Source organism: Schistocerca nitens, chromosome 2 (assembly GCF_023898315.1).
Source record: "Schistocerca nitens isolate TAMUIC-IGC-003100 chromosome 2, iqSchNite1.1, whole genome shotgun sequence".
Lineage (NCBI taxonomy): Eukaryota > Metazoa > Arthropoda > Insecta > Orthoptera > Acrididae > Schistocerca > Schistocerca nitens.
In genome coordinates, this window is record NC_064615.1 from 878,062,409 (window position 1) to 878,198,261 (window position 135,853).

General features: G+C 42.9%; 1 protein-coding gene across 1 annotated transcript; it reads right to left on the reverse strand.

The window, feature by feature from the left end:
- Positions 1-5,155: 5,155 nt before the first annotated feature.
- Positions 5,156-77,363, reverse strand: LOC126235409 (macrophage mannose receptor 1-like). The gene is made up of 7 exons (XM_049944131.1): positions 77,316-77,363; positions 52,474-52,730; positions 41,868-41,919; positions 39,842-40,090; positions 24,220-24,409; positions 14,428-14,642; positions 5,156-8,123 (listed from the first exon to the last, which is right to left on the reverse strand). Exons 2-7 carry the CDS (start codon positions 52,627-52,629, stop codon positions 7,942-7,944), a joined length of 1,044 nt encoding a protein of 347 aa, XP_049800088.1. The 5' UTR covers positions 52,630-52,730; positions 77,316-77,363; the 3' UTR covers positions 5,156-7,941.
- Positions 77,364-135,853: the final 58,490 nt, after the last annotated feature.

Here is a 135,853-nt window from a genome sequence, read left to right on the forward strand (position 1 = left end):
TATCTGACCCCAGGAATGTGTCAATAAAGTTTCCCCTTCCTGGGACAATGAATTCACGGTGTTCTTATTTCAATTTCCAGGAGTGTATTAACCCGCAAAAAAATGTTTCGCCACCTACTGAATCACGTAAAGAATTCAATAGATAGTAAAATTAAACTGAAACACAAACTGCAATCATATCCGCTTTACAGCGCCCACTCCATAGAAGAATGTGTAGTAGTATAATGTGTGTGTGTTTTTAGGGAGGGAGGGAGAGAGAGAGAGACTGGACAGACTTAAGTATAAAATATTATGTACATCTAAAAAGACATACATAGAAAATTATTTAAATGGTGTGGATGTTGTCATATTTTCTGCTGAGCAGATGTAATATAATCGCAGAACCGATTCGTTCATTATCACAGCGAGATGTAGCAATTACGATCCATGGGACCTGAAAATAAAGCTAACTAATTACAGCACTCATATTATAACGTATCTTTCCTTACTGCCAAAATAAAATTTGGAGAAAGTGTTTAACTGTAACCAAAATAATATATGCAGCGCAGTTAAGAAAGTTTTGACTCGGGAGGGACATGTCACAAGTGCGATGCCACGATGTGGTTACTAGTGTTACGCTCATCACAAAACTTGTCATCATTTGGTTAATTTTCATCAATTTTAATATCTTCCTTCTGCTGTCGCTATTTCGATGTCCTCTCGATGTATCAGGCCCTGGTGGCTATTGGGTATCTTCGTTGTTTGAAAGCTTTGGCAGCGAAAATGTATTATATTGACTTCCATACACAAAGTGGCAAAAAATATGAAATCGGACTACGTAGAAAAATAATGCAGAAGTTCCACTTTGTATGTACCTAAAGCCAGGACGACCCGACGCGATAAGCTAACGACCGTTTTGCTTCCAAACAATGTGTGCACAACCCTGATACACAAATCTGTAATATTAAAACTCATTAACCAGATTAAAATGAATGATTCCAAAGGATTCCACGAAATACTGCAGACACATTTGTAAGAAACTGCATTACTATTCGTTTATAGTTAAAAATTACACAGAGAAATTACGAAAATCGAATCTTCCTTACTTTTGTTTCTAAAAAAAAAAAAAATACATACAGGTTGTTCGAAAATTCCCGTCACAATCTTCTAGGGCTAGTAGAGGGGAGAAAGCACATGATATTTTGAATAGGAACTCATATCTGGAAACATACCATTTCCGTGCTACAATTTCCGTGCTACAATCATTTGAAAATATGTTGGTAATGCGACCACTTTTACAAGTAATTTATTAGGCGTGACCCAGCACATCACTTGTTTTATAGTTACATTCATTGATAACCAAAGAAACGAGAAGGAAACATAATAATTTTTCGCCAACATCACAAACTTTCTTCCAATTTGGGTACTGGCGACTTTACGAAGCACCACAGTTACGCCTCCTGACAGCGAAGGAACCTCTTTCTGAAAGACGTTGCGTAATTGTGGTGAAAAGGGTATGCGATGGAGTCGAACGTTGTGAAGAACGATCTTGATAAAGGTGTCGAGCAGCTCTTCCATTACGTGAGCTTCACCATTCAGCAGGATCATGTCGGTGTGTTCTACAAATGTTTATTCAGTCATATGGCTCTAACACTCACAGACATGTGAATTAGGCTCGAATCAGAGGTAGGAGAGACGTCAAATGACATAATCCGCTACGGCCTAACCACCCCTCACCCTGACAACGCTGTTCTAGAAAACATGTTTTCAAACGGCTGTGGCGCGGAAATGGTACGTTTCCGTACATGGGTTCCTATTCAAAATATTGTCTACTCACTCTCCTCTACAAGTCCTAGAAGTTTGTGACGAGAATTTCCGAATGCCCTGTATAGTCTTTGCTGTTTTTCGCAGTACAGAGTCTGTGAATTAAACAGTCCTCTGATTGACATTGAATTCATTTTTGAAATTACAAAAAATGTAAAAAATTATGTTCTCCTTATAAGATATGCTTCAATATCTCTAGCGTTTTCATCACTTAGTTTATCCTATTGTCTTATTTAATCAATTAATTAGATCCTATTTATATGTGTGGTGCGTAACTTACGTTACAGTATTCTCTCTCTCTCCCTCTCTCTTTGTATCACTTGCTCTGAGTTTTTTAACTGATAAAACAGAATCTAATTCTGAATCATCTTTCTAATTCATTACACTAGCATCTCTCTATGAAGAAGATGTTGCAATCAATCTAGTTAATCCTACTAAGAATCTCGTTAAAAATATTAGATATCAATGTATTAAGTATTGTAAATTGGCCAGAGATGCTTTTAGGGGCCTATAGCTACAAATACGAAAGCCGATATTGATTTATTTTGAAAAACATGTATGAATTTCACTGAAACTCTTTTCCATTCCCTTCGTTAAGAGCTGACTGATCCACCAAAGGTCTTGGAACAGATGAGAACAGGTCAGCGAATGACAGTTCATACTGTTAAAAGTCTCCTACCAGATCTCTGGCAAAACTTCAAAGATGTATGATAGCCAGCAATTATGGTCAACAGAAACTGTAAGCCGTCTCACTAATAACTGAAGAAGCAAGTGGTTTTGTTTAACAGCTATTTCACAGGGCTGCAATGGCGAAAATTTCACATTATTATAACCTGGTTGTATTTTCCGCGTGGCATGGCTGTTGGGATTCCAGTGACTGATAATTCTGACATGGCTGGTACTACAGTCTACCTAATTTCGCCTATTAATACACGATAGCCAAAATAAAACAGGCCAGAAAAATATTGTACATCTTTTCTAACAAATCACACTAAATAGAAAAGATTTCAATTGGTAACTTCGTGATGTCCAGATTATAGCAGGAAACATCAAACAAATATGAAGACATTTGAAAAAAAGCGAGCTGTTGGCTTCTTATTTCATTTAATAATGTACTCAAGAATCATCAACAACAAAGCATTCAAGCGGAGCTCACCATCATCTTGAAGGTAACACAGAGCTATTATACATATGTATAGCTGAATACTTATCCAGAGAAGTGGAACTTCAGAATACTCTTTGAAGATAAAGACTCAGGAAGCTGTATGATTTGCATGTCGCAGTTTCTTTCACCTAAGTTTCGTTGTAATCCAGTTACAACATGCGAGAATGTATAAAAAAATCTGTTGCGGAACCAAATATTTAAAAATTAACACTGAAAGTTCCATAACAGAATAATTCAGTAGACAGTACTTTATATTGTCTACCACAAATTTTTCGGGTAATAAGCCAGTTGACAGTGAAACTTTGAGGAACAAATTAATGGTGCTGTCATCTTCAGTTAAAGAAAAATCTTCATCTACCAGATTATTTTCGCTTATTTTGTGTCTTTCATGATATACTGACGGCACAAAATAAATAAAAAAAATGAATCCTCATAAATGGTCTAAGGGAGTTTGAAAGTCACAGGACGTCCAAGAAATGATTTAACAAACTGGTTAAGGGGCAAGTCTTTTTCAATAAGAACGATTTATACTCCTCGTTCACCGATCTTCTCTAACACTGTCACTCTTCTGTTACACTACTACCCATTAAAATTGCTACACCAAGAAGAAAGGCAGATGATAAACGGGTATTCATTGGACAAATATATTATACTATAACCGACATGTGATTACATTTTCACGCAATTTGAGTTCATAGATCCTGAGAAATCAGTACCCACAACAACCACCTCTGGCCGAAAAAATGACGTTTTGTCATTCTTGCACCCAGGTTCGTCGTTGAGTACACCATCGAAGGCACTCCTATCTGTGATGCAGCGTCAAGGGTAACCGCAGCCATGGTCTCCGAACTGATAGTCCATGCTGTTGCAAACGTCGTCAAACTGTTCGTGCAGATGGTTGTTGTCTTACAAACGTCCCCATCTGTTGACTCAGAGATCGAGACGTGGCTGCAAGATCCGTTGCAGCCAAACAGATAAGATGCCTGTCATCTCGACTGCTAGTGATACGAGGCCGTTGGGATCCAGCACGGCGTTCCGTATTACCCTCCTGAACCCACCGATTCCATATTCTGCTAACAGTCATTGGATCTCGACCAACGCGAGCAGCAGTGTCGCGATACGATAAACCGCAATGGCGATAGGCTACAATCCGAAATTTATCAACGTCGGAAACGTGATGCTACGCATTTCTCCTCCTTACACGAGGCATCACAACAACGTTTCACCAGGCAACGCCGGTCAACTGCTGTTTGTGTATGAGAAATCGGTTGGAAACTTTCCTCATGTCAGCACGTTGTAGGTGTCGCCACCGGCGCCAACCTTGTGTGAATGCTCTGAAAACCTAATCATTTGCATATCACAGCATCTTCTTCCTGTCACTTAAATTTCACGACTGTAGCACGTCATCTCCGTGGTGTAGCAATTTTATTGGCCAGTAGTGTACATATGTAATGTACGATTAGCTGTTGTTTATTTCTTATTATTGATACGTTACATATTGTCTTTATCACGTAATCCTTAATTTTTATATACAATGAACGTATTTCGACACCAATAATTATTACTTTCTTAACGTCTTTAATATGTAACATAGTGTCGTCGTCCAGCAACACGCGGCAGCCCAGCGTAACTGTGGTCAAGTTGCAGCTGACGTCAACCACGTTGACAAGGAATTTCGTTGTCTTGTGCGCAATACGAAAAGTCGTCGCTGATGACGCCATCACTTAGGAAAGCTATGCCACCCAACCAGCGTACATTTCATGCCAGTTGCAAGCAATAGACGCCAACTACATTTACGAGTACTAAGTACATCGCTGGCTTCTTCATCTGCAGCAAGACAATAGGATATAACAGGAATTATTCACCTGTTTTACCTTTGAAATTGCAACTGATTCCTTGTCAATACCATAAATCGTTCTATGCTTACTTGTATATTGTATCTTATTTCTTATAGGACTGTTGATAATGACTACTCAGTACAAAACCTTTTAGCCATTAACGAATTTACGTGACTGTCTGAAATAAACTTTATTGTTCTTAGATGGAAATAACAGTGGGAACGTTTCTTGGTACTAAACGATAGTAACCAGGTGTTATGGCAAAAAGGTAGCACGTAGCAGAGATATGTAAGTGGCGTAGGAGACAGTAGAAATGGGGAAGTATATTTCTGGTTTTAAAACCAATCAATTTCAAGAAATAGCATTTTCAAAAGAGAAGACACGTATTTATTGTCATAACCGGTTTCGGTCCCTGAGCTATTAGTTTACCTGAATACAAAGACATACAACAAATACCTTAAAAAAAGATAGTAGCAGCTACAAACAGTAAACATAAGAACAATGTTGTATAACAGCTCGTCATAATGATGAAGTAGAACGTTTCTACACCCAAGCAAATAAAATTTACGCAACAAGAAGTCATACTGCAAATCTATGACTATTTGTGGCACTCTGCTGGAATAGTCCAATGATCTTCTTCACTGGCTGTGCATCATACGCAGCAGACTGGGCAGTGTTATGTTGTTGCTTCAGTATACAGTTTCTTCTTTTCAAGAATCTTACACGTGGCTGTTCTCGGATGTAGCTCCAGGCTTTTGGTATTGTTTCTTCAGTTGTGCCGACGTAGTGGATTTCTGGTGTGACAGGGTTGATTTTTCCTTTGTATACACTTCATTATCTCCACATGCAGACGGGGGCCCGGCAGCAGCTATATTGATGTGTTCTTAAGAACTGCAGTGTTCTTAAAAATAGTGACGTAGTTTATGTGTAGTTAAAACTAGTAAAATAATTGGGTTAAAATAGAACAAAGAGTGTTCCTTTTGTCTTTTTTATAAAGAAAATTGATGAAGATTGTGTTGATGATGCTACAACATAGGTGACTATTTCGCTTTTGATAATTCCACGGAGGAAGGGAATAGGAGAAGTTGTTGCAGTTATAAGGATCAAGGTGAGCAAAAGAGAGAACAGCAGATTGCACACTGAACAGTTGTGAAAGGCAAATCAAAACTTTGATTCTAAATTTAAGTGAAAAAAAAACACCACAAGGTTTTATGACCATGTAAGTAAAATAAATTTGTTTTATTCCTTTGCCTAAGTTTAAATGCTCCATAATATTCTATTTTCATTCATCCAAAATATATAACCTTGCGAAAACCGACGAAACTTTTTGAAACGTGGCCCTTAACACTGCGTTGTTATAATTCCAGAGACTGAATCAGGAACTTATTGAGTATCTTCATGTAGCTATCAGTGGTGTAGGAGTTGCGACTGTTTGATTTTGTCTAGCTAGTCACCGAGTGGATGGAGACCCATGTTTAAAATATTTTGATAGGTAATGAAATGCAGAAGATTGTACTGGGAACTCCAGTAAAATGTTTGTTTTAGTGATGACGTCATTAGCATACGACACAGTGAGGTTGCGTGAATCTGTTTCACTGCATCGTATAATTACGATCCCGCCTCTGAGGCAAATATTTTATTGGAGAACATTGTTTCGCACCTTCGCTCAAGGAAAAAGGAGTTGAAGTTTTATGTGACTGATGGTGTAGACAGCCAATGGATAATGCCATATCTAACCAAAAGAATGCAGAAAGTTGCACTTAGTAATTCAACCAATATAGTCTGTGGACGACATAATTCTTACTCAGAAGAAATCACGTATGATGTTCCCCAAGGCTCAACCTTAGATCCACTGTTGTTCTTCATATGTGTAAACGATCTTCCGTCTAGTATACAACAAGCAGAATTAGTTCTTTTTGCGGGTGACACTAGCGCTGTAACCAAACTAAGCATACATACAGAAACAGAAGAAATAGTAAGCAAAGTTCTTAAAAGTATCATTGATTGACGTTCTGGAGAAGATCCTACACTTTGCTTATACAATACACAACATATTCACTTCTTCACATCTAGGAGTACTACACCAACGACAACTGCAATACATGACGAGAAAATAATAAATAGGGTGGCAATTTCAAAATTATGTGATGTCCACTTTGATGAGAATTTAAATTGGAAAAAGCACATTCATGTAATGTCATGTTCTGAGATAACTCATCTTTAAGAATAAAATTTTTCATTACACAAAAACGTGCTGTAAGAATATTGTGTGGTGTTTACCATCGATGGTATTGTAGACATCTGCTTAAATAGTTGGGCATTCTGACAACTGCTTCACAGTATATTTATTCCCTCATGAAGTTTGTTGTAAACAATCCACTTCAGTTCAAAAGGAACAATGATGTGCAGAATTACAGTACGACAAGCAAAAAAGACATTCATTACTCCACATTAAGGTGTCTTTAGCACAAAAAGAGCTGCACAATGCTGCAACAAAACTTTTTGATCGCTTACCCAGTGATATAAAATGTCTGACAGCCAGCAGAGTAAAACTTGGAAACAAACTGGGAAAGTTTCTTCTTGACAATCCTTTGCATTCCACAAAAGAATTTCTGTTACTGTAAGTTGTAAAAAATGGTGGCTGAGTCATACTAACTCACAACATTCGTATATGTTTTTTGATTTCGAACAGAAGTCTTAGAAATGTTCAGAATGTAACCATATGTATAAATTAATTTGCGATGTGAATATAATGACTCGCTCCACGTCATTACGATCTATCGTGCAAAAGGATCCGTGGAACACGTAACTAACTAACCAACAAAGGAATGAGTTAGTAAGATCAGATTTAAAAGTTTTGCAGTTAATGACAAGATAGAAGACAACTTAATGAAATAGAAGGATCGTGTTGATAGAATGACAGGAAATAGATTATTAAAAGAAAATAAGTAAATAATCGGCCGAAAAGAAAGAGGAAATTGGGGAGACCTCGTAAGGGGTGGATAGATGATAGAGACCGGAGCAGGTGAGTATAGCACCTAATCCCTAGAAGGAGGTGCTGCTGAATTGTAGAGCATCTCCGATGGCGTGTTGCTCCTGGTGGAGGGGTGCGCCGGCCTCCAGGACGCGCAGCGGCTACCTCACTCTGGAGGGCAACGGTCTCTCGCAGAAGAACGGCAGCGCGATGCCGCAGTTGATGTCGTTGAGCAGGCCAGACGCTTTCAGCTCCACGCAGTCCTCGCCTCCCAGGAAGTGCAGGAAGTTATTCGGCTCGTCCGGAGCCCAGTTGTCAAACGCCAACTCACCCGACGATTGGCCTGTGAAACGAGAACTGAAATGAGAAGTGCATTCTCAGATTCTACAGTTAACACAGCAGTTAAAAGGACTCCCTTACAAGCTAGGCAAAAGCCACCAAAGGAATGTCGAAGGGGTTGCTTAAACCCCAGCCCCAAGTTGAAATGGTGTCCAAATTTTACAAGCAACATTTGTAACGTGACTAACAAGGTTGCCTGGGTGGCACCGAGGGTGTTGCATAACTGGGGGTCTTAGAGGAACCCTTTGCCGTTTTATTCACGCACATGTTAATGTCGCGCTATCGCGTCATCACGCCATAGGAGGGCGGAAAACGGGATGACTGAAAAAGCAAGAGTATCCTTTCCTGTTTCGGATCACATTCAGATTTCGTCAAATGGTTATGAACAGTAGATTTTTGAACAACATAGTTGTTGAGAGAAGCAGTGATTAGTATGATTAATCAATAATTCATAAACACTCTTAATCGCATTTATTATTATTATTATTATACCGCCAGCAGGTTTCAACCCGACGTAGGAGTCATCTTCTGGGCGATTACACCATTGGTCGACTGTTGGTGGTGTGACTCCTGTCTACATAACGACAGAAAACTATCAACTGCCGTTATGTAGACAGGAGTGACACCACCAGCAGTCGACCAATGGTGTAAACGTCCAGAAGATGACCCCTACGTCGGGTTGAAAAAGGCTGGCGGTATTATAATAATAATAATAATAAATGCGATTAAGACTGTTTATGAATTATTGGTTATGAACAGTCCCTAGTGGTTCCAACCTGTACACGAGAGCAAAACCTGCGGTTGCGCTGCATTCAAAAGGGGTTGGATCACGTGAAGTGGGGATGCAGCCACACAATGTCGTTAGAGAAGGGCTGAAACGTGTGAGGCAGTTATCTACGTGTGGCTGGTGGCACTGCGAGCTGTCGTTTTCAACCGAGATATCTGTGGGAATCAACGCCCCAGGGAGAGGTGTGGTCTCATTGACGCCTCTTTATGCCACCCCCTGACGCCGGTGGGTCTGAGACGTTTTCTTCGGCCACACATAAGAAAACCGTGTGATTTCAATTGTGGGTGTCCCGGTTCTGACCTCCATCAAATGGTTCAAATGGCTCTAAGCACTGTGGGTCCTAACATCTGAGGTCATCAGTCCCCCAGACTTAGAACTACCTAAACCTAACTAACCTAAGGACATCATACACATCCATGCCCAAGGCAGGATTCGAACCTGCGACCGTAGCAGCCGCGTGGTTCCAGACCGAAGCGCCTAGAACCGCTCGGCCAGAGTGGCCGGCTGACCTCCATCCCGGCTGCGTTAAAAGAAGGGGTGAAATGTGGGTAAGACGGACTGTGGCGACCTTCTCATTGTGTGACACGTCCACAGTGGTGATAGGCAGAATTGTGGTGACCTTCAGCGTCAATGTAACATCATTAACCCCCTTACAACTCACATGAACCTCTAAGTTAAGGTTTTTTTTTTTATGTTGTCTGAAACGTTGCCGAGCCCAAGGGCGACGTCGCAGGACACTACGCTTTTGCGCCATTACAGAGGGAGGCTCTAGACATCTCTGAGCCAAACTTCAAACTTTTCCTTGCAAAACAGTCAATTACTAAAACTAAACTCCGTCCGTACAGGCCTTAGAAGGCCCAACGGTACCGATGGTACCGACTGGCCCCCGTGTCATCCTCAGCCCACACGCGTCACTGGATGCGGATATAGAGGGGCAAGTGGTCAGGACACCGCTCTCCCGGCCGTATGTCAGTTTACGAGATCGAAGCCGCTACTTTTCGATCAAGTAGCTCCTCAGTTCGCCTCACAAGGACTGAGTGCACCCCGCTTGCCAGCAGAGCTCCGCAGACCGCATGGTCACCCACCCAAGTGCTAGCACAGCCCGACAGCGTTCAACTTCGGTGATTTGACGGCAACCCGTGTTGCCACTGCGGCAAGGCGTTGGCAAGGAGGCAATTACAGTGATTCGAAAATGTGACCCTTTACTTCTGTTGCGCAGTGTACATTTAAATGACTAGTCCACAATTCACACTTACGTGCTTGGAAGAGGGTTCATCGAACCACTTTCATCCTAATTCTCTATCGTTCCACTCTCGAATAGCGTGTGAGAAAGACGAATAACTAAATCAGTAAAGGCAACATAATCACTGCGAAAGAACAGCAACTGTATTGGTTCAAAAAAATGGTTCAAATGGCTCTGAGCACTATGGGACTCAACTGCTGAGGTCATTAGTCCCCTAGAACTTAGAACTAGTTAAACCTAACTAACCTAAGGACATCACAAACATCCATGCCCGAGGCAGGATTCGAACCTGCGACCGTAGCGGTCTTGCGGTTCCAGACTGCAGCGCCTTTAACCGCACGGCCACTTCGGCCGGCACTGTATTGGTACTGGTGTCCAGTCTCACTTGCACATTTTTAAATTCATGACGTTTCGGTCTCTCTGGAACATCTTCAGATCAATGTAGTTGAGTTCAGATGTTCAAAACAGTTCTCATTTATTCCTCAGTCACAGTTCCACGTTTTTAACACATGACGTGTTTCGATCTCCTCGGATCATCTTCTGACGCAACTACATAGGTCTGAAGAAGATCAGGAGAGTTTTAAACATGCCGTGAATTAAAATACGTGCAACTGAGACTGATAAATAAACGAGGATGATTTTGAACACCTACATCTCTCAATGTTAGCTCTGATTTGTCTTAATTTATTACGATGGTAACTTCTTTCCATGTTCGGTAGGGGAGGGGGGAGGGAAAGTTAAAAAAATATTTTTGCCTCCAGAGGAGAAACGCAGTGCTCGAAATTTCTTGAAAACTCCATCTCATCTCTATTGTTATACCCGTGAAATTCTTTCCCTTATTTCGCATTAATACAAAAACCTCTGCCCTTCTTTGAAGTTTTTTGATGCCTTCCGTCACTCCTATCTAGCAACGATGTGTTATCGCGCAGCACTATTTCAGAAGAGGACGGGAAAGCCTAATTTAGACAGTCTCTTTAGTAAATTTGTTGTAGCTTCTGAATCGACATTCTTTACACTTGTGTAATTTGTTGTGTAACCGAAATGTTGTGTTGGTTCGGTTAATGAGCTGACATCGAACCGACGACACATTAGATTCTTCTGAAACACCATATTAAGGGTTTAGGCAATGATAAATTGTGCGAACAGTCTGGCTGTAGCGTCAGATCAAATGGACTCTACGTTTCACCATAGCTGAAACGACAATTAAGTTTACGTATCAGAGTGCCTGCAGCAGCCAGCCATACCCGAGGTAGAGCGAAGTCGAACTGTTAGCCAGTCTACCAGAGTCGAAGTTTAAACACTGGATGCTCTTTATGGAGGAGTAGGGTTCAAACGTTCGATTAGCCATCAAGATTTGGATTCATGTAACTTTCCTTCAATCTGTTCATGCGCATGAATGCTATAATGTTATTCCAACAGACCGCGCTAGTTGTATTTCACACTTTTTTACAACTCAGTTAGTGTTCTGTGTGTAACAAACTGAACACTGACACCATGATACACTTTCAGTCTATCGGTGTACCTCTTATATTTTACATGTCCCAAGCACGTTTTCCTGAATAACAGCAAATAGCTTCATGCAAGGTAAAAATTTCTTCTGGAGAAATTTTTTTGAGTCTGCTGCTAGACAAAAAAAAAAAAAGAAAGCAGAGGAACGAGAGAAATCCAAACAAAATTTATATCTACGTCTATACTAAGCAAGCCACCGTGAAGTGGCGATTCTTGACCTATTCCACTTGTATACTGCATGAGTGAAAAATTACCTCCTGCGTGCAGCCTAATCTGTTTTGTCTCATGATCTCTATGGGAGATATACGATGGTGCCAGCAGACTGTTTACACAATCTTCATTGAATAAAGAGTTCTCTAAATTTACGTGAGAAGATTTAGTAACAAGTACATCGTCCAAAGATTCACATTTAAGTTCCCTGGGCAGTTGTATTACATTTTCATAGGACTATATTGTTCTATGATTGGGTAGATCACATAACACATTTAGAAAAACTCAAGTTTTATGGAACTTATGGCTTTATGCACGACTTCTTTGGATCATGCTTAAGAAACAGAACGCAAAAAGTAGTGCTGAATAATTCTCCAGCTGGGATGGAGGTCAGCCGGCCACTCTGGCCGAGCGGTTCTAGGCGCTTCAGTCTGGAACCACAGAATGTTGGAAGGGAAGAAAATGTTAAAGACTGAGGAGAAATCATAAGGAGAGTCCCACAAGGTTCAATTCTGGGTCCACTCCTTTACCTTATATATGTGAATGAGCTCCCACTTAACTTACCTTGGGGAAATAGAATTATTTGCAGACTATGCTAGTATTAAAATAAATCTCATTAGAGACAAAGCAACAAAAGAAATTGCTAACGATGTTTCTAAAAAAAAGAAAATAATTGTGTATTGGTTCCCTGCAAATGGACTCTCCTTAAGTTCTGAGAAAACACGCTATACTTAGTTCTGTACAACAAAATGGCATACCAACAATCGATGTACCACATGAAGAGAAATCAGTAAATAGGATAGAATGCCCCAAACTTTTGGGTGTATATACTGATGAAAACTTGAACTGGAAGAAGTATGTACTGAGCTTCTCAAACAATAAAGTTCAGCTTCTTTAGCTCTTTGCATTATTGCTACTCTTGGAAACAAATGAATCAACCTCTGACATATTTTGCATACTTATATTGAACAATGTCTTATGAACAATTTTCTGGGGCCATTCAACACTTATGAAGAAGTACTGACTACACAAAAGCAAGTAGTAAGTGTAATATGTGGTGTTCACCCACAGTCGTCATATAAATATGTCTTCAAGAAGTTTGGCGTTATAACTACACCCTCCCTAATGAAGTTCTCCACAAATGGTCCATCATAATTTGAGAAGAACAGTGATGTCCATACCTACAACACTAGGAACAATGACCTTCAGTACGCATTATTAAAGCTGTCAGTGCTTCAGAATGGAGTTCAATATGGAGCAACAAAAATTTTTGATCATTTGGACAATAACATGAAATGCTTGACAGGTAGCAATTCAAGTTTTAAATCCGACCTAAAATCATTTCTCCTGAACAACTCTTTGTATTCCATGGACAAATTCCTATTTCAAAACTGGTAGCCTGTACAAAAAAGCACCTAGTTTTTAAGTGTAGTTTTATGAGTATGAACTAAAAAATTATGTCTTCGACAAGGATAGAAGCTGAAGCAATGAATCACAGTTTGTGCAACAGACAAGACTTGAACCCAGGTCTAATGCTTACTAGACACATGTGCTAAACACTACACCACCATAATATTCGGGCAACCACAGCTGCAGAGACTGCCATAGTCTAGTTCCGTCCTGTATCTGTACCAATACAAACTTCAGTTCATGTCTTTAGTGTATCTTCTTCTTCTTAAACCATCAGGCTCTCCATGCAGCTGTATTTGCGCTAATGGTACAGTGGTGTAGTGGTTAGCACATACAACTAGTAAATAGGTGACCTGGGCTCAAGTTCCAGCTGTAACACAAATTTTAATTCATTACTTCAGCTTCTGTCCTTATCGTAGGTAAAGTTGAGACTCATATGTCTCGATGAAAATATAATTCCATCAGATAAAAGATATTTTGTTTAGTGTTAATACTAATCGTGGGTACATATCCTATAAACGACTCGTTCCACATAATTTCGATACTAGAATAGTGCAAATGATGTATGGAACACCTCACTAATTCTGATGGAATTACATTTCCCTGGTAGCTAACTATCACGACCATATAAATGTGTCTCGATTCATTTGATATCTGTTGTCATGTCTAATTGCTAAGGACTACGAACAGAAAAATAACACTCTTGAAGTCGTTCCATCAGCGACTTATATGCAATTTCCTTTACGTATGTACTGCACTTCCCTATAACTCAGTCCCTACATCTCTGGCTTCCAGTAAAAACGATTTCGATTTTGAAACTTCCTGGCAGATTAAAACTGTGTGCCCGACCGAGACTAGAACTCGGGACCTTTGCCTTTCGCGGGCAAGTGCTCTACCAACTGAGCTACCGAAGCACGACTCACGCCCGGTACTCACAGCTTTACTGCTGCCAGTATCTCGTCCCCCACCTTCCAAACTTGACAGAAGCTCTCCTGCGAATCTTGCAGAACTAGCACTCCTGAAAGAAAGGATATTGCGGAGACATGGCTTAGCCACAGCCTGGAGGATGTGAAAATCTCATTCTGATTTCGATTTTGTTGACACGACAAGAAGTAAAGTATAGGATGTTCAATGTTTGGCGACTCGCACCCATGACGGTGACGAAGCTTCCTTCTCTCTCGATGTCACTGATGCCGACGTAGGAGGAGCGGCCGTCACCAGCCGCCAGCTTCAGCAGCTCCTCGGCCTCCTCAAACGTGTCCGGTACTGCGAGGTGCCCGCCGTCCCCTTCGCAGATACGCTTCGCCTCCTCGTATTTCTCTGGTTTTGTGTATCGCTTGTAGAAGCCCAGGCCTGGTATGTACCTGCGAGAGATGAACATATATATGCTTAGAAAGTCCACTTGGCGTTCCGCTTTTTAGGAACATCAGCCACTACTTCTTGCGTAGGACGAAATGGGCCTGTTATCTGACATTCGTTCTTTTGTACACTGTGGTGACATAAGACATGGGATAGTGATATGTAAATGTACATATGGTGGTAGTATCGCGTGCACAAAGTATAAAAGGGCTGGGCACTGGCGGAGCTTTCATTTGTATTCAGGTGATTTGTGTGAAAAAGTTGCCGGCGTGATTATGGCCGCACGACGGGAATTAACGGACTTTGAAAGTAGAATGATAGTGGGAGCTAGACGCATGGGACACTCCATTTTGGAAATCGTTAGCGAATTCAGTATTCCGAGATCAATAGTATGAAGAGTTTGTCAAGGATACCAAATTTCAGGCATTACCTCTCACCACGGAGAACGCGCTGGCCGACGGCCTTCACTTAACGAACGAGAACAGCGGCTGTTTTGAAGATTTGTCAGTGCTAAACACAAGCAGGAATGGTTCAAATGGCTCTAAGCACTATGGGACTTAACACCTGAGGTCATCAGTCCCATAGACTTAGAACTACTTAAACCTAACTAACCTAAGGACAACACACACATCCATGTCCGAGGCAGGATTTGAACCTGCGACCGTAGCGGCAGCGCGGCTCCGGACTGAAACGCCTAGAACCGCTCGCTCACAGCGGTCGGCTTAAAGACAAGCAACACTGCGTGAAATAACCGCAGAAATCAATGTGGAACATATGACTAACTTATCCCTCAATATAGTGTGGCGAAGTCTGACGTTAGTAGTGTATGCCAGCAGACGAATCATGCAAGTATCTTTTCCTAACAACACGACATCGCCTGCAGCGAGTCTCCTGGGCTCGTAATCATATCGGTTGGTACCTAGGCAGCTGGAATACAGTGGACTCATCAGATGAGTCCTGATTTCAGTTGGTAAGAGCTAATGGTAGGGTTCGACTATGGCGCAGACCCCACTAAGCCATGAACTCAAGTTGTCAACAAGGAATTGTGCAAGCTGCTGGTGGCTCCATAATGGTGAGAGCTGTGTTTGCATGGAATGGACTGGGTGCTCTGGTCAAACTGAACCTATCGTTGACTGAAAATGTCTATGTTTGCCCATTTGGAGACCATTTGCAGCAGTTCATGAACTGAAAGTGCCCACACAACGATGGAATTTTGATGGATGACAGTGCGTCACGTCACCAGGCCACAATCGTTCGTCACTGGTTTTGAGAACATTCTGGACATTTCGAGAGAAAGATCTGGCCACCCAGATCGTCCGACTTGAATCCCATCGCACATTTATCAACAGGTCAGTTTGTGCATAAAATCCTAACAGGCAACTCTTCCGCAATTATTATTAATGGTTATACAGGGAGCACCGCTCAGTATTTCTGCAGGGGACTTCCAACTACTTGTTGAGTCGATGCCGCGTTGAGATCACTACGTTTGGAAAAAGGAGGTGTGGAGGTGTGGCATGATATGAAGAGACATCCCATGACTTTTCTGCCCTCAGTGTACAGTCCTGTGCATGCAAGCTTCGTGGTAATAAAGAGGGAACTTCATGTTGTGTGAACGAAATGGTTCAAATGGCTCTGAGCACTATGGGACTTAACTTCCAAGGTCATCAGTCCCCTAGAACATAGAACTACTTAAACCTAACTAACCTAAGGACATCACACACATCCACGCCCGAGGCAGGATTTGAACCTGCGACCGTAGCGGTCGCGCGGTTCCAGACTGTAGCGCCTAGAACCGCTCGGCCACCCCGGCCGGCTGTTGTGTGAACGGAATTAGTTCCTTATCACTTGCTTTTCGTGCAGCTTGGCTCGTTTTCACGTCTGGAAGCACTCGCCGACTGCGATCCAACAGGATAACAAAAATGCTTGTTGATTTTTTATTCAAAAATATTGATTAGGCCCTATTCAGAGTACGTGTCTGTGCATATTTCACACATGTGTGTGTCTTACGAGCTATAAATTTGTGAGTGACACGTTTCAACTATGTTCCATGTAAATTTTATATTTTTACAAGCTAAAAACAATTCAAACATCTTCGTCTTCACTCAATGAAGTCCAATCAGGCATTGTGGATTTGAGGGCTTGGACATCGAGATTCCAACTCGCAAACTGCCATAATCCTCGGAATTCCATTACTCTCAATGAGAGTTCGAACAGGCCTTGTAGTCCCAACGGTACCGACCGGCCGCCGCGTCATCCTCAGTCCTTAGGCGTCACTGCACGCGGATCGGAGGGTCATGTGGTCATCATTCTGCTCTCCCGGCTGTTTTCAGTTTTCGTGACCGGAGCCGCTACTTTTAGTCAAGTAGTTCCTCAATTAGTCTCACAAGGACTGAGAGCACCCCGCTTGACAACAGCACGCGGCAGACCCGAACGGTGACCCATCCAAGTGATAGCCAAGCTCGATAGCGCTTAACTTCGCTGATCTGACGGGAACCTGTGTTACTACTGTGGCAAGGTCGTTGGCTATTCCTAAAGGTAACTCGGACAAAATTATTCTGTGGCATTTTAAAGATTTTCTCAAATTGGTTGAATATGGAGGTAGTGAAAACTTCTTCGCAAACACGAAAGATACCAAGGAGGAGACAAACGTGCTCTCTATTACATACTTAGTAGAATACGTTAAGTTTCATCCCATGGCATTCTGTGGACTCATGTCCGTTTGTTACTGCTTGTAAATCAGTGTGAGAACTGCTCGAATCAAATGCTTTGATTGTATTCTGCGTCATTTTTGTTCCCATCTATTTTTCATATTTTCTCACATTTAAAGGTGTCCTCTGAAATTTTCCCTATGGAAGATGATTAAGGTACATTAATTTCTGCTAAATTTATTGTTCGTAATAGTTGTTAATAACATGTGAACTCATTTGTCTAACTTCCGTTGCGTTTTTAGCATTTGCAAGAAAGAATCTTCTAGTCACTAAGATTACAAAGCCTACTCATCTACATCTACATCTGTACTCTGCAAACCACTGTCAAATACTTGGCAATCAGCGGCAAGAAGCAAGACGATTCAAAGCAGAATTACATACTCATTCCGTGAGGGCATGTGATCAGGTTTAATAAGAATTCTGTCAAACGCTGCTAACATGCAGTTCTCCATTAAATTCGAGAAAGCACGGAAAACGGATGCAAATAAAGTTAACGTAGAATAGGAGCAATATACGGTGTATGCCTGAAGACTTACTACAATTATCAATATTTATTTTACAAAAACTGCAGAACTTAAAAATTTGTGGTTTGTGGCAAATGAAAGAATGAATCGCCATGTTTTAGTTATGATGTCAATAAAATTCAACATGCGCACTGTTTGTTGTTTGAAGAATGTCTGATCGATATTCGACTTCACGCCATATGTTTCAAGACGCTCAGTGCGTAGCATCAAATCAGAAACAGCATCTGTCATTATCCTTTTTAAGTATACAGATGAGGTACTTGTGTAAGTAAACCTTGCCCTTAAAGTAGCTCCGCAAAAACAGATCTACAAGCGTTATGTCTACCGATATTGCAAGCCAGTCGGTGGGACCATCACGCCCAATCCACCTGCAAGGAAACGTTTCTTTAAGAAAATTTCTAACCATACAATCCCCAATGCGGTGGTTGGAAAATCACATCAGACTGCAAGTCTCTCAATTGAGGCTCTGCAAATTATTCTAACACATCCAGATAAATGTTAGCCGTTACTGATTTTTCGCCAAAAAGAAAAGACCAACGATTCTGTTGTGCGCATTAAACCACACCACACATTCATGTTAGGGGAATCCGTAACGTGATCTAAGGCAACATGTGGACTTTCTGCACACCATTTTGTCCCTGTTAGCTTTACCTGATTTGTGGAAAAACGCCTCATCAGAAAAACAATTTCGTTGAAGATAATCGTGTTTGGTATCGATTTGTCGTGATCAGAAACGCAATGATATGAACCCAGCATCACTTTTGAAAGGAAATCTCTCGAATATGGAATACTTACTCAATAATAAAACGGGATGATTAAGGTTGCAACGTTCCAAGTGGCGTGGCAGTGAACCAAGGTTGTCTTACCGCAAATCCGAATGCAACTCTCACCCCCACCTAAGTGCTATGGGAGCTACAATTTCAGCAAGACCACCAGTCACTACAAAGAAACTGTTCGTGTCTACAGCTGGCTGATGTAGTTAGATGCTCACAGTGTACCATGTGGTCTAAATTCTCCAAACTATCAAGATTAGAAGGTTTTTCACCTGCAAATATAGCCTATAAATGCAGGTAAGAGATCGGTAAGACAATACAATGAAACTTTAATCAGAGAAACGGCTTAAATCACTAAGAACTGTTGCTGTCGTGCTTACAGTTGTTGTTGTTACCTTCCGTCCGAAAACTGGTTTGATACAACTCTCTACATTTGTATGTTCCGTGCAAGTTCCTTCAGTTTTGCAGAACTTGCATTCATTAGAACGTCTATATTCAAGCCTTGGTCTCCTCTACACTTTTTTGCAGCCTCCGTGCGTTATTCCATTACCAATGTAAAATTCATTGATGCCTATAGATGTCTCTAAACAATGGATCCCTCTTTTTAATCATATTGTATCACAAATTTATTTTCTCTCCATTTCACTTCAATAGCTCCTCGTTCATTAAACAATCTACCATTCTAATCTTCAGCATTATTTGTAACACCACCTTTCAAAATCTTGTGTTCTTGCCTGAATTGTTTACCGTCCACATTTCACTTCCGTAAAGAGTTTATTCCAGTCAAATAGCTTCAGAAAAGAATGCTCTGATACATAAATTTAAGTGTGGTATTAGAGAATTTATGTTTTCCAGAAACGTCTTTTTTTGCCACTGCCAGTCTGCGTTTTATACACTCCTTACTTCGGCTAACATCAGTTATTTTACTGCCCAAGTGGCAAAACTCATCTACTAGTCTTAATCCCTCATTTCCTAATCTAAATTCCTCGGTACTTTCTAGTTTAATTCGACTATATTCCATTAACCGTGATGTAATGTTGTTGATATTCATCTTGTAACCACTTTCCGAGATACCATACACCCCGTTCATATGATCTTCAAGGGGTTCTTTGCCATCTGTGAATTGAAGCGTCATCGAATATGAAGAAGACAGAACAAATACGTGTTGCATAGAATAGAGTTCATCAGCTAAGTTGGCAGGTGGTACGATAGCAAATAACGGGGATAAAATTGTGCATCCAGTCAAATAATCTTTGTTTGGTTCTTTATACTCTAAAAGTAACCATGATTTCAGAAAAAATTATTTTCCATTTGTTTTTGCAAAACACTTATTTTTCTTAGCTTTCTTAGCAAAACGTGTGTCTTCATTGGTGAGCCCTTATTTTATTGAAAATCCGACAATATATCTTTTATTACTAGATCTAGGTATTTCATTACATCTGTTGCAATGTTTACCTTATTTACTTGCCAATTAGGTATTGTAGAACACCACATAAATTGTTTGGCAGCTTGTCGTCTGAAACAATATAATAGAAGAAAGTCGGAAAATTACGGAAAACTATTTTCCGCTGTAATTTATTGTACGAAAACCTTTCGTTTTTACCGACTTAAAAATTTTTGTTGTTTTGTCATCATTTACGTGTTTTTTTTCGTGAAGAAGGAGGCATAAAACCTTTCCACGTGTTAATGTTATTAATAGCACTACAATTTCGTTAAGCATTGGCTTCAGAGCACAACAGTTACGATTATACAGCACAAATAGGAATCTGTCCGGATAGCCGTGCGCGTTAGCACGCCGCTACGGGGATTTGGAAACACGAGGCAGCCCCGCATCCAATACACCCACTGAATTAACGCCGACAGCTAGTGTGCCAACCAGTGTATACGTGGTTTTTAGGCGCTTGCCACATCCAGCTAGGTGAATATTGCGCTGGTAGCCTCATTCTACCTCAATTACACCATTCGCAAACACTTATAACACGTTCTCATACTTTTGAATTGGATAACACTAGACGCAGACAGTTGGGATACACAAAATCCATCTTGAGGTGGAAGGGGTGGCGACAGGAAGGGTATCCGGCCATCCTCTACCACTAACATTGCCATACCCAAATAACTGACGGGTGACGCCGTGAAGATACGCAATAAGGTCAGAAGGAGAAGACAGAACACGCATAGGTACAGCCGATGTTCGACTGGATTTTCCTCGCTGTGTCTCATTATTTGAACTACTGCTTTATTACTCTTTAGTGTCTTTGTGTCAGTCTGTCTGTCTGTCTGTCTCTCTCTCTCTCTCTGTCTGTGTGTGTGTGTGTGTGTGTGTGTGTGTGTGTGTGTGTCCATCTTCCCTCCTTTCAATCTGTCTGTATGATTCGTTCAATATATTGTACTGTGCTGAGTATTAACTTACAACAGGTTCTTCCCTTCTGCTGTAGCTCTCTGTATATCAGTATATCGTCATAGACTGTGGCTCGATTTAGGCGGTTTTAGGGCACTTTCTATTTTTTTGTGTAGTGGTTGTGTAACTAAGTGATCAGGAAATGTTGAATACAATACGTTGCTTTTCGGAACACTCAAACGTTGAGAGCCTCTTGTTTTAAAATTTCCGTATGCCTAACCTGTAAGTATGATATGACCGAGTCGTACATTAGTGAGCAAATATCCCACTTTAATTTTTAAGTGTCAATATTTAGTTAAGACTGAATAATTTCACTGTCTCCCTAGATTATGAGGCATCTATGCTTCCTTTTACTTTTTTTAGCTGCGCTTATAGATTGTGGAAAGAGAATATCCGAATCAACATCCGACATTAAAATTTTCTCATAACTAACCGAAAAATTTGATATGTGCTAATCTTAAGACCAATGAAATGATGTACAGCTGGGTCTTCAGGGTATCACCTCTTGACGTGTAGTCGATATCTTCTCAAGAGACTAACTACATGACAGCCACTGGTGTCCCATACACAAGTGTTTTGCAGGATCGTGCATTCCATGACTGTATGGATCGTATGGGGGCTATAAGCGTCTTCCTTGGACAGCATATGTTCCACTGATGGCTCTAAAAACTTAATGTATTTCACTTTGTTTCTTTTAGAGAGCACATTTGTCTGCTCCATAGAACCTTTCGTGTTTGTGAAGGGCTTTGCACTACCTCCATATTCAATCGCTGTAAAGTCACTAGAGATTTTTAATATGGTTAATAAACCGAAAGTATCTACAATGAAAATGGTTTAATTCCGAGAAATTATAAAAGTCCGTGAGATGGAATCTCATTGCCCATGACTCCAAACCCACAGAGACTCATTAGAGTTCCTTGATTCAAGACGCAGATGTGTGAACTGCTACAAGCTTTTATTTTATATTACACAAAAACAAATATGGAATCATTTTCCCCAACCAATGTTACAGATGCAAGCAAAAGTTTAGTAGAACACGTGCAACATATTCACAATGTAATTCAAATAGTGCAGTATACATAAGAAGCTTCTGTGCTATGTCTTGTCATACGCTTTTTATGTTTTTACGCGTGCTAAAGCTTGATTATTTCCACCTGATATGGCCACTAGGTCGAAATTACTTAACTGTGTTTCTAAAATAAATAATCTTACAGTGGAAGGGCGACCACGATGTCGTTCACAAAATTTTGCATGACTGTGGAACCCCAGCTATGAGAAGTGAATCTTAGTTTTCTATTTAGATTTATCGAATGTAAAGTACACCAGCGGAAAAACACAATCAGTACCCACACTAAGCGATAGCAATGGTGATGTTACGGATGACGGTGACACTAAAGCAGAGTTACTAAACACAGTGTTCCGACATTCGCTACAGGAGAAGAAGTAAATATTTTAGAATTCAAATCTAGATCATAAGTAACGCGGAAGTAGATATCTTCGGTGTAGTAAAGCAGCTGATATCACTTAATGAAGGCAAGACCCCCGATCCAGACTATATACCACTCTGTTTCCCACAGTGTGTTAGCAGTTATATACAACCGCTGCCTCGTCGAAAGATGCGTACCTAAGGACTGGAAAGTTGCACAAGTCACTTCAATACATAAGAAAGGAATTAGAAGTAATGCGCTGAACTACAGACCCATTTCACTAATCTTGATTTGCAGTAGGATTTTGGAACAAATATTGAGCTTGAACACAATGAATCACCTCGAAGAAAATGATTTATACTCAAATAGCCAACACAGATTGAGAAAATATCGTTCTTGTGAAACACAACTAGCGCTTTATTGTCACGAAGTAATTAGTGGTATCCCCTTGGGGGGGGGGGGAGGGGGGGAGGCGATGGGAGATGACAGATTTCATCAAAATATTTTATTGTGCAACCACATTCGAAGCTAAATCTATGAAAATTTGTATTTGGCTTCTCCGTTAGAAATAAAGCTTACTCATGTCACTGTTTCCAGAAATTCAACTCTTACGGCGGTGAAATAGGAGTGAAACGTTTTATGAAAACATTTCATTGCGAAAGCATTTTAAGAACTAAATATTTGAAAATTGATGTTTGGCTTCTTGGTTTGAGACGAAAAAATACATGTTTCACCGTTTTTGCAAATTCAACCCCTAAGGGAGTGAAATAGGGTCAACCTGATACTCTAACTCATGATCGCCGAGCCCAAACCGCGAAGGTCAGAAAGTTGAAGTTAGGAGAGGGTGTGGATCATATGCTGTAGGCATCGTTTATGAAGGGATTATCCGCAATTCCATTCCTAAGGGTGTGAAAGGCTTTTTGGAAGTATTTCACTATCAAGGGAATTTTGAAGCTGGAAGTGGTATCTGGTTTCTCAGTCAGAAAATAAAAAATATTTGGTTTAGCAGTTTTGAAAATTCAACCACAAAGGGAGTAAAATGTTGGGTGAAAGATTTTTTGAAAATAAATAGTTACTAAAAAAACAACAAGATGATTTTTAAGGCTACGTCTATGACAACTGATATTTGATTTCTCGGTGAGAAATACAAAAAAAAAAAAAATACGTGTTTCAGAGTTTCTGGAAATTCAACCCCTAAGGGAGTGCAATAGAGGATGAAAACTTTTGAAAAATATTTCATTACGTTAAAACAACCTTAAAGCTAAAGTTATGTAAATTGGTATTTCAATTTTCGGTTAGATTATAAAGAAATGTTTGTTAGGGGATGAAAGTTGCTTTGGAAATATCTCCACAAGAACTAAAAAGGTACGCTTAACAAAAACTTTGGACTCTAGCTCGATAATCGCTTTTTTTGCAAGAAGTACACTCGGGAAAGACCATGGTTATATGGCCTTAATTAGCATGAAAAGCTTAGAAGGTGTTGCAATTTGTGAACGACATAAAAATTACACAATTACACAATTAAATGAACACCAAAAAAAATCTATGCGGCCCAGACAGTCTACACGAGGGAAGCAGCGGGCGCTAAGCTAGCATTCGTAGAATACGAAGAAAGAATACTGCTTTTCGCGCCTTATTTTCCCGTAGTCGAGGTTCACTGGCGTACCACTGGAAGCGCTAGTGTCGTTCTTTGTTTGAGTAACGTAGCCTGGTCCTTCCACTCGCTGTGATTTCGTGTGGCGTACTACTCACTGGTAGCCGGCTGGAGGCACGGGGTAGAGCGGCAGCTTGCAGACGAAGGGCAGCGGCTGGTCGCAGGGCACGTCGTTGAAGAGCGCGCCGCTGCTCAGCGTGACGCAGTCCTCGCGGCGCAGCGACAGCCCGCCGTTGTCCGGCTGGCGAGCCTCCCAGCGGCCGCGCAGCGCCGCGTCCAGAGACCCTCCTGTACAGCCAGCCACACAGCTTCCTACATCACGTTCTTCCTGACGGGCCATGGTCCTTAGCCTACACACCTGCACCGCTTCGGCCTTAGCCAAAGTGATGATGTGAATGCGGCGAACATGGGTCCACCGAACACATAACACTACAATGCGACACACACACACTGAGCCGTGGAAAAAATTTTTGAAGAGCGCGCCGCAGCGCGTTGTGTGAACCAGTTGCCCTCCGCTTCTGGCGGTGGCGCCGCTGTGGCAATCGCAGCTTTGGTGTCTCCCTCTGGTGGGGAAGGGGAAAGGTACCCTGTTCACGTGCATTTAAGGTGGACTATGAGCTCGCTAGTCGGCGAGTCTGGTCAGTTGGTCAGCCGGGTCAGTGTGGGGCAGTCAGTGTCTGTCTGTCGTCCGGAGTGCTAGTATGTGTTAGGCCGCCAGTCTGCTCGAGTTTGTTCAGGCAATGGTCATTGGCGGTTGGATCGATCGGTTGGTCGGTCGCGCACTGGGACACAAGATGACTTGTCCTTCTTGAGCGTCGGCGCATGTGAGGTCGCCACGTTAGTCCACTGGGCCGCGCCGTACAGCGAGGGGTAGTGGCTTCGCGGCCGACACGAGAGCAACAGGAGTCTACCCACGACATCGGTCTGGCCGGCGCGAGCTGCGACGCCGTGAGACGGGAGATCGGCGCGCCTTCCTGCGTCCGTTGAAGCGGCTGGCAGCGGACGCTTCGGGAGAGCGATTTGGGGGTGCTGCGCCAGGTCTTCGCCAGACATCGCAGTTTATTAGAAGTTAAGTGATTCCTGATATGTTGTTTCATTTACATGTTAAATTCTACTTGTTTTCTTGGTCAGTCTCTCGTCCCCAGCTTGCTCGTCTCTCTCCCATCCGCATTTGTTAGGCAGTTAGTGTCTGACTGTCTGTCTGTCGGTCTGCCGTACGTTAAGAGGTGCCTATATCATGTTTATCGGATTCCGTGTTAACGAATTTATTGCTTGAACTGTAACGGCCGAATTCCTGAAATTTGTTTTTATCTTGCCTATCATCTTGAGAGGCGGTATATGTGTAATGTAGAGCATATTTCTGTATTTTATGTAAGACTGCATTTAATGGTATTTTTATTTAAATGGTCATTTTAGTACATAAAGTTGCCACCCTTCCACCGTAAGAGTTTTTTTTAAAAAAATCAAGTTGCACCTTCAGTGGCAACCTAATTTTTTAAAGTTAGTGTTTTGTACCATTTCCATCCCTCCTACGGGGTTCATAGTTTATGTGCTTGTGTGAGTTGTTAAAGTTTTTTGTTTAAAGTAATCTGGTGTGTTGCAGATTAGCACCAGTGTAGTCTTTCAGAGGTTGTTGTGAGCGGTCGTGACTACGGCCATGTCAAAAGGGAGCGGCAAGGTTCTCAGCCCGAAAGCTCATACTGTCAAAATTTGTTCTTTCTGCCTCTGAATAAATTGTAACTTGATATTTAGAGGGTGCTTTCTGATTATAATATTAAATCTTGTTTTAAGGGCTTTTTAAGAATAAAATCTCCATTTGTTGAAAGAAATTTAATTTGTTTTCATCAGTTACCCACTAGTAACTACTTCCACGCTCACATAGTGTGATTAAATTTGTTAATTTTATTGATGAATCGCTGGTAAATAAAGCAAATTTTTAAGAAAAAGTTTTGAAAGTAAATTCACGGTTCACACACACACACACACACACACACACACCACATACACATGTACGCGCGCGCGCTAGGCCGATGACAGAAATCGAAGACATAGGGCAAGCTTTAAGAGGCCGCAGCAATAATGAAATATCAACAGCGCTATACAAGACTTAAAAGTAGCAACGACCATATATAAGATTACGACCAGACACTTTCCTATGCCACAACACGATACGTGGGACAACAGAAAATAAAATTATAATGAGTACATGACATTTTCAGCTTTGTTGGAGCCGATTTCAGAATCTAAACAACGTTGATCTTCTTATTAAACAAATTTATTTCCCAAGATCGCATAACAATACACAATGATTACTAGTTTCAGCGAAATTAAATCGCCATTTTCGGATCATCTGCACAGACAAAATTTTTACAGGACCAATCCATTTCCGCGACAGTTCACATTAGTTGGACACACTTTGCTGTGCGAACAAAGCACAAAACTCACAAATGAAATACATGAGATGTATATACAATCTTTTCGTCTAGTGTCCTTGCTGATATCTGATAGGAAACTATCAGATGTGGAGAAGGACACGACAGGAAAGGATTTTATACACGTCTAATGTATTTTATTTGTGACTATTGTGCACTGTTCGCACAGCTTTCCTCTTATTGTGCGACGAGAGACGGTACTACGGAATATCGTCTCTATAATGTCCGTCTGATTAATGTGAACAATCGACGAAATGCATTGGCCCTGCAAGGCGATTTTATTTTACTGCAATTAATAGTCACTGCGTGTTTTATGTGCTCTGGGCAAATAAATTTCTGTAATGAGAACGACGGTGATTAGAAATTCAAATACTGGTAATGGAAACAGATGAATATAGGCCTACAGACACAGATGAACTGGTTCAATATCACCACATACAGATATGTGTAGGGTAAAGTAGCAGATCACACAACTACAGCAATACTCCAAGTAATACAGTGAGTTTCAAAACAAAATGATCTGATTTCAAAACAACGCATTTATTGATAAAAACATACTGAGAACATGAGCCGAACCCCAAAATATTCACAAAGTATTAAAGCTTTAGCTATGCTATTACAATGCGCTCTGTGCCCACCACCAGCAGCACCAACAACATCTAGACGATAGCTAAATTCGTCATAAACTTTACACAATGTATCTGCTTTTACAGAAGTTACGGTGACTGTTCTTCTTCTATGTCACGAGGTAAACGAGAAATGAACACACTTTCCTTCCAATATCTACGCAAGAAAAAATTGCCGTGGGGTCATGTCTGGCGATCTTGGAAACCAAGAATTCAGGGCAGTGTCTCGTGGTCCATTGCGCACTATCCAGCGTTGGGGCAGGGTGTCACTGACAAACCGATGTACGTTGTTGTGCCTCTGTGATGGATGTCCATCCTGTGGGAAAATGAAGTCATCGGAGTCCTCCAAGTCGTGGAAAAAGCTAATTCTACGGCATTTTAAGTTAACTCATTTTTCTTCCGAAAAAGGAGGGACCGTGCATTTTTTCTCGGGAAATGGCACAAAAGACGTTCACTTTAGGTGAGTCTCTTTCGTGCTCAGTGATGTTATGCGACTTCTTGACTCTCCATTAACATCGGTTTACTTTACAGCCAACATGAAATGGTGCTTCATCACTGAAAATTAACCGCGGTAAAAATTCATTCCCTTCAATGTCTTCTAGCAAAGCATTGCTGAAGTTAAATCGCTTCCTTTTATCACCAAGTCGAAGAGCTTCGCAAACGACATCTTAACACTCGCCAGGCAGTCGTAAGAAGGACTGCCAGTTATTTGCTTGCGCAGCGAGTAGACTTCCGTGGATACCAGTCAAACGCTGGCCGAATTCTTTCCACCATGTAATCAGAAGTGTGAGGTCTACCTGTACTCTTACTTTTGCACAAGCATCCCCTCTCCTCAAATTGGCGATACCAACGACTAGCATTTTTGGGTGCAGCCGAATCAGTGCCAAAACGCCGACGAAAAGCACGCTGAACCGAAATCACTAACTGTTTGCAAATTGCAGCATACAAAACACTTTCTGTTGAGCGGAGCCGGCCGCTGTGCACGAGCGGTTCTAGGCGCTTCAGTCCGGAACCGCGCTGCTGCTGCGGTCGCAGGTTACAATCCTGCCTAGGACATGGATGTGTGTGATGTCTTTAGGTTAGTTAGGTGTAAATAGTTCTAAGTTCTAGGGGACTGATGACCTCAGATGTTAAGTCTCATAGTGCTTGGAGGCATTTGAACCATTTTTGTTGAGCGGACGCTATCTTACTTCTAACTGATGAGACATCTAACGGCGATTTTTGAAACCTTAGGCCACACCCATTCAAACAACACAAATTTCCTTGGCGGCATGTCCCATGTTTCGTAATTATTACCGTCCAGAATGAGGTTATTCTTTTTGTAACCACCTGTACATACGTGGAATTTAGAAATAAGTTTGCAATAAGAAATAAGACAACGAATTTTCTTGTTTGCACAAAGTAGTAATTCTTTAGACTTTGGGATCATTATTTTCTAACATGTAATCGTGTAATATGTAAACTATATGAGATGCAAACTGAAAAACGCGTAAGCTTTATAATATTGTGCATTAGATTACACATGCAGTATAATAATACCCAACTACAGAAACACGAACGCACAACATAGGCAAAACGTGCCCTTCAGCGAGACGAGGCGCGAGGTCAGCCTCTCCCGGTTACGGTGCGGCCAAGAGGAGGTAGTAATTGTAGAAACAGATAGTAGTGTCATACATCATACACAAATCATGTAGAGCGAATATAGAAAACTTGTTTTCGTTTTCCAGAATCTAGTTTATGTACCACATGTTTTTTGATTAACAGTGGAATTATGTAAACGATAAGAAAAATAACAGCACTGAGAGAAACTGTAGAAAAAGAGCTTGTTAGTAGTTTATAGTAGCAAACGACCCACCATAGTTACCAAGGCAGTGTGTCAGTCTGTAATGATAATAAACAAATAAATAATAATTAAATCTCACAGCTCCTCTCCACTTACTACAGCCACACCTTTTTCATATCCTAATATCCATATCAACAAAAACTGCAGTACAAGGTGTGTTTCTATAGGACGTGTCATTGTTAATGGAGAGAACTTCCACGAGTTAAAATATTCGGCAGAAGAAACATGTGCGTTCCACCAAAGACGGCCCTGCAATCTGTCGTTCACGCACTGATTGGGAACGTGTGGTTACACGCCGCCACTAGCTTCAGTACGAAAACTTGTTCTAGTTAACACAAAGGTGAATAAAAAATAAACTTTTAGATTACGTCCAAATCTAATTAGACTCAACTTTCATCCATAGTCTACCATAACAATAAATACAATACTCCTCCAGTATGTTACACGTTACAATTTATTACACAACGGTACCTATTAAGGTAGATGTTGGACAAGTCTTCCACACTACCGCCAAATGAGTAAAGTATGAGCGTACGGAACAGCACAGCTTCTGTGTTATTCGACTGAAGACCTTCTAGCCAACAGATCACAGCAGGCCATCCTTGTCGGAGAGATATCACCATATATGAAAGTAATTTCTGACGTTCTCCAAGAGAATGTTACAGGACCATTATCTTTAGCAACATCTGTAAACGGCCAAGTGAATAACATCGGTAGTACCGTGATGCTTTTCCCGGACGAAACATTTGTTTACGGAGAAGTCGCAACGTTACAAAATTGTAGTGAAGTGTAGAAGCTTGACGCTTGGTGCAGGGAACAGCAGTTGACTTTCGACATAAACAAGTGTAACATATTGCTTGTAAATAGACATAAATGCTCCAAATGCCGCTTCTTCTAGGTATCAAATGAAAGTTAACAGATCGAAGACGAGTCATACAATGCATTTAAATTACTGAAATGAACCAAATGAAATTAATGGCTCTCCGGTTGTTTGCTGGAAAGGCCGGATACAAATTTTGGGTTACACTGAATCTTTGTATCGGTCCTGGGGATGTGACAGTCTGGTTAAGGCTTGCGTTCCTTTTGTCATTTTGCCGCCGACAAAGACGAATGTTACTATCCAAAACCAGAAAATTACTTTTTTAGCAAGCAATATAGCATCACGCAAACTGTTGACAGTCTTTAAGTGAGGGCGTTAACATCGAAATTGTGGTGTAAAAACATAAGGGACACTGTAGGAATAGTGTTAACTCAAACAAAATGTATTATTTTGACACGTTCACAAGAAGTATCCTAAAACCAACCGTATATGAGATTGCTCCAGTTTCTCTGCTTTTACGGTAATAAATCAATAAACGTAAATAAAGAATACAAAGATGTTTAACTGCAAATATTATAAACGAGCGATTCCACAATCACACCGAATGGTATGACTGGAGAATTGGGCGTTTGAGAAGGAAAGCCTGTAATTACTTTCATTTTCACATCTCAACAATTTCTATAATGTTCATTTCTTGCATAAGCATCCATTAAAAAAGTCTTGGGTGTCTTCTCAATTACATGCAGCATGATCCAAATGGAGCACCGAACACACCTGTTCCAAGTTATTTGCCTATACGTACTTCGCCACAAATACACTCCTGGAAATTGAAATAAGAACACCGTGAATTCTTTGTCCAAGGAAGGGGAAACTTTATTGACACATTCCTGGGGTCAGATACATCACATGATCACACTGACAGAACCACAGGCACATAGACACAGGCAACAGAGCATGCACAATGTCGGCACTAGTACAGTGTATATCCACCTTTCGCAGCAATGCAGGCTGCTATTCTCCCATGCAGACGATCGTAGAGATGCTGGATGTAGTCCTGTGGAACGGCTTGCCATGCCATTTCCACCTGGCGCCTCAGTTGGACCAGCGTTCGTGCTGGACGTGCAGACCGCGTGAGACGACGCTTCATCCAGTCCCAAACATGCTCAATGGGGGACAGATCCGGAGATCTTGCTGGCCAGGGTAGTTGACTTACACCTTCTAGAGCACGTTGGGTGGCACGGGATACATGCGGACGTGCATTGTCCTGTTGGAACAGCAAGTTCCCTTGCCGGTCTAGGAATGGTAGAACGATGGGTTCGATGACGGTTTGGACGTACCGTGCACTATTCAGTGTCCCCTCGACGATCACCAGTGGTGTACGGCCAGTGTAGGAGATCGCTCCCCACACCATGATGCCGGGTGTTGGCCCTGTGTGCCTCGGTCGTATGCAGTCCTGATTGTGGCGCTCACCTGCACGGCGCCAAACACGCATACGACCATCATTGGCACCAAGGCAGAAGCGACTCTCATCGCTGAAGACGACACGTCTCCATTCGTCCCTCCATTCACGCCTGTCGCGACACCACTGGAGGCTGGCTGCACGATGTTGGGGCGTGAGCGGAAGACGGCCTAACGGTGTGCGGGACCGTAGCCCAGCTTCATGGAGACGGTTGCGAATGGTCCTCGCCGATACCCCAGGAGCAACAGTGTCCCTAATTTGCTGGGAAGTGGCGGTGCGGTCCCCTACGGCACTGCGTAGGATCCTACGGTCTTGGCGTGCATCCGTGCGTCGCTGCGGTCCGGTCCCAGGTCGACGGGCACGTGCACCTTCCGCCGACCACTGGCGACAACATCGATGTACTGTGGAGACCTCACGCCCCACGTGTTGAGCAATTCGGCGGTACGTCCACCCGGCCTCCCGCATGCCCACTATACGCCCTCGCTCAAAGTCCGTCAACTGCACATACGGTTCACGTCCACGCTGTCGCGGCATGCTACCAGTGTTAAAGACTGCGATGGAGCTCCGTATGCCACGGCAAACTGGCTGACACTGACGGCGGCGGTGCACAAATGCTGCGCAGCTAGCGCCATTCGACGGCCAACACCGCGGTTGCTGGTGTGTCCGCTGTGCCGTGCGTGTGATCATTGCTTGTATAGCCCTCTCGCAGTGTCCGGAGCAAGTATGGTGGGTCTGACACACCGGTGTCAATGTGTTCTTTTTTCCATTTCCAGGAGTGTACAACATAACCCATTACGGTCTTTACTACATGTATGTAGTGATTTCAGTATGCCAATAACTGGTCATCGCAATCATCGTCATCTTCAGAAAAGTGGGAAACGTCCACTATCTCTGGTAACTCTGGTGTTTCCTCCTTAATTATGATTTTCTTTGGTCGTTAATGACTCCACATACAGTTTTCCCATTCTTATTTTTCAACTCAGTCTGTTGTTTATGTTTACTGCTAACTTTCATCTTCATTTTAGCTTCAGTTTCGCAGGGTTGCAGATCTTGTCTTTCAGCACACAAATACACCATTCTGTCATTAGATACCAACAAGATTATATTATGTTTGTTAAACTGTTATATTTAGAAACTATATCCGTGTAATGCCACAGGTTTTAATAATCCATTCAGCTAAAAACAAACCAGTAACAACTGTAAGCTCACATTTTTTATTTTCCTTATTCTGAAAACAACAAAAAACTGGCCTGTTTTATTTGTCTCACACGCATTCCATTGTTTAAATTGTATTTAGAAGAGGCTAGCGGTAATCGGAAGCCGTTACCTTTGTCGCGTCCTTCAACTACTGAATGCTTACGATTGCCCACTGCGCAGAACTACCGAAATTCTCCTTACTGATCGAAGACGCGTGACACAACGTTTCATTTCTACATCTATCTTGGTTAATATCCGTGTTGCTAAAATTAAACATCCACATTTTTTCTTAGTTAATGTCCATGTCGCTAAAATTAGAGTAAATGTGTCAATAGTTTTCTTCCTGTATACTATTCATCGACTAAATAGGACGAGAATAAAATGAAGAGGATTAATTCTTTTGCCCTAAGCTGAGTATCTGTCGCGATTTATTTATTTAATCGTATGGTGGTTTTATACAATATACAGTTGATATAAGGCAAGTGATTTTATACAATATAAATATGATATAAGACAAGATTAAACCTTAAAGTCCGTGTTTTTCAACCAATTAATTAGGCTGGGTGTGAGAGTGAACAAGTCGTCGGGAATTCCGGGTATGAATGAAGTGGACAGCGTTGGACTACATGTTCAATTGTCTCTTCTTCTCGATTACATTCACACATTAGTGAACTGATGCAGCCCCATTTGTACCTGGAGTAGCTTCAACAACCATGTCCAGTCCTTAACCTGTGGAGGCGGCACCAGAGGTTCCTCGGTAGGTCAAAACCTTTTGACTTCTTTGTGGGATCAAGGTGATGGGCTCTTGTTCCCAATGTTTTTGTTGACCATTCATGCTTCCAGTTTTCATTTAGATCCTGCTGTAACACCTGCTAGTCTTCTTGATCGCAATCGTTGCTGTGGTGGATGACAGAATTCCTGGTGCAGTGGTAGAGAGGGTGATGCAGAGATTTTCTTGGCTTCCCTCAGTAGAGCTTGTTTCCGCCATAAGTGAGGTGGAGGGATGTGACTCAATACAGGTAACCAGTGGCATGAGGTTCATTTGATGGAACCAGTAATTTAGCGCATTGTGTCGTTCAGTTTTCTGTCTACCGTCTTCACATGTACGCTTTCCAACCAGACAGGTACACAGTATTCGGCAGCAGATTACACAAGACCGAAGCCAGTTAAATGCAGACAGTCAGCAGAGGTTCCCCAGGTGGTACCACTGAGCTTATGTAGTATGTTGTTCCTTGCAGTAACTTTATGAGAAAGCTTGGTGATGTGCTCTATGTAGTCCAGGGTTCTATCTAGAGTGATTCAGAGATATTTTGGGAAAGGACTGTACCTCAACGTTTGTCCATTGAGCAGAACTCCTGGTTTGTAGTTCGCAGCACGATTCGCTAGATGGATGTCGCGATGACTATACGTGGCAAGTTAAAACTGTGTGTCGGCCCGCAGGTCTAAACCAGATCCCTACTGAATGGGTTGTTCAGGAGAGCTCGGTGACTTCGATCGTGGACTAGTCACTGAATGTCACCTGACTAACTTGTTCACCAGGAACAATTCAGTTCTTCTAAAGCTGCCCCAATCGACTATTAGTGATTTGACTGTGAAGTGGAAGCCCGAAAGAATAACTGCAGCCAAACCAAGAGCAGGCTAACTTCATGCACCACTGGAGAGGGATCGTTGAATATTGCAGAAGGCGGTTTTAAAAAACAGTATGAAATCAAAGAAACCAGTCATGAGTTACACGGTTGTATCAGCAGGTCAGCTACGAGAACGGGCTACAACGATCGAGTAGCTCTTCATAAGACACACATCTCTGTGGTCAGCGGTAAGCGACGCTTTACGTGGTCTAAAAAGCGACACCAGCGGACGAACTGGTAACAATAGATTTGAACTGATGACCCGTGTTATATTTTGAGATTGTCAGATGCCTGAAGAACGTTACTGGCCATCATGTGTAGTGCCAACAGTGAAGTACAGAGGAAATGGTGAATCTTGGATTGGCTGGCTCGTGCTTATTTTGGGTGATCAGGTCTGTAGTTCAACAACGGGTTACACGAACTCAGGTGCATCAAGAGACTGTCATCGATCTGAGAAGATATCATACAAGAGTACCTGAACTAAATCTCCCAGCATTTGTTAACTGTATTAATTAACTAGCCCTGAAATAATCTCAAAGACAAAAAAGATGCACTGTGAAGGACTTATCAGAATGGACCAGAAATCAGTAGACGTGATGAATAGGTACAGACGAATGATTAGGATTTCAGAAAAGTTTGATTTGTTCAAGAGAACGAGCTTCAATAATTGGTTAAGACAATAACATGTTGGTCCTCCTCTAGCTTTTATGCAAGCAGTTATTCGATTTGGCATTGACTGACAGGATTTGGATGTACTCCTGAAGGATGCCGTGCCAAATTCTGTCCAACTGGCGCATTAGATAGTCAAAATCCCAAGCTGGTTGGAAGGCCCTGCCCATAACGCTCCAAACGTTTCGAGTTGGGGAGAGATCCGGCAGTCTTTATGGGGTTTAGAAAGCATGTAGACAAGTAACAGAAATTGAAGCCCCGTGCAGGTAGACATTACCTTGATGAAAAGTAAAACCTCGATGGCTTTGCATGAAGAACAACAAAACGGAGCGTATATATTGTCGATGTACCGCTGTGCTGTAAGGGTGCCGTGAACGACAATCAAAGGACTCCTGCTACGAAATGAATTGGACCAAAGACCATCAGTTCTGGTTTCAAGCCGTACAGTGAGCGACAGTCAGACTGGTATTCTCTACCAATGTCTGGGGCGTCTTTGCTGGTCATTGGGGCTCAGTTCGAAGCGACATTCATTGCTGACGACTATTATGCTCCAATGAATGAGATTCCAGGCCGACCCCGGAAAGTGGTGGGATACAAAACTGGCGCCCGAAATACGGCCTGACCACCAGGAGCTATGGTGTAGGGTAACATTTCATTTCATAGCAGCACCCCTTTGGTTGTCATCTGTAGCCCCCCCCCCCCCCCATTCTTCCCACAGACACACACACAGTGCAGCGGTACGTCGATGGTACTCTAAGCCCCGTTTAGTTAGCCTTCATTAAGCCACCCTGGGCTTACATTTCAGCAGTATAATGCCTGTCTGCACAAGGTGAGAGTTTCTACCGCTTGTCTTCCTGCTTGCCAAGCCCTGTTTTGGAGGTCAAGGTCGCTGGATCTCTCCCCAATTGAGAACGTTCCGAGCGTTATGGGTATATCGTGATTATGAAGATGTAAATCGTCAATTGGACAGGATTTGGAACTATATTCCTCAGAAAGTCGTCGAACGAGCCCATTAATTAATGCGAAGCTGAATAACTGCTTGCATAAGGGCTATAAGTGAACCAACGGGTTATTTATTGCTCAGTTTGTGAAGCTCCTGCTGTTCAGTAAATCATCCACTGTTTTGAAAGTGTAGTGATTTGTTTACGTGTACATGTACAACATATCTACTGATTTCCGTCCCATTTGGATAATTCCTTCGTGGTGCATCTTTTTCCTGTTTTTGTGTTATAGCATATGAAAAATAATACGAAATACGTCAGAATATGAGCACATTTTATAGCATTATGAATTGTGTCCAATGGAGGAACAATTAGTAGTGATGGTTGTTTGCATCAGCACGTTGGTTCAAATGGTTCAAATGGCTCTGAGCACTATGGGACTCAACATCTTAGGTCATAAGTCCCCTAGAACTTAGAACTACTTAAACCTAACCAACCTAAGGACATCACACACACCCATGCCCGAGGCAGGATTCGAACCTGCGACCGTAGCAGCCCCGCGGTTCCGGACTGCAGCGCCAGAACCGCACGGCCACCGCGGCTGGCATCAGCACGTAATTGCAGCCTGTGACAAAGCATTGTCTGGGAGGTAACAGTGTGTGGACAATAAGATACCTAAGATGGACTGTGTAATGGCTTTATTTGAGCCGCTACATGGTTCTATGAATGTTAAGATCAGTGTAACCAACCATTATGTAGAGTTTCGAATACTGATAAGTTGGGTCAGAGAGGCATTAGTGGCCACTGATCAGCACCCATTGTGAGGTTGGTACAGGTAGAAACCGATTACGCTCTCTGGGCCCTTCCCGGCCACCGTGTGTGGACCCTAGTCGGGATAGACGATTAGGTTACTCTTCCCTAGGACGCCGGTGAGTACGGATGCTCTGACTAGCATCTCTGTTTGCGGAGCTGAAATGTGTGAGAGCTTTGTTTGAATTCTCGGTAGTCACTCTGGTGCGTGGCATCGATAATCTTGCCGCGCCAACTAATTCAATAAGGGAACGGTGTTAATTTCAGTAATATTCAGTTTATTAGCTGAGAACTTTTGTGCAAATGTAACTTGGCGTGGACGAGCGGTGTCACCACATGTTTTACAGCTTTAGTTAGTTTAGCCTATTGTGTATGAATCTGTTGTGTGCTTTGTGGAACGCTTGGGCTAAATTTTATTTAATTTACCGTCCAATTTGTAGTTAATTCCTACGGACTTAGGAGCCCGTATTCTGGTGCACGACGTGTGTTTCTTTGTACACCATGAGGCTCCAGTTCGACATAAACACCCCTCGCGTTCGAATTGAAGCCTCCATTTCATGACACAGTAGATGTGATCTGGTTTAGTAAATTAGTTTATAAAATTGCGGAGTTGTACGGTATTTTAGATGTGGACTTCGTGCTACAAAATTTACCATTAAAGGCAGTCGCGTTATGACCCAGTGGGTTATGGAAGATTGGCTAAGCAGGGATGGCTAGAGGACAAATGTAAGGATGTAGAGGCTTATCTCACGAGGGGTAAGATAGATACTGCCTACAGGAAAATTAAAGAGACCTTTTGAGAAAAGAGAACCATTCGTGTGAATATCAAGAGCTCAGATGGAAACCAAGTTCTAAGCAAAGAAGTGAAAGCAGAAAGCTGGAAGGACCATATAGAGGGTCTATACAAGAGCGATGTACTTGATATTATGGAAATGGAAGAGGATGTAGATGAAGATGAAATGGGAGATATGATATTGCGTGAAGAGTTTGACAGAGCACTGAAAGACCTAAGCCGGAACAAGGCCCTGGGAGTAGACAACATTCCATTAGAGCTACTGACAGCCTTGAGAGAGCCAGTCCTGACAAAACTCTACCATCTGGTGAGCAAGATGTATGAGACAGGCGAAATACCCTCAGACTTCAAAAAGAATATAATAATTCCAATCCCAAAGAAAGTAGGTGTCGAAAGATGTGAAAATTACCGAACTATCAGTTTAATAAGCCACAGCTGCAAAATACTAATGCGAATTCTTTACAGACGAATGGAAAAACTGGTAGAAGCCGACCTCGGGGAAGATTAGTTTGGATTCAGTAGAAATATTGGAACACGTGAGGCAATATTGGCCCTGCGACTTATCTTAGAAGAAAGATTAAGGAAAGGCAAACCTACGTTTCTAGCATTTGCAGACTTACAGGAAGCTATTGACAATGTTGACTGGAATACTCTCTTTCAAATTCCTAAGGTGGCAGGGGTAAAATACAGGGAGCGGAAAGCTATTTACATTTTGTACAGAAACCAGATGGCAGTTATAAGAGTCGATGGACATGAAAGGGAAGAAGTGGTTGGGAAAGGAGTGAGACAGGGTTGTAGCCTCTGCCCGATGTTATTCAATCTGTATATTGAGCAAGCAGTAAAGGAAACAAAAGAAAAATTCGGAGTAGGTATTAAAATCCATGGAGAAGAAATAAAAACTTTGTGGTTTGCCAATGACATTGTAATTCTGACAGAGACAGCAAAGGACCTGGAAGAGCAGTTGAACGGAGTGGATAGTGTCTTGAAAGGAGGATATAAGATGAACATCAACAAAAGCAAAACGAGGATAATGGAATGCAGTCGAATTAAATCAATGATGCTGAGGGAATTAGATTAGAAAATGAGACACTTAAAGTAGTAAAGGAGTTTTGCTATTTGGGGAGAAAAATAACTGATGATGGTCGAAGTAGACAGAGAATCGTTTCTGAAGAAGATAAATTTGTTAACATCGGGTATTGATTTAATCGTCACGAAATCGTTTCTAAAAGTGTTTGTATGGAGTGTAGCCATGTATGGAAGTGAAACGTGGACGATAAATAGTTTGAACAAGAAGAGAATAGAAGCTTTCGAAATGTGGTGCTACAGAACAATGCTGAAGATTAGATGGGTAAATCACATAAATAACGAGGAGGTATTGAATAGATTTGGGGAGAAGAGGAGTTTGTGGCACAACTTGACTAGAAGAAGAGATAGGCTCGTAAGACATGTTCTGAGGCATCAAGGGATCCTCAATTTAGTATTGGAGGGCAGCGTGGAGGGTAAAAATCGTAGAGGGAGACCAAGAGATGAATACACTAAGCAGATTCGGAAGGATGTAGGCTGCAGTAGGTACTGGGAGATGAAGAAGCTTGCACAGGATAGAGAGCTGCATCAAACCAGTCTCTGGACTGAAGACCACAACAACATCTTTCGTTGTGTGAGTGACCAATGTGAACATGGTGTGTATGATCTTGATTAATCGTATCCAGTAATTTAGCAGTCTTTCCCCATATGTGTCGGTACAGATGCTGTGCTGTATAATGTGCCACGAGTCGATGCACGCGCTAGCATCTCAAGTAACGGTATTTTAACTTCTGTATGTGTGTGTTACTGTGAATTATTGTTAAATTCTTTGCTATTACATCTCACAGCGCTATTCCGCTCCCAAGTCAGGATCCTTAAAATTAATCAGTTTGTACCTGCTCTTAGCAATGTTTTAATAAAAGTTATCATGATTATTGGACTGGTGTTTTATTAAATCATCAAATGATCTGTGAGGTGGCGCCTTTTTATCAGTATAATTAATTAATGTTTAAATAAATTTGGCTTACTAATGAGAAATTTTGTGTCTGGTACTTGTTGCAGGCAAGCAAACGTAGCCTCTACTTGCACGGTCACTCTTGGGAGTTAGGGAGCCAGTAAAGAGATATTTTGCGTATCGGATCTTACCAGAACCTTGCAGTAGTAAAAGACGACAGGTATAATTCAAGTGGCCTGCCGAGAATCTGGACCAGAACGCAAAGGAACGTCTCTGGGCTGAGTTAGGACCTTTTCCAGGTGCCAGCGTCAACGTTACTAAGTTATATGGTTTTGCTGTTGAGGAAGATTGGGCTGCCGTTCCTCCACAGACATTCGGACATCCTATTGAAAGTGTCCACAGCGGAGTTCAAGCTTTCGTTAAGGCAAAGGATGGACACATCCCACATTAATGTGAGTTTATAGGTATGTGGATACTTCTGATCAGGTAATGTATGTTGTTCGCGAAGTGCCGGTGCGAGTTACCTAGGTTGGACATGAAGTGGCCCTCGTTGTCGCGGTCCGTGATGGCGGTGAGGGCGGCGGCGACGTGCGCGCGCCTCAGCAGCGCCGCCAGCGCGTCCGCCTCCGCCGGGTCTGCGGGCACCGTCAGCTGGCCGCCCTCCAGCCAGCAGCGGGACGCCGCCGCGCCCTGGTCGGCGGCCGCGCGGTGCACCTTGTACACGCCCACGCCGGCCAGCAGCTCGTAGCCGCGGGGGATGAACGCCGTCTCCTCTGCATGAAAGAAGTTTACTTCGGCGACAGTTCTAAGTGTCTGGTTCATGTGGTTTCCAGCAGGAATTACCCTGGCGCAGCTAGCTCGCTTGCTCGCTCTTTCGTTACCCTTTGTGCGTCAAGTGGCGATGGGGATAGCAGAACAGCCGGCCGCAGTGGCCGAGCGGTTGTAGGCGCTTCAGTCCGGAACCGCGCTACTGCAACGGTCGCACGTTCGAATCCTGCCTCGGGCATGCATGTGTGTGATGTCCTTAGGTTAATTAGGTTTAAGTAGTTCTAAGTTCTAGGGGACTGATGACCTCAGATGTTAAGTCCCATAGTGCTCAGAGCCATTTGAACCATTTTTTGCGAGCATATTTGGAGATACTGCAGAGTTATTGCAGAGTCAGTGGGAAAAATTACTGACGGCTGGTAGCACTGTTTCCAGCTTTCAGCTGTGAATTGCAAACGGTTGCAGGCGTAACAACACTCTTCTATAGAGCTGTGACAACGCTAAGACATTGATATAGAGACGTATACATATTCGTATTACGTTATAGAAAATCCATCACAACTTTCATGTTGATATGAATATATTTATACAGATGGCTTACCTATTTCGAAAGGCAGTTTCAAAAATGGTTCAAATGGCTCTAAGCACTATGGGCCTTAACATCTGAGATCACCAGTCCCCTAGACTTAGAACTACTTAAACCTAACTAACCTAAGGACATCACACACATCCATGCCCGAGGCAGGATTCGAACCTGCGACCGTAGCAGCAGCGCGGTTCCGGACTGAATCATCTAGAACCGCTCTAAGGCGTATCCACGACGTTTTCAGTGTGACACAGCGTGTATGACTGACATATGATTTCTGATTTATCCTGATAGGGATATTGTAGGAGACATTTATTAACACTTAGGTATTGTATGTAGGATGTTAAACAAGGGAAGTACGTACACAAGTAACTGTTCGTTTTTCTACATAATTCAGCAGTATTTGCAAATGTTATATCACTTTTTTAGAATATTAGTTTTTTTTTGCCATTCTGGGTGCAAAAAGTTCGTGGATGAAGCATTCTCACCTAATATTATATTTTACTGTGTCTGTGATTATTATGGAAACTACCTGAAAACAGAAACGAGGGACATTAGGTTTTAGGTTCCGTCGATATGTTGGTCATTAGATACGGAGCAGATGCTCTGATTGCTTATGCAATGTATGTCCGTTGCAAAGGAAAAATCTTGGCATTTGCCTTAATCAATTTAGAAAAAAATAAGAGTAAACTTACGTTGGAATGTCTGGTGGGAATGTTATGAATATTAAGCGAAGAAAATCAGGGACTGATGTCCCGTGAACGACTATTTATAGCTGGAGCAGCAGCTCGGATTGAGAAAGGATAGGACAGGAAAGTGGGCGTGTCATTGCCTTAAGCGAATAACACAGAATCTAAAAGAGGTTGGCCAGGTGAAAATTTGAGTTGCCCTCCTCCTGGATGTGAGACCGCTGTTTTATTCATTAGTTCATCTCACGTGTTGAAATTCTCTGTGAAGTCTGTTTAAAGAAAAGTGCATGACATTTTTTCAACCTGGGAAAAGTTGTTTTCGATTCCTCATGTCTAGACAGTTGCTTACAACCTCTGATGTAACGGTTTCACCAGAATACCACTTATCCCTCAGTGATGACATCAGTTTTCCACACCCGCACTCACATTACAAACCAGTAGTTAGTATTTGTAATTTGTTAAGATGAACAGCCATACAAGATGGTGTCGTAATATTGAGAATGCATTTACCTTTCCTGCAGGTAATGTTCTTCCCTTCTCTTCCGTTCGAGTAAGCATTTGCCTGAAACACAGAGATACATTGCAGCTTAATGTGATGAAAGACTACAACTAAAATTTAGTGCCTATATAGGACTTAACTAAAAAGAGGCTTGCATGACTAATGAAGTGGTAGCTTCACTGGGCACAGTGCTGTATAAGCAATTGCTTTGTCATAAAAGACATGTGGCACTCCATTTCATGTTTCTATTATCCAACGATGAAGATTAGAATTCCTCTGTCGACTTTCTGTTATTTGCACGCTGAGTTAAAATATACGAATAAATACCGAGTATCAATTATGGCAGCAAAGTTCGATTGGAACGCTAGCCACAGACTCTTTAACCCTAATCCAAATTGCAAATTGTTATCACGTAAATTTTGTTTCATGCACAAGATATATTTATAACAACAGCACAGCATTGCTGTTTGCTTGATGATTCCATAAATACCGGCCGCGGTGGTCTAGCGGTTCTGGCGCTGCAGTCCGGAACCGCGGGACTGCTACGGTCGCAGGTTCGAATCCTGCCTCGGGCATGGGTGTGTGTGATGTCCTTAGGTTAGTTAGGTTTAAGTAGTTCTAAGTTCTAGGGGACTTATGACCTAAGATGTTGAGTCCCATAGTGCTCAGAGCCATTTGAACCATTTTTGAACCATAAATACCACACAGTCCTTCTAAATTTTGTTTGAGATTTCTGTAAGAATTCCATATTTAGAATGTTCAAGCCTGTTAAATTCATCCCGTTTTGCTACCATGAACTAAGCATCTACACTCCTGGAAATGGAAAAAAGAACACATTGACACCGGTGTGTCAGACCCACCATACTTGCTCCGGACACTGCGAGAGGGCTGTACAAGCAATGATCACACGCACGGCACAGCGGACACACCAGGAACCGCGGTGTTGGCCGTCGAATGGCGCTAGCTGCGCAGCATTTGTGCACCGCCGCCGTCAGTGTCAGCCAGTTTGCCGTGGCATACGGAGCTCCATCGCTGTCTTTAACACTGGTAGCATGCCGCGACAGCGTGGACGTGAACCGTATGTGCAGTTGACGGACTTTGAGCAAGGGCGTATAGTGGGCATGCGGGAGGCCGGGTGGACGTACCGCTGAATTGCTCAACACGTGGGGCGTGAGGTCTCCACAGTACATCGATGTTGTCGCCAGTGGTCGGCGGAAGGTGCACGTGCCCGTCGACCTGGGACCGGACCGCAGCGACGCACGGATGCACGCCAAGACCGTAGGATCCTACGCAGTGGCGTAGGGGACCGCACCGCCACTTCCCAGCAAATTAGGGACACTGTTGCTCCTGGGGTATCGGCGAGGACCATTCGCAACCGTCTCCATGAAGCTGGGCTACGGTCCCGCACACCGTTAGGCCGTCTTCCGCTCACGCCCTAACATCGTGCAGTCCGCCTCCAGTGGTGTCGCGACAGGCGTGAATGGAGGGACGAATGGAGACGTGTCGTCTTCAGCGATGAGAGTCGCTTCTGCCTTGGTGCCAATGATGGTCGTATGCGTGTTTGGCGCCGTGCAGGTGAGCGCCACAATCAGGACTGCATACGACCGAGGCACACAGGGCCAACACCCGGCATCATGGTGTGGGGAGCGATCTCCTACACTGGCCGTACACCACTGGTGATCGTCGAGGGGACACTGAATAGTGCACGGTACGTCCAAACCGTCATCGAACCCATCGTTCTACCATTCCTAGACCGGCAAGGGAACTTGCTGTTCCAACAGGACAATGCACGTCCGCATGTATCCCGTGCCACCCAACGTGCTCTAGAAGGTGTAAGTCAACTACCCTGGCCAGCAAGATCTCCGGATCTGTCCCCCATTGAGCATGTTTGGGACTGGATGAAGCGTCGTCTCACGCGGTCTGCACGTCCAGCACGAACGCTGGTCCAACTGAGGCGCCAGGTGGAAATGGCATGGCAAGCCGTTCCACAGGACTACATCCAGCATCTCTACGATCGTCTCCATGGGAGAATAGCAGCCTGCATTGCTGCGAAAGGTGGATATACACTGTACTAGTGCCGACATTGTGTATGCTCTGTTGCCTGTGTCTATGTGCCTGTGGTTCTGTCAGTGTGATCATGTGATGTATCTGACCCCAGGAATGTGTCAATAAAGTTTCCCCTTCCTGGGACAATGAATTCACGGTGTTCTTATTTCAATTTCCAGGAGTGTATAACAATTGTAGATCATAATGGGACAATAAGTTTCATGGCAAATCATGTATAAACGAAGGAAACTGTGGTGCAGTATTAAAATTCAGTTAACGACTGCCTTCAAACCTAACGTTTGTTCAACTTATGCTAGAGGGCAAAAGATCAAGTTCTACAAATACATTTCTACAAATACAGCAGCAACTCAAACACAGCAGCTGCATTATTAGTAATGAAATATGGATTATAATATTGAATTCTCCACATATTCGTGAATATTACAGATTGGCAAAAATTTAGACCAGTTTTAGAATCAGTACGAAAATTTCTTTAAGATAGAAATATTTTCACATCATTTCGCAGTCGTTTCAAATTTCGTAAATAGGACATTTATTTCATTTTGCTAAGATGGCAGAACGAGTTTTGGAAAGAACAGTTGACGTAACTTTAAATCCCAACTAATTCTATATACAAAGGAAAAACTCTTTTGAGTAACAAAAATATCGCTATCCTTCAGCCAGCTTAATTCTACAATGAAGTTGCTAAAGTACACTGGCCCTGCGCTTTCATCTGAAAGACTACAGACGGCTTCAGGTTTACACCCTTTTAACAATCACTTTAATTGTAAACCTTCCAGCTGTCTACCTTCCATGCATCTGCTAAATTAAATCTGCCCTCTGACAGTAATCACCATTGCTATCCTGCATTGGAGATTATCACTTTTATCAAAATCTTAAATAAAAATTAAAGCTGAAAAAATTAATAAAATTGTGACTCTATCATTATTGTATTCAATTAGTGAAGGATGATTAATACACCATTACGGGTTTAATCTTTTATAAAAATGGCAAGATTTACACACATGTTTAGAGAAAACGGAACACCTTGAACAACTAGAGATAGGACATTCATATTCACATGACATGTACGTTAGTATGTCCTGGAAAAATGATTAGCATTTGAACAATGTCGGACTGATGGTTCAAGATTAGCTTCGATATCACGACGCAACACAACACCACCTACCGGTAAAATGTGCCTGCGGCTATAAACCGAAGATAATGGATCAGCGTGAGTTGAGCAGACGTGCAGGATGCCTCGCAGATGTGGGCACGAACCGTACCGTCAAATCAGTGAGTTTGAAAGAGGGGGCAATATTGCTATGAGAGAATGTGATGCATCCATCCGGAAAATTGTTAATCGTGTGGGGTTAAGTGTGTGCAGCGGGTGTGTGCAGAATGGTTCACGGAAGACAGCAAAAGACGACCACGTGGAAGACGTCGCACCACCCGTACCAGCCCCCGGGAAGATCGACGTCTGGCATTGCACGACAGATCTGCGTCCTCCTCGGCTCTGTCGCAGCAATGGAACAGTGTAACACACCGAAAACCATCAGGGTTGACAATCCGTAGCCCTCTATTATGGCATGAGTTAAGTGCGCGTTATTCACTTCTCCGCCTAGCTTTGACGAATGGCAGTGGTGTATGGAACGACTCACTGGCATCAGATAGTGTTTTCGGACGAAACCAGTTTCTGTTTGTTTGAAAATGATGGGCGCGCAGACAGGGGGAGAGGCTTCTCAGTGACTGCATTCGCTCAAGACATACATCGCCAAGTCAAGGCCTTATGGTGTAGGTTGCTACTGGGCACAACCACACATCACAGTTGGTACGTGCCCAGAGCACAGTGACCACTGCGACCTACGTTAATGACATCCTGCCACCCGTAGCCATACCCTCTCTGCACAACACCCCACACACCATTTTTCAGCAAAACAATGAACGATCACATGTTGCTGCACGATTATGTGCGTTCTTGGTGTAACAGTCAGATCACCAGACTTGTCACCAATCGAAAATGTGTGAGACATGGTGAAACAATGGGTACAGCACTGCGACCCAATGCCAACCACAACAGATGAACTTCGGAACCAGGTGAATGCAGCGTGGATGGCTTTACCACATGACGCCACTCGGGCCTTATACACGTCTGTGCCATCACACATGGCGGACACTGTGTCTGCTTGGCAATAGGACACATGCTGGACCGATGTGACTGAAAAGTCATGCATTTCTGCTGAACATACTAACGCACATGTCCTGTGAATATGAACGTCCTATCTCTAGAAGTTCAAGGCGTTCTGTTTTTGTTTGTTTTATTTGTGAACATGAGTGTATTAAACTTCCTGGCAGATTAAAACTGTGTGCCCGACCGAGACTCGAAATCGGGACCTTTGCCTTTCGCGGGCAAGTGCTCCACCATCTGAGCTACCGAAGCACGACTCACGCCCCGTCCTCACAGCTCTACTTCTGCCAGTACCTCGTCTCCTACCTTCCAAACTTTACAGAAGCTCTCCTGCGAACCTTGCAGAACTAGCACTCCTGAAAGAAAGGATATTGCGGAGACATGGCTTAGCCACAGCCTGGGGGATGTTTCCAGAATGAGATTTTCACTCTGCAGCGGAGTGTGCGCTGATATGAAACTTCTGCAAGGTTCGCAGGAGAGCTTCTGTAAAGTTTGGAAGGTATGAGACGAGGTACTGGCAGAAGTAAAGCTGTGAGTACCGGGCGAGAGTCGTGCTTCGGTAGCTCAGATGGTAGAGCACTTGCCCGCGAAAGGCAACGGTCCCGAGTTCGAGTCTCGGTCGGGCACACAGTTTTAATCTGCCAGGAAGTTTCATATCAGCGCACACTCCGCTGCAGAGTGAAAATCTCATTTTGGAAACATCCCCCAGGCTGTGGCTAAGCCATGTCTCCGCAATATCCTTTCTTTCAGGGGTGCTAGTTCTGCAAGGTTCGCAGGAGAGCTTCTGTAAAGTTTGGAAGGTAGTAGACGAGGTACTGGCAGAAGTAAAGCTGTGAGTACCGGGCGTGAGTCGTGCTTCGGTAGCTCAGATGGTAGAGCACTTGCCCGCGAAAGGCAAAGGTCCCGAGTTCGAGTCTCGGTCGGGCACACAGTTTTAATCTGCCAGGAAGTTTCATATCAGCGCACACTCCGCTGCAGAGTGAAAATCTCATTCTATGAGTGTATTAATCATAAAACAGAACAAACAACACACTTTGAGAGAGATGACAAATAATTCAAGAACTTTTGGCAACACAAACAGAAGCAACAAATAATTAGCATTCCACTGGGTGGTGTTTGGTTGGCAAAGACTGAGGTTTATCTGTGTAACCTATTTACCCTGGCTCAAAACATGGATAACGCAATCTGAAAGTATCTAATGCTGAACAGACTTTGACGGATTTGGTATTCCGAAAAGTTACACTACACTGGTGCAGCTGAGGACAAGTGGCGACACGGTATTTCTGTTTGACCTAACAAGTCGGAGCAACAACACTTTACCCCTTTCTCGATGCATAGCGCTGTCCCAGAGATGACGGTCGCTGCATAAGCGGCGGCAGAGTAGGGATGAGCCACGCCCGTAATTCATTACCACGGGCACGAAATATGCAAAGTCGCAGGCACGCGATCTGTCAGACGGATCACAGTTACTCTCTGACGAAGCCCTGGCGTCTTAGCAAATTCCAGCGTGTGACGTTCCCCTCCGCTGGTCATACCATGGACCAATCTGACTCACTTCTACGGCAGTACGCACAAGGAGATCAAACGTTAAGGCGGCAGAACAGATACAAACAAGATTGTCCTCGGCACAGCGAGTTGTCCGCGATGATTGAGATCCAAACTGTCGGTACGCCGCAGGCTCCCCACTTAAGATCAGTGCCAGTGTGAAGTCACGTTCAGGGCGAGTATCCTAAGTGAAATCCACTCATAAACATAGTCAAAACCAGAATTTCCTGTCCGAAACACAGTCTGAATCAGATGAAACTTTTCTCAGCACATCACATTTCTATCAAAACTTTGTGAACTCGAAAAGGGCACCAATGCAAACCCCCCCAGACGGCTTTAGTACCAGTCACATGACTCCACCAGCGACACGTTTCCCCTCAGCCTCCCGACCTATCCTAACCAAAGTTGATAACATTCTTTTCCCTGCTAGAGAAGCAGTCGATCCGTGACTCGTATATGTCTGCTCTAGGAGGAAAAGACTTTATCCTTCCGAATTGTGTTTCCCACGGCCACTTTAGACAGCATGTTTTGAGATTTTTCTTTTAGGCCTAAAGTGAACAACACAGAGATCATTATCCTGAAGGGTCGAACGTTACAGAATGTCTGACCAGGAGCCTTGGCTCAACCAAGAGAGGTGCTTTTGTGTCCCAATATACACTCCTGGAAATTGAAATAAGAACACCGTGAATTCATTGTCCCAGGAAGGGGAAACTTTATTGACACATTCCTGGGGTCAGATACATCACATGATCACACTGACAGAACCACAGACACATAGACACAGGCAACAGAGCATGCACAATGTCGGCACTAGTACAGTGTATATCCACCTTTCGCAGCAATGCAGGCTGCTATTCTCCCATGGAGACGATCGTAGAGATGCTGGATGTAGTCCTGTGGAACGGCTTGCCATGCCATTTCCACCTGGCGCCTCAGTTGGACCAGCGTTCGTGCTGGACGTGCAGACCGCGTGAGACGACGCTTCATCCAGTCCCAAACATGCTCAATGGAGGACAGATCCGGAGATCTTGCTGGCCAGGGTAGTTGACTTACACCTTCTAGAGCACGTTGGGTGGCACGGGATACATGCGGACGTGCATTGTCCTGTTGGAACAGCATGTTCCCTTGCCGGTCTAGGAATGGTAGAACGATGGGTTCGATGACGGTTTGGATGTACCGTGCACTATTCAGTGTCCCCTCGACGATCACCAGTGGTGTACGGCCAGTGTAGGAGATCGCTCCCCACACCATGATGCCGGGTGTTGGCCCTGTGTGCCTCGGTCGTATGCAGTCCTGATTGTGGCGCTCACCTGCACGGCGCCAAACACGCATACGACCATCATTGGCACCAAGGCAGAAGCGACTCTCATCGCTGAAGACGACACGTCTCCATTCGTCCCTCCATTCACGCCTGTCGCGACACCACTGGAGGCGGGCTGCACGATGTTGGGGCGTGAGCGGAAGACGGCCTAACGGTGTGCGGGACCGTAGGCCAGCTTCATGGAGACGGTTGCGAATGGTCCTCGCCGATACCCCAGGAGCAACAGTGTCCCTAATTTGCTGGGAAGTGGCGGTGCGGTCCCCTACGGCACTGCGTAGGACCCTACGGTCTTGGCGTGCATCCGTGCGTCGCTGCGGTCCGGTCCCAGGTCGACGGGCACGTGCACCTTCCGCCGACCACTGACGACAACATCGATGTACTGTGGAGACCTCACGCCCCACGTGTTGAGCAATTCGGCGGTACGTCCACCCGGCCTCCCGCATGCCCACTATACGCCCTCGCTCAAAGTCCGTCAACTGCACATACGGTTCACGTCCACGCTGTCGCGGCATGCTACCAGTGTTAAAGACTGCGATGGAGCTCCGTATGCCACGGCAAACTGGCTGACACTGACGGCGGCGGTGCACAAATGCTGCGCAGCTAGCGCCATTCGACGGCCAACACCGCGGTTCCTGGTGTGTCCGCTGTGCCGTGCGTGTGATCATTGCTTGTACAGCCCTCTCGCAGTGTCCGGAGCAAGTATGGTGGGTCTGACACACCGGTGTCAATGTGTTCTTTTTTCCATTTCCAGGAGTGTAGATCATTTCAGAGCCACCATAAATGTTACGTTCCATCATGAAATTCTTCCCAAGAACTCGGCAGGCAAAGGAACGACATCACCTATTGGCTCCATCTATAGCGTCCAGTCCAATACAAGCACGGAAACTTGGATTTTTATGGACGCCAACTCTACACACAACGGGAGTTTATGACACTGTCGACGGGTCTTGGCCGAGCGACCTATCTTCTCTCCTGCGCTCCTGTCACTGACGTGGCCAGAAATTCCTAACAGGTACATCGAGATAGGCCGTTTTCCGCCTCTTCGGCCAAAAGCATTGCTTCGCACCTCCTGAAATATGCTATAGTTCTTCAGAATTACTTACTGAATAATCCTGTGCAGCTCTTTTCCATTATCTTTTCTTTGAGAAAAGTTCCCCTTTAAAATTTGTGAAAAATAGAGCAGTCCCAGGTAACATAAAACTGAAAAGTTGTTGCATTTTCCTGCTGGTAGATTCCACCATGACGAGGAAAAACGAACTGCACGTAAAGATGGACTTTGTCCCCAAGGATGGATGCATGCTTGTGTTCCTCCACTTTTCCTTCCAGAGCGACGAGATCACCCAAGGAATACCACGAAAACATATCCCAGGCCGTTACGCTCCGTCCTCCGGCTTGGACACATCCGACGATTGATACAGAGTGTCAGCTTTCAGATGTTTCACGCTGTCCACAGCGACGGCCATCTGTCCGATGGACCATAAACGTGATTCATCTGAAAAGTCCGTCTGTCACTACGCGGTAAAAGTCCATTTGCGGTTTTGGGGTGCAAACTCCAGCTTTTGCCGCAGGGGTGCATGAACTAGGCGCACGCTGCGGATGCCCATTAGCAGTAATATTTGCTGAACGGTCGTTGAGGAGACACTGTTGGTAGCCCCTTGGTTCATCTGGACGGTCATCTGCTTAACAGTTGCACGTCTATTAGCTCATCCACACATCCACTGCCGTCGTTCACCCCTGTCATCTATGCGCCTTGGTGCAACACAGCTGCCTCGACGCCGGTTTCTGACAGCGCCACTTTGCCATGCACAGTATACTCTAACCGCCACGGCATGTCAACTGTTTACAGTGTTAGCCGTTTCGTAAATGATTGCGCTGTTGTCCCGAAAGACAATGATGATGCCCTTTTGGACGTCATATACATCGCTCCGTTTCCGCATTACGACAATGACAGCACTGTGTTTCGCCGTGTCCCCCACTGCTAGTGCCACCACCTGCTGTCTGCGATTGTTAATGGACGTTGACATCGAACATTAATGTGAGTGGACCGTGTAACAGGATCTTTGGACTATTGAATACAAGGACCGAAATGTCGTACAAGTGCATCCTGCCTTGACATCAATCAAATAACACCTACTTCTGTCTGTCAATAACTTCCTGCCAGATTAACACTGTATGCCGGAACGAGACTAGAATTCGCGACCTTTATCTTTCGCAATGTCTTCTGCTCACCAGGATCGACACATCGATGGTTAAATTGAAATAATCTTGCCTTGAACGGCGATATTCTTTCTTCCTCATAGTAGACTCGATCTTGCTATATTGTTTTACGTGTCCTTCGTAAGTTTATGAACAGTGGTTAACAAGATCAAAGGAACCAAATCAATGGAGGCAACTAAACGTATCCCAAAAGGACAGTCGTTTCATATGAATAGAATGAGTGACTGAAACTTCCTGACATGTTAAAACTGTGTCCCGAACCGAGACTCGAACTCAAGACACTTGCCTTTCGCGGCCAAGTGCTCTACCGACTGAGCTACTGAAGCGCAGTTTTACCTCAAGCAGTAAGTACCTCATCTCCTACCTTCCGAACTTCACAGGTGTTCTCCTGCTTGCAGGAGAACTTCTAGGAGTGATAGTTCTGCGAGATTGGCAGGGACCTTCTGTGAAATTTGGAAGGTAGAAGACGAGGTACTGGTAGAAGTAAAGCCGTGAGGTGGGGTCGTGAGGTGTGCTCCGGTAGCTCAGTCGGCAGAGCATTTGGCCGCGAAAGATAAAGGTCGCGAATTCTAGTCTCGTTCCGGCATACAGTGTTAATCTGGCAGGAAGTTTCTCATCAGCACACACACCGCTGCTGTGTGAAAATTTCATTCTGAAAAAGTTTGATTATTTAAAAAAGAATTAGGTAAACAGCTGACCAACAAAAGAAGGTAGTATTCCTTCGTATTAGATTATCTTTCACTGTCCGCCCCCGGTAGCTAAGTGATCAGCGCGACAGAATGTCAATCCTAAGGGCCTGGGTTCGATTTCCGGCTGGGTCGGAGATTTGCTCCGCTCAGGGACTGGGTGTTGTGTTGTCCTAATCATCATCATTTCATCCTCATCTACGCGCAATTCGCCGAAGTGGCGTCAAATCGAAAGACTTGCACCCGGCGAACGGTCTACCCGACGGGAGGTCCTAGTCACACGACATTTCCATTTATTTATTTATCTTTCGCTTTGTCCGCAGGATGACTACACAACCTGCCAAGATTGTACAGAGCAACTTCGCTATATACGAACACTTCTATTAAATGTTTTCGTATACCCATGCAACCTGAAGATGAGGTTCGTACCTCGAAACACATGACTTTATTAAAAAATTAAATTAATTGTACAGATAATTTTGTGACTGGCAGAGGCCTCTGAAAAACTTTCCGCATTTCCCAAACAGTCACGATGGATCAACTGTCAATACGGCCTTAAATTGTCATGTAGATGCTTGTCCAGTGAAGCGCCGGAAGCTAGTGAGACCACTGACCTTGCTGTAGCCGCAGCCGATGTCTATCTGCACGTGGCCGAAGCCGACCACGCGGCAGCCGCAGCGGATGCGCTGGTCCAGCCCGCCCACGACCGCGGCTACGGAGGTCACGCACAGGGCGGCCACGGCGATCGCCGCAGCGGTGCGGAGTGTCATGACCTCAGCTGTTCGCCACCAGTCACGAAGAGGCCACCGCCCAGCCTCCTAGCTGACCAGCAGCGTCTCCAAACCACGTGCACGTCTTTGGCGTGGGCTCACTGTACAACAATACATACTTGGCATAAACAAAAGTCTTGGCCGACCGAAGTGGTCGAGCGGTTGTAGGCGCTACAGTCTGGAACCGCGAGACCACTACGGTCGAAGGTTCGAATCCTGCCTCGGGCATGGATGTGTGTGATGTCCTTAGTTAGGTTTAAGTAGTTCTAAGTTCTAGGGGACTGATGACCACAGCAGTTAAGTCCCAAAGTGCTCAGATCCATTTGAACCATTTTTTGAACAAAAGTCTTGAAGGGTTGTAGGAATGTAGTGATTGTTGCGTAGTCCATATCGTTTTGGACAACAGGCTCTGCTGATACCACTTCATAAATACACTCATAGTCATAAGTGTAGCTGTGCCAACGTGACACCAGTCTAAACTTCTGAAACTTAGCTGGTACATTGTGAAGAATGTTTTGAGGTTTATTACTAAATGAAGCGCATCTGACGTCTCATATTAAAAGAGCACACTACTCGCTTTAGAACGCTTGGAAAGTGTAAAACTGGTAGCAGACCAGCCACCGGTGACGCAAAACACAGCAGTGAAGTATGTGCCAGTCGGTTGCGCGAAATCAGCAGAGTAAGTTTCGTCGACGTGCAGACTTGACACAGTAATTGTAGAAACGAGTTGTCGTGTTTGGATACGCTCAAGATCACACTGGAAGCTCGATATGGGGCATCGATCCGGCCGCTGTGGCTGAGCGGTTCTACGCGCTTCAGTCCGGTACCGCGCTGCTGCTACGGTCGCAGGTTCGAATCCTGCCTCGGGCATGGATGTGTGTGATGTCCTTAGGTTAGTTAGGTTTACGTAGTTCTAAGTTCTAGGGGACTGATAACCTCAGATGTTAAGTCCCATAGTGCTCAGAGCCGCTTGAAACATTTGGTGCATCGACCCGGGGTGTCCAACGCGCCTACAAGGAATGGCCTACCACTTGCTGCCGTGCAATGTAGCACTAGAACAGCGATCGTAAAAAGACCCTGGTTGACTGGAGCCGGAAATGAGTGTTACGCCTCGTCATGATAACTGGTTTTAAACACGTCAGCACCTGCTGCTACCAGTGAATGCAGGCAGCCTCAGTCAGTTTCCGATGGAAAATTGCGAAGGGAACTGTACGCATTGGATATTCGGATTCAGGTACCTCACAGTAGGTATTACTCACTGTGAAAGAAAGAGTTACATGTCTTTAGTGGGCGCCACAATATAGATACTGGACAATAACTGACTGCGTATTATGCAAGGCATACAGGCAACCGACGGTCCACTGAGACGCTTAACCTGCAGCGTGCTGTAAATCATGTGCTGTTATCATTCAGTACTTGTCGCTTCCTTCCCCTCTCACAGATATGTAAGATGGGTGTCCAGATCGGTCGCGAAATGGAAACCGCACTGAAAAACCGATGAAACTTTGCACAGATCTGCTGGCCAGTGTCTCTATTACGCTCATCGATAAGGTCACGTTGCATTTTGCAGTTTCGAGTGCACAATGGGCGCGTAAAGATGTCCAGAAAATAGTATCTCCCTCCAACTATAGGTGCCCGCCGAGAGATTTCGCCTGGTTTCATACAACCTCACGTAATGTAACTGTCATACATTTCCTTCTTCATGACAATACTCGGCCACACACTGCAGGGACAATAAAGATGCTCCTGCAGTGTTTTCAATGGGAAGTATTCGATCACCCATCACAAACTCGGACGCGACTCCCTCTAATCACAACAACCGCTGTCTATGAGGACAGAATTTTAACAAAGACAACGAGTTGTGGACCAGCTTAGAGAGTTGGCGGAAAACACAGGAGGCTTCCTTCTGTGACGAGGGTACTGTAAAGTTGGTTCAACGGTAAGACAAATGTCTGAATCGGAGCGACAACTATGCAGAGAAATGGCTGGAAGGTGTAGCTAATTGTTGCAGATAAAAAATTTCTGATTTTCACTGTGGTTTCCATTTCTTGTGTGAGCGGAACTTATTTTCTGAACAACCCTTGTAATTTCTTACTTCCGGATATTTTCTCGTGTGCTGTGGCCGTGGCAGCGTCGGACTTCTAGTTTTAGTGTCTAAGATAGCTGTTTGAATATTTTGGGACAAGCATAAGAAACAGTTAGTAGAAGTTTAGCTTGATCTGGTTATATTCTTCGACACGTAAGGAAATGGAGCCAGACTTCTCATTTTGAGGACACAATAATCTGTAGCACCAGATTATTACTGAAAAATTGTTAAGATAGGAAAAAATATCGAAAAGATAGAAAATTTCACTTAGTCCAGCCGACAGCATGCTATTAAACGTAGCGTTAGGATGACCACTAACTAACTGACTACCACGCACGCCTGAGAAACAAACAAAATCGTCCAAATTTCGAACGAACTTGGGAGAAAGCTATGCTGAGGCAGAATGGAAGTTGCTAACAAGCCTTGACAGTTTTAGGGATACGTTGTAGTTGCGGGCGTAGTCAGTAGTGCGTATCAGAGTATCAAAGCACGTAACTGCACGTAGCGCTGACCCCACGCGTGCGTGGTCTCGACTCTGCCGTTTGCTAATGCCATGTTTCGCGATTCGACGGAATTTATAGGAATCCTGGACTCTACAAGTCAGAATCCAATGTAGTGGACGTCTGAGCTGCTAGTGTGGTGACAAACTTCTGCGCCAATCTACACGTTTAGACGAAACGAGTGAGTGAACTCCGTGAGTGATCCTAGCGAGAAAGTAAAGGAATGCAGTTCCTCCAGAAGTTTCATAACTAGCATGGTGTGCCTCCCCAACTAAAAACATATTTCACATACCAACTTAACAGAATGGCTGCACTCCCCTACCGCAGTTGCGTTTTTAAGGCGGGATTGAGAACTTTCTAAACTCTAAGGTTGCCCTATTCACGTGGCACCAACGCGAAGGTAAACATCTCCATATGGGACCGTGCACGTGAAAGGTGGCTACACTGAGTCACAGGGCCAGAGATTGCGCCAAAGAGTATTATTCAGCCGCCTCCACTGGCAGTGCTTGTTGAGATGTGGTAGTGGAGAGTGCTTGTCGAGATGTCATCGTGGAGAGTGCTTATTGAGAAGTGGGCGGTAGGAGTTCCGATATAGCCGTGACTAGTTGTGAGCATGTTGTATGCAGTTGTTCTGATGGGCTAGACAGCCGATGCTGTTCGATTGCGGATGTTGTAATGATCAGAGTGTATGTTTCGTCAATATATATGAAAGTAATAAATTTTTTTTATTTTTATTTCAAATGTCTTAAACAATAATGCCTCTTGGTCACAGGTTCAGTCAACAAAGCATCTGGCTTATGTTCATGTATTAGAGTGTAATTCTGGTTTCTATGTGCAAGTATAGTATTTCAGTTTTATTTAATTAATTCAGTGTAAATGGTATTTAAAATATCTTGTCTTTTTGAGGAAGAACCGTGCCAGATGTGTACATTGAATCACATTTCCACACACAGAACAGTTACACTTGTGTTTTGTGGTTTCGTAGGTTTTATAGTTGCTGGGGACTTAATTAATTAATTGTGTTAACGGAAGTTTTCTTTCACTCTTTGTTGTTATTCTATGCAGTCAGATTGCGTACTAATACTGGTCAGGGCCAACCGGTTACGAGACTGCGTAACCGGATACACAGCTACTAAAATTAAAAATATTTGCATTATATTTAATTAAGCCCCCATGCACTTGGCGACCGCTGCTTCGGATCGTCCCTTGGAATTCTTTTGATAGTAAAAATAGCAGACAGTAGTATTGTTGTAGTAATTTGTAGTTTAGTAATTGTAGTCTATATTGCATGTGTAGATTTGGTGATTAACATTTGTAGCTGTCTTGTTTTTCTTCTAATGGTATTTTTGAAGAATTTAATTTTTGATGTCTTGTATACGCGTGTGACAATTTTGTGCAATTATGAAGATTTCAATTGTTCGTTAATCGTGTTTGAGGGAAGCATTTCGTGTGAATGGTATTGTTGGTGACAAAGTGTCATGTTCTGTGTAATTTTCGTATTGTGACGAGTTATGTATGTTTTGTAAACGATTACGCGATCGATGAAAAAGGCAAAAATGATGAACAGTGAGAATGACGAAATTGTTAACATGGCGAACTCGCCAACACAGGAGAATAGTATGATGAATAATGAAGTAGAAAGCAATTTAGTGAGTCGGGAAAATAGTCCGGAACCAGTTCAAAATTTTTCACAATCAAAAAATTTTCAGAATATGAGATTAACGACAGAAGATTCTGGAATAGTATCGAACACAGATAGCTTTACAGCTATATCGAAGGAAGTTAGTTTTACGGGAAATGTTAGGGGCGAAAAGAATTTCGAACAAGTTAACATGGAGCAGTTGACGAGTGCAATATTAAATTTGGGATCTCGGTTAGACTCACAAATAGGAATAATTAAAACTGATATGGGAACTTTGGCAACACGGTTAGACTCACAAGTAGGAACAATTAAAACGGAGATGGAAACAATGGAAACACGGTTAGACTCACTGGGATCACAGTTAGGATCTGAAGTAAAAACAGAGATGGGAACTTTGGCAACACGGTTAGAAACTGATATGGGAACAATGAAAACACGGTTAGACTCACGAATAGGGACATGTTTCAAAAACATGAAAGATGAATTAAAGAAAGAAATTAGAGAAGTACAACCTATTTTGAATGCTCACAACAATAGATTAATTTCAATAGAAATCAGAGAAAAGGAACAGGATAGAGAACAGGAAGAAAGAGATCCCGTGATAGTAAAAAAATTTTCAGAGTTAAATTTACAACGTGAACACGATACGGAAGAAATACTTGAAAGAATCGAGGAATCAGTACCAAATGACAGAATAAATAACCTAACACAACAGTATGAACAATTAACTACTAAATGTGTCAATACTGAAACCCGAGTCGCGACACTTACGGAAGACGTAAATAAACAGAAAGAACAAATAGGTGACTTATCGGAAAGAGTTGAGGAGATTGCAGATAAATTGACAAGTCTTAGTTTAAATGGGGACAGAGATTCAGATGATACAGCTCCATTGCCATTTGCAGAAACAGAAGAGTACCAGAACATAAATAAACATGTTGAAAATCAGGGAAAATTTAATGAACGCGTTAAAAGGGAATTTGAGGCGTTACGAAAGCAAGTCAAACAAATTGAAGGCGAAATCGTAGGAAAAGACAGCAGAAGAAATTTAGAATCACAGATAGCAGAGGGCTTTGAAACAAAATAATTTGTTTCATTTACGAGATGCAACAAGAGAGCGCCAGGCGCGAACTTGACAATAATCGACATTGGGACTGGGACAGACGCGGTAGGTCTTTGTCGCCACGAGGAGAAAACTTTGACTATAAACACTTCTTAACTGTTCGGAAATTTAAGATCTTTCGCAATTCTAAGAACGACATACATCCATGTTCATGGTTAGATCAATTTATGTACGCACTTCCACCAAATTGGCCACTAAGTCACAAACTGGAATTTATGTGCGGCTATTAAAGTCCTCAGGGGATTCGCTGCACTGAGTGAATATGTGCCGTAGCGTGCACAAGGCCCCGAGCTGTAGTGGTGCTATTTCCCTTTTAGTTTTCTGCACCGCTGCCTACTCTTCTACTATTCTTTGTATCTATCAAAATAACTTTTCAACTATCAATCTGTCTAGAGAGTCGGTAAATAATAACCGGATATGACTAATTTACCCAAAAGTGATTTCGGAAATTACCGTTTGGACTTACTGTATCTTCAGCAGCATTCATTCGTAGTTTAAACGAAATTTTACCTGTTTATCTTCGTGACAATATTACTTCATATGTTGACGATATTCTTATTGCTAAACGTTCTTGGAGTGAGCATAACAAAATTTTGGATTCATTATTACGTATTTTTGCAAGAGTTGGCATTACAGTGAACTTCGAAAAATCTGAATTTGGTCGTTCTCAGGTGAAATTTCTTGGTCATATTATTTCTACAGAAGGTGTTCTTCCTGATCCAGAGAAACTAGACGCTATTCGTAATTATGCTGTGCCTACTACAAAACGTGATGTTCGTAGTTTCCTTGGCGTCTGTAATTTCCTTAGATGCTTTGTTAGATTGGACAATTTGGCCACACCTCGTTTTTGCGAACTGTCTGGAAAGTTCTTTTTAAACGAAAATCGGTTGACAACTCTGTTTGGTTAGTTTGCATTCCTGATGAGTGGGTTAATAAATTGATTTGGTATATACATTTCAGTTATGCACACTTTGGTCCCAGAAAATGCTTTCATAAATTACGAGAAAATTGCTACTTCAGTAATATGGAAAAACGTATTCGATTTTTTCTTGCCAAATGCAAATTATGTCAAAAGGCTAAGCCGCCAACTATTTCTCACAGAGCACCGTTGTTTCCTATCATTCCAGCGAAATTAAAGGAGATGGCTGCAGTCGATTTGTTCGGTCCAGTGGTTCGTTCTACTAATGGTTTTGCGTACATTTTGGTAGCAGTGGAATTAACATCAAAATACGTGTGTTTTACACCTTTACGCAAAGCAACAGCTCGTTCAGTATCTAACGCTTTCATCAAACATTTTCTTAAAGAAGCGGGTCATGTTGAAACGGTTATATCAGATAATGGATCACAGTTTCGCTCTAAAATTTGGCTTCGTACTCTAAGGCGTCGTAAGATTAAACCAATTTTCATTTCACTTTTTCACCCTCAATCTAACGCTTCAGAGAGATGGATGAAGGAAATCAATAAATTGTGTCGACTTTATTGTCATCAGAATCACAGAACTTGGGATCAGTATCTTCATATTTTTCAAAACATTCTGAATGAACTCCCTAATGATTCAACTTCTTTACCGCCTATATTGATATTAAAAAATAAAGCACCGACAAATCGCATTTCTGAAATTGTTCCTTTTCCGCCTACACGGAAACTGCGGCATTCTGAAGTTGTCAACCTGGCTCTACAAAATATTGCATCTGCGGCTGCTAGAAGAGAGAAATCAGCTAAACGTCCTGGTCGTTAAAAACCTTGTCAGTTGGTCAAAAGGTGTTAATTAAGTCTCACCGTTTGTCTCACAAAGGAAAAGGATTGAGTCGCAAATTTTTTCTGCTTTATAACGGTCCATATAGGATTCGCAAAATTATTCATGATAACACTGTTGAAGAAATTTTCAGGAAGAATGTAATTTCGAAGAAGAAACTAATAAACTAAAAAGGTAACTCTTAAATCTCGACGCTCTAAGGGAATACATCATATATCGAACGTTAAAATTTTTGTGGAGTGACATACCTTTGAGAAACTAACAGTTATACGTAAACACACGGAGAATACAAGGATACCGCGCCGTATTCTGGCGGCGGCACATACTCAAAGCAACAGTCAAGTCTGCGCGCCGCATAAGGCAGTCGTTGAGCGCAAACAATTACTTCCTACGTCACGCGTACCTACAGCTGATCGAGCGCTCAGTGCGAATGCACTGACAGCCGTAAACAAATACACAGTGTAATTTCTCCGAATAAATTCAGTATAAAGCTATAGTTACTTGATAAATTATGTTATTAACGTTCAGTATTTTTCAGTATTTGTATAAAATATTTAAGAACTTCAGGTAGATTCTATGTGTGTCCGACGTTAAGAGGACTTGCTATCGAGAAATTTTCAGGAAGAATGTAATTTCGAAGAAGAAACTAATAAACTAAAAAGGTAACTATTAATTGAGTTTATTTTTCAGGAAACATATTTCCGCTTAGGTACGTACTTTAGACGTAATTTGCTGCTCGCGATTACGTGATTTATACTTTGTGTTGATTTTGACATTGATTTATTAATGAACAGGGTTGTTAATTATGTATATTATGCATCGCTTGGCTGCACTGCTTTTTCACTGATGTCATATTTTTCTATTATGTGCCTGCTGTGCTTATTTATTTAAATTTTAATGTCACCTGATTAATTGTGCTGATGTGGTTATGTATGTAGGTTACACTTTGTGATTTATCTGCTTGCGCCTTCATGTTTACTTATTAAGATTACATATGAACATTTATTTGCTTATGCTGATATGATGCTAATGACCTGTTTATTATGTAAGATATATATTTGCTGCTTTGCGTATGGATTGCATATTTATACATTTCTGTTTGTTGTCATACCTTCTCTTTAATTTGGTATATAGAAATGCTGATATACTGTGTACGAACATAGAGTTTAGGTTATACTATGGTATTAATTATTGTTCGCTTGGCAGAGCCTCGTTGTAGGGATTGTGCTACATCCATTTGTTGACATTGTGTTCTCTACTGGTGTATTTACTCGCTATTGCATGTTTTGCTTACGCTCAGTGCTTTATATTTTAAGATAAGAAAATGAACTGCCATGAGCTGGAGGGTTTATGGAAGCTGTATAAATTTATGCTAATAGAAAGGAAGCTAACGACATGAAATACCAACACTAGGTTTAGACCATTGACAGTTATTACACTGCATTCTTCGTGAGCAATTGAAATAGTAAGTGACACTTGACACAAGAAATACTCCACGTGTTTGCTTCTGTTTTGCCATGATTCTTGAAGTGGTGTACACACTGTGAAATATTACTATCATTCACACTCCGAACTCGTACTTACTTACTGAAAGTTATTCAAACTAAAGGCTGTTAGAGGTCATCTATGCATTTCTTTTATTTAATGATGGACAAGGTAACCAAAATGTATTTTATAATTCATAATGAGTAGAAGATTTGGGTCAGATGGATTACACAGAGGTTGTGTGTGGACGTTGTGTCTTCGGATTGTATGGGATGATGAATTGAGGTTTGCACTAGGATTTAATCTGTACTTGTTCGAGGAGACTGACTAGAGGAAAGAGTTGTTATGGAAGTGAAATGATATTGGTGATAAGGTTTATATGTATCGACGTATTGAAGAGGTATTATTGAGGTATTGAGATTGTGTGAAGTTGGTGATTATTGGAGTTTTGGTGGACAAGAGGTAAGGTAAATGATATTGATGATAAGGTTTATATGTATCGACGTAAGAGGTATTATTGAAGTATTAAAATTATGTGATGATAATGATTATTGGAGTTTTGGTGGATAAGAGGTAAAGTAAGTGAGGAGCATATTTTTTTGTTGGTTTATATGGAACAAGGAGGATGAAGTTGGCAGGCTAGAACACTCAAGTAGAAGGAAGATAGTCTACACACACACTTTGTTAAATCACTAAGCAGTATATACTTTTTTTTGGAGAGAGGAAGCATTTGCATATCTTGGCACACTGACAGTTGTTCAGCAACCGTACATTTTGATTTGGCTTGGCAAACATTGGTCTTGACATGATGACTACGACGTTGACTAACTATTATTGACTGTTATACATTGCTGCCACTACTGCTTGATACACAAGTTGAACATAAAATTTTGGACAGAATTGCATTTACACAGTTAACACTATTCAATTACACAGCAGTACTTAATGTGGATGAAGGATGAGTGAGTGTGTTTTTGTGTGTTTTCCTTTCCTAATCCCAAATAAATGGTTCCGACCTACCTCCTAAATATTATTTTACTTGTTTGTTGTGGCTTGCACTGACACCCATAAATATTATAGGTTTACTGGTATTTGTGTATTTGTAATAGTTAATATGAAAATTATCTGATATCATTTGTGTGTTTATTATAATTTGTAAGTTTAGTGTAAGAGCATTGATAATAATTTTGTAAAAGCAATTGTGTGTGCCTTCAAACTGTTGTTCGTGCTTGCACCTATTCAACATTGCTGGGTGCCACTTGGAAATGTATAATTTCTGCTGATAAACTCTGATGAACTGTCTAATTAGTGATAGTGAATATTATGGACTGTTACGTGCACTTGTTCAACATGATGGGTGCCACTAGGAGATGTTTAATTTGTGCTAATGAACTCTGATGAACTGTCTAATTAGTGATAGTGAATATTATGGACTGTTACGTGCACTTGTTCAACATGATGGGTGCCACTAGGAGATGTTTAATTTGTGCTAATGAACTCTGATGAACTGGCTAATTAGTGATAGTGAATATTATGGACTGTTATCTGCACCTGTTCAACATTGCTGGGTGCTACTGCTGGAACTGCTTCTACTGAGATAATGTCACTTGTTGGTGTCTGCACCTGCTCAACATTACTGGGTGCCACTGTTGGAACTGCTTCTACTGAAATGATGTCACTTGATGGTGTCTGCTCCTGTTCAACATTGCTGGGTGCCACTAACGGAACTGCTTCTACTGAAATTATGTCACTTGTTGGTGTCTGCACCTGTTCAACATTGCTGGGTGCCACTGATGGAATTCCTTATACTGAAATAATGTCACTTGTTGGTGTCTGCACCTGTTAAACATTGCTGGGTGCTACTGTTGGAACTGTCAACTACTCTGAGGAGTTCTACTTGTTTATTGAACTATTGCCAGGATTTTATGTGAATACTTGTATAAACGGATTTTTTTTGTGTTTACTGTTTATGAGATGTTATGAGACTCTTACCTGCACCTATTCGTCATGGCTGACGCTATTGATTGGAATGTTTGACCACACTATACTTGTGTAAACTATTATCAAAATCATATGTATGCAAGAATTTGTATTCCTTACTGTATTTTATATATTAAGTTATTGAAGGGTCAGTGCAAAGCGAAAATTTATTTAGTTATGTGATATTTACTTATTAATATTACTTTTAATTTTTGTCTGTATTTTTTGGACGAATTTGGTGGTATTTTCACCACCAATGCTGGCAAAAATACCATCAAATTCTAGACCGTGGAGGAGGGGCATATGAAAGGTGGCTACGCTGAGTCACAGCGCCAGAGATTGCGCCAAAGAGTATTATTCAGCCGCCTCCACTGGCAGTGCTTGTTGAGATGTGGTAGTGGAGAGTGCTTGTCGAGATGTCATCGTGGAGAGTGCTTATTGAGAAGTGGGCGGTAGGAGTTCCGATATAGCCGTGACTAGTTGTGAGCATGTTGTATGCAGTTGTTCTGATGGGCTAGACAGCCGATGCTGTTCGATTGCGGATGTTGTAATGATCAGAGTGTATGTTTCGTCAATATATATGAAGGTAATAATTTTTTTTATTTTTATTTCAAATGTCTTAAACAATAATGCCTCTTGGTCACAGGTTCAGTCAACAAAGCATCTGGCTTGTGTTCATGTATTAGAGTGTAATTCTGGTTTCTATGTGCAAGTATAGTATTTCAGTTTTATTTAATTAATTCAGTGTAAATGGTATTTAAAATATCTTGTCTTTTTGAGGAAGAACCGTGCCAGATGTGTACGTTGAATCACACTTCCACACACAGAACAGTTACACTTGTGTTTTGTGGTTTCGTAGGTTTTATAGTTGCTGGGGACTTAATTAATTAATTGTGTTAACGGAAGTTTTTTTTCACTCTTTGTTGTTATTCTATGCAGTCAGGGCCAACCGGTTACAGCTACTAAAATTAAAATTATTTGCATTATATTTAATTAAGCCCCCATGCACAGGCCATGCATAAATTTTGTACATAAACGGCTTTCCCTATGGGTCACTGTCATACTGGGATTTTAAGTAAAAGTGATTTCCTGATGTAGGAAGATGGGACAATCAATTTTGTGTTAATGGCTCAATGTGTGATACAATGCATGCTCCTCGCCAAATCAGTGACTGGTGGGCAACGAACAGGCTAATCTACATCTACATCTACAGAGCTACTTCGCAAATCACACTTAAGTGCCTGGCAGAGGATTCACTGAACCAACTTCACAATAATTCTCTGTTATTCCACACTCTAACAGCGCGCGGAAAAAACGAACACTTAAATCTCTCCGTGTGGCCCCTGATTTCCCTTAGTTTATTATGATGATCGTTCCTCCCAGTGTAGGTCGGCGTCAGTCAAATATTTACGCATTCGGAGGAGAAAGCTGGTGATCGAATTTTCGTCAGAAGATACAGCCGCAACAAAAAACGCCTTTGTTTTAATTACGTCCACCTCAAATCCTGCATGATGTCAGTTACACTCTCTCCGCCATTTCTCGGTAATACAAAACGTGCTGCCCTTCTTTGAACTTTCTCGATGTACAACGTTAATTCTATCTGGTAAGCATTCCACACCGCGCATCAGTAGTCCAATGTATGAAGTTTCGAATACAAAAAAAAAAAAAAATGACGTTTAGGATCTTGACGATGTTATATTCATACACTACTGGACATTAAAATTGCTACAGCATGAAGATAACGTGCTACAGACGCGAAATTTAACCGACAGGAAGAAGATGCAGTGATATGCAAATGATTAGCTTTTAAGGGCATTCACACAAGGTTGGCGCCGATGGTGACACATACAACGTGCTGACATGAGATGTTCCTACCGATTTCTCATTCACAAACAGCAGTTGACCGGCGTTGCCTGGTGAAACGTTGTGATGCCTCGTGTAAGGACGAGAAATGCGTACCGTCGCTTTGATAATGGTCGTATTGTAGCCTATCGCGATTACGGTTTATCGTATCGCTAAATTGCGGCTTGCGTTGGTCGCGATCCAATGACTGTTAGCAGAATATGGAATCGATGGGTTCAGGAGGGTAATACGGAACGCCGTGCTGGATCCTAACGTCCTCGTATCACTAGCAATCGAGATTACAGGCATCTTATCCCAATGGCTATAACGGATAGTGCAGCCACGTCTCGATCCCTGAGTCAACAGATGGGGACGTTTGCAAACAACCATCTGCACGAAAAGTTCGACGACGTTTGCAGCAGCATGGATTATCAGCTCGGACACCATGGCTGCGGTTACCCTTGACGCTACATCACAGACACGAGCGCCTGCGATGGTGTACTCAACGACGAACCTGGGTGCACGAATGGCGAAACGTCATTTTTTCGGATGAATCCAGGTTCTGTTTACAGCATCATGATGGTCGCATCCGTGTTTGGCGACATCGCGGTGAACACACATTGGAAGCGTGTATTCGTCATCGCCATACTGGCGTATCAACCGGCGTGATGGTATGGAGTGCCATTGGTTACACGTCTCGGTCACCGCTTGTTCGCATTGACAGCACTTTGAACAGTGTACGTTACATTTTAGATGTGTTACGACCCGTGGCTCTACCCTTCATTCGATCGATGCGAAACCCTACATTTCAGCAGGATAAAGCACGACCGCATGTTGCAGGTCCTGTACGTACCTTTCTGGATACAGAAAATGTTCGACTGCTGCCCTGACGACCACATTCTCCAGATCTCTCACCAATTGAAAACGTCTGTTCAATGGTGTCCGAGCAACTGGCTCGTCACACTACGCCAGTAATACTCTTGATGAACTGTGGTATCGTGTTGAAGCTGCATGGGCAGCTGTACCTGTACACTCTATCCAAGCTCTGTTTGACTCAGTGCCCAGGCGTATCAAGGCCGTTATTACGGCCAGAGGTGGTTGTTCTGGGTACTGATTTCTCAGAATCTATGCACCCAAATTGCGTGAAAATGTAATCAGATGTCAGTTCTAGTATAATATATTTGTCCAATGAATACCAATTTATCATCTGCAGTTCTTCTTGGTGTAGCAATTTTAATGGCCAGTAGTGTATATTTGTCGTCCAGCGCCCCAACAACATTCACAAAAGCGCAATAGATCGTGCGCAACGAGGTACTACTAAAGTTTTTCGCACTTAAATTCTAGATCACGGTTTTGTTACCAAAGTGAATCGATGACTTCGTTCTAAAATTCTGTTCTCACTTGATCAGTTCAAATATTAGTCGACTCATGATAACATAACGTTTTCCGTGATTATACAACACTATGGGTCATAAACCAGTACTGTGAATGCGGGTAACTTTGTCACTGCTTCTCTATAGCCCAATGCTGTCAGTCATCGATATTCTTTTCTTTTTCATTCAACATCTAGTTGCAATTAGACCTACTATTGCGTAACTGTCAGTGACTGCCATCCAGATTGTTGTTGCGCCACAGCTTCCTTTTATTTGGTATAGCATAATTAACGAGAGGTGACATAGAGAGGCTGCTGCGACGTTCTTCGATAAGAAAGACCCGAGCTGACGGAGCCAGAGACGCCGCCTGCACTGTGCAGTACGCACTTAACCACAAACCCACCCTAAGATGAAAAGGTTATAGGATACTTCCTAACATCGTGTCGGACCTCCTTTTTTCCGACGTAGTACAGCAAATTGACGTCCCATAAATGTTCGATGGGATTCATGTCCGGCAATCTGGATGACCAAACCATTCGTTCGAATTGTCCAGAATGTTCTTTGAAACCAATGGCAAACAAGTGGCGAACAGTGTGCCCAGTGACATGGCGCGTTGTCATCCATAAAAATGGAAAAAGTCCATGAATAGGTGCAAATGGTCTCCAAGAAGCCAACATAAACATTTCCAGTCAATGATCGGTTCAGTTGAGCCAGAGGACCCAGTCCATTCCATGTAAACACAGCCCCAACACCATTATGAAGCCCTGTACAGCTTGCGCAGTGCGTTGTTGACAGCTTGGGTCTGCGCCACGCTCCAATCCTACCACCAAAAAAAATGTTCAAATGTGTGTGAATCTCATGGGACTTAACTGCTAAGGTCATCAGTCCCTAAGCTAACACACTACTTAACCTAAATTAACCTAAGGACAAACACACACACCCGTGCCCGAGGGAGGACTAAACCTTCGCCGGGACCAGCCACACAGGCCATGACTGCATCGCCATAGACCACTCGGCTAATCCCGCGTGGCCCAATCCTGCCACCAGCTCTTACCAACTGAAATGGGGACTCGTCAGAACAGGCCATGGTTTTCCAGTGTCTAGAGTCTAGCCAAGATGGTCACGAGCCCAGGTGAGGCGCTGCAGGCGTTGTGCTGATAGCAAAGGCACTAGCATCAGTCTTCTGCTGCCATACCACATTAACGCCAAATTTAGTGGCTCTGTCCTAAGAGGTACGTGCGTCGAAAGTTCCACATTGATTTATGCGATTATTTCACGCAGTGTTGCTTGGTGTTAGCACTGACGTTTCTTCGCAAACGCCGCTGTGAGAGCTAATGCCTGAAATGTCGTATTCGCTGCACACTCTTGACACTGCGGTTCTCGGCTTACCAAATTTCCTAACGATTTCCAGACTGGAATGTCCACGTGTCTACTTCAACTCTTCCATGTTCAAAGTACGTTAATTCCCCGTCGTGTGACCATAATCTCGTCGTAAACCTTCCCACGTGACTCACCTGCGTGGTAATAATAGCTCCTCCAATGCACTGCCCTTTTATACTTTGTGTACGTGATACTACCGCCAGCTGTATGTGTGTATAGCACTATCCCATGATTTTTCTCACCTCAGTATAGGTCCCTGCCGCCGGCAGGGCCGAGCATGGCTTACCAGGCCGGAGCAACACCGACCGCAGTTACCGCATGGCCTCCTCCTTGTTCTAAGAGAAGGACTGTTAGACTGTCAAAACAGTGTTGGGTGATGTCACTATAAATACTGATCAGTTTAGCCAAGCTGTATTAGTCACCTCCTGCAGACAGCCACGGTAGGAAGTCTACACCACTCAACGTCCTGGAATGGGTCATCTAGCTGCCGCTGTGGGATATCGCCTTCACTAGCTGCAGCTCTGTTTGCTGTGTGGGTCCAAATGCCGCTGGGGATGAGGTGGTGCCTTCCAGACCACCTTCCGGCTACTACCATCAACTGCAGGTCGCCAGCTTCAGTCTCACTGATTGACACCGGAGCGTGACCAGCTGCCTAGTGCAGGCATACTGCACAGCTGCCAATTTGACTAGTTGGGGCACATTCTTGCTGCTTCACCTTGTGTGGGTACAGTCTGGAGCTGCCAGCCACTGTCGCTGCCTTGTACATTGGGGTCCACAGCTCAGCTCCGCATGCTCTGGTACATTATGCACTGACCTGTATGCCAGCACAGTTTCATTTCCCGAATGCCATTACGACTGCCTACCACTCCAGCCAGAGGCCCCACCCAGTGTTTCCCCACAGCTGAACCGAGACGTATCTCTGCTACGGCCTTCTTACGCTGTGAGGTGGCCGCGTCAGCAATGACTGATTGTTCAGTTCAGCAGTCTTGTGGCACACAACGCCTGACGTCCAAACGTGGCCGCTGTCTGTGACAACACGAGCACTGTATACGGAGGAATAAATTATTGTCACTTCCACGCTTTTGATTTGTTAGTGGTGTTGGTACCTACCCGTCACCTCGATGCAACCACGCTCAAGGTGGAGACCTGAGATCTCTACACACGATATGAATGATATGAAATAACACATAAGCAAAAATACAAAAATTAAATAATATTACGTGTTAGAATACATAGCCATTACACATCCCAGGAGGGAAACACAATTTCTAAGCTCTAAGCTTAGAGGGTATCACAAATTTTCAGTGTCATTTCAAATAAATGCCCATCAAAGAACTAAAAGAGAAGCGAATCCTGAATCTAAATGTTGTTAGTAGAGAGTCAAATACTGAAATGTCTACATAAGAAAAACAGGCATATATGAAAATGGATTGTGTTTCTGGATGTTTGTGGACACAAAGGTGTGACCTAAATGCTTGAAATAATACACATAACGCCAGAAAAATCATCATTTACCGATGCCTACAATTTTTATTTGCCAGAAATCAATAATGTTTTAAAAAAGTGCTTGTAACAAACAGCAGTTAAGCAGTCATTATGGGCAACTCAGAACCCGTTTTGTCGATGAAAGAACTGCGGATTAGCAAAAGTTAAGATATGACGATTGGTACTTATCAGGTAATCTGTTCATAAGCAGAGATTTAGAATAAGTCAAACCGATACATTGAACCTTATATTTAGAATTGAATGATCATTGCAATACGAACGAAAATAAGCAAATCATGCGAGACCTGTTGCAGGAATGAAAAAGGAAAAACATTTATGTTCCTAATTTGGTCGGTAAAGGATATAGTTATGGTCATTTCAAAATGTATCGATGGAAGTCGGATGACTTCTGGCCGGAAGTGGTAGTTTCCGCCCGTTGCTAATCTTAGTAAACAGTACAGCGCGCTGCAGCAATATTGCTTTTTGGTAGGCGCTACGCATACAGTCTCGCCCACAGCATCGCCTGTGATAGGCAGCACACGAATGCAAACGACACATAAAAATTCACTGGCGCGGACCGCAGTTCTTTAACTCTATCACTGAATACATAACCTGTTATTAATACCATAGGGAATAATTTCATCTTGCCTGTGACACAAAAAGTCTACCAAAAATGTAATTCTTGTTCTCTTCCTAATGATGTTAAGGCTTAACATATCCGACTTTGTTTTATTCCGCACCTCTTTATTTTCCCTTCATTTTCCCCCTTCTGTTTTTTGCTTCCTTTTTTCTGCAGTTTGTTTATCTCTGTGTTACTTTTCTCTCTTATGCCTATGTAGTGTGCTTTTCTGCTTGTCAACAATGTGTAATAATTTGTTGATCTATTCAACCGTTCGGGTGGCTAATTCCTTGCGCAAATTCCACTGCAAGCCTTTGATCAAGATGAAAGGTGGTCGTTTAGTCGTGAGCGGCTTTCATACATCGAGCACCAGAGCTATGCGTAAGTCACTTATTGTCTCCCAGACAATCATTCACTAGTCGTCACTATCCACGCGATCGTTACATATTTCGCAAAACAGAAAATGACAGGGAGCTCTTGCTGCACAGTCAGGGATTTGATAGATACCGGCCAGAGGAGTACGCGCGAATAGTTTGGTTTGTTCCATCAGGCAATTTGAAACACGACACACTCACCCCGTTGCCAACTTGAGAAGCAAGCCGGAACTGAAGTATTCACACACTTGTCTTGTATAATCAATATGGGCGCTTTCGACCAACCGCTTTTAACAAAATTGTGTGTGTGTGTGTGAAATCTTATGGGACTTATCTGCTAAGGTCATCAGTCCCTAAGCTTACACACTACTTAACCTAAATTATCCTAGGGACAAACACACACACCCATGCCCGAGGGAGGACTCGAACCTCTGCCGGGACCAGCTGCACAGTCCATGACTGCAGCGCCTGAGACCGCTCGGCTAATCCCGCGCGGCTAACAAAATTGTGAGACTGCAGCAAACTGCAAGCTTTTAGGTCACTTTCTCGTGAATGGAAATTGCGGCAGTATTGAAATTAGGTAGAATCGTGCCTCTTATGCGTTGCTTTTTGCGTATGGATTCACCGTGCATTGGGTCTTTGTTCCTTTTTCAGTTGCTTCAGGACACATAGTGATTCGTATACACCTCTGAGTTCGGATCTTAAAAACCTTTTGGGTCAAATTGAAACAGGTGGTAGTGGGTCCACAGACGCTTATGCTGAGATAGGCAAGCAGTGGTCAGAAATGCATATTTACTGTTGTGGACATACACAGCGTACACTACCTAGCAATAACGTCACTCAACTGTTCAAAGTGACGACTTCCAGTCTCAATGCATGCATGGCAACGGCGCATGAAGTTACGTCGCACTCTCTCAAAGGTCCCTGGTGTTTGTTGTACCAGGAGACAGATAGCTTTGACCGTAGCAAAAGGCATTCATACATTTCTAAGAGGTTTCATGCACCAAAGTCTTCGACGTAACCCCAAAGGAAAAAGTCCAGAGGTGTGAGATCCAGTGACTGCGCTTGCCATGGGACAGAGCCTCCCCTTTCAGTCCAAGGACGAGGGTACGTGTTATTCAGGTGCCTGCGGTCATTAACATCAAAGTGTGCTGGCGCACCGTCGGGTTGAAATCATATCCTTTCGTGGACAACAAGGGGTATAGTCTCCAAGAACTATGGCAGCACATCTCTTAGGAACACCAGGTAACGTGGAGAAGTCAAACGGGAAGGCAGCTAATAAGTTCCTATTACGTGATCTTGGACAAAGTCCATTGCTTGTGGCCAATGATGCGGATGCCGTGTGGATTATACACACTCCAGACATGGCTGTTGCGGCTGTTGAGAACACCATCACTGGGAATGAGTCCCCATCCATGAACAATACAAATTGTAGGAAGTTCCGTACTATGGCACTGAGGTGGATAATCCATTGACAGAAGTGAAAGCGAGGCTCAATATCCGTTGGTCCCAGTGCTTGCAAACGTTCTTTATGATAGGGATGTAACATCCGTTCCACCTGTACTCTCCACACTGTATCTTTCGAAGTTTGCGTTTCACTGGCAAGTTGTCGGGTGCTTATTGCTGGATGGCCGACTTCACGATCCAACACCACTTTCTAAGAGTCTGGTGTTCGGACACGTGTTTGGCGCGAACCTTGGCTGCCTTTCTGTGGCGTGAACGACGCCGTCTCTCATAAGCTGGTATCGACGGAAATACACTTCTTCCAATTAGGGTAACGCCTGTTGGGAAAGCGCTATCTGTACATTCGTGGTGCTTTATTGGCAATACATCCTGCCACACTGTGCATTAAATACGTGTTTCCTAACTCTCTTGGTGAGTAAAGTTCCATCTTTGACGACACGTCATGCAAGGTACACAATAACACACCTCACCGTGAACGCAACACAAGCTATCTGATGGAATGGACAACTGAAAGGTGTCCTATTAGACAAGTTGTGTACAGTATGTCTGTTTGGTGGTCATGGGTGCATACTGTTATCGTCCGCTGCCTGTTCCAGTGTACAAGAGTCAGAGTGGGGGGAAAATGAATGTGCATTTTCATTACATGCATTGAGATCGGTGGTCACCGTTTTCAACAATTTTTACGAGCTCTACGTTGTTGTTATGCGGTGTACGCCGTGTGTGTCCACAACACAATAAATATGCATTTCCGACCATTGGTTCCCTATTTCAATGTAATCGCTTGTGGACCCACAGTCACCTGTTTTAATTTGACCCAAAAGGTTTGAGATGCACTGCATTCTCATTCTCTGTTTTTTTGTACATATCATCACCTTGTAAGAGCATTCAGGTATTTTTTTGAAAGGAATGGCAAGCTCACAAGGACCATTTTCTTCACAAATAGGATCATTCAAGCAGGTAATTTGAATTCATTATTTTTGCAAGAAACTCCTCATTTCCTCTTCATTAGGTTCTTAATTATCGAGAGAGAATAGTTTTAAAATAAAACGAGGTTTAAAATAAACCTAGATTACTAAATATTCGTAGAATTTATGGTTGCTGTTGGTACCCAATTGCGGTTCCCACCAACGTAGCATCGTCAGTATAGGGTGTAAGACAAGACATTTTGCACTTATTTTGTATCTCACAAACCGCTGGAGGCATTATAATTGTAATTAACTAGTGCATAAACTATGACTTCTTTTGAATTAAATACCGAGTACTAAACTTTACGATGGTTTAGTAACAATGTAACATTTCGCCTCCTTTTGTGTTGTAAGACTAAGGTTCTAATTTTTCCCTTGCACCAGTTAATTGCGATATAGTGTATTCTCAAAGTCATCAAACATTGTATATTGATCGGCAAAGCGACTTCCCCACGTCCATACGCCAGATTTCATGAGTAATAAATTTTCTCAGTTTCACACATGAAAAGGCAGTTCTGGACTGCTCTATGAAATCAACAGGGTGCAAGTGTTTAAGCAAGTCAAATTCTTTAATCTTACCTCATCTCGTAAGATAGTTAATAATAACATTCGTACAGAAATTCGCACAACTGCTGTTTTATATTTTTGCGCCCATTTCCTGGCATAGCTTTATTCTCTCCAAGAACTTTGTGTCTAAGTTAGAATGCTGGTACAGCATACGTGCCACAGTCTTGTCTACCAGTTGAAACTGCCCTCGGATTTGATGTTTAAATTTATTAATTTCGCATCTAATTTCCTATAACTCTTGCAAATAACCCTCAAAATTTTGATTAACTGAATTCCTTCCCTCATCCCTTGACTTTCTCCCATCATTGCTTTACGTTCTCGCTTCACTTCTGGCCTCACTGTTGGACGTTCTCCTTTCATTTATGTCCTCATTACCTAATTTTCTCGTGTCAAAGGTTCAAAGCTGTGTGAATTTCTGAGGGACCGAACTGCTGAGGTCATCGGTCCCTAGACTTACACACTACTTAAACTAACTTATGCTAAGGACAACACACACACCCATGCCCCAGGGACGACTCGAACCTCCAGCGGGAGGGGCCGCCCAGTCAGTGACAGGGAGCCTCTAACCGCGCTGCCACTCCGCAGTTTGTAGAAAAATCAGCATTATGGATTTATTACTCTTGCTCATTATGGATTAATCATAACTAAATTTTCTTCTGGAGTTTAGATTTGAATCTACTTTACTGTTTCAAGCAATCACACTAGCATTATCGTCATGGTTAGCCCATGAAACGTCGGTATTTTACACGCAAAAATAAAATATTAATGTCCCTTACTATATAATAACTAGAAATTCACATAATTGTAATTCACCCCTACGTAACGTTGTTGTCTTGGAGTGCGACTTGCCGCGGATAATTTAGAATACACTGACAGTAGCTTTGGCGAGTCGATCAGACTCTTGCAAAGACTGTTTCGGGCTATATTCTTGTGAACGTTTCGCCGTGTACGACGTTCCTACTCAATGGTAACATTCCTACCGCTACTGCTCTTCGTCAAATCAGTGACGGCACTATAACGAATGGGACATTGGAGTTTCTGAGAATGCTCTTTTTAAAGAAGGTCGTCCTCTTCAACTGAACGGTCTATGTGGTAATCATTATAGCAGCATCTACAGCCTCATAGAACTTCAGACGCACATAATTAGTCCTCAGTACTTAAGTATTAAACATTTTCGAACACTAATCGTTCTTGATGGTTCTTTTAAACTTCAGCACATTATTCGTCGTTACTAAATTGTGACTTGAGTCTATATCGGTCCTGCATAATCCTTACAACCTTCTCTTGCGGTTCTTGAGCAGCGTATCTTTTATTACTAGATGAAATTTACTGCAGCCTTACCACGAATAATACTGTTCAGTGAGTAATAGAGTCCTACATGAAGTTTCTGTGAGTGCGCTACCTTTGCAGATTGCTGCGCAAATCTGGATTAAACTGCACTCCATCCAAGCGAGGTGGAAAAGTGGTTATCACACTGGTCTCGCATTCGGTAGGACGACGGTTCGAATCGTCAGATTTTAGGTTCTGTGATTTCCCTAAATCGCCCTAGGGAAATGCCGAGATGGTTCCTTCTGAACCGCACAGCCGAATTCCTTCCTCATCCTTAACGCAATACGAGGTCTAATGGCCTCTATGTTAACGGGACGTTAAACCCAATCTTCCTCTTTTCCCAACCGAAACGTGCTCGTAAGCTGCAGCCAAAAGCAAGAGCTACGATTGCTCGTGATCGCAAATACTCGGACTGCGATTCTTCGCGCCGGAGCCCAGTTTCGAAACTGAGGTGTCCGACAATGTTGTGGTCCTGTACCTCCGGAATTGTGAGGTGAGAGAGAAAAATTACAGGGAACATCCTATGTTATGACCACGTTCTATAATGTCATGTTTATTACCGTTTTGTAAACCTTGCGAACACTGAAGAAAGATTCATGGAGGATATTCCGCCTATGCAACTAAATGAAAGGAGTTTGTTTATTACCATACGCGTTTCGCTTCTTTTATTTGCCAAGCACCTTCAGTGGCCTAGAATACAGAAATCTGAAACATAATCAGAATAAATAATTAATGACACTCCCTCTCCCCCTTTTCTCTCTCTCTCTCTCTCTCTCTCTCTCTCTCTCACACACACACACACACACACACACACACACTCACACACACACACACACACACACACACACACACACACACAACGCTACACACTGTAATAAACACAGACATGTTGATCGCAAAATCAAAAGTCCAAGTGATGTAAGTGAAGTTGTTGTAACAAATGTGGGTGAAAAACCGCCGGAAATCGGCCAGTTGGAGCATGGGGACTAAGGAACACTTCTTCAGGACCACACATGTAGGCTCATAGCAATAGAAATCGTAAGTAACAGTGAAAGATAATTTCACCTCACGAAATTTGCGCTATAAAAGTTGATTCTAATCTGAAGAACAAGGAAAAATCATGACAAAATGTAACAAAGTATTGTAACTACTACATGAAACATTTCTTATTATGTGTAAAAGGAACGTGTATGACAGACTTCTGCAGATATTTAAGAAATAAAAGAAGCGAAAAGCGTATGACAATAAACAAACTTCCCTTCATTTAGTTGCATAACGGAACATACCTGCATGAATTTAGAATCAATTAAGGAACGACGGGAAACAGAAAAAAAGATGGAAAAAAGAATTTCAATTTTGCTAAAACTTTTGGAAATATAGTTGGCTAACTATGAAATAAACGTGAGATTATCATTATACTTGGAATTGCACTACTTAGCCCAAATCTAAACTAGTAATGTGGGGCAGCCTCGACCGTAGTACTCCGTAAGGATCGAAGGTAACTGATTAGCTTGAGAATGCTGTAGTGTAGAATACACACCCATTTATCGGATGGTTGGTAAATCTGTGCCTAATATCAGTAGGAAGAAGACGTGTTGATGAAATTCTGATGCAACTGATGTTCTTCAACAATATTTAGAAATAGTTGGTTTCGCGTATCGCCATGTTTTTTTGGAACTGCTAACTAAAAATAAAAAATTAAAATTTTCTGACCTGTAAGCACTTGCTGCCTGCGTTGAGCGGTTTCTTGCAGCACAGCTCCTAGATTTCGACCTACACGACGGAAAGTTTTACACCTTGAAGTACCAATCCAAGAGTTACAAAACGGTGTGGAGATATTCATCACATATTAAATGAGTGAAGTTTTATTCCATCCTAAATGTATGCCCATCATCAACATAAGTATGAGATGTGACCCCGACTGATACGGATACATTACTGTATCGTGCAATAAATTGCAGAGAACCGTCAAAGTTGTAATGTTAATTTCATTTATTACCTGATGACTAGTTTCATTATCAAATCACCCAATAAACTCCGCAATAACATACGTTACGACAGCCATATGAATGTCCACTGTAGTTAAACACATCTTTAATATTAAACTGTACAGGGTTGACCTACATACACATCAGCAACTGTGTCATTCACGATTTAAATAGAGAAACAGTGCAAAAATTATGTATTTTTTCATGCTCAATGCGACACGTTCTGAGAATTTATTCTCATTATCAAATGCAAACATCTACTTAAGTACATTTTGCGATATTTGCGTGTGTGTTCTTCTGTTTCTTTTACACAATAGTCGTCGTCTTGAGGTTATACTCTAATCATAAAATCAGACCTGATAAATCTTAAGCTTTTTTTTTTTTACATCCTAATGTTACAAATATTTTCGTCTGTCTGCCTACAGACATTGTGCGTCCTCCATTACGCAGAAACCCACAAAATACAGAAATACAGAATCTGAGAAATTCTCATTGACAAACTAAATAGTGAGTAAATTAATTTTTTCAAATGTTTCTCCAGTGTGTAACGACTATAGCAAAGTTGATAAATTTGTTCACGTCTTCATATACTCTACTCAGTATTTGCAACGAAATAGAATACAAAGCAAAATGTATAGATTGCAAGCCAATAACAGGTGTCAACGGTATGGCAAAATTTATAAATGACAGCCTTACGTAAATAATGTAATCCACAGAAAATGTAATACCTATTGCTGTATCTAAACTCTTTATGAAGCCAAACTGACTTAATATCCGCGTATCACATTTCTGAAATCACTAACAAATATGGCGAGTGATGGTTTGAGCGTGGTTTCCGTGTAGTCGAGCAGGCAAGGTACGTCTAATGGACCCACGAGAATGTTTGTTATTTCTAGCGTTAGCGATTGAAAAGTATCTCAAGATTTATTTTGTCCGATTTTGCGATTGGAGTGTAACCTCGGAAAGACTACAGTGCATAGGGGCAGAACAACATACATGCAAACATCACAAAAAAATACTTTTGTAGATATTTGCATTTGACAATGATAATAAATTTTCGAAACACATCGTGCTAAAGATGAAATAATAGCTACCTGCTACACTACGAACTATTCTAAGACAAATCATAAGAAAAACAGTTTTATTATGAAACGCGTATGGATTGTACAGACTAGGGAACAGGTTTCAACCGTATGATCCGTCATATTTTATGGTGTATTTTAAAAAGACGAGCGTATCCGAAGCGCTCAATGCAAGTTATTAAAAGCTTATATCAAGAAACAAAAATCATTATACACAAGTGTAGAGGGATGACTGGAACAATATCAGTATCTCATCGCCCACACTTTTTAATATCTGTATTGACAATAGTGATAGACAATGGAAAACTGCGGTGTTCGACAACCAGAAAGTTTTATAAGAGAGTGAGGACGATCTGAAAACGGCAATACGTTTCCCGACCAGATATACAAGGATTATAGTTCTGGTATTTCGCACAGAAAGCCATATCTTTATGGAATATAAAGGAAAAAAGGTGTATGTTCTACAATAGCGCTGAATGGTCATGTTTTGGAACAAGTTCAAATGGTTCAAATGGCTCTGAGCACTATGCGACTCAACTGTTGTGGTCATTAGTCCCCTAGAACTTAGAACTACTTAAACCTAACTAACCTAAGAACATCACACACATCCATGCCCGAGGCAGGATTCGAACCTGCGACCGTAGCAGTCGCACTTTGGAACAAGTTTCCCATTTTAACTTCTAAGGTTGTGACGTAAGCTACAAACTTGAAAATGAATACAGAATTAAATAAATGTTAGCTCATGTGTGGTACAATACAAAAACCTCAAAGTAACAAGGTGTGGATAGAAAAAAAAATTATAAACTTTTCACATATGGCTCAGAGTTGTGGACAATAAGGAAGAAAGCTTAAATGTGCATACAAACTACTGAAATGAAATATATGAGACACACGAAAGGCCGCAGTCTGAGGGCTCGGATAAGAAATGAAGACATCAGAGTTGAGTTGAGAATTTAATTCGTGATTAAATAAAACAAAATCGAGTAAAATGGCTAGAAAATATCGAAGGATACGATAGGCAGAACACGAATACAAGTATTTAACTGCGAACCGCAAGGAAAAGATGCTGGAAGAGCAAGGAAGAGATAGTGAATATGAGATCGGAACAGGCGATAGGCCTAGGCCTTGATGTGAACAAGTGGAAGAAATAACAACAAAGGTTTCCCTAAACGGATCATACAATAAACTGATGAAATGGATAATACGCTACAGTTAGGATAAAGTAGGCGGCGCTTCGAGGTCACTGAAATATTTCGGCAACTATTTTAAATATAAGCATCGGACTGATAAAAAGGTAGAGGTTTCTCAACGTATCATGTGAGCAATAGAAAGGATGGTTTAATCTACTTCGTTGAAAAGCATAATTCTAACCCCAGCGGTTCTTCCGTGTCATGCGGAAAACTTCGATATGGAAATACGTACGTACCTTCTGAACAGCTGTTCAGAACTGTCCGTGCCGCACACGCGCTGCAGGGGCGCACTGACTGTAGGCACCGCTCGTATACACTCGCTCCTCCTACGGCGTATCCCCACTCCAGGCACTCTACTCCACCTGCGGTCAAGGTTCCACGAATTCACCAACGCAAACACTTCGCGCCTTAATACGCTTGCCATTTACCTGTGCCACGAAGCACATAATGGTCGTGACCTTCGTCTCGCACGTCGCTGACTTGCGTCATGGGTATAACCGAAATTGAATTTAGACTTAATGTGTCTGGACACTGTTATCATGAAAATTGAAACTGGCAGCTCTCTCGCGTCAATGTGCAAGCACGTCATAATCTCTTCTTCCGTGATTTCGACTCAATCTTCAAGCTTTGTCAAGGGCTAGTCTGTGAATGACTTCTGAGCGTAAATTTGTGACAAAGTTTTTCCTAGCATACTAAGATCACGTGTCGCGACAGTATGTTGTGAAATTCAAAGATTATTCGGCACATCGCAATGCTCAAGCCCCTGGAAAAAAGCGCAGGTGAATCCTGCATAGAACAAAGATAAAAGAACAGACCCGTAGAATTGCAGGCCAATATCGTTAACAACGGTTGCCTGCAAAATTCCTCAATATATTTCCAATTCGAATGTCATAAATTTCCTTGAGGTGGAAGAGCTTCTGTCGAGAAATCGGAACTGATTTAGAAATTCAGCTTGCCCTTTTCTCAAATGGTATCCTGAGAAACTTGGCTGAAGAACAAAAGGCCGATTCCATATTCCTAGATTTCCGAAAAACGTCAGACACATTGCCGCACTGCAGAATGTTAACGAAGGAACGATCATGCGGAATAGGCTTCCAGATATGTGAGTGACTCGAAGACTACTTAAGTAATAAAACGCGGTACATAGCCTCGACGGGTTGCGTTCATCAAAGACGAGGGTATCGTCAGGAGTGCTCCATGTACACAAACGATCCGACGAACCGTATGAGCAACAATGCGGTTGATGATGCTGTGGTGTACGGAAAGGTCTCGTCGTTGACTGACTGTTGGAGGATACGAGATGACTTAGACAAAATTTCTAGTTGGCTTGCTCTAAATGCAGAAAAATGTAAGATAATGTAGATGAGTAGAAAAACAATCCCGTAATATTCAAATACAGTGTTAGTAGTATAATGCGTGACGCAGTCCCATCAGTTAAATATCAACGTGTAACGTTGAAAAGCGATATGAAATGGAACGAGCACGTAAGGACAGTAGTAGGGAAGACGAGTGGTCGACTTCAATTTATTGGTAGAATTTTAGAAAATGAGGTTCATCTATTAAGGAGACAGTGTATAGAACAGCACTGCGGCCCATTCCTGAGCACTGACCGAGTGTTTGGAATCTCCATCAGGACGGATTAAAGGAAGCCATCGAGACAATTTAGAGGCACGCTTCTAGATTTTTTACCGGTAGGTTCAACCAACACGAGAGTATTATGACGATGCTTTGTAAACTCAGGTGGCAATCGCTGGAAGAAAGATGACATTCTTTTCGCGGGATACTATAGAGAATATTTAGAGAACCGGCATTTGAAGCGGTTGCTGAACGATTCTACTGCCACCAACGTACATTTCTCGTAAGGACCACGAAGATTAGAGAAATTAGGGCTCGTATGGATGCACGAAACTCATTTTTCCCTCGCTCTTTTTGAGAGTGTAATGGAAAAGGAAATGAGTAGTAGTGGTACTACATTACCATTCGCCGCGCATTATGTAGTGGCTTGAGGAGTATGTACGTAAATGTAATTGTAGATGTGAGGGAAGAAGCAGACATAACTATGCCACTCTGTAGAAAAAAACGAATGAGATTTAATAAAAAAATTCTAATACAAGAAATTACACACGCACACTGTAGGCGGTGTCCCAACTTTCGGGATGGAAAGTATATACACGGAAGAAGTAGGCTGAGCATTCTGATACACACAGCAGAGTACCTAGTGATTGGAGGAAAGCGCAGATCATTCCTGTTTAAAAGAGAGGCCATCGGACAGAAGCGCACAGTTATAAGCCTGTATCGTACCTTTTAAGGTACGTAACCACAATCAGGGCTGAAGGCCTTTAACGCGAAAAATCGCAGTTATTTAAAATTCAACAAATACATAAAATACAGGCAGCCAATAATTTTGAAGACAAGCCAGTGTGGTCGCAATCAGAATTTTAAGGCAAGTAACCACAATCACGGCTGAAGGCCTCTAACGCCCAAAATGGCAATTATAAAGAAATTTAACAAATATACTGTCAAATGGTGAATGACATAGCAAAAGTTAATTTAAAAACCAACAGATCACCAAACAGGTGAGGCAAATGATGGTAACATCATAATACAATAATAAAATAAAACACAAGGGCTAGTAGCAGACGGTGCTCCATGAATCGACCTCTGAGTAGTGAAGAGAAAGGCAGCCAAGAGTTGCATTCAGATCACAGTGTGGTACCTCGGACTAGTGGCAGTCTAACGAGCGACTAATGATAATCTTGGTGAGGCTACCTGACATTCGGCAAAACAAATGCAAGATGTAAAATTACGCCAAAGCCGGAACCGGCGGTCTGGGCTCCGCCCGCAGTATACTGGGCTTAGAGTGCCCGGAACATGAATGACTACCACTAAGGTAGAAGAACGCCACCCAACCTACAGTCAAGAAGCTGTCAAATGTACACGCCTCACCGGACAGCGGCGGCAAGGCGAGGAAATACACACTGCCGGTACATACTGTAGCACCCACGGCAGGTAACTGGGGCGTTAGCGGCCACAGGACAGAAAAATACCGCTGGTTGAACTCAACAATATAAAAACCTGTAAATAGTAATTAGAAACTCGGGAATGCTAATCAGATCCTCCTTCCCCAGGTACTCCGCTCTCTGCTTTTCGCTTCGGCGACACTACGAGCAGCAACACGAACCCAAGTCACTGGAGAACCGTGAGATTGCACAATGATGGAGGTTTCTCTACGCGAGTTGCAATGCACTCAAACATGCAGGATCCGGTTTCGACGAGGTCGTGCACCCTCGTGACCATTGCCCTATGATCCAGCAGTCCATACACACCCGTAGCGGTCCCAGTATGTTGTCGCTCTACGCGGACCACGCTGCTCCTCCGTCCCCAACCGAACTCCACACTCACACCACACAGAAGAAGCACGAGGTTGCCCCAAAGATAGGGCAGCAGAAGTACACATCGATAAGCGCCGCTGCTGCCACTAGCGGACAGGCAACGCTTACGTAAGCGAGTGGCGCCAGTGAACACAGGAAGAAGACAAACAACGCAACCATGCCAAGTAAACGATACGGTCTGGCAGAAACCTACACGCGACACCAACGCGAGCCACAGCACGGCTCAATACCCTTCTTGAACAGAGTACCAAATGACACTTTCTAACAAGATAGCGCGATACCAACGTTCCAATCCATACTATAATCGCTTGAGGCATATAGACGTCTTGACTGGCTTACCAAGTCACCTTATTTGTCTTCCATTGATCATGGACCGAGCAAAAATAGGGGAACATACTTCTGAGCACAGAATATCGATTTAGAGTAAACCGAGGAAAGAGGAAAGTGAAGAGGATTAGTAGAAGTGGGAACAGTGGGAAACTCATCAAATTTGAGTAGGACGAACGAAACAAAGTTAAGGACTTCTTCTACCTTGTAAGAAAAATAAGACATGACACACGGAGCAAGAAGGCAATGAAAAACAGATTAGCACAGGCAAGGAGGGCATCCTGGCCAACAAAAGTATGCTAGTATCGAAGATCGACATTAACATGATGAAGGATATAAGTTTGGACCACAACATTGTATGGTAATGAATCATGGACAGCACCGGAAAAGAAGAGAATCGAAGAGTTTGAGATGTGGTGTTGCAGCAGGATGTTGAATATTAGGTGAACTGTTAACATAAGGATGAGGAGGTTGTCCGCAAAATCGGAGAAGGAAGGTACATATAGAAAACGCTGACAACAAGAAGCGTCAGGACAGCAGGACATGTGTTAAGACGTCAGAGGGAACAACTTCATTGTGGCTAGGGGGAACTGTAGAGGTTAAAATATGAAAGAAAAGGCAGAGTTTAGAATACATTCAGCAGTTAATTGAGGAAGTAGGGTGCAAGCGGTAAGCTGAGATGAAGAGGTTGAGACAAGAGAAGAATTAGTGGCGGCACGCACCAAACCAGTCAGAACACTAATAACTAAAAACTGGCCAGGTGGGAGGAGGAGGAGGAGGAGATTAGTGTTTAACGTCCCGTCGACAACGAGGTCATTAGAGACGGAGCGCAAGCTCGGGTGAGGAAAGGATGGGGAAGGAAATCGGCCGTGCCCTTTCAAAGGAACCATCCCGGCATTTGCCTGAAGCGATTTAGGGAAATCACGGAAAACCTAAATCAGGATGGCCGGAGACGGGATTGAACCGTCGTCCTCCCGAATGCGAGTCCAGTGTGCTGGCCAGGTGGGAGTGGCATTCGCGCACTGAGGCTTCCGTACAAACTTAATTTATGTATTTAGACAGTTCATCCATTCCGGAAATCTAGAATCGCGACCATTTTTGCCTGTTATCGACATTGATACACGCAGGATAACGGTCCTAGGAATTCCAAGCTCTACGAGAACGTTTAATTTCAATAATGTAATAGATAAAATTACGCGGGAGGCAAGTGACCATCACTATAACAATCAGTATTCTTTATGCAGGTTGCGTGGGTCGCAGTGGTAAAAGTCAAAACATCAGGCGAGGAATGACATTGTTGCTCAAACAATGCGTTTCGGAATTTATCCATCATCAGGTACCCAGGAGCAATTACTATAGGTAGGTATGACATTTCAAGTATGTGAAACCAATATTCCCAGAGTAGTCTGAAACGCGTTATTTGAGTAATACTGTCATTCCTTGCCTAATGTTTGACTTCTACCATTGCGCCCCAGTCAGCCTGAATGTGAAACTACTGATTGTTTTAATTTCAAGTTTGACGTCTGACAGCAAATGACAAAAGATATAGTTTGTCGTGTGATTTGATAACAAATTAACAATTTTCGAATTTTTTTTTCTTTATTTGTACTGTGAAACCTTATTTCTTGCAAATTTCATCATTATAGATCAATGATAAGTACACTAAAGGTTTTGATGAGAGATACAAATAGCTGTACCTTTAGACTGCATTGACTTAGAAGCTAACATTTATTATACGGCCAAGGACCTCAGTACGTGATGTAAATTTCAACTTGACACTTCTACCCGTTCCTGAGAAAAAGGGTTAACATCAGTAAGACAGACAGACACACAGAGGGACAACAAAGAGATCCCTGAGTTCCTTTTTTACCGACTGAAGCATAAAACCCTAAAAATACAACTCCCAGACATCAATCTTCAGGAACAGACGCTGCATGTGTTTCAAGCGCGGCAAGTTGATGTTCGAAGGCTGTTATTTTTCTCGCGAGAATGCTAAATAAACTTAACTGGCAGATAGTTGAATGCTGATGTCAGTAGTCCTACCAAATCCTACTCATAAAGTTTCACAGTCTTCTACGTATCGCTCTCGAAGGGTCCATGTTCATAAGATGGGACTAACTGCATACAAAGAGCAAATTAAACAATCATTAAAATTTTGTATTTGTGGGGATCCACAGCCTCCAGATGTTTAATAAACATAAACAAGCTCCGTAGTAGTCTGTAATGTGATTTTTGTTTAATCGTGCGATTAGCTAATTTCGACTACTTGTCATTCTCAAGCACCTGTAAAACCAAAATGGGAATGCACTACATTGTCTGCATACATCACCATGTATAAATAACACTTTACACACCTCACTTTAAGATAAAACATTACTGTTTTATCTTCATGTGAGGTGTGTAAAGTGTTGTTTATACACAGCTGTCTTATATTAATGTGAAGTGTGTAAAGCTTTACTTATACATGGCGACATATACAGACAATGTAGTGTTTTTCCATGTTTGTTTTACAGGTGGTTGACAATGATAAGTAGTCTAAATTAGCCAACGGCACGATTAAACAAAAATCACACTACAGCCTACTATGGACCATGTTTACGTTTATTAAACAATCATTCATTCCGTGCTCCGTAAGTGAATGTAACACAAAGAAACCCTAATATGTGTTACAGTGAGAAGTACCCTCTGTCATTCATTGCAATGGATTTAGATATAGACTGAATTGCAATGTATTTAGACGTAGACTGCGGTGTTTTGGTGGTACAGTCATTCTACTGACACAGCGCATTTACAGCCACACCGTTACAGTAGCACCGCTCAGATAATCACACAAGGATAACATAGCTAACTGGTGCTGGTGACGGGATTTCAAAGCTTCAGACTTGTCTTCGCACTCTATCTCTGCGTCCCAACGAATATTTAGAAACTAGCACCAAAAATGTTCCTTGATGTTTACATTTTCTATCGTTTGATATCCGACTAATAGATAATGCTATCTCAGACTGAACGACCGCTGCTTCACTGAAGGCAGGGGGAAACGTAATGCAGCTTGCACTCATCGCAAACTACCACCGGACAACGCGAGGTAGCGTGTGGTCACGTGTGGAAGCAATCTGCGGTCTGCGGTCGCCTCTTCCTGTTTTCCATTTGACGTCCTACCAGGTGGGCTATCTTCATGGACTCTGAACTAAATTCGTCTTTGTACGGGCTTTGGACTACTCCGCCTCATCATGAACTCACTTTTTTCTATGAAAGTACATCTCCCTTAAACATAGCTCTGATTTTATTATTTCGCTGGATGTGACAGTGGATTTACTTATTTATTTATTACATAGCACTATACTTGATATACAGTCGAGAATACACAAAAAATACACAAACAGACTTGACTACAGATAATACATTAAAAAACAGTTGTTATATGTTAATGTCCAATGTCCTTATCCAGCCAAGGCTAAATGGTGTAGCCATGTAAAAGTCGTTTGGATCACTTAGGCAGTCTCCCGATTTACACTCCTCGATGCTGCGCCTGGTGGTCTGGTTCGGTGCTTCACCAACACCGCTTGGGATGGGCTGCTTACCCCATCTGTGCAGATTGTGTGCACACACATCACGTCCTGTTCGGATGCGATTCTTTCACTCATTATGGGCGAGTCTCTCCTTGTGAGAGCTTACTCACAGTACAGAATAAAGCCTTTCCTGCAAATGAAGTGTCCTGTTAGTACATGATAGTTATTGGGTGCGGATCACGTTACCGAAAGTTTTCAGTCTCAACACGGCATGCCCAGAGGACGCACAAGTACAGAGTATCGTCATCTTTCGGACTTTTGAGAAAGGCTGGTCACTGGCGTGCGGTACCCTGACGGGAAAAAAAATAATCACAACACCAAGAAGGGGCTGTGCGACACCAACGAAAGTTGGTAGACGGGTTTCTACATCTGAAAGATATGTCTTTTCAAATTTCATGCCAGTCGAATAAGAGTGGCGCTAGTAGCGCCACCATGAGGATGAAAATCAGGTTTGTCTTAAATACACATTTTAACTGTCGTGAGGTACCTAGAACTTTTGAGATTAGACTGGTGAGCTGTTCTTGGTCAAGAGCGCTTTTAAAGTGACAAAGGCGCCAATGTCGACACCTCATTCAATTTGAACGAGACCCTGTAATATGGCTGCAAAATGCTGAATGCTCTTTCCCAGATACTGCAAAAAGACTTGGAAGGAATGTAGACACTGTACATGGTTGCCGGCAGCGTTGGTCACGGAAATGTATGTTGGCAAGAAACCGGTCTCCAGAGAGCCACGTGGAACTGTCGAGAGGGAAGACCATCGTGTTCTGCGTATGGCTCTGGCGCATCGTACTGCACCTGCACCAGCAGTATGAGCAGCAGTCGTCACCACAGTGGCACAACGAACTGTTACAAAATGGTTATTTCAAGGAGGGCGCCGAGCCAGACTTCCTGTAGCGTGTATTCCACCGACCACAAATCACAGCCATTTGCTACTTCAGTGGTGTCAAGCGAGGGTTCATTGGAGGGCAGGGAGGAGGTCTGTTGTTTTCAGATGAAAGGTGGATCGGCGTCGGTATCAGTAATGGCCATGTGTTAGTTAGAAGGATGCCAATTGAGGGCCTGAAACAACGTATCTGCATGCTAGGCACACTGCACCTACACCTAGATTTATGCCGTGGGGCGCCATTTCGTGCGACAGCAGGAGCACCCTCATGGTTATCCCACGCATCCTTACTGCAAAACTGTACGAGGGCTGTCCAGTAAGTAAGTTACGATTTATCGCGAAATGAAAATCACAGTGAAAATCAGAAATGTTTCTTTTGTAACAGTTAGCTACACCTTTCAGCTACTTCTCTACGTAGTCGCCGTTCTGACTCAGACACTCGTCGTAGCGTTGTACCAACTTTCCAATACCCTCATCATAGAAGGCAGCCGCCAGTGCTTTCCGCCAATTCTCTACGCTGGCCTAAAGCTCGTTGTCTGTGCCAAAATGTTGTCTTCATAGCCAGCGGTTCGTTTGAGCAGAGATGAAACTCAGTGGGAGACAATTACGGGCTGTATTGTGGGTAACCAAACATTTCCAATTGAAACGATGCAGGAACATCTTCATTGCCCCTGCAGAATGAGGGTGAGAATTGTCTTGAAGAAGAAACCGCGCGACAGTTATGTAATGTTGGTTGCATAGCATCAGGGGAAAATTCTCACCAGGCCCTCGTACTTGGCGGGAGACACTGCTTTCTATAACATCTTTACGCGCTCACTAAGAGCTCAGGAATGAAAAGAGCGACATAATTCTACCTAGAGTCATACTAGAGACACTGCCCAACACATCTTTGCAAAGCTTTATCGGATTTTCATAGTCGTTTCCATTTGGCGACTGATCGTAACTTACTTTCTGGACAGCCCTCGTATATCAATCTGGTTATTCGACCTGTTGTGCTGCCGTTCTCAGTGGTTTTCAATGGATTTAGACTGCGGTTTTTTGCAGGTACAGTAATTCTACGGACACGATACAACGCATTTGTAGCCACAACGCTCTAGTAACACCGCTCAGATAATCATACAAGGATAACATAGCTAACTGGTGCGCGCCCAAATACCCCTTCTGTAACCCAAGGTGCTCTATAGAGTATGAAGATGCTGCCTTGACCTGCTCGATCACCAAATCCGTCTCCAATCGAGCACATATTGGACATCATTGGACGAGAGCTCCAGCGTCATTCACAAACAGGACTAACCGCCTCTGCATTGACCAAAAAATTACAATACGCATGGAAATCCATTCTACAAACTGACATCCGGCACCTATACAACATAATGCAAGAACGTTTGCATGCTTGCATTGAACATCCTGGCGGCTACACCGGCATTTAGGGCCTAATGTACCTGTGATCTTGCAATGTTAATCACTTAAATATGTTACCTAGACAAATGTATTTCAGAATTTTCGTTATTCTACTTTAATTATTTTTCGGTGATACGATTTTTTTCTGCGTGTGTACGTGGGAGAATCGTACAACCAGATGGCACAAACAGGTGGCTGTAGCAAAGACAGCAGAATGAGTAGTGGCGAGATGGAGCCAGGGAAAAACCGTAGGATGAAGAGAAACAACAGACAGCTGGGAACAAGTCACTGAAAACTGGGCTGAGACGTCGAGCTGCGATGCGTCGTTTACCCATGACATCGTAGCATACAGGACAGAGTTTGAATGGTGTACAGCCAGAGTGAACTGAAAAACTGAGCGGCGTTCTGAGGTGTCAGCAATCGTCTCGTTTCTGATTGTGGCGGCCAGATCAACGCCAACGTGTCCATAGATGACCTGTAAAAAGTCAGAGGAAACAATGATTCCCGAGACTCCTACTTCTAAAACTCTTTGTCTCATTAAAAAAAAAATTCGATACCGTTGCGCCACAGTCATGCAATACTTTTTAAAAGAGTAAACCGCCATTTGACTATGCATTATTATATTTATGTTTTGCACTATCCAGATTTCGGCTTTTATCCTAGTATCAAGTGCAATGTCAACACTTGTTAGACCATTATTAAGTCATATTTGTTAACGCAGTTCAGAGCATATAAAGAAAGTTAACACGTCTGTAAGACCTTAAAGACGTGTGGGGAACTACTGCACGTGAAAACATGACTGATATTGTACCTTTTTAAGGGAGTTTCAATGCTCGCCGTTACGTAGTAAGAATGGTGAACTCCCTTGTCATATACTCTTTACAACCAGGGTGCCAAACGTCATATTCCGTCAGTGTGCAGTGACCAGTTTCCGTCCGGAGTGTCGCGCGAATTCACTTGTTTGTTCAGAAGGGAAGGCCGACATTGTTCGCTCGTTTTTGGCTGGATGGCGACGCTCTGCGATGACAAAATCGCGCAACCTTTCTCAAACGTTCATACACAAACTGTTCAGTAAAAAAAAAAATAAAAAAAAAAATAAATAAATAAAATAAATAAATTTGGTTACTTATAGCTTTATACTCAAGTCAGCTTGAAGATGACGTGCCCATCATTTCGTTAATGTTCACAGTAAGTGTGATATTTGCATTTAAGTAAGACACTGTCCAAAATTTGAAACAGTTTGCAATGAAAATTTGTGGTCGCTATAATTTTGCGTTTGGTGCATATTGTATAATATGTCGCTGCATATGAAATTTAGCTAACATACTGATTTTTTTCTTTAGACTTGGTAAGAGGTCTCTGTCGATCACCAGTCTCGAGAAAACTGGTCTTACTTGGCGCACTCAATTTCGATCATGCACGCTGCCGCTAAAGCCGGAATGAAATATCCTTAATATTACCCACACCACATAAACTGTTTGAGGTATCTGAACGAGAGAGTGGCAAATGATAGCACGCAAAGAGGAGAGAATTTTTCCATACGGTTACTATGCGAAAATTCATTATCTACTTATCTACTTTGTTATTTCATTAATTACAGAGGTTCTCGATGCCATTTTTAAGAGCTATTGATAGCTGTTGAAACGACAAATCCTGTGGATTTGGAGATTTGGAACAACGTAGGTGAAGGCATTACACTTCTTTTTTACTGAAGATGTGCTTTTTCCTAAGCTATTGGCCTTACTTGATTTCAGGCCTCACTTAGTAAACCACTGTCCAGGAATAATTATCACGTAACTGCATCCGCATAACATTTTAGTGACGTGACAGTGTGTAAAATCCACTGTGTTTTGACAAAAGAAGGAAAATTTACCATGACAACGAGAAATGTAGGCTTTACTCAGAATTCGCCCCTCATGACAGATCCCTGAAAGTCACAAAGGGCTAACAAGTCAGGCGAAAACAAATCGCTACTTTTTTTGCATTTTCAACGGAAATCTTTATAGATGCTAACCAAAGCAGAGGTGACAGTAGGTTTGTTTGGATGATCACAATGCAAGTGGAGCGGTTCCACATAGTATTTACAAAATATGTGAGCATAGGCTTCAGTTTAGAGCAGCACCCACTCTCCAGCGCTCCGCTGTTCAACAGCACCGCCCAGACGGCTTGCTGTGACCCCACTCTCTCCATGCTTGATCTCCCTACCGCACATCTACCCGACAATTTATTCTGCACATGTTGTTGCAATCTTCAGTCCTGAGACTGGTTTGATGCAGCTTTCCTTGCTACTCTATCCTGTGCAAGCTTCTTCATCTCCCAGTACCTACTGCAACCTACATCCTTCTGAATCTGCTTAGTGTATTCATCTCTTGGTCTCCCCCTACGATTTTTACCCTCCACGCTACCCTCCAATACTAAATTGGTGATCCCTTGATGCCTCAGAACATGTCCTACCAACCGATCCCTTCTTCTGGTCAAGTTGTGCCACAAACTCCTCTTCTCCCCAATTCTATTCAATACCTCCTCATTAGTTATGTGATCTACCCATCTAATATTCAGCATTCTTCTGTAGCACCACATTTCGAAAGCTTCTATTCTCTTCCTGTCCAAACTATTTATCGTCCACGTTTCACTTCCATACATGGCTACACTCCATACAAATACTTTCAGAAACGACTTCCTGACACTTAAATCTATACTCGACATTAACAAATTTCTCTTCTTCAGAAATGCTTTCCTTGCCATTGCCAGTCTACATTCTATATCCTCTCTACTTCGAACATCTTCAGTTATTTTGCTCCCCAAATAGAAAAACTCCTTTACTACTTTAAGTGTCTCATTTCCTAATCTAATTCTCTCAGCATCACCCGACTTAATTCGACTACATTCCATTATCCTCGTTTCGTTTTTGTTGATGTTCATCTTATATCCTCCTTTCAAGACACTGTCCATTCCGTTCAGCTGCTCTTCCAGGTCCTTTGCTGTCTCTGACAGAATTACAATGTCATCCGCGAACATCAAAGTTTTTATTTCTTCTCCATGTATTTTAATTCCTACTCCGAATTTTTCTTTTGTTTCCTTCACTGCTTGCTCAATATACAGATTGAATAACATCGGGGATAGGCTACAACCCTGTATCACTCCCTTCCCAACTACTGCTTCCCTTTCATGCCTCTCCACTCTTATAACTGCTATCTGTTTTCTTACAAGTTGTAAATAGCCTTTCGGTCCCTGTATTTTACCCTGCCACCTTTAGAATTTGAAAGAGAGTGTTCCAGTCAACATTGTCAAAGGCTTTCTCTATGTCTACAAATGCTAAAAACATAGGTTTGCCTTTCCTTAATCTTTCTTCTAAGACAAGTCGTAGGGTTAGTATTGTCTCACGTGTTCCAATATTTCTACGGAATCCAAACTGATCTTCCCCAAGGTGGCTTCTACCAGTTTTTCCATTCGGCTGTAAAGAATTCGCGTTAGTATTTTGTAGCTGTGACTCATTAAACTGATAGTTCGGTAATTTTCACATCTGTCAACACCTGCTTTCTTTGGGATTGGAATTATTATATTCTTCTTGAAGTCTGAGGGTATTTCGCCTGTCTCATACATCTTGCTCACCAGATGGTAGAGTTTTGTCATGACTGGCTCTCCCAAGTTTGTCAGCAGTTCTAATGGAATGTTGTCTACTCCCAGGGCCTTGTTTCGACTCAGGTCTTTCAGTGCTCTGTCAAACTCTTCACGCTGTATCATATTTCCCATTTCATACTTTACTAAAAACATCCTGAACTACCTGTAATTCCTGGACTGTTGCCCCTAGAGCACGTCTCGGTTGCGATGGGAAGGCGTATTACTTTTATTCCAGGCGCCAATCTTCATGAACAGACAAAGTATGTGTTTCAGGCATAGCATTATGATATTCAGAGGCTATTTGCTTCCGTGTCTCAAGGAATACAATAATACGTTCGTGCCTCAGGGAGCAGCACCTCAAACACATTTTGTTAAACAAAGTTACAGTTTAGCATGTGTTATGTGATGAACATCTCCGTAGAGTTTGATAAATATGGTGTAACAGTTACTGATTGAAGCTATTTAGATACCCTGTATAAGGGTAATAAAGTTGGGTAAGAATTTGAGGAATTTGATAGGGGAACAGAGCAGCAATCAGTCTGTGGTGTGACCTTTTCACTTCGAGTAAGCTTTACTGGAGGTATAATGGATATTATTAAGTAATTACCTGCGGCAGGTAAACGCTGATTCGTTTTACACAGATATAAATTATTTATGAACATACGTGAGAGTGCTGAAAAATAATGCTACCTAATTTTTTATGCAAATACTCTTCGCGCTTTTGAAATAATCGAAACGTAATTAACATTCTATATCTTCATTCTTCATGTTTATTACTCAACAAGTACGCTGGGGATGGACACATTTCGCCTACTGTGAGACCAGTTTGTTGATACCGTCACTGTAGAATGTCTGATTTTGATGACAGAGTCACAACCTCACCTCAGCATATAACGTTTCATCATTATCAAAGTAAAATCGCGAAGGAGTTCTTTAAGTTTTGGGATCAGATAAAAATCACATGGGGTCCGAGTCGGAGCTGCAAGGAGGATGATTGATGGCAGAGAAGCCGATGCGTTAAATTGTTGCCGACGTCGCAGCACTTGTGTGTGGTCTGGCATTGTCATCCTCAAGGAGAAGATGATCCATGTGTGCAAACTCTTCGAATTCGAAGTTCTATTATAGCACGCTCATTCTCACACACTGACTTAGCTATGTAGCACAGCACCACGAATTATTCTACAATTCGAAGCCAACTGGCCTCAGAGGGACGTAGACACGTAGCATAAAGATGTGGAATGATAATAACGTATGTTTTATTTTTTTTAAATTTAAGAGTTTTCACATAAAAGATTCGGAGGAATTATTTTTCAGCGCGCCCTCGACTGTGTATTTTATGTAAAAATTTCACTTAAAAAAATTATTGTTGCCGGCCGCGGTGGTCTCGCGGTTCTAGGCGCGCAGTCCGGAACCGTGCGACTGCTACGGTCGCAGGTTCGAATCCTGCCTCGGGCATGGATGTGTGTGATGTCCTTAGGTTAGTTAGGTTTAAGTAGTTCTAAGTTCTAGGGGACTGATGACCACAGCAGTTGAGTCCCATAGTGCTCAGAGCCATTTGAACCAATTATTGTCACTTGCCTCATATGCTATGTCCAGATAGGAAGAAATATAGTAAGTGTTTTTAAGCGAAGGTAGAGGGCGTTGACAGTTGAAAGCAGAGAATAGGTTGGACTTGAAATACTTTTGTGTGCGTGTTTTTACGAAAATCGGTAAAGAGAAAGCGTAGTGGGGTTATAATTTGGACTTTGACTTGTAAAACAGGGTTTCATAATGATACGGAGGATCTTTGTGCAATAGCGATGCCTTAGAACTCTTTGATGAACCTTCTACTGAGCTACCATTTATCTGAGGTAGACCAGGAGTGCGCAGATGTAGAAGGAAGCATGAAAGTGGGCTAGGTAGTAAAAGCGAGGACAGAAGTACCTACTGGGACAGATTTTATGAAAGAGAAGGTAAGAGCTAAAGAGATTTAGAAAACGTTCATAGCGGACAGCATCTACATTTAGTACGAGTGAATGAACAGCGTTTTCGGCAAGAGCATAATATAACACGGATATCTGAAGTTTGACAGACAAATTGGAACTACTGACAGTTGTAAGACCATACCACGAACTTATATGCAACGTGTAAATTTGTAATAAATGAGCATACAACAGAAAAAGTAGGGTGTGCACTACACTAACAGAAAAAAATCATAACATCAAAACATAATTAATGTAGAGTGAGGAAATTTTGGGAATATATTGGTTTAGGTAATACATTTAAGTGATTAGCATTGCAAGATCACAGGTCATTGCAAATGTAAGACGGTGGTACATTAATATCCGGTGTAGCCGCTAGAACGTTGAATGCAAGCATGCAATGTGAATGCATGTTGTTGTACTTTTGGCGGATCTCAGTTTGTGAGATGGAGCTTCGTGTCAGTAGCAACTGGTCGGTCAATACAGGGGCGCTTAATGCTGTTTGCCGATGACGGTTGAGTTGTCGTCCGATGAATTCCCACATGTGTTCGATTGGTGTTCGAGCAGGCCAAGGCAACATATCGACACATTGTTGGGCTACAACAGCAATATGTCGGCGAGAGTCATCCAGTTGTAAAACGCCCAATGGAATGCTGTTCATGAATGGCAGAACAACAGGGCGAATCACCAGACTGAGTTGGAATTTGTAGTCAGGGTGCGTGGCATAACCACCAGATGTACTTGCTGTCATACGAAATCGAACCCCAGACCATAACTCCAAGTGCAGGTCCAGAGTGTCCAGCACGCAGACAGGTTGGTTGCACGCCCTCAACTGGCCTCCATCTAACCAACACACGGCCATCACTGGCAGCTTTCATCTGAGGACACAACAGACCTCCACCCTGCCTCGTTTGACACCACTAATGTCGCAAATGGCGACGGTGTGGGGGCAGTGGAAGCCATGTTACAGGCCGTCCTTGAAGTAACCGATTTGGAACAGTTGGTTGTGTCACTGTGTTGCCAACTGCCGCAGATGCAGTACGATGCGACAGAGTCACACGCCGAACACGATGGTTTTGCCCCTCGGTAGGACCACATGGCCGTCCACAGCCCGATCTACTTACGACCATTCATTCTAGCGTCTACCGCTGCCGGCAATCGTGTACTGTGGCAACATTACTCTCAAGTCTTTCTACATCATCGCACAAGAAACATCCAGCATCTCCTAGCCCTATTACACGACTTCGTTCAGACTCACTGATATGTTGATAATGACGTCTTCGTCGCCTCAATAGCACTCTTGACTGATGCCAACTCAATATGTCCAGTCTCAAAGGCAACTGACTCTCACGACCGGTGCAGCGTGTATTTGAAGCAAACCTGATTTGCATCCTCATAGTGGCACTATTAGTGCTAATCTTAGGCGACTAGCGCGAAAATAGAACAGATATGATCTTACAGATGTAGAAACACACCTAACAGCTTTAGTTTATGTTGTGCACATACTTCTGAGTGTTATAATTCTTTTTCCGTCAATGCATATTATGTAACTGCCATCTCTGGAATCGTTATTTTTCTTTTTTTTTCTGTGTGCTTACACTTTTACTGACGTTTCCTTATAATGTTTCTACGTACATAAAACTGTATGTTAACGTAAAATTGTAATTAATATAATGTTTTACGAGAGAGACTAGTTTTTAAAGGTAATGGATAAGTCGGTATATGAAGCGGCATCAAACGAGTCTGGAGAGAAGTGGAGAGACTATTTGTCGTACTTAAGCGTGGGTATCGCGCGTTTATGACAGCAGCTTTACAGAGTGTGTTTACATTATATAACGTGAACTGTTTTCTATGCATAGAGTGGACTATGAATTTAACGGACTTTGAATCAAACTGAATTCTACTTACAAACTACACTACCACTAGAAGAGGGCAATTTCCTCTGAGAAAAAGAAGTTTAATGTGTATGATAGTGATGCTAGCTTGAAAATGAGAATGATGTAGCAGAGGAACCGAACAATGTGCATGTTCTTGGAATCAAACCATAGTCTGAAGGTTTTTTGGTGTGGGGTGCCTTTTGTTCTAAATACTTAGGACAAAAATATGTATTGCTACAGTCAGTGGTATGGAATACTGTAAAATCACTGTAAAGGAAATAATGAAAATAGCCAGAACCATTCACTGATACAAACCTAGGGCCATTTATTTTTCAAGAAGAAACTGCAGGTTGCCACCGATAAAGGGTTGCACAGTAATTTCGAAGTGATCTGGGTTTCCAGAGACTGTGATGGCTGGGTAGCTCTCCTGTAACGAACGGTACTGAGACCTGGTCGTTAATGTAAAAAATATTGTGTTTGACTTCATACACAACGGTAAGGAGAAGTGCGCTACACAGTGATGCAGCATCTGCCGTTGTAGGAAAGCTGAACAGGAGCGGAAATGATTAGCCAACAATTTAACACAAGAAACCAAGATTAAACATAAATAATGCAGCAAGAAGTAGAGTACAGCTATCGCAATATCAACCAGCATGAGGCTCCCTAAAGTAAGCATGACTGATGGTGATGTTGCGATGAGGCTGCAAGTGCAAATGGAATGAGCAGCTGCCGCTGGATATATTATGTTGCGGTGTTAGAGGAAGTTCATAGTACAGAGCTGCAGGAGAAGTGACTCAGCAGAAGCACACCTCTCGGTCCGCCAGATACAGCACAACAGCTATCGGTATCAGACAGAAAGCAGCCATTCCGTTACCATGCTTGAAACACCATGGGGTGGTATCGATATAAACTATTCTCTCATAATACTAGTATAAAAATGTATTTAAAGCTACCATATCAGAAGAGTGAAGAGACATTTGCAATGGCTGCTTTCATTGCATGGTGTAGATTGTGAAATACAAATTCACTTCTTGTCATGTGATGATATTTCACAAAGTAATTCGAAATCTACGATGTTTCAATAATGGGGAAATTTGCTCACTAAGTGGACTGTTTTTGACACTGACCACATGCTTTCAAATAGAAACGTAAAAGTGTATCACGTTTGGTCGACATCGCTGACCACAGACACTTCATTTACTGAGGAGACTAAGTACTTCACTTGGTACTGCATCGCCATACAAGTGGTAATTTGCAAGAGAACAGTTACAGCGGAAATTCTCAATAAGGATCACCCTTCTGGTCCATGGGCCAAGATGGGATGACGACGTGATATTTCCCACTGTTATGTGTTTAACGATTGTACATCAGGAATGTTAGGAAGTTCCTGAAAATTTCTTTCTAAAACACCTTATATAATAAACACATATTTTTTTACAGTATGAATGAGAACACACACAACACTGGTGTGATATTTTACAATATTGTGTGTGTTTTCATTCATAATCTAGAAAATATTCTGCCAAGAACAACACAACGGTCAATCAGTGCACATAGTTTTTTTGTTGAATTTATATTTACGAATTCTTATTGTTGTTACCTATCTCGAGCCTCTTAGTTTCCAGGCATTTTAACCACAGGGTATCTTCAGGAATTTAAGTACGCTTAATTGAAAGTGATTTGTTTGATAAAAGTTTGTTCATAGCACTACTACATATTTACGAATACTTTCTCCTTTCTCATTGCTCTCATTCTTATACCATATATATATATATATATATATATATATATATATATATATATATATATATATACTCCTGGAAATGGAAAAAAGAACACATTGACACCGGTGTGTCAGACCCACCATACTTGCTCCGGACACTGCAAGAGGGCTGTACAAGCAATGATCACACGCACGGCACAGCGGACACACCAGGAACCGCGGTGTTGGCCGTCGAATGGCGCTAGCTGCGCAGCATTTGTGCACCGCCGCCGTCAGTGTCAGCCAGTTTGCCGTGGCATACGGAGCTCCATCGCAGTCTTTAACACTGGTAGCATGCCGCGACAGCGTGGACGTGAACCGTATGTGCAGTTGACGGACTTTGAGCGAGGGCGTATAGTGGGCATGCGGGAGGGCGGGTGGACGTACCGCCGAATTGCTCAACACGTGGGGCGTGAGGTCTCCACAGTACATCGATGTTGTCGCCAGTGGTCGGCGGAAGGTGCACGTGCCCGTCGACCTGGGACCGGACCGCAGCGACGCACGGATGCACGCCAAGACCGTAGGATCCTACGCAGTGCCGTAGGGGACCGCACCGCCACTTCCCAGCAAATTAGGGACACTGTTGCTCCTGGGGTATCGGCGAGGACCATTCGCAACCGTCTCCATGAAGCTGGGCTACGGTCCCGCACACCGTTAGGCCGTCTTTCGCTCATGCCCCAACATCGTGCAGCCCGCCTCCAGTGGTGTCGCGACAGGCGTGAATGGAGGGACGAATGGAGACGTGTCGTCTTCAGCGATGAGAGTCGCTTCTGCCTTGGTGCCAATGATGGTCGTATGCGTGTTTGGCGCCGTGCAGGTGAGCGCCACAATCAGGACTGCATACGACCGAGGCACACAGGGCCAACACCCGGCATCATGGTGTGGGGAGCGATCTCCTACACTGGCCGTACACCACTGGTGATCGTCGAGGGGACACTGAATAGTGCACGGTACATCCAAACCGTCATCGAACCCATCGTTCTACCATTCCTAGACCGGCAAGGGAACTTGCTGTTCCAACAGGACAATGCACGTCCGCATGTATCCCGTGCCACCCAACGTGCTCTAGAAGGTGTAAGTCAACTACCCTGGCCAGCAAGATCTCCGGATCTGTCCCCAATTGAGCATGTTTAGGACTGGATGAAGCGTCGTCTCACGCGCTCTGCACGTCCAGCACGAACGCTGGTCCAACTGAGGCGCCAGGTGGAAATGGCATGGCAAGCCGTTCCACAGGACTACATCCAGCATCTCTACGATCGTCTCCATGGGAGAATAGCAGCCTGCATTGCTGCGAAAGGTGGATATACACTGTACTAGTGCCGACATTGTGCATGCTCTGTTGCCTGTGTCTATGTGTCTGTTGTTCTGTCAGTGTGATCACGTGATGTATCTGACCCCAGGAATGTGTCAATAAAGTTTCCCCTTCCTGGGACAATGAATTCACGGTGTTAGTTAGGTTTAAGTAGTTCTAAGTTCTAGGGGACTGATGACCACAGATGTTAAGTCCCATAGTACTCAGAGCCATTTTTTGAACAGCATCCCATACAAGCAAACCTGTTGTGTCTTTCTGCAGTTACTCGTACTTCAGGTACTGCGGTTATGCACGGCTCTGGTTAAAAAGAAGAGCTTGATGTATTCATAGGGTCAAGCTGCGCCCATCTGCTTTCGCGCTCCACAGCTAATTCACTGCAAATAATAACCTGTAGCTGTGATCCTGAAGTAAAATAGTCTATGTGTTGACTAGAATTGCGAATTAATAAAATATACAGAAATATAAAATAAAAGATAAATGAATATTTTAATAACAATGGTTCTACTGTAACGTCTCCTATTAATGCAGGCGACAGAGAATAATAATGAATGATGTTGATTCAATATAGGACATCACAAATAAACGAGAAGTGGTCCTACAATATTCAGTTAAAATATAGACAAAAAATACCCTTATCAAATGCACTAAAGTGTTACGAGAATGATACAAAAATCTCCAAACGTAATTGTCAACAAAGGTATGTGAAAACTAAGTATATTTCATGAACAAAAAACATGAGATATTCATCAGCTCAAAACAGTTCAGAGTTCGACGTGATAATTTAAAATTGTCACATGTGATACATAGAATAGTTGCTCATACTCGTCTGTCCTCAGTTCTGTGATACAAGCGGAATACGTTAGTTCTATTATGGAGCACATACAGACCTCTCGAAATATGAATCCCCTTCAGAAATTCAGGTATGGTAGCAGCCATCCACTGCCCAGAATCAAACACCTTTATGGAGCCAATATGACCGAATCATGCATTTTACCTCAGGAAGATCTGCCTTTTTCAAAAACTCAACATAAATTGACTCAACTCTCTCCCTCTTTACGCGAAATGTCTCAGTCTCCACTTGTTTCTTGTAGTGTTGTGGTACTTCCTGCTTCTCCACTGGCTGAAGGCCATCCACACCAAAAATACATTGATATTACATGCTAGAGATATGATATGATTCATTTTGCCAACTACCCAGACTAAACTAATACGATGAAGGTTTCTCGGGTCTCCAGCCGGCTGGTAGCGTCGATATATCGCGAAATATCAACGCCATATCAACGCAGGAGACCCGAGAAATCTTCCTCAGCAGTATACACCGGGAAAGCCTACAGTCAAATAAAGTAATATGTTACAAATATATTTAAATAAATAACGGTTATAAGTATTAGGTCAGTCTCAGATCATTCACAATAACTATAAATGAAAGATGTCCAGAAATAAATAAGCCAGTGTTTTTGCGCAAATGCGCTCATTCTAAATGACAACGAATTGTCGTTAAACATTATTTAAACAGTCAGTTTATGCCTTCTTGACAGAAACGTCTTTTGGTTTTTCATTAGTGTTGTCTGCTTACACATATCACTGGCCATTATTAAATTAGTACCGTTTCTTTAATAGCACTTGCAATCTACCTTTAAATAAAGTTATTGGCAAAATAGTAAACGTTCATTATATAACAACACAAGTATGACAATATGTGAGGTACTGATGTTCCGTTCATTTGCTGTGTAAATGTGAAGAATACGGTGTTCTGACAAACATTTGCATAATGCAAAAGATATAAAAGCCGTCGTAAAACGGTAAGTAAAATAGATACAGATAAGTAGCTCTACGGGATGATAGCTATAGTTCAATGGTATCTCCTAAGGTATAGTTTGTTGAACTCAGATGAAGTTATTAAAACTGTTAAATCAGAAGTCCATTGTGTAACATTCACTATGAAATATTACACACCTAAAAAAAGGTTTTGCATCACCCAGTTCCCAGAACTACTGAAGATAGACATTGACTGTGGATATTGTATCACAGACACAGTCCCTTTGACTGTTCAGACATGTCACTAAACCCGCCCAAAGATGTTAACAACCATGCATTAGAGCGTCTATTAGATGAAGGGGGTCCGACAGTCGATCGGTTACAGTCATTCCACCAGGAAGGAGGTACAGAGCTCATGTTGTCTGTAGTTCAACCATGCCTAGACGGTCAATACCGCGGTTCGATCGCGTTCGCATTGTTACTTTGTGCCAGGAAGAGCTCTCAACAAGGGAAGTGTCTAGGCGTCTCGGAATAAACCAAAGTTATGTTATTCGATGGTGGAGGAGGTACAGAGAGACAGGAACTGTCAATGACATGCCTCGATCAGGCCACCCAATGGCTACTACTGCAGTGGATGACCGCTGCCTACGGATTATGGCTCGGAGGAACCCTGACAGCATCGCCACCATGTTGAATAATGCTTTTCGTGCAGCCAAAGGACGTCGTGTTACGACCCAAACTGTACGCAATGGGCTGCATGTTGTGCAACTTCATTCCCGACGTTCATGGCGAGGTCCATCTTTGCAACCACGACACCATGCAGCGCTGTACAGATGGGCCCAACAACACGCCGAATGGACCGCTAGGGTTGGCATCACGTTCCCTTCACCTATGAGTGTCGCATATGCCTTCAACCAGACAATCGTCGCAGACGTATTTGGAGGCAACCTGGTCAGGCTGAACGCCTTAAACACACTGTCCAGCGAGTGCAGCAAGATGGAAGTTCCCTCCTGTTTTGGGGTGGCGTTATGTGGGGGCGACGTACGCCACTGGTGGTCATGGAAGGCGCCGTAAGGGCTGTACGATACGTAAATGCCATCCTCCGACCGATAGTGCAATCATATCGGCAGCATATTGGCGAGGCATCCGGCTTCATGGACGACAATTCGCGCCCCCATCGTGCACATCTTGTGTCCTTCAAGATAACGACATCGCTCCAATAGAGTGGCCACCATGTTCTCCAGATATGAACCCTATCGAACATGCCTGGGATAGACTGAAAAGGGCTGTTTATGGGCGACGTGACCCACCAAACACTCGAGAGATCTACGCCGAATCGCCGTTGAGGAGTGGGACAATCTGGACCAACAGTGCCTTGATGAAGTTGTGGATAGTACACCACGAAGAATACAGGCATACATCAATGCAAGAGGACGTGCTACTTGGTATCAGAGGTACCGGTGTGTACAGCAGTCCGGGCCACCACCTCTGAAGGTCTCCCTGTATGGTGGTACAACATGCAATGTGTGTTTTTCATGACAGTAAAAAGGGCGGAAATGATGCCCCAGAGCCATACGTCGAACAGACGGTCTTCCCTCTCGGTGGTGCCAAGTGGCCATCTGGAGCCCCGTCTTTCTTGGGACCGTTTACTCTCGTGACTACCGCTGCTAGCAATCGTGTACAGTGGCTACATTCCTGTCCAGTGTGTCTGCAGTATCGCAGAACGAACATTTAGCTTCTCGCTGTGATATTACAAGACCTACTGTAGTCCATATTTCAAGACCTCAGTGTGGCGTTGATAACGGCGTCTTTGTCACCTTAAAGGTATTCTTATCTAACATAACGTCACCACATCCAATCCTGAAGGTAAGTAATGTTCACGACACTTACAGCGTGTATTTGAAGTATACCTGATTTGCATCGTCACAGATACGCTACTAGCGCCACTCTTATGCGACTGGCTCGAAATCTGAATAGACAACATCTTTCAGACGTAGAAACACGCCTAACCGCTTCCATTTATGTAGCACAACTCATTCCCGGTGCTGCTATTTTTCTCCGTTAGTGTATTTCATGTAGAGACACTGTGGAGGTAACTGCACATACAGAGCGTTGCCTGTGGTACGGTCTTTTGCAGCATACCACAAGAGAAGTGTCCGTTTGACTGGTTTTGTGACTGCTCATTTAGGCTTTAGTCTGAAGAGATGGCTAAGCTCCACAACCTCACGCTTTACTGAAAGGGACAACTTGGGAAACCTGCTGCCTATACTGCAAGCAGGATATTTCCCTAGGTAGCGGACTCTGGCGTAAGAGCGGGAACGCTGCGAAATCTGTCATGTCCCTGGGAAGCTAGGAGGACTTTTCTCACACATTGGGGCAGGTGTCCTGGGAACGCTGGACGCAGAAAATTTGATTTGTTCTCAGAAATGTTTGTCACGACGTCTAAACCACCCCTGGATGGAATTTCAGCTTTATTGAAGTGCTACGCGGTGATCCATGGAGTATCATAGGGCTCTGCTGGGCACATTTATGTCCCTTACCTCTCACTGTGAATAAGAACAGCGAATAATTTTATCCTCCGTCAGTGAAATACCGCACAGAAACTTGTGACATCTGCTCATGCTTTTCCATTGGTATACAAAAATAAATTTTGGGTTTTTTTCGTAATGAATCATCCCCTTTACGAAACATATAATGGTCTGTCATGAACACAACGCTCTTTTCTCGAACACAAAAGTATTCAATGAGTTCTTGATATCAGATATCTTACTAGTGTCATCAGAGCTTAATCGTTGAAGAAACATCTTCCCGAAAAATTTTACTTGATCATGATTTTAGCAGAGATGAACAACTTTAGGTGGTTCATTGTGTTGTTTAGACACAGTATTCTTGTATGTGTCAAATTGAAACTTCACGCTGATGTATAAATAAAATGTCCCAAATCATTCATAAGTAATCCTCTTCCGTTTTAATCTAGATCATAAGCACTTAATTAGTTGTGTCATAGGTTATTATATTAGGAGTACTTGAATTATGTTCATATAATTTGCAAAATAATTAGTTTGCGAAATTGCTTCGAGAGAATCTGATTGATCACGTTCTTTTCTATGTATTTTTATACCAGCGACATAGGTGCTAAACCAGATGTAGAATAGTTATTTGTGAACATTTATTTAAGAGAAAAAAACGAACCACAACAGCCTTATCATCAAATAAATTTATTTCAGACAAATAATTTCGACACAACATTTATGCCATTTTCAGGTCTGCTATAAACAAAAAGAGTGCTTTCATTCTTTGGCCCGTGTATCGTAGAACCCATATAATGCTAGTTCTTGTGGATTTGATACATCAGGACGCTACGATACACTGACTAAGGAATGTAAGAACTCTTTTAGTTGACAGTGGATTTTAAGATGGCGTAACTGTTACACCGAAACCAGTCGTTTGAAATAAATTTAAGTTGTTTCAAGTAGACAATAAATGAATATCGAAACTAAATGAACAACGTCTCTTACTGAGCTATTAGAGATGCAGCAGATAAGCTAAAAGTAGGCTGTTTGTAAAGCAAAACGTAGATTCTTCTTGACCTTGACGAGTCTCATTATGAAATATATAATGTACTGCCGATAACGCCGGACTTGTCAATTCATGATTGTGAAAGTACTTCAGCTGGTCACTTGTCTCAGATGACGCAAGCTTAAATGTTCCCGTAACGTTGCTCATTATGCCAGTCTTTGGCCAGGAACATAAAAGTTGCGTGATATTTAATACTCTTAGTTGCGCAAAGGGTGTCTGCCGATATCTGATGAATGAATTAACTAATATCCAAACTGTTTTCTTATCAAAATGTATTAGCAGATTTAATCGCTCTCTCGTGTTGAAACTGCAAATCAAGGCGGTAGGCTTTTCATTTTTGATTTGGAGTAGGGGGTACAACATTTTTGTTATGTCCGCTCAGAAGGAAGTCAATTAAAAAGTTGAACATACAAACACGACAGAAAAGATTACCATTAAAGAGAAGACTGCCATTCGTAAGGTACCGTAAAGGATGGTGCAAAAGATGTCGAGGAAATACATGCCAGACAACTGAATATAAAATACAATTGAAATGAAATTGGACTTAACATAAAAATGTAAATCTCATTTGAGATTTATCGGGTCGATAAGCAAATTGAAGAGTAAGCCTTAAGCTGAACTGTACGCTCTCCTGTCATCAGCATGTAACGTCCTATTCACCAAAATGTGGAGTATTAATACACACAGGCGAGTTCTTTCATTGGGGAAACAATTTGTGTGTCGAATGCAATGGGTTGTTCGAAAGAACGCTAACAGGAAATCGTCGGCCAGATAGCTGTCTACTGGAACACTTCCAGTTACCTCTTACTTCTTACCACTCACGTTGCCATATGTACGTTCAACAATATCGTCAACAGCTTGTATAGAGATGGCTCATTGAGATGCAGTTTGAATCATGACGACATACTGGGTAAAGTGTCTGCTGCAATGAGGTGACTGAAGTCACGAGGAAGCGATATGCACGTACGATGGTTGGAACTTAAATAGTGGCAACTATTTATTCACAACCGATACAAAAGAGTTTCATGTTTGCACCTGTTACTGTCCTTCAAAGTAGTCACCAGTGTTGGGTAGAACCCATTGCCAGCGATGTGGAAGGCGTAGTATACCGTTAGCAGAGCCTGTTCTGCTGATGGTGCGAATGGAGCAGCCTACTGCCTGTCGAATCTCTAGAATAGTTCTGAAGCGAATGCCACGAAGTAGTCCCTTCATCTTCGGAATCAAATCAAAGTCACAAGGATTTAAGCCCGGGGAGTATGGTGGATGGTTCAATACTTCCCAGTCCCATCGAACAAACAGAGCAGCCACAGCTTGCGCTGTATGCGCCAGCGCATTGTGCTGCAAAATGATGGGTGGGTTGTGCAAAAAGTGTCGCCGCTTCTTTCGCAAAGCTTGTCACAGGTGATGCTCCAGAAACGAACAGTAATACGACTTAAGTCCTTGTGACTTTGATTTGATTCCGAAGATGAAGCAACCACTTCGTGGCAATCGCTTTAGAACTGTTCCAGAGATTCGACAGGCAGTAGACCGCTCCATTCGCAACACCAACAGAAGAGGCTCTGCTGACTGTATACTACGCATTCCACATCGCTGGCACGGCTTCTACACAACGCTGGTGACTACTTTGAAGGACAGTAACAGGTGCAAACATGTAACATCTTTCTATCGTTTGTGAATAAGTAGTTGCCACTATTTAAGTTCCAACCCTCGTATAAACGAGATATAAAAGGGCAGTGCATTGGCGGAGCTGTCATTAGTACTCAGGTCATCCATGTGAAAATGTTTCCGACATGACTGTGGCCGCACCATCGGAATCAACAAACTTTGAACGCCGAATGGTAGTTGTACCTAGACGCAAATCGTTATGGAATTCAATATTGCGAGACCCACAGCGGCAATAATGTGCCAAGAATACCACATTTCAGGCATTACCTCTCATCACGGTCAACGCAGTGGCCCACTGCCTTCACTTAACGACCGAATGCAGCGGCGTGTGCGTAGAGTTGTCAGTGCTAACAGACAAGTTTGAAGCATTGATTCGGTTTCAAGTAGTGCAGTACATAACCTCAGTTCATGGCTTGTAGAAAATAAACTAACGTTAAATCACAGTAAGACTCAGTTTTTACAGTTTCTAACACACAATTCAACAAAACCTGACGTTTTAATCTCACAGAACGGGCATATGATTAGTGAAACTGAACAGTTCAAATTCCTAGGTGTTCAGATAGATAGTAAGCTGTCGTGGAAAGCCCACGTTCAGGATCTTGTTCAAAGACTTAATACTGCCTTTTTCACTATTCGAACGGTATCGAAAGTGAGTGATACTTCGACACGTTAATTAGCCTACTTTGCTGATTTTCATTCACTTATGTCGTATGGTATTATGTTTTGGGGTAACTCTTCCCATTCTAGAAGGATATTTTTGGCTCAGAAACGGGCGGTTCGGGCAATAAGTGGTGTGAGTTCACGAACCTCTTGTCGACCTCTGTTCACGAGTCTGGGTATTTTGACATTGGCCTCTCAATATGTATATTCCTTATTGTCGTTTCTTGTTACCAATATTAGTTTATTTCCAACAATAAGCAGCTTCCCACTCGGTTAATACTCGGCAGAAATCAAACCTCCATTTGGATCGGACTTCCTTAACTCTTGTGCAAAAAGGTATGCAGTACACTGCTGCATCCATTTTCAATAAGCTGCCACTCGAATTCAAAAATCATACCCGTAATCCACGCGCTTTCAAATCTAAACTGAAGAGTTTCCTCATGGGTCACTCCTTCTATTCTGTCGAGGAGTTCCTTGAAAAATTAAGCTGATTCTCATTGTATTGCTGATAGCGTTTGCTTAAACTTATGGACTGATTTTCTTTCAGGTTCATGAACATTTATTTTTATCTGCTATTACTTTTATGTTGTAAGTTCATGCACTGACACGTTCCATGACCTTGGAGATTTGCTCCTCAATTTAGTCCTACGGAACTTGACATGTAAATACATAAATAAATAAAAAAGCAGCACTATGTGAAATAACCGCAGAAATCAGTCTGGGACGTGTTGTTGTTGTGGTCTTCAGTCCTGAGACTGGTTTGATGCAGCTCTCCATGCTACTCTATCCTGTGCAAGCTTCTTCATCTCCCAGTACCTACTGCAACCTACATCCTTCTGAATCTGCTTAGTGTATTGATCTCTTGGTCTCCCTCTACGATTTTTACCCTCCACACTGCCCTCCAATGCTAAATTTGTGATCCCTTGATGCCTCAAAACATGTCCTACCAACCGATCCCTTCTTCTAGTCAAGTTGTGCCACAAACTTCTCTTCTCCCCAATCCTATTCAATACCTCCTCATTAGTTACGTGATCTACCCACCTTATCTTCAGCATTCTTCTGTAGCACCACATTTCGAAAGCTTCTATTCTCTTCTTGTCCAAACTGGTTATCGTCCATGTTTCACTTCCATACATGGCTACACTCCATACAAATACTTTCAGAAACGACTTCCTGACACTTGAATCTATACTCGATGTTAACAAATTTCTCTTCTTCAGAAACGCTTTCCTTGCCATTGCCAGTCTACATTTTATATCCTCTCTACTTCGACCATCATCAGTTATTTTACTCCCTAAATAGCAAAACTCCTTTACTACTTTAAGTGTCTCATTTCCTAATCTAATCCCCTCAGCATCACCCGATTTAATTTGACTACATTCCATTATCCTCGTTTTGTTTTTGTTGATGTTCATCTTATATCCTCCTTTCAAGACACTGTCCATTCCGTTCAACTGCTCTTCCAAGTCCTTTGCTGTCTCTGACAGAATTACAATGTCATCGGCGAACCTCTTCTTCTCCATGAATTTTAACACCTACTCCGAATTTTTCTTTTGTTTCCTTTACTGCTTGCTCAATATACAGATTGAATAACATCGGGGAGAGGCTACAACCCTGTCTCACTCCTTTCCCAACCACTGCTTCCCTTTCATGCCCCTCGACTCTTATAACTGCCATCTGGTTTCTGTACAAATTGTAAATAGCCTTTCGCTCCCTGTATTTTACCCCTGCCACCTTCAGAATTTGAAAGAGAGTATTCCAGTTAACGTTGTCAAAAGCTTTCTCTAAGTCTACAAATGCTAGAAACGTAGGTTTGCCTTTTCTTGATCTTTCTTCTAAGATAAGTCGTACGGTTAGTATTGCCTCACGTGTTCCAACATTTCTACAGAATCCAAACTGATCTTCCCCGAGGTCCGCTTCTACCAGTTTTTCCATTCGTCTGTAAAGAATTCGCGTTAGTATTTTGCAGCTGTGACTTATTAAACTGATAGTTCGGTAATTTTCACATCTGTCAACACCTGCTTTCTTTGGTATTGGAATTATTATATTCTTCTTGAAGTCTGTGGGTATTTCGCCTGTCTCATACATCTTGCTCACCAGATGGTAGAGTTTTGTCATGACTGGCTCTCCCAAGGCCATCAGTAGTTCTAATGGAATGTTGTCTACTCCCGGGGCCTTGTTTCGACTCAGGTCTTTCAGTGCTCTGTTAAACTCTTCACGTAGTATCTTATCTCCTATTTCATCTTCATCTACATCCTCTTCCATTTCCATAATACTGTCCTCAAGAACATCACCCCTGTATAAACCCTCTATATACTCCTTCCACCTTTCTGCCTTCCCTTCTTTGCTTAGAACTGGGTTTCCATCTGAGCTCTTGATATTCATACAAGTGGTTCTCTTCTCTCCAAAGGTCTCTTTAATTTTCCTGTAGGCAGTATCTATCTTACCCCTAGTGAGACAAGCCTCTACATCCTTACATTTGTCCTCTAGCCATGCCTGCTTAGCCATTTTGCACTTTCTGTCGATCTCATTTTTGAGACATTTGTATTCCCTTTTGCCTGCTTCATTTACTGCATTTTTATATTTTCTCCTTTCATCAATTAAATTCAATATTTCTTCTGTTACCCAAGGATTTCTATTAGCCCTCGTCTTTTTACCTACTTGATCCTCTGCTGCCTTCACTACTTCATCCCTCAGAGCTACCCATTCTTCTTCTACTGTATTTCTTTCCCCCATTCCTGTCAATTGTTCCCTTATGCTCTCCCTGAAACTCTCTACAACCTCTGGTTCTTTCAGTTTATCCAGGTCCCATCTCCTTAAATTCCCACCTTTTTGCAGTTTCTTCAGTTTCAATCTGCAATTCATAACCAATAGATTGTGGTCAGAATCCACATCTGCCCCTGGAAATGTCTTACAATTTAAAACCTGGTTCCTAAATCTCTGTCTTACCATTATATAATCTATCTGATACCTATTAGTATCTCCAGGATTCTTCCACGTATACAACCTTCTTTTATGATTCTTGAACCAAGTGTTAGCTATGATTAAGTTATGCTCTGTGCAAAATTCTACAAGGCGGCTTCCTCTTTCATTTCTTCCCCCCAATCCATATTCACCTACTATGTTTCCTTCTCTCCCTTTTCCTACAGACGAATTCCAGTCACCCATGACTATTAAATTTTCGTCTCCCTTCACTACCTGAATAATTTCTTTTATCTCGTCATACATTTCATCAATTTCGTCATCATCTGCAGAGCTAGTTGGCATATAAACTTGTACTACTGTAGTAGGCATGGGCTTTGTGTCTATCTTGGCCACAATAATGCGTTCACTATGCTGTTTGTAGTAGCTAACCCGCACTCCTATTTTTTTATTCATTATTAAACCTACTCCTGCATTACCCCTATTTGATTTTGTATTTATAACCCTGTAATCACCTGACCAAAAGTCTTGTTCCTCCTGCCACCGAACTTCACTAATTCCCACTATATCTAACTTTAAGCTATCCATTTCCCTTTTTAAATTTTCTAACCTACCTGCCCGATTAAGGGATCTGACATTCCACGCTCCGATCCGTAGAATGCCAGTTTTCTTTCTCCTGATAACGACGTCCTCTTGAGTAGTCCCCGCCCGGAGATCCGTACGCCGAACGTATCCGTTAGGACAGCGTCGTGAAATTTGTCGTTAATGAGCTATGGCAGCAGATAGACGCCTTTGCTAACAGCACGACATCGCTTGCAGCGCCTGTTCTGTGTTCGTGACCATATCGGCTGGACCCTAGTCGACAGGAAAACCGTAGCCTGGTCAGTTTAGTCCCAATTTCAATTGGTAGGAGCTGACGGTGGGGTTCCACTGTGGCGCAGACCCCACGAATCCATGGACCCAGGTTGTCAACAAGGCACTGAGCAAGCTGGTGGCGGCTCCATAATAGAGTGGGCTGTGTTTACTTGGAAAATATTGGATCCTCTAGTCCAGTGAGTCGATCGTTGACTGGAAATGGTTACGTTCGGCTACTTGGACACCATTTGCAGTCACTCATGGACTTCATGTTCCCAAACAACTATGGAATTTTTTATGAATGACAATGTACCGCGTCATTGGGCCACAGTTGTTCGCAATTGGTTTGAAGAACACTCTGGACAGTTCGAGGGAATGATTTTGCCACCCAGATCGCCCAACATGAATCCCATCGAACATTTGTGGAACATAAACGAGAGGTCAGCTAGTACACAAAATCCTGCACCTGGAGCACTTTTTCAGTAATGGATCGTCATAGAGGCAACTTGGCTCAATATTTCTGAAGGGAACTTCAAACGACCTCTTGAGTCCATGCCTACGCCGGGAAACAGGATTCCAACACGATATAAGGAGGTATCCCATGACTTTTGTCACCTCAGTGTATATTTTCATAAATATATGCCCTGGTATACTGCTTAGCGACAACTGCTTCCAAATTCTTTTTTCATGCAGAAGGGAGTCCTATTTGGTCTAAATTTGTTGGTACGTCCCCAGCACTGGATAGTTTGAAGTATCCACAGTCGCAGTAGCAAAAAAAATTTCAGAGCCAGATTACATATTCTCATCTGCATCATCTCATTTAATTCTGCGTGTATTTCAGCATCGCAGATGCTTAATCCATTTGGTATGCAGAGATTGAGATTGTGGTGAGATAGTATCACTGAACAGACCCTTTAGGATATCATTTCAAATTACAGATCATTGTAACGAGTCACGTTTATTGTTCCTCCGTCATTAGGTGCATTTATTTTAATTATTAAAGCATGGACGATTAGTATCTATGACGTTTTGTGGGCAATACGTGGCACTGTCTTTCAGTGGCCAAAGGCTTCTATCTCAGAAGTTTTTATGTCGCGTACAATTTCTGTAGATGATGTATTCATAACGGTTACGGTCAAAACTAACCTAAAATGATCCGAAATTAACTGATTCTGATATACAATACTGTCTATGTTTTACAGAAATCCGTAGAAAATAAATAATATTGTGGTTTTCCTTTATAAAATGTTTGCCATTAGCGTGTATTTCCATGAGACGTTGGCGCTAACTTCAGATATTAAAAACCAATATGGTAATGTAAACTTGTATTTATCATCCTTATACTGAAAGAGTGCTGTCTACTTCAGTCGTAAGTGCCGCTAAACAGCGTACTGCGGGGTTTCTAAACAACTTTGTAGTTACCGGGAGGAGTGTAACAGACGATTGCATGGTAAGTTTGTGTATGTGACCAGTCCTGTTTGCACTTTTGTCAATTCTCCGTAATAACTTTGTCCACGGGCCGTTAAACCCCAATCTTACTTCTTTCCTTTAATTTAACATATCTGGGAAATACACAGGGTTACATAAGCCGTCTCGATTTTTTTGTTGGAGACATGTTTCAGCAGAGTGCAAGAACAAGTCTACAGTAATCTGCTTGTCCACTTCCACTAAGCCGATCGAGAGGGTTGAAACTTGTCACAGTTTAAGAACGCAGTTCAACGTCGAAACACACACTCGCACGCAAACGCACACACAATTCTGATTTTTGAGGTCTCACAGAGTAGCGAACACAGGCTCGTATAAAGATAATTAGTCATCCTCTGAACCCCAAATAACGGAGTTACACAAAGTTATTACGCATGAAATCAAACGGCATTATTAGGTACCGTTATAATAGGAAAGCTTGACTTCCGGTTGCCTGCAACAGGATTCAGCTTATCAAGAATAGAAATATACACTCCTGGAAATGGAAAAAAGAACACATTGACACCGGTGTGTCAGACCCACCATACTTGCTCCGGACACTGCGAGAGGGCTGTACAAGCAATGATCACACGCACGGCACAGCGGACACACCAGGAACCGCGGTGTTGGCCGTCGAATGGCGCTAGCTGCGCAGCATTTGTGCACCGCCGCCGTCAGTGTCAGCCAGTTTGCCGTGGCATACGGAGCTCCATCGCAGTCTTTAACACTGGTAGCATGCCGCGACAGCGTGAACGTGAACCGTATGTGCAGTTGACGGACTTTGAGCGAGGGCGTATAGTGGGCATGCGGGAGGCCGGGTGGACGTACCGCCGAATTGCTCAACACGTGGGGCGTGAGGTCTCCACAGTACATCGATGTTGTCGCCAGTGGTCGGCGGAAGGTGCACGTGCCCGTCGACCTGGGACCGGACCGCAGCGACGCACGGATGCACGCCAAGACCGTAGGATCCTACGCAGTGCCGTAGGGGACCGCACCGCCACTTCCCAGCAAATTAGGGACACTGTTGCTCCTGGGGTATCGGCGAGGACCATTCGCAACCGTCTCCATGAAGCTGGGCTACGGTCCCGCACACCGTTAGGCCGTCTTCCGCTCACGCCCCAACATCGTGCAGCCCGCCTCCAGTGGTGTCGCGACAGGCGTGAATGGAGGGACGAATGGAGACGTGTCGTCTTCAGCGATGAGAGTCGCTTCTGCCTTGGTGCCAATGATGGTCGTATGCGTGTTTGACGCCGTGCAGGTGAGCGCCACAATCAGGACTGCATACGACCGAGGCACACAGGGCCAACACCCGGCATCATGGTGTGGGGAGCGATCTCCTACACTGGCCGTACACCACTGGTGATCGTCGAGGGGACACTGAATAGTGCACGGTACATCCAAACCGTCATCGAACCCATCGTTCTACCATTCCTAGACCGGCAAAGGAACTTGCTGTTCCAACAGGACAATGCACGTCCGCATGTATCCCGTGCCACCCAACGTGCTCTAGAAGGTGTAAGTCAACTACCCTGGCCAGCAAGATCTCCGGATCTGTCCCCCATTGAGCATGTTTGGGACTGGATGAAGCGTCGTCTCACGCGGTCTGCACGTCCAGCACGAACGCTGGTCCAACTGAGGCGCCAGGTGGAAATGGCATGGCAAGCCGTTCCACAGGACTACATCCAGCATCTCTACGATCGTCTCCATGGGAGAATAGCAGCCTGCTTTGCTGGGAAAGGTGGATATACACTGTACTAGTGCCGACATTGTGCATGCTCTGTTGCCTATGTGCCTGTGGTTCTGTCAGTGTGATCATGTGATGCATCTGACCCCAGGAATGTGTCAATAAAGTTTCCCCTTCCTGGGACAATGAATTCACGGTGTTCTTATTTCAATTTCCAGGAGTGTATTTCCTGAAACCCCACTGATAGTAATTACGAAGCTGTCTGAATTCCAGAACTCACACTAGCTAGTAACTCTTAATGTAGACCTTTTCCCAGGTATCGATGAGGATGTTACAATCATACCCCTCCACAACTCAGGTAAATGCAGTAGCCTCTAAATACGGCAGTGCTAGGGGGTCTTTAAAAATGTTTTCCCCATGATCGTGTAGCGACATGTAAATTTTAGAAGTTCGACCAAACGTTATGTCATGATTCACAGATTATGAGTAATGCAGCTCACTAGCGAAGAACAGACATAAGAATATTATTTGTGGTACAGGAGCTCGAACTGTCTCTTTCAGTCATAGGTATTATGCGTGACGCTAACTCCGACAAAATAACAAGCCATTCTCGTCATAAAAATTGGTTTTGGGGCTTCCATATCGCATTTTAACTGTACTGGACACCACGCCTGTTACTCTAAAATCTCACGGATATTTCCATACAACAACAGATCTAATGAAAAGTTTTATGAAGTTTAAGGACCTCACACCAAAATTTCTTCTTGATCTCTTTATAATTCGGTGAATCTTCGGCACTGGTTCTCATAAAGGTATCAGCGTCATTGAAGGCGGCACCTTTGAGACCATTAGGAACTGAATTCCCTGTTTGCTGGTGGATGATCCACAAATGCTACACGTAATGTTCATTATTAAAACATAGGCTACAATTGTACAATTATTTATTGGCTTAAGTTCGTAAGCTACTAGGTTTCAGGGGTATCTAGAAACAGTAGTCGAACGTCCATGTCGAAGTTAACTTGCAAGGCAACACATCTACAGTACATGGCTCATCAGACTCTTTCCATTAGCAGACGGGATGAATTAGCGCTCTGTACGAGTTTTTGTTGCAGCTTACCCGTATGTTGCCTTTCAGTGGCAGCGCTACATGAACATAGGGTCCCACAAGAAATGCGGGCCCCTCAAAGAACAAAGGATCACTTACGATCAGTAACATGTTGAAGATGCTTGTTGCGCGGGCTCATTTGGGTATTCAATCTCATGAGCCATGTGCGGCAGATGTGTTGCCTTGTAAGCTAGCTTTCACATGGACTCTTCGCTCTACTATTTATAGATGCACCTGAAGGTAGGGCTGAGTCCCTGAAACCTGGCGGTGTAAACACTTCACTTAATAAATAACTGTACAGCTATAGCGGATGTTTTAATCGTGAACATTGAATCGTGAAATGGACGGATTCTGTAATGGCGTAGCACTTTACGTCTGTAATTTTACACGCCCCTTTCTGGCCCCTCTTCCGATGTTCAAAAACTATTAATCACATTTTACAAAATTCTTTTGAGTTTTTGTCTGCATCATGTTCAGATCTTCACTCAGTCCTCATGACTTGTTTCGTTTCTGCTATCCCATTGTACGTACATTTCGAAATGTTTTGATCTGTCTCTAAAGACATGTCATACCCTAACCGTGCGTCTTTACAGCCAAGCATTGCGGAGGACGCGATTAGCTAGTCTTCTTTCTTTATATCAGAGAGCTGTGTAGCGCCTTCTTGATTACAAAGTAGTTAGCTGATACAAGTAACTACACCGCCCATGCCCTGCCGATGGCAAGAAATCTTTCTTGTGCGTTTTCAACGGAACGAGTAGGTCACAGTAATTATAAATTGGTTATTTGATAAAAGAGTGCGATATATATCTATCGAATGAAGTTGTTGAAACTAAAAGATAATATCTGACCAGCCCCCTCATTCTGACACAATCCGAAAGCTATCAAACGCTGCAACGTACGACTGAGAAAGTTCCTACATTTTCCTAAAATGTCGAATACACGTTCTGGCGCCAATTTGCTGGTATTTAATTGGTCAAGATTTTGTTTTGCTTTTTTCTGTTTTAAGAATAGTACTGAACATTGTAATGCAAACGTCTATGGAAATGATTTTTCTTCTTCTCTTATTTTAGTATCATTTGACGTCTCGTCATCAGTATGATCGTTTGAGATGGAGTACGATGGGAGTAAAAGTGACTACATGTTGATACATCAGAAGAAGTGATAAAACAAATGAAAATTATAATTTCCGTTGACATCAAGTAAATGAGAAAGAGAGTACAAGCTCTGATAGGCAAATGGTGAACAACGGAATCGTTGGTGGTATCACCATTCGTCTCAGCTGACTTAAGGAAACCATGAATAACAGAAACCACCGCCATTGGGCAAATATTTGAATTTCGCTCCTTATATATAGGGAGAGAGTGAAAGGGAAGTAGGGAAGATTTAGAGTATGGGGTACTGGTGTGGACTGAGAGGGGGAGGAATTATTGCGTGAGAGAGGACGAAAGAGAGAAGAAAAGGGAAAGTGATGTAGGTTAGAGATAGGTAGAGAAAGAATGGTAGGGAGAAGAAGAGGGGAGGGAGGAAGACAGACAGAGAGAGAGAGAAGGGTGGCGAAAGCGGGGGAGGGGGGGGGGGGAACAATTATTTCACAAATGTTTAGTGTATATCACAACAGAAGTAATGCTACCAACTTTACAGGTTATGTTGAATATGGACCAGCGTTGTTTACAACAGCAAATAAAGTTGAACGCATTGAATGTCCTGGATTCGTGGATAGAGCTGATGGAGGCTTTACCCGTGTGGAGCTACTAGTACAGTTTTACGCGATATTTTGTATTGTCTCGCTCTACCGGATGTTCCAGTAATCACCGAATAACATCAAAAGTTGCAAGATAGTTTTAAAAGAGCCTACATAGCAGGAGGTATCCCATGAGGCATTTCGGGAACCCAGATTAACAAAAGCGAAGAGGATTGGAATATTCCGACGTAGGTCGGGTTCACGTCATACGGTGCCTCCAAATATGTGGTGCCTCTATGCTGATGGCACTACTTCTTGTAGCTAACGCATTTCAAATGTGGCTGTCAAACATGGAAGAGCAAAGTCACTGGTAGTTCGAAAAAAAACTGACTGAAATTGAAAGCACTGAACCATAAAGCCCCCGTCTGTTATTTACCAAAAGTTCATGGAGGTGCTCGAGGCATAACAGGTCATAAATGGTTAACGTTGTAGTCTTTCGGATTTGATAGGCATCATCAAAATTAGCGTGAGCTGACGCCCCCCACAAGCACGGATACTCTCTAGTATCTGTTGTGAAATGGAAGCAAACAGCCTCCAAATGTCATTTTCTTTCTATGCCCGAAACATGGTAGTGTGAGTCAGTCCATGGAAATTACTGGCTGGTAGTCGGTGTGAAAGTCCGCATTTTCCCATCATAACCGAGACAAGCTCTGTGCTTGGCAAATCATGTAGATGTAGATGTAGATGGTATCTACACCTACATCCACTCTCTGGAAGCCACCGTATGGTGCGTACCTTGTTCCACTATTTGTCATTTTCTTTCCTGTTCTACTCGCAAAAAGAGCGAGGAAAAAAAGACTATCTATATTCCTCCATACAAGCCCTAATATCTCGTATCTTATCTTCGTATCCTTACGCGATATTTACATTGGCGACAACAGAAACGTTCTACAGTCAGCTTCAAATGCCAGTTCTCTAAATTTTCTCAATAGTGTTCATCGCAAAGATCGTCACCTTCTCTCCAGGGATTCCCATTTGAGTTACTGAAGCATCTCCGTAACTCTTGCACGTTGTTCGAACCTACCGGTAACAAATCTGGCAGCCGGTCTCTGATTTGCTTCGATGCCTCCCTTCAATCCGACCTGGTGCGGAACCCAAACACTCGAGCAGTACTCAGGAATGGGTCGCACTAGTGTTCTACACGCGCTGTCCTTCATAGATGAACCACACTTTCATAAAATTCTCCCAATAAAGCAAGTAGACCTTGCAGTGTTACGCCTAGATATTTAACTGACGTGACGCACTAATGTTGTATTCTAACAATACGCGATTATTTTTCTATTCATCTGTATTAACATACAATTTTCTACATTTAGGGAGACCTGGTATTCATCACACTAACTACAAATTTTGTCTGAGTCATCTTATATCCACTCACAATCACTCAACGACGACATCTTCCCGTACACCAAAGCATCATCAGCAAACAGCCGCAGATTGCTGCTCACCTTGTCCGCCAGATCACTAATATATATAGAAAATAATAATGGTCTTATCACAGTTCTATGGGGCACTCCTGACGATGAATACTCGCCGTCGTGGACAACATAATGGTTTCTTTTACTTAACATCTCTTCGAACCATTCACTTATCTGGGAACCCATTTCGTGTCAGTGGTAAACGTCGCGTGGTAACTCGATATCTCAAACAGTCTTTCAGCAATCTGTTCGCGATGGATCGTGGTGACATTCTGCCTGTAACTTCTAGCCGCATTTCAGCTACTGCCAACGGTCTGTTTGTCAGCGTCAATCTAATAATGGTACGATCTCCTCGTAACGTAATCATTCTAGAAGGACACCACTCCTTCTGCAGTTATTCTACTACACAAGACTCTCTGTGCGTTATGTTGGTGTTTTGGTCCCATGTCTCTGATGCCAATGATTACACCTTTTTCAAAGTCCGAAAGATTGTGATATGCTGCTAGGGCACGTCCTCTGTTAATACTGTGTCGACGCGCGGAGTGGCCGGTCTGGTTGGGGAGGGGGTGAAGGGAGGGGGGCATGTCACTGATTGCGCGGCTCCCCCCGTCCGAGGTTAGAGTCCTTCCTCGGGCATGGGTGTGTGTGTGTGTGTGTGTGAGTGAGTGTGTGTGTGTGTTTTCCTTAGCATAAGATAGTCTAAGTTAGAGTAAGTAGTGTGTAAGTCTACGGACAGATGACCTCAGCAGTTTGGTCCCTTAGGAATTCACACACATTTGAACACTTTTTTTAATGCTGTGTCCGATTTCCGCCTAAAAACGTTCGAGCACATCCAATAACTGTTTACGCTACTGTAAATACAGGTTATTATTTAACCATCGTTAAATGTAGCTCGCTAATCAACCAACAGCTATATTCAGTACATACTTGCTAGCGACCAAGTAGTACATCTACATCTACGTGACTATTCTGCTATTCACAATAAAGTGCCTGGCAGGGGGTTCAATGAACCACCTTCAAGCTGTCTCTCTACCGTTTCACTCTCGAAAGACACGCGGGAAAAACGAGCACTCAAATTTTTCTGCGCGAGTCCTGATTTCTCTTTTTATCCTGATGATCATTTCTCCCTATGTAGGTGGGTACCAACAGAATGTTTTCACAATCGGAGGAGAAAACTGGTGAGTGAAATTTCACGAGAAGATCCCGTAGCAACGAAAAACGCCTTTGTTTTAATGATTGCCACTCCAATTCACGTATCATGTCTGTGACACTATCTCCCCTATTTCGCGATAATACAAAACGAACTGCCCTTCTTTATACTTTTTCGATGTCATCCGTCAGTCCCACCTGATGCGGATCCCACACAGCACAGCAATACTCCAGAATAGGGTGGACAAGCGTGCTGTAAGCAGTCTCTTTAGTAGACAAAAAATGGTTCAAATGGCTCTAAGCACTATGGGACTTAACATCTATAGTCACCAGTCCCCTAGAACGTAGAACTACTTAAACCTAACTAACCTAAGGACATCACCCATCATCACGTTTAGTAGACATGTTGCACCTTCTAAGTGTTCTGCCAATGAATCGCAGTCTTTGGTTTGCTCTACCCACGTTATTATCTATGTGATCGTTCCAGTTTAGGTTATTTCTAATTGTAATCCCTAAGTATTTAGCTGAATTTACAGCCTTCAGATTTGTGTGACTTATCGCTTAATCGAAATTTAGCTGATTTCTTTTAGGACTCATGTGAATAACTTCACACTTTTCCATATTGAGGGTCAATTGCCACTTTTCGCACCATACAGATATCTTATCTAAATCATTTTTCAACTCATTTTGATCATCTGATGACTTTACAAGACGGTAAATGACAGCATCATCTGCAAACAATCTAAGACTATCTCAAATGTCGAAGTTTTAATTACTATGTATACACTATCTGATCACAAATATCCGGACATCCTCATGCTATGCGAAATTGACCACCAGATGTCGCTAAAGGCGGAGCCGCAAGTGTAAAAGGAAGCAGCAGAGAAGCAGTAACAGTACATCGCGTCGCTCAGGGGTGCTCATTTACAACGAACGTGGACTAGTCATTGGATGTCACCTGAGTAACAAATCCATAAGGGATGTTTCAATCCTTCTAAAGCTACCCAAGAAGACGGTTGGTAACGTCATTGTGAAATAGATACGCGAAGGAACAACCACAGTTAAACCAAGACTATGCAGGTCTCATGTAGTGACTGACAGGGACTGACAGACACTGCGTTGGGTGGCTGTAAAAGACCGGAAATAAACACTGGTGTGTTCCAAACTGTTACCAAAAATCCATCTAGCACAATGACTGTACGTACGGAGAAAAAAAACATTGTGGTACAATTGTCCAGCAGCTCCTAGATAATTTCTCTAGTCAAGGCAACGTTTGAAGTGCTGTAGTAAGCTGCACCACGGAAAGTGGATGACTGGAAGCGTGTGGTTAGGAGCAAATGTCATAAAGGCGAAAAGTGGACAACCCCGTATTAATGTCCAGGTTAAATACCGTGTAGAAGTATAGTAGGAAGAATATACACTACTGGACATTAAAATTGCTACACCACAAAGATGACGCGCTACAGACGCTCGAACTTAACCGACAGGAAGAAGATGCTGTGATGTGCAAATGATTAGCTTTTCGGAGCATTCACACAAGGTTGCCGCCGGTGGCGACACCTACAACGTGCTGACATGAGGAAAGTATCCAACCGATTTCTCATACACAAACAGCAGTTGACCGCCGAAGACTGGTGAAACGTTGTTGTGATGCCTCATGTAAGGAGGAGAAATGCGTACTATCACGTTTCCGACTTTGATAAAGGTCGGATTGAAGCCTATCGCGATTGCGGTTTATCGTATCGCGACGTTGCTGCTCGCATTGGTCGAGATCCAATGGCTGTTAGCAGAATATGGAATCGGTGGGTTCAGGAGGGTAATACGGAACGCCGTGCTGAATCCCAACGACCTCGTATCACTAGCAGTCGAGATGACAGGCATCTTATCCGCATGGCTGTAACGGATCGTGCAGCCACGTCTCGATCCCTGAGTCAGCAGATGGGGACGTTTGCAAGACAACAACCATCTGCACGAACAGTTCCACGATGTTTCCAGCAGCATGGACTATCAGCTCGGAGACCATGGCTGCGATTACCCTTGTCGCTGCATCACAGACAGGAGCGCCTGTGATGGTGTACTCAACGACGAACCTGGGTTCACGAATGGCAAAACGTCATTTTTTCGGATGAATCCAGGTTCTGTTTACAGCATCATGATGGTCGCATCCGCGTTTGGCGACATCGCGGTGAACTCACATTGGAAGTGTGTATTCGTCATCGCCATACTGGCGTATCATCCGGCGTGATGGTATGGGGTGCCATTGGTTACGCGTCTTGGTCACCTCTTGTTCTCATTGACGGCACTTTGAGCAGTGGACGTTACATTTCAGACGTGTTACGACCCGTGGCTCTACCCTTCATTCGATCCCTGCGAAACCCTACATTTCAGCAGGATAATGCACGACCGCATGATGCAGGTCCTGTGTGGGCCTTTCTGGATACAGAAAATTTTCGACTGCTGCCCTGGTCAGCATATTCTCCAGAACTCTCACCAACTGAAAACGTCGGGTCAATGGTGGGCGAGCAACTGGCGCTTCACAATACGCGAGTCACTACTCTTGATGAACTATGGTATCGTGTTGAAGCTGCATGGGCAGCTGAACCTGTACACGCCATCCAAGCTCTGTTTGACTCAATGCCCAGGCGTATCAAGGCCGTTATTACGGCCAGAGGTGGTTGTTCTGGGTACTGATTTCTCAGGATCTATGCACCCAAATTGTGTGAAAATGTAATCACATGTCAGTTCTAGTATAATATATTTGTCCAATGAATTTCCGTTTATCATCTGCATTTCTTCTTGGTGTAGCAATTTTAATAGCCAGTAGTGTATTAGCGACTACTGAGTTATGAAAATCTGTTAGTAATCCATGTTGTTGTCGGACCCAACGCAAATTGTTGCATCATTTTGATGGAACTCTTGTTGCTTGTTGTTTAGTAGCGTCGGCGTTGTGCCTTAGCATCCCAACCGTGGGGATTATTGTGTGTAATGTTTTAAAACTGGGTGTTTTGTTTGTTCCAGACAATCGGGTGGATCTTGAACTGTATTATATACCAAAGTACCCTAACTCCGTGAGACACTTGCGCGGACGTTTGAATATCGGCATCCACCAAGGGCTCGATTATCTTAAGGATAAAATATAATTTGGTGTTTCTTGGGGAGCATCATGTGTGGAAGTGAGCTCAGTCGGTTACTTAAAATATCTCAAACCTGAGTGTTTAATTATAACTTGTAAGCTGAATTTAGTTGTCGTAATTTTTTTAACTCTTGCGCTACTGCTGCTATGCCTTTTTATTTAAAGTTCTTTCAAGTGGTTGATTTTTGTTTTATTACTATAGCACTGTTTGATACATTTAGTTGTAGCGTGTTGTTGCTGCGTCAGCACACACGATTTGTTGGACTATAATTGTTGACAATTTGTTCTACATCTGTGCCTAGGTGGTGATTCTGGGCTGCACCTTTGTGTTCTCGCTTGTTCTTGAATCTGAAGGAATTGAACGTTCCGTTAAGTCCCGTTGCCCCCCCCCCCCCCCCCAAACAGGCCGATAAATCGGGCCCGAACGGCACAACCGTGTGTGGCCCGTGTCGGGCGCTCAGCAGGACTTTCATGTCCGCACTTGGCAGGTGCCGTGAGCTGGGAACTATTTGTAACAGAAGTGTCTGATGTACATTGTTGCCTGCGTATTTGGGCGTCCTTATGTAAGGTTATTTTTTCTTTTGAATGAATATATTTGGGCAAAGTTTTAAAACTATCTGCAAGTGAACTTACGATAGCCCTTTTGGCGCGAAGTGTTTTCTATTTTCTGTAAAAAGGTATTACCTTTCTCAATTGAAAAGTTGTTATACATTTGTTAATAACTAAAGCCAACTGATAGGCTTCATGTATAAACGTTCCCTGATTGGGAGTTTATTGTTATAAATATTATTCCTTCACTATTTGTTAATGCAAAATACAGTTATTCACAGTTAATGTGTAAGGTTACTCTTTCTTTTAAATGAATATATTTGAGCAAGGTTTTAAAACTGTGAGTGAACTTACTATATCCCTTTAGGCGTTCAGTGTATTGTTTTTTTTATATATATAAAATGGTATTATCTTTCTCATTTGAAAAGTTGTTATACTTGCTTTGGTATCGAAAGCTAACTGATGGGTTTCATGTACAAATGTTCTCTCTCTTGATGTTTATGACAATGGTTATCTGTTGATTGACTTTAATAAATATTGTGAACAATAAAATGAATGCTCCCCCCGCCCTAAGGTCCGGTCCTTCTGCTTAGTCCTTTGGGCGTTTTATGATACGCCGACGTAATACCGGTTTCAGATGGACAACCCAGAATTACCGTCCAGGTGAGATTTTGCATAGAAGTATAGTAGGAAAATACACTCCTGGAAATGGAAAAAAGAACACATTGACACCGGTGTGTCAGACCCACCATACTTGCTCCGGACACTGCGAGAGGGCTGTACAAGCAATGATCACACGCACGGCACAGCGGACACACCAGGAACCGCGGTGTTGGCCGTCGAATGGCGCTAGCTGCGCAGCATTTGTGCACCGCCGCCGTCAGTGTCAGCCAGTTTGCCGTGGCATACGGAGCTCCATCGCAGTCTTTAACACTGGTAGCATGCTGCGACAGCGTGGACGTGAACCGTATGCGCAGTTGACGGACTTTGAGCGAGGGCGTATAGTGGGCATGCGGGAGGCCGGGTGGACGTACTGCCGAATTGCTCAACACGTGGGGCGTGAGGTCTCCACAGTACATCGATGTTGTCGCCAGTGGTCGGCGGAAGGTGCACGTGCCCGTCGACCTGGGACCGGACCGCAGCGACGCACGGATGCACGCCAAGACCGTAGGATCCTACGCAGTGCCGTAGGGGACCGCACCGCCACTTCCCAGCAAATTAGGGACACTGTTGCTCCTGGGGTATCGGCGAGGACCATTCGCAACCGTCTCCATGAAGCTGGGCTACGGTCCCGCACACCATTAGGCCGTCTTCCGCTCACGCCCCAACATCGTGCAGCCCGCCTCCAGTGATGTCGCGACAGGCGTGAATGGAGGGACGAATGGGGACGTGTCGTCTTCAGCGATGAGAGTCGCTTCTGCCTTGGTGCCAATGATGGTCGTATGCGTGTTTGACGCCGTGCAGGTGAGCGCCACAATCAGGACTGCATACGATCGAGGCACACGGGGCCAACACCCGGCATCATGATGTGGGGAGCGATCTCCTACACTGGCCGTACACCACTGGTGATCGCCGAGGGGACACTGAATAGTGCACGGTACATCCAAACCGTCATCGAACCCATCGTTCTACCATTCCTAGACCGGCAAGGGAACTTGCTGTTCCAACAGGACAATGCACGTCCGCATGTATCCCGTGCCACCCAACGTGCTCTAGAAGGTGTAAGTCAACTACCCTGGCCAGCAAGATCTCCGGATCTGTCCCCCATTGAGCATGTTTGGGACTGGATGAAGCGTCGTCTCACGCGGTCTGCACGTCCAGCACGAACGCTGGTCCAACTGAGGCGCCAGGTGGAAATGGCATGGCAAGCCGTTCCACAGGACTACATCCAGCATCTCTACGATCGTCTCCATGGGAGAATAGCAGCCTGCACTGTTGCGAAAGGTGGATATACACTGTACTAGTGCCGACATTGTGCATACTCTGTTGCCTGTGTCTATGTGCCTGTGGTTCTGTCAGTGTGATCATGTGATGTATCTGACCCCAGGAATGTGTCAATAAAGTATCCCCTTCCTGGGACAATGAATTAACGGTGTTCTTATTTCAATTTCCAGGAGTGTACATGATTCAATTTGTGGTTGATTTGTGATGTATAGGACGCGAAATTTAGTACACAGAGCTACCACTTGTGTAAGTAACATTTGTTCCAATTCGGATGGGCAGGGAGTCAAACTGAGCTTGGATGGCAGATTCAGGTACACCAGTCCATGCTACTCCAGCTGACAGAGTTTATCAAGTGTAGTGGTTGGCGAATAGTCTTATTGAAGCCCAGGATCAGACGCTTTCGAAGAGTGATAGATCTGGAGAGACCATTACTCGAACAGCCTGTGATAGAGGTAGGTCAGTGTTGCACGGCCAAGTCACTTGGTGTATTGTTGTTGAAAATAGTATCACGGACACCTCAAAAACAGCACACATGTCATAAACGTCATGCGTCTCTACAATTTGCATGATATGCGAACCAAAAAATGGTTCAAATGGCTCTGAGCACTATGGGACGCAACTGCTGAGGTCATTAGTCCCCTAGAACTTAGAACTAGTTAAACCTAACTAACCTAAGGACATCACAAACATCCATGCCCGAGGCAGTATGCGAACCAGAAGTTATCATGCTAGAACCATGACGATAAGGAGAGAAATCTAGCAAGCCTCCCATATACAGATGCGCAGGGCTTGTCTAAAGACGACGCGGTATTCGTCTTGTATCTGGTGTTGTCGTTTGTTCGATTCATCTGCATCTACATCAAAACTCCGCAAGCCACCAGACGGCTTGTAGTAGAGGGTACCTCCGGTACCACTATCCAATCATGCCTTTGCTCCTCCATTTGCGACAGGAGCTTGGGGAGAATGGTTGTCGGTAAACCTTTGTAATAGCTCTAACTTTTCGCATTTCCTCGTTGTCATTTCGTGAGACGCACGCCAGAGGAAATAATATATTGTCCGACACTTCCCGGAACGTACTCTCTCGGAATTTCAATAGTATACATCTCTGTGATGCACAACGCCTCTCTTGTAGCGTCTGCTACAGGAGTTTGTTGAGCATCTCTGCAAACATATCAAATGGTTCAAATGGCTTTGAACACTATGGGACTTAACATTGGAGGTCACCAGTCCCCTAGAACTTAGAACTACTTAAACCTAACTAACCTAAGGACATCACACACATCCATGCCCGAGGTAGGATTCGAACCTGCGACCGTAGCGGTCACGTGGTTCCAGATTGAAGCGCCTAGAACCGCTCGCAAAGCTATCGCGCCGAACCAAACGATTCCGTAAAGAGATGCGCCGCTCTTCGTTAGATCTCCTCTATCTCCTCTATCAGCCTTACCTGGGAAGGATCCCACATCGGCGAAAACTACTCTAGAATCGGTCGAACAAGCGTTTGGAAGACACTTCTTTCGTGGATGAATTGCATTTCCTATAGATTCTTCCTACGAATCTCAATATAGTATCTGCTTTTCCTGCTATTTTTTTTATGTAATGATTGTTACTCCCAGATATTTTTCGATAGATACACTTTGCAGCAATTTGTTAACAGTGGTGTAATAGTACAGTAGTGGATTTTTTCTTATATATCCTTTCGCAAATCGCTATAGACTGTTGACATTGCTACTTTCTCATGGACAACCGCATCATCTGTGAATAGCTTTATTGAGCTTCCGACATTTTCTTCTATATCATTAATACATATTGTAAACAGTAACGGTCCTATCACACTTCCTTGGAATACTCCTGAAATTGCCTATACATCTGTCAGTTTTGTTCCGTTAAGAGCGACGGGTTGAGTTCCCTCTGCAAAGATGTCTTCTGTTCAAATGCAAATCTGGTCCAATGCTCGGTAAGCTCGATTTTTCTTTTCACCAAACGGCACAGTGTACGATGCGTTCCTGAAGTACAGGAAAATGGCATCAATCTGAGCGCTCATATCAGCAGCACTGTGGGTCTGGTGGAGGAAGAGATCGAGCCGAGTTCCGCAAGATCTCTGTTTGCGGACTCCGCGTTGATTTTTACGGTGGAGATTTTCGTTATAGTACGTGGACATCAAACATGTTTTATAATTCGAGAACAGATTGACGTAAGCGATATGCGCCTATAATTACGTTGTCCGTCCTACGATACTTCTTGAAAACGGGAATGACCTGACTATCCTCCAGTCGCTGGGTACCATTCGTTGCTCCGGCAACCTAGACGGACTGCTGCGGGGAACAGTTCTTTCGAATAAACTCTGTAGAACCGTGTAGGTATCTCAACTGGTCTGATGCCTTTCCATTTCTAAGGGACTGTAACTGTTATTCTGTTTCGCGATCACTTATTTCAGTATCTTCAATTTCGATGACCTTACGATGATTAAAAATAGGGGTCGCATTACAATCTTCCAATGTGAAACAATTTCGGAACACCGAATTGAGCATTTCGGCTCTCTCTGTCGCCGGCCGCTGGTGGCCGAGCGGTTCTGGCGCTACAGTCTGGAACCGCGCGACCGCTACGGTCGCAGGTTCGAATCCTGCCTCGGGCATGGATGTAGGTTTACGTAGTTCTAAGTTCTATGGGACTTATGACCTCAGCAGTTGAGTCCCATAGTGCTCAGAGCCATTTGAACCATTTTTTCTCTCTCTGTCAATTTCCGTTTCGGCGCCACTGTGGTCTCTGAGTGGCTAAAGAGATGATTTTTATCAGCTTACTGTAACACCAAAACCTCTTAGGGTTTTTATTTGGATCGGTTGGCAAAATGTTTACTCACAAAGTCACTGAAGGCTTCTCTCACTGCTCTCCTTACATTTATTTTCGCTTCGTTCAGCATAATTCAAATGGTTCAAATGGCTCTGAGCACTATAGGACTTAACATTGGAGGTCATCAGTCCCCTAGAACTTGGAACTACTTAAACCTAACTAACCTAAGGACATCACACACATCCATGCCCGAGGCAGGATTCGAACCGGCGACCATAGCAGTCGCGCGTCAGCATGATTAAAATGATGATAAAAACTGAGCGAAAACACTGATGGCTAGATATACAAGAAACACAAATTTAGAGTGTATGAGAGCAATTATTATTAATTGTCATGGCGTATAAAAAAAACTGCCACATCAGCGGAAACCGTAACAACAGTCACCGTGGTGAAATTCCGTGGTGCTCCTGGCGTCGTGGCACTGTCAGTGTGGACAATGTGTTGCTGCAGTCAGGTTGATTTCCTCATTCAGTGTACACGACAAGGCTGTACAATGTATCTTGGCTGCGCGAACAGTATGTCTGTCGTCTCCGTCGTTAGTCGCGTGGGCCTGCTGGGATTCTGCAAAGCACCGAGAACGGCCATACAGAATGACAGAACGATAAACCAACTCCTATAGGGCACTCTCAAGCTGCTTTTGAGTAGTTTAAGGAGACGAAATCTCATCCTTAACCTCTCTTTAATGACAGGAGTAAATTCATTTAACTCTATACCTATACTGTACCTGGAGTGTGTCATTGATTTCACATCAATTGTAGATAATACGCGACGATGTATTTATTTTTCTTGTAGTGAAATTTTCACCTATCACATACAAATGTGGTTGCTACCCTTAGCCCTCTTTGTATGCATGAAAACTAGATGACTTTCGTGATGCCGTACTTCATTTGGAAGATCAGCCATCAGTTGCAAAACAGAATGACCTGTTCACGGTGCTGCCCTTTCTTTCTCAACAGCACATCGAATTTTACAGTAGACTTGCAACGCCTGATCCCAGGAATGGAATCTGTAAGAAATAGAAATCAATACTGAAAGATTTCTTTCCGTGAATTAGTTTTTGTTATTCTCTTGTAACAAAAGTTAAAAATATGTTAGAATTACCTTTTGTTGACTGCAGTTCTACTAACATTTTACAGCTGTATTTCTGTGCTCCTATTATCAGAAATACAAAGTAGTGCCTCTGTCCTGATGGCAAACAACAGCACATGGAGTTCGTTCTTGGCAAGATGAAGGATGACGTTTTCTGCAACGCTTAATGTTTAGTGACGGGGCGACATTCCATTTCAATGGAGAGAAGAACCGTCATAATGTGAGAATATGGGGTACGGAACAACCACATGAAGTTGTACAACATGAGATTTTTTTTTTCCTTTATTGAATTTCAATTCCCCCCGAAGGGGGCGGGCTGGCAGCAGTTTAGTATGCCGCTCTTCAGCCTACAGACTTTGTTAGAAAGATGAAGAGAATAAATAATAAAAACAGGCGATAAAATCGGAGACTTAAAGAGTAACATGGCGAAAAGAAATAGTGGAACTTAAAACAAAGAACAGAGGGATGATGACGCTAAGAAAATACAAAGCAGACAGGTAAAACAATAGTCAGACAATTAAAAAAACACGGTGACAGTCTGGTTTCTGTTCGCAAAAGACATAAAATTCACACCCAGCGACAGCATGGTTTCCGTTCGCAACACGAGAAAGACGAACAACACTGAACAGTCACTGGAACACTGCACTAAAAAGTTGGCAAATGTGACATACCACAGCCGAGAGCAGGTGGGGGGAAACTGGACAGATGATGGGAAAATAAAAAAGGGGGGGGGAGCCGGGAAAGGAGCTGATGGAGGATGAGGACCCATAAGAGGGGTGGGGGGTGCTGGGCAGACGCGACAGGGAGTGGGGTAGGCAGAGGAGGGGAATACAAAAGGACTCGGGGGGGGGGGGAGAAGTAAGGTAGGGAGAGGTTTAGTGGGGAGAAAACAGGACGGAAGGGGGGAAGAGGGAGCCCAGGGAAAGGACAGAGGAAAGGAGGGTGTGACATTACAGCCTTTATCACTGCGATTTTTAACATGTAAAAGTTTTTTTTTTCCATATTCGCGTCAGTATGTGCGAACTTTTAACATATACCAATGAATGTTGTAGCCAGATATCTTTGCCGCGCTCCTGAAAAGCGCAGAATATCACGATAGCTATAAACTGTTATACGCTGCTATCGATCAGAGAAGAAAAACGATGCACCTATGTTTAAAAATAACAATTGCCAATTTTTTACTTCTGCAGGGAGCCGCGCCGCTCTCTAGCTGTTCTTCTGTGAATGTGTTGCGAGTCGGACGCAAAAGTATTGTGCTCCATACTGATATCATCATTTTATTTTAAATTTAAGAGTTTAAGTGATTAAAAATATATGTAGCCACAAACAAGTGAGAATGTGTATCATGAAAATTCGCTCCACCGCCACAATGGGTGGCCATGTTAATGTAAGTTTCCGTTTCATAATATAATACTTGAAGCCTTGAAGTTTATTTAATTTCAAAGAAAATCTCTCAACCTTATTTTCATTAATTGTACTTGTGATAATCTTTCCTGTTTAAAAGATTTATGCAGCTTATGATCCAGCGTGTGTTCTATCGGAACAGGAGGCTGTCGTGACGACATCGCTACAGTATTTATTCCAAGTTCTTTCAGTTCCGTTTATATGTTCGTACAAATCCATTTAGTTGGTCCCTTAGGTTTCTTTCATGTAACTTCTGTCTGTTTTCTCCGCGCGATCTTCCTCCGAAAAAAAAAATTTCTGTTCATTTTTTAGTAATTTTCGATATCGCGAATGAGAAAAGACAGCCGCCTCCTGCTCCGAACGGAACACCACGACTTTTCTAACGTCGGAGAGTACCGCACGAATTTTCCGCTAAAAGGTAATAGAATTTCTTAAAGCTGGATCAATTACACATGTTGCTGCTGTTCTCCGACAAATCTGGTGTGATTAATAGTAATTTATTCTGTCACGACAAAAAGAACCAATTTTATTTTTACCAAAGCAACAAAGCTTTCAATTAAATTACAAAAAAAAAATCATACCAGATCTGGCGCCCGACTAGACGTGTGTTTTCCGCGTGTTCTCATTTTAGCAGAGCGCGAGTGACACACGTTAAACTTCATACGAGCATACACGAGCGCGTGTTGCACTGGACTAGTAACCGGCAACAGCGCGGAGCTGCTTGCAATTGGACTCAACAATTAACATTTGAAACACAACCGACGCGCGCGCTGTGGGGGCGTGTCATTGACCTTAGAATGTTTTCCGTCTCACAACTACGCAAGAGACATTGCTAAAGCTATCACAGTGAAACTTAATTATGAACTTTATTTATTCTGTAAAAAGAGAAGTCTTAGCTTCAAATTAATTTCCATTTAATCAGTCACGTCGGATATTTTGCGATAGATAGTTAAATAAAGACAAGGCATTACTGAGCACTGAAACGTTAACTGGAAGGGAAGGTTATCAATCCTGTCCAGAATCCTATAAAACCTTACCTGTAAGTCTACATTATAGCACGAACCTAACACAGGTTTCTTTCTGTTTATTTGCATGTAAACGACATGACGCTTGATGCGAGACACTAGAGAGGCAACACGAGCGAACACAAAAAAGACGCTACCCAGGGTCGTGACCTCTCGGACGACGCCGCTCACCGAACGAGAATAGACGTTGCAGACTCCGGTTAAGTGAGCGCGTGACAAATAAAAGTGTACAGTGTAGTGTCAAGTGAAACGTCCTGACTAACAACGACATTCTAAAAAGAATCTAATGAAACGGATAAAAAAACATTACGAGACCAAACAGGTCACAGACAACTTTAGAGGACTGTTTAAGTAATTATTTCAATGTATCTGTGTATGTTTGTCTACTGACATGTTTTGTTTTCTATATAGAGTATTATTCATTTATCTTTGTGTGTGTTAGACTTAAGATTGTTTTTTTGTCATATTTTGTTTCACAGTAACAGCAATTAAGATAACAGTGCAAGGACACCTTACAATGAACTGAGAGAAGTGCCAAAGTGCACAAAAGACACTGAAAGACTTTATTTGTTTTCATAACTGTACTGGAAGCATAAAATAACTAGATGACAAACTCATTCCAATTTTATGTTAGAGCGAAAGTAAACAGATGATAAAACACAGTAATGTCTTGAAACTACATGTGAGTCCTGATGATCCTTCCGGAATCATCATGCCTCACATGGGAGGCATTGTGACATTACAGCCTTTATCACTGCGATTTTTAACATGTAAAAGTTTTTTTTTCCATATTCGCGTCAGTATGTGCGAACTTTTAACATATACCAATGAATGTTGTAGCCAGATATCTTTGCCGCGCTCCTGAAAAGCGCAGAATATCACGATAGCTATAAACTGTTATACGCTGCTATCGATCAGAGAAGAAAAACGATGCACCTATGTTTAAAAATAACAATTGCCAATTTTTTACTTCTGCAGGGAGCCGCGCCGCTCTCTAGCTGTTCTTCTGTGAATGTGTTGCGAGTCGGACGCAAAAGTATTGTGCTCCATACTGATATCATCATTTTATTTTAAATTTAAGAGTTTAAGTGATTAAAAATATATGTAGCCACAAACAAGTGAGAATGTGTATCATGAAAATTCGCTCCACCGCCACAATGGGTGGCCATGTTAATGTAAGTTTCCGTTTCATAATATAATACTTGAAGCCTTGAAGTTTATTTAATTTCAAAGAAAATCTCTCAACCTTATTTTCATTAATTGTACTTGTGATAATCTTTCCTGTTTAAAAGATTTATGCAGCTTATGATCCAGCGTGTGTTCTATCGGAACAGGAGGCTGTCGTGACGACATCGCTACAGTATTTATTCCAAGTTCTTTCAGTTCCGTTTATATGTTCGTACAAATCCATTTAGTTGGTCCCTTAGGTTTCTTTCATGTAACTTCTGTCTGTTTTCTCCGCGCGATCTTCCTCCGAAAAAAAAAATTTCTGTTCATTTTTTAGTAATTTTCGATATCGCGAATGAGAAAAGACAGCCGCCTCCTGCTCCGAACGGAACACCACGACTTTTCTAACGTCGGAGAGTACCGCACGAATTTTCCGCTATAAGGTAATAGAATTTCTTAAAGCTGGATCAATTACACATGTTGCTGCTGTTCTCCGACAAATCTGGTGTGATTAATAGTAATTTATTCTGTCACGACAAAAAGAACCAATTTTATTTTTACCAAAGCAACAAAGCTTTCAATTAAATTACAAAAAAAAAAAGAATCATACCAGAAGGGGGAGTGAGGATCAGAGTTGATAGGAGGGATAAATGGAGGGAGAGAGGGCATCATCTGGGAGGGGGAGTTGATAGAAGCCACCTTGGGAAAGGAGATGTAGGGTGTAGAGATGGAGGGTAGGGGGACACAACGGTGAAGACGTGGCAGGGGGCGGGGATGGGAGAGGAGAGGAGCAACCAGGGGGTGAGGGGGTTCAAGACGGCGGGAGGTGTAGAGGATGCGGATATGTTCGAGGAATAGGAGCAGATGGGGGAAAGGAATGAAATCATAGAGGATCCGCGTGGGGGACGGGAGGCGTATACGGAAGGTGAGGCGGAGTGCATGACGCTCAAGGATCTGGAGGGACTTATAGAATTTGGGGGGGGGGGGGGGGGGGCTAAAACATGAGAGGGAGTCTCCAAAATTTAATGTGCTTTGGTCCATTTTCCTTTGCCGAGAACACTCTTACGGGAAGCACATATGTCGATATGCTTGAGAACTTCCTCTTCTCGCAGTTGGAGACTGATTCGAACGACTTCATTTACCAACAGAATAAGGCTCCGCCACATTGGCATATAGAAGTGCGTGATATTTTAAATCAATTGATTACTGAACGATGGTTCGGTTGTAGTGGACCAAATGATTCAGTCTTACATTGCTAGCATCCAAGGTCACTGGATCTGACTCTGAATAATTATTTCTTGTTGGGGTTTATAAAAGATTTTATCTGCCTCCGTTACCAACAACAATGAATAAACGAAGACATCGCTAACAGCAGCTGTGGAAGCTGTAATTCAAGACTGCAGTATGGGAACAATATGAATACCGCATTGACATATGCCGTGAATCTTGGGGGTGGGCAAGCTTATAGACACCTATGAAAAAAAAAAACTTTTTGAGTTTCCTGTTCTTAAAAAATGGCTCTGAGCACTATGGGACTTAACATGTCAGCTCATCAGTCCCCTAGAACTTAGAACTACTTAAACCTAACTAACCTAAGGATATCACACACATCCATGCCCGAGGCAGGATTCGAACCTGCAACCGTAGCGGTCGCGCGGTTCCAGACTGAAGCGCCTAGAACCGCTAGGCCATAAAGCTGGCCTTACCGTTCTTAAAAAAAAAAAAAAGTCATTGTATATGTTTATTAGTTTCAGAAATACAGATGTGCCAAATCGGATGATTATTTTTGATACACACTGTATTTTGTCTCAACACTTCCCCAGTTTTAAAGTTCAAGCCCTGCAATCGACTCAAAAAGAATGGGATCGACAGCTAATTGAAAATTGACATTTTTTCATCATCATGTGTGGATCTTGGAAAATCGAGGAAAGTAACCGTTAGGATTATCGCTTACGTATCCATAAGGTACTCTGTTCATAAAAATGCCACTGGCGTAGCAACCAAGGCATTTGACTGGGGAGCAGAGAACCTGTGTTCGATTCTCAAAATGCAATCCGGAGCTTTTATTAAATTGTGCTTTTTATCGAAATTGGTAAGAACAGGAGGGTTAATAAGGTAATCAATAAGGAATAATAACGGGGTAGACAAATAAATTTCTCAAACGACTTGGATTAGCAGAAATTAAAATTTTAAGTCTCGTTGCATGGAAACAGTTCCGAGCAATACTGCTGCGAATTCGTCACGAGGGACCGCCGACCGAGCGATGCTTGTTTACAGCGAGGGGTGTTGGCTCTGAGCACTATGGGACTCAACTGCTGTGGTCATTAGTCCCCTAGAACTTAGAACTACTTAAACCTAACCAACCTAAGGACATCACACACATCCATGCCCGAGGCAGGATTCGAACCTGCGACCGTAGCAGTCGCACGGTTCCGGACTGCGCGCCTAGAACCGCGAGACCACCGCAGCGAGGGGTGTTACAGAACCTTATTTGGTATATTCCAAATTGCATTGTGCTTCTGGAAACCCGCCGGGAACTGCACAACCGCTCGGATACAACAACCGTACATAGTATAATTCATGATCAACTTCAAGGTCCTATTTTTCAACCGTTGTTATCGTACAGGTGATATGCATTAAAATTAATTCCCGAAAAATAAATATTTTTGAATGTAAACCAAGTCTGTTTTCCGCCAGATCTTGCGAAGGAACGTGCATTCATTAGATGTTTTTGGAGTGAATAGTTGCTTCGAATGCGTATATGAAAAGGATCGTCCACGCAGTTGTTCGAAGGAAAGTGAGGACTTTTAACAGAATAAGTGAAAGAGCCATTGTAGGGCAACCAGGATTAAAATTTTAAGTCTTTACTAATCCAAATCATTTGAGAGATTTATTTGCCTATCTTATTATTCTTTAAATGAAACAACAAGAGTATTGTTACCAGTCACCGTTTTATTTATTTCCACGACGCGTTTCAAAGGTTTAAACCTCCATCATCGGGTGGATTTACATTAGTTAGAATGACATTTGTGTGTGTGTGTGTTGTGTTACGCTTTTTTGGAGGAATTTGTGGCACTGCCTAGTGGAGAAACAAGACACTATTTCAGAACATGGTTTTGGATTTCTTCTGACAAATATTAAAATGATATCTGATGGTAAACATTAAATAAGTAAACTAGAGGATGTAGGTTTAAACCTTTGAAACGCGTCGTGGAAATAAATAAAACGGTGACTGGTAACAGTAAACTTGTTTCATTTAATGTCAATAACAGTCACGGTAAAGCCTAACCTAAAAATGTTCGCATTTATTATTATTCATTACTTATTACCTTATTAAGCCCCCCATTAATACGAATTTCAATACGGGAAAGAATTTCAAATAAAAGAGTTTGGGAATCGAACATTGGTTCTCTGCATCTCAGCTAGATGCCTTGGTCTTTCGTTGAGCTGCCTTTGCCTTGTAGTTACGTAACTGGCAGCTGCAGCAGTTTCTTTCCTCGTTTGTGGTCCTCGTATATGATGATGACGAAAAAATGCTCGGTTTTCACTTATCTATCGACCCCGTCAATTTTGAGTCTATTACGCGCCACGAACTTCAGGGGCCGTTTTCTCAAAAACTGGAGGAGTGTTGTGTCTAAATACCTAAGAGTCTTTCATTTCACACTGTATACAAGAGACCTGTCAAATATGAGCCCTATCGGTTGGCCATGTCTGAGGTCTTCCCCTTATTA

Coding starts and splice junctions, on each gene's coding strand:
- LOC126235409 (XM_049944131.1), bottom strand. CDS start 52,629: ATGACACTCCGCACCGCTGCGGCGATCGCCGTGGCCGCCCTGTGCGTG. Junction 40,091..41,867: donor GAACATTACCTGCAGGAAAG/GTAAATGCATTC, acceptor TCTTTCATGCAG/AGGAGACGGCGTTCATCCCC. Junction 8,124..14,427: donor AAGCTTCGTCACCGTCATGG/GTGCGAGTCGCC, acceptor CTCGTTTCACAG/GCCAATCGTCGGGTGAGTTG.